The following is a 141063-nucleotide window of genomic DNA, read 5'->3' as shown; positions in this document are numbered from 1 at the left end:
ACAGAAGATTTTACACACTTTTCACAAGCTCACAGGTGCTGGTCCAGAATTGACATGTGCTGGATGATGATAGGCCTGATTCCGCAAGTTAAGCAAGTCAACATTCTCCCGAAAACATTTGCCGACCATAATCCATTGCAAGTGATGATACATTGCCCATCAAGGAATAGTCGCTGGACTTTGAACACGCAAATTTTAAAAGAGACAACTTTTTTGGAAGAGGCGAAAAAAGAAATAAAAGAATTTTTTCAGCGTAATGTGGAAGAAGATACCAGCATCCAAAATATTTGGGATACTTTCAAGGCCTTTTTTAGGGGGATGGCTATTAGCTTCACGGCAAAAAGAAATCGGGAACGGATGAAATTATTCAATGAGTTAGTGAAAGACTTAAAAGAGCAAGAGAGACAACAGAAAATTAAGAATACGAAAGAGATAAAAGCAAAAATACAAGCTACGCAACACAGAATTAATTTATGGCTAACAGAAGAACTGGAAAGGAAAATGAAATGGACCAAGCAAAACCTTTTTGAAAATGCAAATAAAACAAGCAGATGGCTAGCATACAAACTCAAAAAGGAAAAGGAAAAAAAAATCATAAGATCACTTATAAATCAAGAAGGTGAAGAAACTACAAAGGAAGATCAAATGGAACAAATAGTCAAAAGTTTTTACCAAAATCTATACAAAAAACAGGAAATTGAAGAACAACGGCAAGATGAATATATTCAAAGTATTAATGTGAAACAAATTACGAAAGAACAACAGAATGCATTGGATAGTTCTATCACAATCCACGAGATAATTGAAGCAATTAAGCAGCAGAAATCCAACAAAACGCCCGGTCTGGATGGTCTTCCGGTGGAAGTATACAAAACCTTTGAAGATATACTCTTAATTCCCTACAAAAAATTGCTGGAGAAAATTCAGGAGTCAGCAATAATTCCAACATCCTGGAGAGAGGCATTGATTACATTAATTCATAAAGAAGGAACAGAGTCTAAGGAAATCAAGAATTATAGGCCAATTTCTCTCCTAAATGCAGACTACAAAATTTTCGCTACGATATTGACAAATAGATTCAAGAAAGCAGTAACCAACATAGTGCAAGAAGATCAAACGGGTTTCATACCCGGAAGAATGATGCGGCAGAACTTAAGATATTTTTTGAACATCTTAGAATACTATAAAGATCATCCGGACAAACAATTTGCAGGAATTTCATTGGATGCTGAAAAAGCGTTCGATAATGTGAACTGGAATTTCATGAGCAAAGTATTGGAAGCTGTTGGTTGTGGCAAAAATTTTAAGAAGCTGATCGAGGCTATATACACTAAGCAAAATGCAAGAATTAACATCAACGGAAACAATTCTGGATTTGTGGAAATAGAACAGGGGACCAGACAAGGGTGTCCTCTCTCCCCTCTCCTTTTTGTAACTACAATAGAATTTTTGATTCAAAAAATAAGAGAGGATACTGAAATTAGAGGCCTGAAGGTAAAGAACGAAGAATTTAAGATTCAAGCATTTGCAGACGATCTGCTGTTTTTTCTGGAGGATCCTATCTCTTCGATTGATAAACTAAAAATGAATTTGCAACACTTTGGAGAAGTTTCTGGATTCAAGGTGAATATACAGAAAACCAAATTTCTAACTAAAAATATGACTAAAGAACAAATTAAACAATTAGAAGATAAATCGGGCTTTAAAAAAGAGAAGAAAATTAGATATTTGGGAATTTATTTAACAAATGATGTGAAATCTCTCTATTGTGACAATTACGAAAAGATTTTAAAGGAAATTGAAACAGATCTGGAGAAATGGCGAGACTTGCAAATTTCCCTTTTGGGAAGAGTAGCCACAATAAAAATGAACATTCTGCCCAGAATCCTATTCCTATTCCAGATGATCCCTGTCCAACTACCCAACTCGTTCTTTCAAAAACTCAATAAAATGATCTTGACTTTTATATGGCAAAACAAGAAGCCAAGGATTAAGTTAAAAATTCTCCAAGAGAGCAAATTAAGAGGGGGTATGGCCTTACCAAACTGGTATTTATATTATAAAGCCTCTTGTTTAGCCTGGGTCAGAGATTGGTGTCTGCTAGAAAACAAAAGGTTACTAGTTTTAGAGGGAGCAGGATTAACTAAAGGCTGGCATGCATACATTTGGTATCAGACCTCCCCAAAAAACACCAATTTCCAGGCACATGAAGTTCGAAAAGCAATGTACAAGACTTGGTTTGAGATTAAAAAGAAAATTTATACATATACTCCATTGTGGGTCTCACCAGTGGAAGCAACTACCCACCCTAATTTATATGACTGGGAAAATCCTCAAAACTATTCAATCCTATTAGATACTAAAAATAATTTAAATCTGGAAGCAAACATAATCCCGGACTGGTGGGTCAGATGCCAAATTAAGTCAATATATCAATCTGACAAAAGCGTGGGCTTTCCTAAAGATGCCAAAGTAAATGAATTTGACACAATGATACATGAACCCAAAAATCTTATTTCAAAAATCTATAGTTGGTTATTGGAGATGGAAATGCAGTCGGAAACGGTTAAAGAGAGCTGGATAAAGTGGTTACAGGACTTTGGCTATTCGATTGAATTAGAAGAATGGGAAAAGATTTGGAAATATAATATTAAATTGACCAAATCAGTAGTTTTCAAAGAAAACCTATATAAAATGATGTATAGGTGGTACCTGACTCCAGCGAGACTAGCCAGAATGAACCCAACCTATAACGACAAATGTTGGAAATGTAGAAAAGCTAGAGGGACACTTTACCACATTTGGTGGAACTGTGAGATTGCTAGAAAATTTTGGATACAAATAAGTATATGGATCCAAAAGATTTTAAAGAAGAGGTTGAAACACTCACCCGAACTGTATTTGTTGAGTGTATGTAGAGAAAACTTAACACAGGGTGAGAAAAAACTGGTAATATATATGATCACAACAGCCAGAATCCTCTTTGCAAAATATTGGAAATCCCCCCAAATCCCGTGTAAAGAAGAATTTTTGTTTAAATTACTGGAGTCTGCCGAAATGGATGTTTTAACTATAAGGTTGAGAGATGGAAACTGGCAAGAATGTATAAAAACTTGGGAACCAGTGTATATATGGGCGAAAAGTATGGGATATGATATGAGACAGTAGACTTAATATCCTTATATGCTCCTAAAGCTCCTTTCACAGGTGGTGGTGGAAGATGGGTGGGTATGGGATATATGTTCTTCTTTTTCCCTTTCTTGTATTTTTTGTTGGTGTTTTCGGTTTTTGTTTGTTTGTTTGTTTGTATTGTTTTTTCTTGAACCTCAATAAATGTTAAAATTTCAAAAAAAAAAAAAAAAAACAATGATTGTGAAAGGGAAAATAAAAATTTAGAGGAGGGGGGAGAATCCAAAAGATGCTCTCCTTATATAAAAGATTCTCCCAGGATAAAAATGTGTTGGTCCTTTAAAAATCACAAGATTTCTGTTTATTTGGACTGCAACAGACGTAACATGACAAACTCCTCTGGGCTTTGGAATAGGGATACCTATCAGTAAACCTCATTGTAGAACTTGCCCTTCCCTTTAATAAAACTATTCTGCCTTTCCCCAAACACATGCGCCCCTTCATCCCAGATTTTAAACTCAGTTCCTAAGGAATTCCAAAGCAATCCAATCTTCTTGCCTTTATTGTCCTACCAACTAGGGGTCGTTTTGTAGAAAAAATAGTGGAGCTCATTGGCATAACTCATTAGCCTATGACCCCGCGCCCCCCCACCAGCCAAAAGCGGCCCAACCCAAGAAAGGAGAGCCCCGGGCGAGTGAGGCCTGCTTGGGCTGGCTAGAGATCCAGCCAGCCCACGCAGGCCTCGCTTGCCTGGGGCTCTCCTTGGCCACCTCCCACCCACCCCCCACAGTCAAAAGGCCAGCAAGCCACCTGCCACCCAAAATCACATAGGATGCGGAGAAAGGGTGGCGTGGGCTTCTCCAGGAGTGAATGAGGGCTGCTGGGGGTGTGACAAAGCTTCTGGTGGCTGGCTGGCTGCCTGCTCTCCTAATCCAGGGATTGTTATGCAGCTGCACCTCCTACTCAATGGACAAGGTAGGTAGGTGGGGAAGAGGAGCGGGAACCCTCAGAAAGGTTCAGGAGTTGCGGCTCCTGTGAGCTCCTGCCGAATTGAAGGCCTGCTACCAACCCTGTGAGGTAGGTCGGGCCAATATATTTGCTCACCAGAGGGTGATGCACCTGCACCCCACCTTCTGCCCAAGCGCCTTGCCCCCGAGTAGCAACAACACTTACATTTTGCGGAACGTCGTGCAGCTGGCATTCAAGGCCTGCCTGGCTTTCAACAAGCGGCCATCCAGGAAGGAGAAATAGCGAGAGAGACGGGTGTCCAGCCACAGGTCCACCTCAGTGGCATTGCGGCTCGTAAGCACGGTGAACCACACACCGGCTAAGAGGGCTGTCTTGGTGTTATTCGAGAGGACGTCCTGAGAGAAACAAGCCCAGGGAAATTTCTCTGAGTGGCAGACGTCACAGCTGCTCAAAAGGAAGCGGAGACCCCTAAATTATCAGGTGGCTTTTGGACAGCAAGGAGGAAGAACTTGCGGGTCTTTGCCCTGCCTTACAGCCAGGATGACAGTTCAGATCTCCCGCCGACTTTGGACTGAAGTTTGGAGCGAGGGGATTTAAACTTACAAAGACAGCTTTCCGGTTAAATTTGTCGATAAATTCCTCATTCCTCTGATAGGCACGGAGCAGAGCTGTCAAGAAAGGGTCTTCGTTTAGGAATCCAGCCCTAGCAAGTAAGGTAGCCAGATCGTCCGGGGAAATGGTGTTCACAGTCTTTAGAGGGACAAAAAGCCGGGGTTAAAACTGAGACAAGAAGCCATTTATTTGCCCATATGTCTTCAAATATAGAAGTAGTAGTCTGCAGATTTAGGTCCCCCCCTTCTCTCTGAAGTAGAGTCTCAGAGCAGTTTACAATCTCCTTTATCTTCTTCCCCCACTGCGCCCCACTGATGGACCTCCTGACAGAACCTGGTGGTTTTTTGGCCACTGTGTGACACAAAGTGTTGGACTAGATGGGCCATTGGCCTGATCCAACATGGCTTCTCTGATGTTCTTATGGCTGGGGCAGTGATGCTCTGTATTCTTTGTGCATGGGGGGGCACAGTGGGAGGGCTTCTAGAGTCCTGGCCCCTCTGATGAACCTCCTGATGGCACCTGAGTTTTTTTGGCCACTGTGTGACACAAAGTGTTGGACTGGATGGGCCACTGACCTGATCCAACAGGGCTTCTCTTCTGTTTTATGTGACACAGAGTGTTGGACTGGATGGGCCATTGGCCTGATCCAACATGGCTTCTCTTATGTTCTTATGTGACACAGAGTGTTGGACTGGATGGGCCACTGGCCTGATCCAACATGGCTTCTCTTATGTTCTTATGTGACACAGAGTGTTGGACTGGATGGGCCATTGGCCTGATCCAACATGGCTTCTCTTATGTTCTTATGTGACACAGAGTGTTGGACTGGATACGCCATTGGCCTGATCCAACGTGGCTTCTCTTATGTTCTTACGTGACACAGAGTGTTGGACTGGATACGCCATTGGCCTGATCCAACGTGGCTTCTCTTATGTTCTTATGTGACACAGAGTGTTGGACTGGATGGGCCATTGGCCTGATCCAACATGGCTTCTCTTATGTTCTTATGTGACACAGAGTGTTGGACTGGATGGGCCATTGGCCTGATCCAACATGGCTTCTCTTATGTTTTTATGTTCTTATGTTCAGACACCCTGTGAAGTGGGTGGGGCTGAGAGAGCTCTCACAGAAGCGGCCCTTTGAAGGACAACTCCTGTGAGAGCTATATCTGAATATTTATTGTGATTGGTGAGAGGGGGGAAGAATGAACAAAATCTGCACCCCTCATCATTAACCATTCTATTGTGTATTTTTGTCTCCCAAAATGGTAAAAACAGGAGGGTCCAGCAAAGGGGGCCAGGAATTGTTTCTTATATATCTTAATTTTGTGTTTGTTTACTTCTTTTATATCCCACATTTATCCTAAATGAGGACCCAAAGCAGTGTATATCAATCTCTCTTCCACTTTATCCTCACAACAACCCTGTGAGGTGGGTTAGAAAGAGAGAGTGGCCCAAGGTCATTTAGAAGAAGAAGAACTGCAGATTTATACCCCGCCCTTCTCCCTGAATCAGAGACTCAGAGCAGTTTACAATCGCCTATATCTTCTCCCCCCTGTGAGGTAGGTGGGGCTGAGAGGGCTCTCACAGCAGCTGCTATTTCAAGGACCACTCCTGCGAGAGCTATGGCTGACCCAAGGCCATTCCAGCAGGTGCAGATGGAGGAACATAAGAACATAAGAGAAGCCCTGTTGGATCAGGCCAATGGTCCATCCAGTCCAACACTCTGTGTCACATAAGAACATAAGAGAAGCCCTGTTGGATCAGGCCAATGGCCTATCCAGTCCAACACTCTGTGTCACATAAGAACATAATAGAAGCCATGCTGGATCAGGCCAATGGCCCATCCAGTCCAACACTCTGTGTCACATAAGAACATAAGAGAAGCCCTGTTGGATCAGGCCAATGGCCTATCCAGTCCAACACTCTGTGTCACATAAGAACATAAGGGAAGCCATGTTGGATCAGGCCAGTGGCCCATCCAGTCCAACACTCTGTGTCACATAAGAACATAAGATAAGCCCTGCTGGATCAGGCCAAAGGCCCATCCAGTCCAACACTCTGTGTCACATAAGAACATAAGAGAAGCCCTGTTGGATCAGGCCAAAGGCCCATCCAGTCCAACACTCTGTGTCACTTAAGAACATAAGAGAAGCCACGTTGGATCAGGCCAATGGCGTATCCAGTCCAACACTCTGTGTCACATAAGAACATAAGAGAAGCCATGTTGGATCAGGCCAATGGCGTATCCAGTCCAACACTCTGTGTCACGTAAGAACATAAGAGAAGCCATGTTGGATCAGTCAATGGCCCATCCAGTCCAACACTCTGTGTCACACAGTGGCCAAAAAAATTATATATATATATATATATATATATATATACACACACACACACACACACACACACTGTGGCTAATAGCCACTGATGGACCTCTGCTCCAGTGGAGGAGTGGGGAATCAAACCTGGTTCTCCCAGATAAGAGCCTACACACTTGACCACTACACCAAACTTTAGCGAGTTTCCACAGCACACGTGGGGATTTGAATCTGGATCTCCCAGGATCCTAGCTTGATGCTCTAACCACTACTCCACACTGCCTTACGGTGCCTAGGTTGTCACCTAGCAAATGATTCCAATACCTTGTGGAGGTCCCCTGCAGGGATGAGGGACCCCAGATCTCTCAGTGTCAGATGGTCAGCAAAGCCCTGAAGCATCTCTTGCAAGAACTCTGCAAAACTGGAGTTTGCAGAATAGCATCGGATAGAGGAGTCTAAAGCAGACAGAGAAAAGGAAAAAGTGGGTCGGGAAGAGAGGAAGAAAAGATCTGCCAAATCCTTGCTCATTTCACAGCTTCCCAAACTGAAATCAACTTTTTCAGTGTTTGAATCTTGAGGCTTGATCCCTTAAAGCAATTCAAATCCTGTTTTTTTTCTGGACTAGGGACACGTTCAAACATTATTATTTTATGGACCACCAAAACATGATCTTTCCTACATGCGCATTTTCCTTGCTTGTAAGTTCATGTGTCTGGTTCCCTCTAGTGGTTGATTCGATACTACATCATCGGTTTATACCCGGCATATCTCCTTTCAGATTTAAATTTCAGTTTTTTATGCCAAACAAAAGCATCGTAATATTGAATCAACCACTAAAGGGAGCAAAACATGTGCAGAACAGGAAAAAAAAACACCCCCCTGAAGAAACAGGAATTTACAAGCAAGGAAAATGAGGATGCGGAAAAGCCCATGGATAGCTGAAGTAGGCCCTGATTTGGTTCCCAACGGACAAGATTGTTCCTTACCATTAGAATTCAACCTCTTCAAGTAAGGGAGCTGGAAAAAGCGGAAAACGTCTTCTTGGGTTTGGTGGCTCATCTTGGTAAATTCCAGATCTAGGCCTTTCACTCTGGGAGCCAAGGAGAAGGAGAAAAGAGAAGGGACACATTTATGTATTTGATCCTCTCCCAACACATCTCCTGAGAAAGAGGAAGAAGAAGAGGAGGAGGAGGAGGAAGAAAAAGAAGTAGAGGAAACGAAGAAGTAGAGGGAAAAGCAGAGGAAGAAGAGGAGAAAGAAAAAGAAGAAGTAGAGGAAGAGGAAGGAAAAATAGAGGAAGAAGAGGAGGAAGAAAAAGAAGAAGTAGAGGGAAAGGAAGAAGTAGAGGGAAAAGCAGAGGAACAAGAGGAAGAAGAGGAGAAAGAAAAAGAAGTAGAGGAAAAGTAGAGGAAGAAGAGGAAGAGGAGGAGGAGGAGGAAGAAAAAGAAGAAGTAGAGGAAGAAGTAAACGGAAAAGCAGAGGAAGAAGAGGAAGAGGAGGAGGAGGAAGAAGAAGAAGAAGTAGAGGGAAAGAAAGAAGTAGAGGGAAAAGCAGAGGAAGAAAAGGAAGAGAAAGGAGAGGAGAAAGAAAAAGAAGTAGAGGAAGAAGTAGAGGAAGAGGAGGAGGAGGAAGAAAAAGAAGTAGAGGGAAAAGCAGAGGAAGAAGAGGAAGAGAAAAAAGAGGAGAAAGAAAAATAAGAAGTAGAGGAAGAAGTAGAGGAAAAAGAAGAGGAAGAAGAAGAGGAAGAAGAGGAGGAGGAAGAAAAAGAAGAAGTAGAGGAAGAGGAAGAAGTAGAGGGAAAAGTAGAGGAAGAAAAGGAGGACAAAATTCAAGCACAACAAACTTGATGTCACTCAAGAGGGATGAAATGGATGAAGCATCAACATAACATTCAGCTTTAAAAAGAAAGCACATCTAGACCCTCAGTTTGCAGGTATTTGCCCATTCAGAGCTGGCAACTGAATTAACACCCCCCTGGAAAACCAAGAGGACTGGCCTGCACTTTCGAAAGATGAATATTAGGCTTCATGCCAAACACAGAGCCTGCTCTGAGTGGTCAAGCGATTTGGTGATCTCCCAAACTTCACACTCATGATTCCATATGTAAGGCTGAAATCTCACGAAGACATGAGGGAGCAGAGAGGAGGATCAGAAGAAAGAGCTAGCCCCCTTCCTGGCACCTCGGTGGCACATACATGGACTGATATTGAACACACTGCATGGTTTCATTCTGAAGGCACTGGAGCATGGCTGAAGACACAGCGGAGAGGAAAGGCCGAAGCCTCTTCTGGAACCAGGCTGTCACGAACGCCGTCTCATTGAACCGCTCCTCGTTTCGGAGCCTCTCGTCCCACAACGCCGTCAGCACTGCCACCTTCCACGGGCGTGAAATCAGGGAAGAGTTCTTGATCTGGAAGGCATACAGGAAACCTTTGAGAGCACCTCCTCCTGGGGCAGCCATTTTGCGGTCGGCTCCACCTCCTGAGGCAGCCAGAATTCTAAAGGTGCTAGCAGGGTCTTAGAAGTCACATGTTCAGACTCCAAAGACAGGAACCTGTCTGGGCTAGAAGAAAGTCTTCTAGGCCTCAATGTACATCACACCAAGTGTAATTCAGGGTCCCCCCCCCCCAAAAAAACCCCACATTGCTGGCACTCTCCAAAGGGTTCTTGCTTACCAAGTCACTGAATTCCTGCAATGCTCTTTCCAGAGCTTCCCCGTCCACTTCACTGAAAAGAACCCGAGTGATATTTAGTGGCACATCTTTGTGCTTTCTCAAGCCAAGCTCCAAAACTTTAAGGATAAAAGTGTGATTCACTCGGGGCAGGTCGTGGAGCTAGGAGAGGGGAGGAAAAGCAGTGAATTTGAAGTCCTGTGTCTCTCATGTACTTTTATCGACAACTGCTAGAAACAGGCAAGGTTGGCGTTCCCCTGGAGAAAGGTTGGTCAGTTCCCCTGGAGAAAATGGCTGCTTTGGCGTATGGACTTTGTGGCATTATACCCAGCGGGGGTCCTTCCCCTCCCCAAATCCTGCCCTCTCTAGGCTCCATTCCTGAAATCTCCAGGTATTTCCTAACCCAGAGCTGACTACTCCACAGGTATTGCCACTCCACACTGCCAGCCTACAAGACCAGTGAGAAATCTAGAAGAAAAATAGATACTGGATTTAAATCCTGCCCTACACTCTGAATCTCAGAGCGGCTTACAATCTCCTTTATCATCTTCCCCTACAACAGACACCCTGTGAGGTGGGTGAGGCTGAGAGAGCTCTCCCAGAAGCTGCCCTTTCAAGGACAACTCCTGCCAGAGCTATGGCTGATCCCAGGCCATTCCAGCAGGTGCAAGTGGAGGAGTGGGGAATCAAACCCGGTTCTCCCAGATAAGAGTCCACGCACTTCACCGCTACACCAAATTGGCTCTCTTTATGATGAAGTTGAGTTGCTGTGTTCGTCTGTCTGTAGCAACAGGACGAAGCAAACATCCAGGAGCACTTTAAAGACTAATAAAATTCGTAGCAAACGATGAGCTTTCCTGAATCATTGCTCATTCCTTTTGGTATCTAAAGAACCGAGCGGTGACTCTTCCCCTGCCGCAAATTTTGTTAGTCTTTAAGGCGCTCTTTTCTACTGCTACTTTATGATGGAAATCAGATAAACTCTCCCCTCGGGGAATCATAATCCTGGGCAGAATCCTTGGCAATTTAGCGAACTACAGTCCCAGGAGAAGCTATGAAAATTCAACAGCTGAGACACCACTGCAAAGCTTGTCGGCCACACCTGTAGCCTCTCTTCTCCTCATGTCCTTTCCGCACTTTTCTGAGCTGAAGAATGGAAGCCGCGATGCCCCCAGTCAGCTGAACGACTGAGACAACCGTGGCACAAATCACGTGGCACAAACCGTGGCACAAATTAATGGCTTGGTCTTGACGGTCCCACACATGGTAAACGTGGCTTAAAGAAAATATGGCCGGGCTGGGGAGTTCCAACGGTGGGGCACAGCCCCTCGACTTACGTTGTCACAAACCAGGTGGGTGAGATCTGGAGGCCCTTCGACATCGTTCCTGGAAGGAATGGGAGAGATCAAGAGGAGACATGAGACAGACCCCCAGGAGGGCACCTGAAAAACTCTGGATGTGCCAGATTCGACAGCCTGCATGGGATGCTGGTCAAAGAAACTATTCCTATCAGAGACAGAGGAGCAGGTCTGGTTCAAAAGCTGGCAACCCATATTAAAGTTAAACAGACACACCAAATAACCCATGTTTATGTTCCCCTTATAGAGGAGGAGAGGGTTGCCCCAAAGAAATCGCATGGAGCTTTCGCTGAGAAGTTCTCAGTCCAGAACGGCAATAGGGACATATTAATGAGCCACCCTGCTGGCGAACTGATTTCTCGGATTACCTCTCCACGCCACTGCAGACTGCTGAAGCTGTCAACAAGAAAGAGAAAAGCAACACGGTATTAGCAGAGTTTGTTCCTGTAGGTCTAGGGAAAGGATCCCTCAACCTTTTGGAGCCTATGGACACCTTTGGGATTTCTGACAGAATGTGGTGAGCACAGCTGAAAAATGGCTGCCGCAAAATGGCTGCTGAAGGAGTAGAGTTGCCAGCTCCCCGGTGGATAGGGTTGCCAGGTCCAGGTTGGAAAATACCTGGAGACTTTGGGGGTGGGTCCAGGAGAAGACATGGTTTGGGAAGGGAAGGAGGTCTTAGCATGGTATAATGCCCTAGAGTTAGGGTTGCGACCACCACTTTAACGGCGGACTTGTTCTTTGTGCGTGTGGCACAATGATGTCACCCAGAAGTGAAGTCCTCACAGCAGGGACATTGCGCCAAGAACGCTCTAGGACTCACGATAAAACTCTACGGTACAATAGAGTTTTACTGTGATTCCTAGAAGGCCACACTGGAAACACTCTAGGATTCACGGCAAAACTCTATGGTACAATAGAGTTTTTAGTGCGAGTCCTAGAGTGTCCCCGGTGCGATGACGTCTCTTCCGAGTGATATCACTCTGTCCACGGAGTGAAGTTCCTCATGCAACATTTTAAAAAATCTTTACAGTTAATCAAATTTTCAGTGGCCAATCAGAAGCCCTGCTGGGCGAAAGCCCCACCCAAGCACACCATTTTTCTAAAACTGCATGGTGAACATCAGGAAAGGTGTCGGGGGCACCGTGTTGGGGACCCCTGGTCTATCTAATGAGCTCAAGATCCCCTCGAAATCACCTACCATTAATCCTGGGGGCTGGGCACTAGAATGAGAAGGGAGAGAAAAGTCAGAAGGTGAAAAGAGAATTTCCCAGCACAGCCTGCTTCCTGGGTAACAAACATCCCCCGTTACAGCTCACCAAACAGACGAGGTGGAACAGAACATTCTCAGCTTCCAGTTTTTTTAAAGGGTTTCTTCTCGCCCTCATGATTATTGCAAAATCGATTGCTTGTTTTAAAGCCAAGACTGTGCAACATAACTAACCCCCTGCTGATGTTTATTGCCTTTGTTGTAGTTGCTGGGGAGAAAATGTGATTTTTATCAGTCTCGTATTCTGATGTTTATTGCCTTTGTTGTTGTTTCTACCCAGTCAACACAAATTAGCAATCACCAGACCCCCAACTTGTGATTCGTTTAACTAAAACGTTTCCATGAGTTTGCATACTAATTCACTGCCCACTCTCTCTGCATTAAGGACTTCTTTCCATTCCATCCTATTGTCTGATGAAGTGTGTTTCTAGCACACAAAATCTCACTCTGTGAATAAAACTTTGTTGGTCTTAAAGGCGCTACTGGACTCCAGCTTTGTTCCCCAAAGATTTGTTTAAGAATTCTTCCTGCTGAAATACAGTGGACCTCGTTTGCAGGTGCTCACCCAAATTCTTCAGCGGTGAGGCAACAGCTGAGCCAACTAAGTATTCCACTTCTTTTCTGAAAAGAATTTAATGATGTAGCTCAAAAACTAAAATATGTTTCTGAGCAAGAGGCCCAGTCACAGAGGAACTAACCTGCCAAACAGACATTTTAATTTGCAATAAATAGGGGGCAAAAACACCCACTTTGTCGAGCATTTACAGCCTCATTACCAGATAGGTGCTGGGCGTTCCGTGTCTGAAACACTCAGCAATTCTTAAACTCAATTTTCAGGTGTGCAGGAAAATTGAACCTGAATGCTGTCCAAGAAACTGCTGGGAGCTCTTGACCATGAAACTTCATGCGTATGTGTGAAATGGTCCCCCAGTCATAGTCTTTCTAAACAGATACCCTGCTGAAAGCATTCCACAACCCCCCCCCCCCATGAGTCCCAGATGCTGTCGGAAGGAAGAGAAACCAACATACAGATGCCATTTCTACTGTATTCAAGAAGAGTCCTGCAAAACAAGAAAGACACCATCAGGAAGAGAGAAGGCAGCTAGAATGCAGAGCTCAGATAGAGGAAGCTGTCTTACCACCACCACCACCCCATCCCAGACAGTGTGGTAGGCTTGCCAAGTCCAATTCAAGAAATATCTGGGGACTTTGGGGGTGGAGCCAGGAGACTTTGGGGGTGAAGCCAGGAGACATTGGGGGCAGAGCCAGGAACAAGGGTGTGACAAGCATAATTGAACTCCAAAGGGAGTTCTGGCCATCACATTTAAAGGGACAGCACACCTTTTTAAATGTCTTCCTTCCATAGGAAATAATAAAGGATAGGGGCACTTTCTTTTTGGGCTCATAGAATTGTCCCCCTGGTCCAATCCTTTTGAAACTTGGGGGGGGGGGGGGTACTTTGGGGAGAGGCACTAGATACTATACTGAAAATTTGGTGCCTCTACCTCAAAAAACAGCTCCTTCAGAGCCCCCGAAACCTCCAGATCAATTCCCCATTATACCCTATGAGAATCGATCTCCACATAGGGAATAATGAAGTGCTCAGCAGATGTTTCCCTCCCTCTCCCCCCCTCCCCCCGTTTCTGGCGACTGAAGCGAGGGATTGGCCTCTCTACTCATGAGTTGCTGCCAACTTCTTCCAAGTAACACAGACACACCATCCCAAGAGGAAGCCTTTCAATCAGAGACTGAAGCCTCCGGAGGTGGAAAGGCACATGGTCCTCTGACTGGGGGCGGGAAGGAGCCTGGGAAAGCGGAAGAACCCCCGCTGGGACCTGGGGAGTGGAAAGCAGGCACTACAAAATGGAGGCAAAATCCTTCTTGCAGGCTCTACAAAACGGAGGCAAAATCTGGCAGGGCCCGAATCTCCGCAGGGAGCCGATTCCACCAAGATGCGCTTCAGCCTTCCAAAAAGCAGAAATCGAAGTTTGCGGGAATTCTGCTTCAGTCCCAGATGAGAGACGTTTCGAGTCAACAAGAGATTTCTATCCTTCTACAACTCTGTTCGACGCTCCTGTGGGAAAATTGTCTAGAATCTGCCCTGTGGTTGGGGGGGCAACCAGCGTTCTACACATAACCCAGACCAATGGCACATACGTGGGCTCTGGAGCATTTGAAAGACTTCTGACAGCGGGCTTTCTTCCAGGTGAAAACACCTTTTGAGTGAAGTCGCTCTGAGCAAAGCGATGTGGAAAAACCCCAGTGACTCACCTAGGTAAAGGCCAAAAGAGACCAGAAGGAACAAGGCCGAGCATGACGACACCATGAGGGTGTAGCGGTGGGACCTGGGGACAGAAAGAGCCAAGGGACACTCAGTGGCAGCACACAAACATGTGGGATCAGCGGGTGTTTCCATGCAGCCATGTTTTTCAGGTCTGTGGACTGGAAAGACCACATGCCACAGATAGGGTTGCCAAGTCCAATTCAAGAAATATCTGCGGACTTTGGGGGTGGAGCCAGGAGACATTGGGGGCGGAGCCAGGAACAAGGGTGTGACAAGCATCATTGAACTCCAAGAGAGTTCTGGCCATCACATTTAAAGGGACAGCACATCTTTTAAAATGGCTTCCTTCCATAGGAAATAATGAGAAGGATAGGGGCACCTTCTTTTGCGGCTCATAGAATTGGACCCCCTGATCCAATCATTTGGAAAGTTGGGGGGTACTTTGGGAAGAGGCACTAGATACTATACTGAAAATTTGGTGCCTCTACCTCAAAAAACAGCTCCCCCAGAGCCCTCGAAACCTCCAGATCAATTCCCCATTATACCCTATGAGAATCAATCGCCACATAGGGAATAATGAAGTGCTCAGCAGACGTTCCTCCCCTGCCCCCCACCCCCCCGTTTTCCGGCGACTCTGAAGTGAGGGATTGGCCTCTCTACTCACGAGTTGCAGCCAACTTCTTCCAAGTAACACAGACACCCCATCCCAAGGGGAAGCCTTTCCAATTGGAGACTGGAGCCTCCAGAGGGGGATAGTCACATGGTGGCTTTGAGGGGGGGCTTCTCCCTCCCCCCCCGCTGGCCAGCTGACTGGGGGCAGGAAGCAGCCTGGGAAAGTGGAAGATCCCCCGCTGGGACCTGGGGATTGGCAAGCCTAGCCACAGAATCCAACCCAGCCGTTCCACGAGCCACAGTCCCAAACCCAGTCTGCAATCTCTGAACAGGGCAGAGTCAGTACCGTCCCTGAAAAGGAACCAACTCCAGGCACCTGAGGCCTCGAATCACAAAGGAAAGACAAGCCTATTTCCTCCCACACAGTTAAGGTCAGCAAACCAGGAAAGGTTTCTTGTTTTTTACTGTCAAGTCACAGCTGACTTATCGTGACCCTGTTAGGTTTTCAAGGCATGAGGTGAATAGACATGGTTTGGTGCCAGCCTCCAGGCAAGGCCTGGAGATCTCCCACTTTGACAACTGATCTCCAGCTGGTAGAGATCAGCTCCCCTGGAGAAAATGGAAAGAACAGAAAAACCACTGGAAGCAATGAAATTCACACAGAAATGTGTATAAATACGTTTTAGTGCAAACTTAAATTAAACTTAAACAAAACAAAACTAAGGAACACTGAGCTTTCAGCATATGAATTGTCCCACACAGTCTTTCAGCAGCCCTGTAAATCAGCTTCCTTCGAGTAGACTCAGTTGTGGGTGAATGCTTTTTTCCTCATTGCCTGACTCCTAACGATGTGGAGAGACTAAGGAAGGAACCGCTTTTGAAAAGACTCCTCACGGTTTCGACCACTTCGTCAGCCTCCTTCTCCCAACGTTACATGGAGCCTCTGCTCAGTTTTTTCAACATGGGTCTATACAGGCTCTCATCAGCTGCTGCCAGCTCTCCCTGCTGAGCCCCCTCCCCTCCCCAAACCCCCTCTCCCAGATCCACCCCCAAAGTCTCCAAGTATTTTCCCACACAGACCTGGAAATGCTGTAACATTCTTGCCTTCCTCTGCATAGCAACCTTGGACTTCTTTGGGGGTCTCTCATCCAAGGACTAACCAGGGCTGACCGCTTAGTTTCTGAGATCTGACTACATGAAACACAATTAGTCTGGTATTTTAGATCCACCAGTTGGCTGGTCAGGTATCTCTAGGAAGCCCCCAGCCAGGCATAAAGGCCACAATAGAGCCTTCCCTGCTGGTTGTCCCAGCATCCCATATCTGATGGTACACTGCCCCTGAATATGGAGGTTCCATTCTCGGTTACCATGCTGAGGAAAGGAAAGGAAAGGTCCCCTGTGCAAGCACCAGTTGTTTCCGACTCTGAGGTGACGTTGCTTTCACAATGTTTTCACGGCAGACTTTTTACGGGGTGGTTTGCCATTGCCTTCCCCTAGTCTTTTACACTTTCCCCCCAGCAAGCTGGGCTCTCACTTGGGCCGGCTACCTGAATCCAGCTTCCGGCGGAATCGAACGCAGGTCGTGAGCAGAGAGTTCAGACCACAGTACTGCTGCTTTACCACTCTCCGCCGCGGGGCCACTTGAGTGGAGGCCACGCGCTGTACAAAAGCTCACGTTTGCTGTATTAGCTGGTTTGTGAGATTACTAAATGATTAGCATTAGAAGTAGTTCATTTGCGAAGTTACTAAATGAACCTCACTATTTCATTTGTCACCTTGGAGGCCTTCAAGATGGTTCACAGTCTCCCATGAGGTTATCCATGAGATTATGCTCCCATGAAATTATCTCACCCATTCTAAGAATAGCCATACAGGGTCAGGCCCAAGGTGTCTTGTGTCCGCCATCTTATTTCCAAATGCTTTCAGGAAGCTCACAAGCAGGGTCTAAAGGCCTTCCCCCAATACTTCCTCCCAGCCTTTTGGATGCAAAGGTATATTGCCTCTAACCTTGGAGGTTCCACTGACTGACATAACTCTGGATCCCTCCTCCGCCATGGATCTGTCTAACCATTCTTTAAAGCTTTTTGGAAGCAAACTACGGATAAGATAACCTTTATTTTATATGGTTGTAAAATTTATCCATCTCTGTTCCGTTGGGTGAAGGACAAGCGTCGGCAGCAAGAAAACACTCCAAACAAGCAAGTTGCTATCTAGTTTTAACAAACACCTGGATAATTCTTCTTTTCTTCCCACATCTAACTACTGAAATGTACAAAAAGGTCAAGAATGAGTCGTTTCTGACTCTGGGGTGACATCACATCACAACCTTTTCACAGCAGACTTTTTACAGGGTGGTTTGCCATTGCCTTCTCCAGTCATCTACACTTTATGGGTACTCATTTTACAGACCTCAGAAGGATAGAAAGCTGAGTCAACCCTGAGCCGGCTACTTGAACCCAGCTTCCGCCAGGATCGAACTCAGGCCATGAGCGGAGAGCTCAGACTGCAGTACTGAAGCGTTACCACTCTGTGCCACGGGGCTCTAAAATGTACAAAGAAGCACCTTTTTTCCTTTTCATCAAAAAGGCGTTTTGTTTATCTGTCCCTCCAGAGAGCTGGAAACTTTACTCTGGGGAAGACCTGAGGGGAAATTCCAGCTTGTACAAGGTGGAAATGATGATGTATCGATAAGGCTGTTCCCCCTAGAAAATTGATTCCCAAGTGAGAAGTACTTACTTGTAGAAAGCAGAGCTCTGTACCCCACTCGTTGCCGGATCCGGAGAGGAGTAATCTGAGGGAACAGGTCTTTGCCAGCTGGGCTGGATCGGCTCTCTCCAGGGCGTGGGACGTTGCCCAAAAGGGGGGGGGGGATGGAATGCAGGTGTCACCTTTCCAGTGATGTTTCGGAGAGTGCCACAGCCAGGGAGGAGAGGCATCCGGACCCTAAACCAAAAAATCCCCGGCCAGCCAGTCTTGCTGGTTTGGTCATTTGAGGTTGAAAGCACAAACCCAGGAGAAATGCAATCCGGGTGGGGTTACGATTGCCCTCAGATGGGTGCAAAAATTAGAACCATCTGCTATCTTTGGGTCAAATCAGTCCGCTTTCCAAAAGTCCATTTCTGTTGTTGACTGCGGGAGCCGGGGAGGGGGGGAGGGAGGGGGGAGCCCATCTCTATGCAACAGAAATAAACACCTCTTGTTATTTTTTAAAAATATGAAAACAAGTTTATTTCAAAAGACAGAGATATACACAGAATCGCATACAGAATTATATGTAAACGTATAAACCGACAAGATCAAACCCATCCAGTCACAAAAAAAAAAATCTAAAGAAACCCAGATTACAACGGTAATCAAGTAACACAAACAAATGCCAAACCAGCATACATTGCTCATTTGAACCAAAACTCCCGTGTGAAAAATAACCCAGGAAAGGGGACCACTTTACTATAACATTAGACCTTAGAATCATAGAATCATAGAGTTGGAAGGGACCTCTAGGGTCATCTAGTCCAACCCCCTGCACAACCCCCTACACCCGTCACTCGAGAGAACCAAGCTTGTCAAACAGGTTTCTCGCCAGCGGAAGATTGTCCGGTTCTCTCTGTCAGGTATCTTGTAAGTTTATTTTTTTAAAGATAATCTGCAACCCACCCACCCCACCCCCCTGATAAAATGTCCAGAACCTGTTTGATGTGATGTTATCTCCAGGGAACGCCGTCCAACTCCCTCTGGTATCTTGCAAGACAGGGAAGGCGTCCTTCGAGGAGGGAATACAAAAAGGGCACCGGGGCAGATCTCGGTTTCCACAAAGGTAGCTCAAAGTAGGAAGGTTTACAGGAGGCGGAACAGATCGTTTCCCTGGCCTTGGATTTGCTCACCCTGGAGTCTGGCAGGGGATCAAAAAAGCATTTTCCTCCTCCAAGTAGAACACTACAAGGCAATTCACAAGAACAGAACGTTCATCGGGCCTCCTTTGGGGCAAGAGCTCACAGGAGCGCAGCTCCGGAACATCTAAATTTTATTGTGCTCTTTCTTTCTTAGCCTCCACCCGCCCCCCATCAACAAATACTTGCTTTTGGACTCCGTTGTTCAAATCCCCTGTGAGAATTTTGCTGAACTCCAAAATTTGACAAACTTTCTAGTATTTTTTCCCACAAAAAAAAAAATAGGAAAATAACCCAAACATATAAAGCAGGCAGATAGAAATCTTCACCATACCGCTGTGGCCACATAGGAGAAAGTAATTTTAAAAGTACGATGGGAGCGATGTTCCCTCTAAGTTGAGTTAGCGTGAGCTAGCTCATAGATTTTTAGCCTCCGGCTCACAGATTTTTGTCTTCGCTCAGGAAGGATGACCCCAGAGCACACTAATTTGTGCAGCGGCTCACAGCTTGAATGCCAGGAGCCCACAACGTAGAATTTTTGCTCACAAGACTCTGCAGCTTAGAGGGAACACTGGCTGGGAGTAAGGTTTTATTATGACAATTCTAATTCAAGAAGCATTTTAAAGTAGATGCTGAGCTGATATAATTTAGTCCACCTTCCAGTGATGTCAGGGGTATGGGCATATGCAAATTAGTTGTGCTAATGAGCTCCGGAACCTGTTTCTATAAAGAAGAATCATCATCTCAGACTGGTCACAATCTCCTTTACTTCCCCCCACACACACACACACACACACCACAACAGACACCCTTTGAGGTGGGTGGGGCTGAGAGAGCTCTCCCAGAAGCTGCCCTTTCAAGGACAACTCCTGTGAGAGCTATGGCTGACCCAAGGTCATTCCAGCAGATGCAAGTGGAGGAGTGGGGAATCAAACCCGGTTCTCCCAGATAAGAGTCTACACAATTAACTACCCTGTGAGGTAGGTGGGCTGAGAGAGCTCTCCCAGAAGCTGCCCTTTCAAGGACAACTCTGTGAGAGCGGTGGCTGACCCAAGGCCATTCCAGTAGCTAGAAGTGGAGGAGAGGGGAATCAAACCCGGTTTTCCCAGATAAGAGAGCTCTGGCTGACCCAAGGCCATTCCCGCAGGTGCAAGTGGAGGAGTGGGGAATCAAACCTGGTTCATCCAGATAAGAGAGCGCTGGCTAACCCAAGGCCATTCCAGCAGGTGCAAGTGGAGGAGTGGGGAATCAAACCCGGTTCTCCCAGATAAGAGAGCTGAGGCTGACCCAAGGCCATTCCAGCAGCTGCAAGTGGAGGAGGGGGGAATCAAACCCGGTTCTCCCAGATAAGAGAGCTCTGGCTGACCCAAGGCCATTCCACCAGCTGCAAGTGAAGGAGGGGGGAATCAAACCCGGTTCTCCCAGATAAGAGAGCTCTGGCTGACCCAAGGCCATTCCAGCAGCTGCAAGTGGAGTAGTGGGGAATCAAACCCGGTTCTCCCAGATAAGAGAGCTCTGGCTGACCCAAGGCCATTCCAGCAGGTGCAAGTGGAGGAGTGGGGAATCAAACCTGGTTCATCCAGATAAGAGTCCACACACTTAAGCACTACACCAAACCGGCTGTCATGAAATGTAAAGACCTCAGATATTCATCATTCCTTCTTGCCACTTCTCAGAGCTTACAAAGGGCTGCAGCCAACCAGAGACCTGGGACACTGTCCTTGTGAGACCAGCCAGAGTTCCATGCCTTCCTCTGGGTCAGGCCTGGCTTTGTGGAATTGTCCCTGAGAACAGATGAACCTCTTGGCTTTGGAGCAGGTTGGCCAAGTTTGCACCGGTGCTGGAGATCCCCTGCTGGGCCAGTCCAGTCTCATTCCTTACGGCCCCTCCTAGCAGGCCGGGCTGTTCCTTTTCTCACCGGCCTGGTCACTCCGAAGATTGTCACTTCTGGCTGCAAACTTCCATGGCACGTGGGTGGTCTCAACTCTCTCTCCCCGCTTGTCTTCACAGGGGTTCAGAGTTTGGTTTGATGGTCTCTGTCTCCCCCCCCCCCCCCCCCCGCCGCTGTGCCCAGACAGGAATGGAAGAGGCAGACCTGGAAGAGAAATCTGACGCCTTAGCCAAATGACTAGCAAAAGTAGATTCCATCGCTGCAGGGGAAATGGCATGAGCGCTGGGGCTGCCAAACTAGCAAAACACTGTGCAAAATGCATTTCAAATAATCATGCTGAGCCATTCAAACTCTTCTTTCATTTGCTTATAATCAGTATTAATCCCCAGGTGGGGGCAGGTTTGGAGGCCCTCCCCCCATCTCAGGGTCATCAGAAAGTGGAGGGGGAGGGGAATGTCTGCAGGGCACTCCATTATTCCCTATGGAGACCGATTCCCATAGGACATAATGGAGAATTGATCTGCGGGTATTTGGGGGGGCTGTTTTTTTGAGGTAGATGCACCAAATTATCAGCATGGCATCCGGTGCCTCTCCTTAAAACACCCTCAAAGTTTCAAAAGGATTGGACCAGGGGGTCCAATTCTACGAGCCCCAGAAGGTGCCCTCCATTATTTCCAGTGGAGGAAAGGCCTTTAAAAGGTATGCAGTCCCTTTCAATGTGATGACCAGAACTCCCTTTGGAGTTCGGTTGGGCTTGTCACACCCTTGCTCCTGGCCCCACCCCCAAAGTCTCCTGGCCCGACCCCCAAAGTCTCCTGGCCCCACCCCCCAAAGTCTCCTGGCCCCACCCCCAAAGTCCCCAGATATTTCTTGAATTAGACTGGGCAACCCTAAGTGAGAGCAACTGCAAAGAGAAAATGCAGCCTTCAGAAGATGGCACGTGAATCAAAGCTGTTCAGCAGGCTGGGTGTGTGTGTGTGTGTGTGTGTGTATTTGACCCCAGCAGGAACAAGATTGTCTATATGCATGCAGCTGTGTGTGATGTTCGGGAAGAGAAGAAAGGGACAAAGAGATTCTTACTGCCGCTGGCATTAGGGTTTTGCTCTCCACTTTTAATTCTCTCCTTTACTTCAAAGAGCTCAGGATTATAGCCATGGCTTTCCCTTCCCACAAAGGAAGTCGGCCTGAGTTTCCCTGGTCTGCAAAGTCAGGATCACAACCCGGATCTCTCAATTCCTCGTTTTCTGCCAGCTCTTCTTATTCAGAGCGTCTTCACGAATTGCATAAGGACGGATCAGGGAACAGCAACAGCCCCATCTATTGTCTGTGACTGGAACGGCAAAATGACCCAAGCTATTGTGTAGAACAGGGGTGGCCAAAATGCTGAATGTAAGAGTCATATGGAATAAACGTCAGATGTTAGAGAGCCACAAGACATGAACATCAGATGTCTGAGAGGTGAGAAGGGAGGGAGGGAGGAAGAGAGGGAGAGAGGAAGAGAGGGAGGGGAGGGGGGAGGCAGGGAGGGGGAGGGAGGGAGGGTGGGAAGGGAGGAAGGGAGGGGGGAAGGAGCAGTGGAGGGAGGAAGGGAGGAAAATAGATGGGGAGAGATGGAAAGAAAGCAACTTGCTCTGCTTAGCAACCACTATGCCCACCTCCCCAGCAGGAGGGCAGCTGACGGAGGGAGGCAGGTTCCTTCCTGCCATTTCCTGTGGGCTCTTCCCCCCTCCTGGGCATTGCCTGGGCCAACTGTCACCCTCCTGTGCCAAGGAGCCAATGGCACGCTGCGGAAGCTCCCATAACCCCGCCTCTGCCCCACCCCCTCAGCCCTGTGGCGGAGGGGGCAGGGTTGGCCAGGTAGGTGGAGTGACAGGCTGGTAGCCCAACAGAAGGAGGAGGAGGTGCATGAGTCAAGCCCAACATGGATGGATGGATGAGAAGAACCGCCGAGATTAACAAACCAGTGACAGGAACCGCAGTGTTTCTCCTGTGTTTTATTTCAGTAATGCCCACAAACACGGTGAAACAATAAATAGCTAGAAATACTTCAAAATCTTACAAAGAGTCACAAACACACCACATCACATCTTGGAACGCACAAAGTGGCAAACTGGTCCGAGATGGCCAGCGAACCCACAATTCTCAGAAAAGCAAGAGTGGCGAGGATAACAACACAAGGAAGCGACACCGTGCAACGGACGCAAGGAGGGATCGGCTGGCCTCGACATTTTTTATCATAAAATAGATTTCACCATCCCACAATTCATAAAACTTCAGGTTAAGGAAAAAATATATATATTTCCAGTCCTTCTTTGAAAGGTTGCATCAAAGCACAAAAAATATATATGTACCAAACACTCTGGAACATGCAGGGAGGTGGGTCGGGGAGGTGCCGTGAGCCAACGTTTCACTGTTCAGAAAAGGCCATGTTCACCCAGCACCGAACCAACAGCCACGCTCCGGCATCACATATCAGTGCCTCTTTCCCACCACCGGGATGGCTGGACCCCAGATGAGAGGAAGCTAAACTGAAAGCAGTCTCCCTCCTGGAAGTGAATAAACAGGTGCTTTTATATTTCAGTGATACACACACAGGAGTTGCCTCTCTTTCCAGTTAGGGCCAAGCAATAGAGACCCAAAGCGTATGAAATGTGTAAAGGCAGAAAACACAAGGGTAGACCATCAAAAAATTCTCAAAATTTCACAATATAATCAAATGGACTCTTCATTTGAGATATGAGCAGTGTGGAAATCGGGTTCCATTTTTCAGCTGCATAACTTGATGGAGAATTGTTTCGAAACATCTTGTATACATGGGAAGGATGTATCGACCGTAGAAATTTCTCCGGGATGTCCCCTGCCTTCTTTTTGGACTTTTGGAGGTCTTTTGGACACTATTATACAAAGCAGCACAGAAGAATCTCTTGTGGACTTTATGTTTCTTATTGAAGAATGTGTCTTCAACTGTGATCTTTATTATTACTAGTATTTGAATTGCGACCACCGATTCTAGTACATCATCTGTATCTACTATGATCATGCTTCAGTAGATCGAGGTCTACCCATAACTTGTGAAATTTTGAGATTTTTTTTGATGGTCTATCCTCACGTTTTCTCTCTTTCCAGTTAGAGCAGTGAGGCAGACTGTGGGAGTAGGTCATCAAGGGCTGACGACTTCAAGCTGGGAAATTCCTAGAGATTGTGGGGTGGGACTTCCTTAGGGTATAATGCCATCGAATTGGCCCTTCAAAGCAGCTATTCTCATCAGGGGGATCTGGTCTCTGGCATTTGGAGATCAACCACAACACCAGGCCCCAACTAGAGGCTGGCAGCCTTAACAAAGCAGCCCATACAAAATGGCGTCCGTCGTCTACCCAACCTGCCCACCGAAGGACTTCAACATTCCCACAGAGCCATTACAGCATGGCAAAGGATTCTGGGAAATCCTGAAGGCTGGGGACAGCCAGAAGACCCATTCCTCTGGAAGCCATTTGCTAAAGAACTCTGGCAGGAACTGGCAAACTGGCCCACTGTTAACAGCTGATTTCCTCATTAAAGAACCCGAATAATTTGCCAAGGAAGTTCCCTGAAGGAACCCAGAATCTGCAGTAATGCTGAGTGAAAGCACTGTTCTCTAGAAAGCTCCAAGACTAAGAGAAGGCATGAACGGGGTCAGCAAAGAATCTCGCAGAAGCCGAAGTCCTTGACTGCAACAACTGGTGGGAGTTGTCCACGAACCAAGCACGGGGAATCACATCCTATCCCCAGAGCAATCCCTGTGTTTCTCACAATTACAAAAGCATTTCAAGTTATCAGCCATCATAAATAAAGTTCACACCAATGGAATGGGTTTTGTTCCATACAAAAAATAGCTTTTGTCCAAAACTGGCAAGGGGGTGGGGGCAGGTATCCAAGCAAGGGGTGACGAAACAAGCCATGGTTTACGTATCCTGAGAGTAACTTGGGACGGCTTCTGGTCAGTCTTTTACAAGTTCCACTTTGGCAGGGCTACCGATGGCCCCATCATCTTGTTCGCTAAGGTGCAAGGTGGCTGCAGACACCCCCTGAGCTTTGGCTGTGTAGATCGTGGGCTGCGTCTTGCATGTCTGCCCCGCTAAGGACAGCATTCTTCTCTGGCGCATGGAAACTTCCACCAATACGTCCTGAGTGGGTGGGAGGCTCCATGTGCGTGAAGACAGCAAAGTCTTTAGATGAGCAGATGGGCACAATCCAGACTTACACATGCAAGGTTCGCCTACTCAGGAGAATGCACTACAGCATCAATATTTAGTGCAAGCAGTACATGGAAGACCTCTCGGTATGTCTGAGCAAGATAGATGAGAGAGAGAGAGAGAGAGAGAGAGAGAGAGAGAGAGAGAGAGAGAGAGAGAATGATAGATGCATGGATGGATGGATAGATGGGCGGGCAAGCAGACAGACAGACAGATACACAGACAGACAGAAAGATAGATAATGGATGGATGGACAGATGATAGACGGACGGACGGACAGACAAACAAAGATAGATAATGGATGGATAGATAGATAGATAGATAGATAGATAGATAGATAGATAGATAGATAGATAGATAGATAGATAGATAGATAGATAGATAGATAGATAATGCATGGATGGATGGATGGACAGATGATAGACAGACAGATGGACAGACAGACAGATAGATAATGGATGCATGGATGGATGGGTGGATGGGTGGATGGATGGATGGATGGATGGATGGATGATAGACAGACGGATGGACAGACAGACAGATAGATAATGGATGGATGGATAATGGATGGATGGATGGATGGATGGATGGATGGATGGATGGATGATAGACAGACGGATGGACAGATGGACGGACAGATAGATGGACAGACAGACAGATAGATGATGCATGGATGAATGGACAGATGATAGACAGATGGACAGACAGACAGATAATGGATGGATGGATGGATGGATGGATAAATAGATAATGGATGGATGGATAGATAGATAGAGAGATAGATAATGCATGGATGGATGGATGGATAATGGATGGATGGACAGATGATAGATGGACAGACAGATAATGGATGGATGGATAGATAGATAAAGCATGGATGGATGGACAGATGATAGACGGATGGACAGACAGACAGATAGATAGATAATGCATGGATGGATGGATAGATAATGGATGGATGGATAGACAGACAGACAGACAGATAGATAATGGATGGATGGATGAACAGATGATAGATGGACAGATAATGGATGGATGGATAGATAGATAATGCATGGATGGATGGATGGATGGATGATGATAGATGATAGAAGACAGATAGATACCCACCCAACCCAACCCACTCAAGTTTTGTTGCCTCTAGTTTCCCATTTCAGCCCCTTTCAAATGTCATTGGCAACAGAGCTTCTCCCACAAACCCAGGGATTATCAAGTGAGACCCCTGGTCCATCAACGTCTATATTGTCTCCTCAGACTGGCAGCAGCTCTCCAGGGTCTCAGTCAGAGGTCTTTCCCTTCACCTAGGACTTGGTGCTCTTTAACTGGAAATGCTGGGGATTGAACTTGGGACCTTCTGCACGCTGAGCAGAGGCTCTACCACTGAGCCACAGCCTCTCCTCCCTCCCTCTCCTCCACAGTGCACCTGTGCACCCAAGTCAGTGCCCTGATTTCAAAGGTGCAAGATAATTTAGGCGACAAAAGGGTTGCAAAACCCTTGCCAGCTGGGAGGGAAAAATTCTGTGATTCCTGAAAATTCTACATGCAAATACTGGGCATTAGCTTTCAATGATACACTCTACACCTGGGGGCAACTCTTTTTTGGCAAAGATTCATAGTTCAGGAGAAATGAATATCTTTAAGAATTAAAACAATACATGCAAAGCAGGGAGAGAGGAACTGAATGGCTTGTAGGAATTTCATGGCATCCCTGGGTAGCTCTGCACATTTTTAATACTCTCTTCTACTCATGAGGACTAGTTACTTCTGAGTTTTTACTTAAACAAACCAAGAACAATGTACCAGAATTTTTCTGCCCAAACAGGAAGTTCCATGCATCACGAACACATGGGTTTCCAGGTATCAACTAGGATTCAAACAGTAAAAATTAGTTCTAGAGTGAATGTTTGAAAAAAGACAAGGGAGGGGGGGAGTTAACCTAAAACCTCAGTTTGGCACGCATCCATTTACGCTTCCTAAAAGTTCACCCTAAAACCCTAAACATAAAAAAACGCAGGGAAGGAACCGTTCTCCTTTTAAAAACACAACACCTTAGAAAAATATTATTGTTAAAAAAGGGTGTGCCGGAGGATGAGATTGCCGCGCTGATACAAAAATTCTTCCTCTTTTCTCAAGCAGTCCCTAAAAATATAAATTAACTCCCAACAGTTTAAAATTGGCAATAAAAGGCTTTCAAAGAGACAAGTGAGGGCAAAGACCAAACAAATGTATGTGGAGGAGGGAACAGGCAGGGAAAGAAACCCCTGAGAAGAAATAGACGGGGGATCCTCCCAGCTTTTCAATTCAATCCATTAGTCCTGTCTCTTCTTTCACAGGTGAGGGATGCAAAAGAACACGGATTGTCCAGCTTCACTTCCTCCGAGCAACTAAAAAAAATAACAATCTCAGGAGGCAAAGGAGAGGCGAGACTGAAGATTTCCCTTTGGCAAACCACAAAATTCCATTTCTCTAACCCTTGTTTCAGGGACACCCCTCTCTTGGCACATTAGGAAACGCCTCTGCCAGCAGTGATTTCTCAACCAAACAGAGCTCTCTGTTTGGTGAGTCTTAGTGCCAACAACACAGCACAACTGTGGCGTGCAGCCTTCCATTTTGCAGTGATAACAGCATGCCGGCGTGAGGGACGTGACTTCCAAAAGCCCATCAGGCGCGGAAACCCGAGTCTGCCCTAGGAACACATCTTCTAGGATCGACTGAGGAAGGCTAGGGTTACAAACAAGGACAAGGGTTGGCGCTGGAGACGGTCAGGTGAAAAGTGACGGCAAGGTTGCAAGGAGATACCAGGGTCTCACTCCAAGGCCCACTCCGCCAGCCACCGCTCACAAGTGGCCCGCTGCTCCTCCGTTTCCAAGCGTTCGGCCTGGCGTGGGATCTCGGGGCCCGGGTTTTCCAGCAAACCGTCCCGCCTCCCTCCCTCCGCTGTGTGGACGCTCAACTCTTTCAGCTCCTGGATCACCTCGTCCAGCTGACGCGTCACCCGCTGAGGGACCCAGTTACCGTCCAGGGTGGAGACGAAAGGGTCCGGGGCGCTGACTTCGATGAGCTCCTTGCTGGTGGGGATGCGGAGGTAAAAGGCGTGCAGCATCATACGGTAAGGGCCACCGTCTTGCTTATGGCTGTAAGTGAAGTCACCGACAATCGGGTGCCCGATGGCGCTGCAGTGGACGCGGAGCTGGTGCGTCCTTCCTGAGGAGGAAGAGAATGTCAGAGCTGGAGTGGGACCCACGGATGCTTGCACAACTAGCAGGTGCACAATGACACCTACTGAAATGCTTTGTCTGTTTTACAAGCCAGTTTGGAGTAGTGGTTAAGTGCACAGACTCTTATCTGGGAGAACCGGGTTTGATTCCTCACTCCTCCACTTGCACCTGCTGGAATGGCCTTGGGTCAGCCAGAGCCCTCTTATCTGCGAGAACCGGGCTTGATTCCCCACGCCTCCACTTGCACCTGCTGGAATGGCCTTGGGTCAGCCAGAGCTCTCTTATCTGGGAGAACCGGGTTTGATTCCCCCCTCTTCCACTTGCAGCTGCTGGAATGGCCTTGGGTCAGCCAGAGCTCTCTTATCTGGGAGAACTGGGTTTGATTCCCCACTCCTCCACTTGCAGCTGCTGGAATGGCCTTGGGTCAGCCAGAGCTCTCTTAGCTGGGAGAACCGGGTTTGATTCCCCACTCCTTCACTTGCACCTGCTGGAATGGCCTTGGGTCAGCCAGAGCTCTCTTAGCTGGGAGAACCGGGTTTGATTCCCTACTCCTCCACTTGCAGCTGCTGGAATGGCCTTGGGTCAGCCAGAGCTCTCTTATCTGGGAGAACCGGGATCGATTCCCCACTCCTCCACTTGCAGCTGCTGGAATGGCCTTGGGTCAGCCAGAGCTCCCTTATCTGGGAGAACCGCGTTTCATTCCCCACTCTTCCACTTGCAGCTGCTGGAATGGCCTTGGGTCAGCCAGAGCTCTTTTATCTGGGAGAACCGGGTTTGATTCCCCACTCCTCTACTTGCAGCTGCTGGAATGGCCTTGGGTCAGCCACAGCTCTCTTATCTGGGAGAACCGGGTTTGATTCCCCCTCCTCCACTTGCAGCTGCTGGAATGGCCTTGGGTCAGCCATAGCTCTCTTATCTGGGAGAACCGGGTTTGATTCCCCACTCCTCCACTTGCACCTGCTAGCATGGCCTTGGGTCAGCCAGAGCTCTCTTATCTGGGAGAACCGGGTTTGATTCCCCACTCCTTCACTTGCAGCTGCTGGAATGGCCTTGGGTCAGCCAGAGCTCTCTTATCTGGGAGAACCGGGTTTGATTCCCCACTCCTCCACTTGCAGCTGCTGGAATGGCCTTGGGTCAGCCAGAGCTCTCTTATCTGGGAGAACCGGGTTTGATTCCCCCCTCCTCCTCTTGCAGCTGCTGGAATGGCCTTGGGTCAGCCAGAGCTCCCTTATCTGGGAGAACCGGGTTTGATTCCCCACTCCTCCACTTGCAGCTGCTGGAATGGCCTTGGGTCAGCCATAGCTCTCTTATCTGGGAGAACCGGGTTGGATTCTCCACTCCTCCACTTGCAGCTGCTAGAATGGCCTTGGGTCAGCCACAGCTCTCTTATCTGGAAGAACCGGGTTTGATTCCCCACTTCTCCACTTGCACCTGCTGGAATGGCCTTGGGTCAGCTATAGCTCTCTTATCTGGGAGAATCGGGTTTGATTCCCCACTCCTCCACTTGCACCTGCTGGAATGGCCTTGGGTCAGCCAGAGCTCTCTTATCTGGGAGAACGGGGTTTGATTCTCCACTCCTCCACTTGCAGCTGCTGGAATGGCCTTGGGCAGCCAGAGCTCTCGCGGAGCTGTCATTGAAAGGGCTCTTTCAGCTCCACCTACCTCACAGGGTGTCTGTTGTGAGGGTGGGGGGAAGAAGAAGACTGCAGATTTATACCCCGCCCTTCTCTGCCACTCTGTGACCACTCTGAGATTCAGAGTATAGGGTGGGATATAAATCCAATATCTTCTGGGAGTCAGAAGCTCCCCTTTCAAGGACAACTCTGCAAGAGCTATGGATAGCCCAAGGCCATTCCAGCAGCTGCAAGTGGAGGAGTGGGGAATCAAACCCCGTTCTCCCAGATAAGAGTCCGCACACTTAACCACTACACTATACTGGCTCTCAACTACACCAAACTGGCTCTCAGAAACCACATTCCGGGAGTGAAATAAATTTCACACTGTGATCCTGCTCAGCTATCCAGGTGTAGGCCCCACTGCAAAAAGTAGGACTGATTCGTGTGTAAAGAGAAAAATGCTATTCTTTATTTTTATTTAGTATATTTATTTATTTATTCTTCAGGCACCAACCCTCCCCCACCCACAAGATCATTTATTTACTCCATTTATATCCAGTCTTCAGGGAACCAAGGCAGCTTACAGAGATCACCTCTCCTATCGTTTATCTTCACAACAACCCTGCAAGGTAGGCTAGATGCAGGATAAGAGAGGGCAGACGGCCATGGGAAAGCATGGATTGCCTGTTGACTACAGCCAAAGGCTCAAAACCACAGGAAAGGTATCAGCAATTAATGGAGGGGGGGGAGGTGTATTTTACCAGTAAGGGGCTGCAGGATCACTTTGGTCACAGGGTCTCCACTGTACAGCCCATGCTCCAATACGATCAGTTCCGACTGACAAGGCTTGGGGTTTTCACAACCTGTCAAGACAAATTTGGAAAGGACAATCATAGAGTTGGAAGGGACTCCAGAGTCATCTAGTCCAACCCCCTGCGCAATTCAGCAAACTCACAAACCCCTCCCCCTAAATTCATAGGATCCGCATCGCTGTCAGGGGGCCATCCAGCCTCTGTTGAAAAACCTCCAAGGAAGGAGAGCCCACCACCTCCCCAGGAGGAAGCCTGTTCCACTGAGGAACTGCTCTAAACTCACAAACACCTCCCCCTAAATTCACAGGATCTTCATTGCTGTCAGATGGCCACCTAGCCTCTGTTGAAAAACCTCCAAGGAAGGAGAGCCCACCACCTCCCGAGGAGGAAGCCTGTTCCACTGAGGAACTGCTCTAAACTCACAAACACCTCCCCCTAAATTCACAGGATCTTCATTGCTGTCAGATGGCCATCTAGCCTCTGTTGACAAACCACCAAGGAAGGAGAGCCCACCACCTCCCAAGGAGGAAGCCTGTTCCACTGAGGAACCGCTCTAACAGTCTGGGAGCCAGAATTTCAACCCACTGGTTCTGGTCCTACCTTCTGGGGCCACAGAAAACAATTCCACGCCATCCTCTCTCGGACAGCCCTTCAAGGACCTGAATAAGTCTATCAGAGAATGCTTTGCATGCACCCAGGTCTTTCCCCAGACATTTTTAAGCAACACCCCCCCCCCCCCCAGTGCACTTAACCACTACGCCAAACTGGCTCAATCTTCAAACTCAATTCTCAAACATGTTCTTAGTCTCTAAGCTGCAACCAGACTCAAATCTAAGCATAGATCAATGCCAGCCTAGTAAAGAACCCAGAAAGTCCTGCGGGGAGGGAAGTGGGGAGAGTCTTACCCTCTGTCCCCTCAATGCACATCATGTGAGTGAGCCCCTCCGTCGTATTCTTCCCAATGGCGTAACGGATGGTCGTTCTTGCCTCTTGGACATGGCCCCTCACCTGCCAGACAGAGGAGATATTTCTGCTGGAGTGGCTGGAAGTACGACCCAAAACGACAACCTCCTTTTCTCATTTGTCAAATGGGATCGCTCAGCATGATGCACGAACCACACGTCCGAAAAACCACTATGTACAAATGCAAACTGGTACGCGTTTTGGCCTCCCCGGCCCCTTTCCCTACATTTTTAAAAACTCTTTATTCAAAGGAAGTTTCTAGACCTCATGAAGGTTTGTAGGAGACAGAAGCTGCAAAGGAAGGCTGTCTATCACAGGCCTTCAACAACTCAGCAAATGAGCTCTCTGTGCCACGCTGTAGAGCTGTGCGGCCTCTCAAGACTAGGACAGATAAATCTCTTTGCTTCCACAGAGGCTGGAGAAATCCACTGCATTGTTTTGGACTTGGAAAGAGTACATCTGCAGCAGATTAAGCCTGTCTCCCGGGGGATTCTGGGAGAGATTCTGACATCTGCCAAGACTCTCTGTCCTCCTCGTCTCTCACGGCCAGTGAAGAGCTGTTCAAGGCATTCAGTCTGCTTTCCAAAAGGCCATTCTAGTTTCATGCTTGCAGGCCTGCATTCAGCACCAGGAGGCCGAAATGTTGGTTGTGAGAGGGCAGGAGAGCAGTTTTAATATATGACAGGGGCTGTTGGAGAACTGGGGCTGGGCGGAGACCCAACCTCTCTCTGTGACCTGTCTCTCTATCCGTCACTAGCCACGTTCCTCAAAAGTGTCCCTGAACGTCTAGAGAAAAAGTCCAGGAAGAAAGAAGTCCAGATGCCTTCGGACCAGTGTTCCCTCTGAGCTGAGCTGGTGTGAGCTAGCTCACAGACTTTTAGCCTTGGGCTCACGCATATTTTGTTTTCGCCAGGAAAAATGGACCCAGAGCACAATCACTGATGCAGCAGCTCACACCTTTAACGCCAGTAGCTCACAAAGTAGAATTTTTGCTCACAAGACTCTGCAGCTTGGAGGGAACATTGCTTCAGTTTGGTGTAATGGTTAAGTGTGCAGACTCTTATCTGGGAGAACCGGGTTTGATTCCCCACTCCTCCACTTGCACCTGCTAGCATGGCCTTGGGTCAGCCATAGCTCTGGCAGAGGTTGTCCTTGAAAGGGCAGCTGCTGTGAGAGCCCTCTCCAGCCCCACCCACCTCACAGGGTGTCTGTTGTGGGGGAGGAAGGTAAAGGAGATTGTGGGCCGCTCTGAGACTCTTCAGAGTGGAGGGCGGGATAGAAATCCAATATCTTCTATCTTCTTCTGTCTTCTTCAGACTCAGAATTACGGAGTTGGAAAGGACCTCCAGGGTCATCTAGTCCACCTTGCTGCACAATGTAGGAAATTCACAAATACATCTCCTATACACACACATCTCCAGTGGCCCCTGCTCCAAGCCCAGAAGATGGCAAAACCCCCTCCAGGATCTCTGGCCAAGCTGGCCTGGGGAAAAATTGCTGTCTGACCCCACAGTGGCGATCAGCATTTCCTTGGGTATGCAAGAAAGGGCCACAAGAACTAAGCCCTGATGCAGCCCTTTCTGCCCTCCCACTCACAATCTTCCTATTGCACAAAATCAGCATTGCTGTCCGATGGCCATCTAGCCTCTGCTTGAAAACCTCCAAGGAAGGAGAGCCCACCACCTCCCAAGGAAGCCTGTTCCACTGAGGAACCTCTCTAAACTCACAAACACTTCCCCCTAAGTTCACAGGATCCTCATTGCTGCCAGATGGCCATCTAGCCTCTGTTGAAACATCTCCAAGGAAGGAGAGCCCACCACCTCCCGAGGAGGAAGCCTGTTCCACTGAGGAACCGCTCTAACTCATAGAATCATAGAGTTGGAAGGGACCTCCAGGGTCATCGAGTCCAACCCCCTGCACAATGCAGGAAACTCACAAACACCTCCCCCTAAATTCACAGGATCTTCATCGCTGTTATATGGCCATCTAGCCTCTGTTTAAAAACCTCCAAGGAAGGAGAGCCCACCACCTCCCAAGGAAGCCTGTTCCACTGAGGAACCGCTCTAACTGTCAGGAAGTTCTTCCTAATGTTTAGCTGGAAACGTCCACATGTCCAAAACCAGAGATCTATTCTGAGAGACACGGCAGCCATTTCTAGTCACAGCGGGGGGGGGGGGGTGGGCAGAGATGTTTGACGGGATTCAGAGAGACGTTGCAAAGACGCACCATCAAACAGAGTAACAAAAGACCTTCCAGGCAGGCTGAAAAATACCAAACTGTGGGGAGCGGGGGGAGGGGGGGGGAAGAAGCACGTTGCCTTCAGCTGCCAGGGAGAAGGAAAGAGGACTGGGCTGGTTGTATTTTAACAGACTCCGTAGCTGCACAACGGAGAGTTGCCAGGGCTTACCAGGGCGAGGTAGGCCTTGGTCACCATCCGTTCCTTGAAGCACTTGTAGGCGTTGCCTGCAGCTGCTTTGTTGAGTGCAACGCAAAGAGCCCCACTGGTGGAGAAGTCCAGCTGGTGGCAGAAGCTGCAGGACAGGAAGAGAGAGAGATTTGGGTAACCCACAGGTCTCCCCAGATGCCTGCCAGAGACTCTCCAACACCGTCACTCACCGGAAGCCATAGTAGGTGTCCGGGTCAGCCAGTTCCGGGAACCGGTACCTGAGTTGGCTCTGCAGGGTGAGCTTTTCATACCACATCTTGCTGTCGATGCGGACGTCCCAGTGCTTGTTGACCACAATGAAGTCCGAGCTTTGGTACAAGATGGACAGGTTGTCGAGGCTCACGGGCTCCATCGCTGCAGACCCTGTGAGGGAGGGAGAAAGGCGGGGCTTAGTTTTCAAAAGGACTGGGGCCTAGGTAGGACTCGCACTCGCCTCTGTTGTAAGGAGGCCTTTGGGCTAAGATATTTGGGGGCAGACTGGCTAACGTGATTCTGCGAGAACAGGAAAGTGCTCTGCACAAGCTCAGGAGCACAGCTAATACTTCACACAGAAAAAGAGCCCTGCTAGGTCAGACCACGGAGGGTCCATCTAGTCCAGCCTCCTGTCTCACACAGGGGCCAGCCAGTTCCTCTGGAGGCCAACAACAGGGCAGAGAGGCTGAGGCCTTCCCCAATAAGAACACCAGAAGAACCCTGCTGGATCAGACCAGTGAGGGTCCATCTAGCCCAGCCTCTTGTCTCACACAGTGGCCAGCCAGTTCCTCTGAAGGGCCAGCAACAGGGCAGAGAGACTGTGGCCTTCTCTTGAAAGGAACCTCAGAAGAGCCCTGCTGGGTCAGATCAGTGATGGTCCATCTAGTCCAGCCTCCTGTCTCACACAGTGGCCAACCAGTTCCTCTGAAGGGCCAACAACAGGGCAGAGAGGCTGAGGCCTTCTCTTGAAAGGAACCTGAGAAGAGAACTGCTGGGTCAGACCAGTGATGGTCCATCTAGTCCAGCCTCCTGTCTCACACAGTGGCCAGCCAGTTCCTCTGAAGGGCCAACAACAGGGCAGAGAGACTGAGGCCTTCTCTTGAAAGGAACCTCAGAAGAGCCCTGCTGGGTCAGACCAGTGATGGTCCATCTAGTCCAGCCTCCTGTCTCACACAGTGGCCAGCCAGTTCCTCTGAAGGGCCAGCAACAGGGCAGAGAGACTGAGGCCTTCTCTTGAAAGGAACCTCAGAAGAGCCCTGCTGGGTCAGACCAGTGATGGTCCATCTAGTCCAGCCTCCTGTCTCACACAGTGGCCAGCCAGTTCCTCTGAAGGGCCAGCAACAGGGCAGAGAGACTGAGGCCTTCTCTTGAAAGGAACCTCAGAAGAGCCCTGCTGGGTCAGACCAGTGATGGTCCATCTAGTCCAGCCTCCTGTCTCACACAGGGGCCAACCAGTTCCTCTGAAGGGCCAGCAACAGGGCAGAGAGGCTGAGGCCTTCCCCTGAGAAGAACCTCAGAAGAGCCCTGCTGGGTCAGACCAGGGAGGGTCCATCCAGTCCAGCCTCCTGTCTCACCCACTGGCCAACCAGGTCCTCTGTGACTGAGCTCCTATCAGAGAAATGCAGCCTTCAAACCACAGAGGCGTTAGGTGTGTGACAGAAAGAGGGATTACGCTGAAAGGATCACTGAGAACTGCTCAGGCATCAGACACATTTTAAATGAGGGCAGAGGGGTTAAGGGATTATGCTAAGGAACAGGGAGTCCTGTGTTCAAATCTCACTTCTACCATGAACTCATTAGAAGAGCCGGACCAACTCGATTTTCAGGAGTAAAAGCTTGTGAGAGTCAAAACTCCCAACCTGTATCTGTCAGACCCTCTTTTTTACAACAGACCAACATGGCTACGCTCTGAAACTATTTTCACAAACTCGTTAGGGATCCCTAAACCTTCAGTACAATATACTAGACTATCTCATTAGCCGGTCATGACCAATAATAAGAATAATAATTATTATTATTGTATGATACTATGTGTAGTATAGCCAGGAGATCCTAAGCTGGTCTGGCATTCAGAAGTTCCAGCTTGTTTTGTGTGATGCACCACTAGATGGTGAGCTAGACTTATTTTGGGAAGGCTGAGCGAGCCCTGGGAAAGCTGTGACTGGCCCAAGGTCACCCCGCTGGCTGCATGTGGAGGAATAGGGAATCACACCCGGTTCTCCAGATTAGAGTCTGCCGCTCTTAACAACTACATTAAATAGGCACCTCTGCCATGACAATGTTGATGACAACCGCTAAGGTAGACCAGTGAAGACGGGACTGAAAAAGAGCTAGGTTAACCACTATTTTATAATGTGTGCCAAGGGTGGATGCAAAGCACAAACGCCGGGAAAGTTGGGTTGTCTGTTCCTTTGCAAAACGCATTTCAAACAATCCCACGGGAAGCAAAGGGATGAAAAAGCAGAGCCGCCTCCTCATTTCTGCAGCTGGCAAAACACAATCCTGGGCAATACTGACTTGGAAGCGCCACTGGAGCCAAGAAGCCTTAGTCCTGAATAAACAGGGCAGTGAGGGGGGCAGACACCTGGGGAGGGATGCTGAGCCCGGCCTGCCTGTCTCCTTCTGGCATCTGATTGGCCAGGCTGCCAACGGGATGCCGAAATGGCTGGACCATCATCCGATGACGCAAGCCGGCGCGTGCAAAAAGTATCCGGACACCCGGAAGGGCGACTCTCTGGAGTGAACCCTCCAGGTTACTTCTGTTGTTGACTTTCCAAACCATTTTCTCCCCAACCGTGGCGGGGGGGGGGTCCTAACTAGGATTGCCAACCCCCCGGAGGGAGGGGCCTGGGGATCTCCCGGAATTACAATTGACCCTCAAAACGACAGAGATTCGTTGTCCTGCAAAAAGCGGCTGCTTTGGAAGGTGGAGTCTATGGCACTGGACCCCCCTGCGGTCCCGCCTCCAAATCTCCAGGAATTTCCCAACCTGGAGCTGGCAACATTGCTGCTAAGCACTCCCCGCCCACCCCCGGCGACCACCTCCCTTCAGGAGAGCGCCACCACAGCCCCTCGCCCCCTGCCCGTTGCAAAATGGATCAGGACCATCCAAGCAGGCAACCGCGTTGTGCAAAGAAGGGACAGCTCTTCCTTGCGCATTTGCAACACGAGGCCGCCATTCCCATCGCATGCATGCAGCATGCAGCATGCATGTCCCTCTCCCCTCCGGACCCACCTGCAACTTCGTGCAAGGGATCATCAGCCCGGCCCGGGAAGCCATGGGAAGAGGGGCGCGCGTGCCCGCCCGGCGCCAGGCTCCGGCGAGAAAGCGAGAGGCAGGCGCGCGCCCGCAGGCAGCCAATCAGAGCCCCCGCCGGGAGCGCGCGCTCACCCGGAACAGGAACAGGCGTGCGCGCGCGGGACCTTTAGCGCGCGCTGATTTGCAATCTGCAAGACAGAAGGGACTTGCTGTCAGCTCGCAGTTACAGCTGCAATTAAAAAAAGAAAAGAAATTAAATTGCATTGTGAATTTTTGGGTAGGTTTTTTTTTTGCTCGACTGCCAGCTGCGAAGAGAAAGGAGCGCTTTCTTCCCCCCTCCTGCTCTTTCTGCAGTGTGCAGATCGAAAGAAATCTCCGATGGAAGAAGAGGAGCCCGAGCTGTACGGCATTGAAGATGAGTTCGACGAGCAGTTTGCAGACGAGCTGGAAGTCCTGGCTGAGATGGAAGGTAGCGGTGCCAACCTCCGTCCCCCCTGGAGAAAATGGGTGGGCTCTGGGGCGCTGTATTCCTCTGAGGCCACTCCCCTTCCCAAATTCTCCCCCCCCCCAAAAAAAGCCCTAGAATTTCCCGGCCTGAAGTGGCAACCCCTCTGGAAGACGAGAGGTGGGCTCAGCCTTGTGTGGAGTTGCCAACTTCCAGTTGGTAGCAAGAAAATAAAGCACAAACTTCCGTGATGACCAGCCTCAGACACTAAAGAAACAATAGCAATATTATCAAAAGCTTAGTGTGTTCTATGTAGCAAAAAGCAAAAAGACACAACTCAATAATTTAGGAAACAGAACATCCCAAAGCAGCCATCAGAAATCCAGTCCAGTTTTTAAAGCAGTCCAATGCTGTTTCCTTGATGAAAGGTCTGATGTAGCCCTGGAGAAGAAGGATGAGTGATGTGCTATTGCCTTGTATCTGAAATTGATTACTTGATGCTTGAAGAAAGCCAGTTTGGTGTAGTGGTTAAGTGTGCGGACTCTTACCTGGGAGAACCGGGTTTGATTCCCCACTCCTCCACTTGCACCTGCTGGAATGGCCTTGGGTCAGCCACAGCTCTGGCAGAGGTTGTCCTTGAAAGGGCAGCTGCTGTGGGAGCCCTCTCAGCCCCACCCACTTCACAGGGTGTCTGTTGTGGGGGAGGAAGGTAAAGGAGATTGTAGGCCATTCTGAGACTCTTTGGAGTGGAGGGCGGGATATAAATCCAATGTCTTCTTATTTTCTTCATCTGAATGGAAACTCCATGGACACAGGCAGCCTACCTTTGAACATCCAGGCTGATGGGGACAACTACGGAGGTGAAGCTTTGGCCTCCAGGCAATACTTGCAGCCCTTCCAGGGGAATCTGGTTGTCCACTGTGCAAAAAAAAAAAGCAAGTTCTCTTTTGCATTTTGTTTGAAATTTCCCCCCGCTTCCATTTCTGCAGGGAAACGACGGTCATCCCCCTCCTATAAAGTCTCTGAATTCCGAAACCAAAAGAAAAGGACGTTTGAAGAGGCTCTCACAGCCGGGGATCTAGCTCCGGTCTGCCAGCCGTGCCGGGAAAAGGAATCAGACAGCCAAGACCTCCCTGAGGAACCAGAAGGTCTCCCCACATTCAGTGGGGCCGAGGACAGCTCTGGGGATCTGCTGCTCCAAGTGACAGAGGCGGCTCAGAGTAGGTTTGCGAACCATGCGTTTCTGGCAACACTTCTGTCTCCTCTGAATGTGCTAAATTCAGGGGTGGGTCCAGAGGAGGGCGACGAAGATGGGGAGGGGTCTGGAGACCAAGTCCTATGAGGAAAGGTTGAAGGAGCTGGGCATGTGTAGCCTGGAGAGGAGGCGGCTGAGAGGTGATATAATCACCATCTTCAAGGACTTGAAGGGCTGTCTTAGAGAGGATGGGTGGAATTGTTTTCTGTGGCCCCAGAAGGTAGGACCAGAACCAATGGGTTGAAATTAAATTAAAAGAGTTTCCAGCTCAATATTAGGAAGCACTTCCTGACCGTTAGAGCAGTTCCTCAGTGGAACAGGCGTCCTCGGGAGCTGGTGGGCTCTCTTTCCTTGGAGGTTTTTAATCAGAGGCTAGATGGCCATCTGACAGCAATGAAGATCCTGTGAATTTAGGGGGAGGCGTTTGTGAGTTTCCTGCATTGTGCAGGGGGTTGGACTAGATGACCCTGGAGGTACCTTCCAATGCTATGATTCTATGAATTCTAGCAGGAGCTCCTTTGCATATTAGGCCGCGTACCCCTGATGTAGCCAATCCTCCAAGTAAGAGCCTTGTAAGCTCTTGGAGGATTGGCTACATCAGGGGTGTGTGCCCTAATATGCAAAGGAGCTCCTGCTAGAATTCCACCCCCGTCTTTATTTATATCTCTCCTTTCCCCTCCGCATGATTTCCATCCTTCTCTTCTCTTCCACGTGATCCTCAGCACAGCCTTGTGAGATAGCTTAGGCTGAGAGCATGTGGCTGGCTTCCAAGTCAGAGCAAGGATTTGAATTTGGATCCTAGCCCTGCACTTTAACCGCAACACCACGCTGGCTCTAAAAGCTAAATGATACCTGGGTTTTGACCGCTGTGTGACACAGAGTTTTGGACTGGTTGGGCCATTGGCCTGCTCCTAAACGTCTTCTCTTAGGGTCTTATGTGTGACAGTGATGATCTGTCTTCTTGGTGCTTGCCGGGGGGAGGGGCAAGAGCAGGAGGACTTCTGGAGTTCTTGCCCTGCTGGTGGAACTCTGATGGCTCCTGGGTTTTGGCCACTGTGTGACACAGAGTGCTGTACTGGATGGGCCATTGGTTTGATCCAACAGGGCTTCTCTTCTGTTCTGGTGCAGTGATGTTCTGACTTCTTGGGGTGCAACAGTGGGAGGTCTTCTAGAGTTCTGGCCCTGCTGGTGGACCTTCAGAGGGCCCCTGGGTTTTGACCACAGTGTGACACAGAGTGTGGGACTGGATGGGCCACTGGCCTGATCCAGCATGGTTTCTCTTATGCTCTTATGTCTGGGGCAGTGATGCTCTGTCTTCTTGCTGCTTGGGGGGCAATAGTGGGAGGGCTTCTGGAGTTCTGGCCCTGCTGGTGGACCTCCTGATGGCGTTTGGGTTTTTTTGGCCACTGAGTGATGCAGAATGTTGGACTGGATAGGCCACTGGCCTGTTCCAACATGGCTTCTCTTCTGTTCTTATCTCTGCAAGTGCAAGTTTGCCTTGGTGCAGAATAGAGATGGCCAGTTTTGCCAGTGGGTGCCCACCTTAAGTTCCCATTTGCACAAAAGCCTCGGGTATCTGTGTGTTGTGCGTTTACTTACCAGGTGTGGTGGAGTCCTCTGCACCATCGGGAGGGGCTAACAGCCTTCTGAGGGCTTGCGTGATCACTTAATCCAGAAACTGTGGATCAAGGCCCTTAGGTCCCTCTGTGGGCCAGGGGTGGAATTCTAGCAGGAGTTCCTTTGCATATTAGGCCACACACCCCTGATGTAGCCAATCCTTCAAGAGCTTACAAAAAAGAGCCTTGTAAGCTCTTGGAGGATTGGCTACAACAGGGGCGTGTGGCCTTATGTGCAAAGAAGCTCCTGCTGGAATTCCACCCCTGCTGTGAGCTATTCACTTCCCTTCTCTCCCTTGCCCCCTTGAATATGTTTGGGTGATCTTAGGGGCAGTTCTCTTGGCACCCAAAGGGCAAAAGTTTATTGTGGTGGATGCACTTTTGGGGCAGTTGTGTCTGACCATGCAACCTGTGGGACACAAAAGCTTAGAAATGTATTAATTCACTGTGACTGCTGATAGCTTTCTTTCCTCCAATACTTTGGGTGCTTTTCTAGTTGTATCCAAGGCACAAGCAGCACCCTGGGAAATGTAGTCTCCAACATGCCTTCTGTTGGGACTTCCTTTCCCAGAGTGCACCTTTGCATCTGGGATAATACTGAGATGGTGGCTCAGATTCTTGGCCAAGCGCAAAGTAATGCACATTGGGGCCAAGAATCCCAGCTACAAATACAAGTTGGTGAGTTGTGAACTGGCAGAGACTGACCAAGGGAGAGATCTTGGGGTCGTGGTAGATAACTCACTGAAAATGTCAAGACAATGTGCGATTGCAATTTAAAAAGGCCAACGCCATGCTGGGAGTTATTAGGAAGGGAATTGAAAACAAATCAGCCAAGTATCATAATGCCCCTGTATAAATTGATGGTGGTCTCATTTGGAATACTGTGTAAAATTCTGGTCACCGCACCTCAAAAAGGATATTATAGCATTGGAAAAAGTTCAGAAAAGGGCAACTAGAAGGATTAAAGGTTTGGAACATTTTCCCTATGAAGAAAGGTTAAAACGCTTGGGGCTCTTTAGCTTGGAGAAACGTCGACTGCGGGGTGACATGATAGAGGTTTACAAGATTATACACGGGATGGAGAAAGTAGAGAAAGAAGTCCTTTTCTCCCTTTCTTACAACACAAGAACTCATGGGCATTCAATGAAATTGCTGAGCAGTCGGGTTAAAACGGATAAAAGGAAGTACCGGTACTTCTTCACCCAAAGGGCGATTAACATGTGGAATTCACTGCCACAGCTTCAAGAGGGGGTTAGATAAAAATATGGAGCAGAGGTCCATCAGTGGCTATTAGCCACAGTGTGTGTGTGTGTATATATATAATTTTTTTGGGCACTGTGTGACACAGAGTGTTGGACTGAATGGGCCACTGGCCTGATCCAACATGGCTTCTCTTATGTTCTTTATTATTTATTTATTACTTTAAATATCTATCCCGCCCTCTCCGCAAGCCAGCTCATGTTCTTATTCTATCCAAGAAAATCCCTGAACTGCAATGCTTGCTTCTGGGTTCTGAGCCTCCAGTGCTCGTTTTTGGAGCTCAGGAACTGTAGCAAAAAGATTCCCTGAAGGTTTGGTGTCTATCTTCCCGTTGAGCCCCTTGAGGAGAACTTACCCCTTGGTTCCAACAGCTCCCAGGCCAAAGCGGCGGCGGCTTGAAGCCGTGAAGAAGCTGAACTTTGGAGCAGAAGAGGGGACAGCCCTTGAAGACTTACCCAAGGATGGAATTGTCTTGCCGCTTTCACCAGGAGACTGTTCTAAACTCCAGGAAGCAAGGTGAGCCATTGGGAGGGAAGGGCACATAATTCCCGCCACTCACCTCTGAAAATCTCAGGATTAGCCATGCTGGCATCCTTGAGCAGTATTTTTGGCTGAGAGCCTAAAATAAAACAAGGCAAGGAGCAAAACTTACAGCATCACCCCTGGTTGCAAAGGATCAGAGAATCTTTAATCTTCCCCAGTGTTCAACCAAACCGCAGAGGGTCTCCCCCCTCTGTGGTTCTCCAAATATCATGGGTCAGGCTCAGTCCTGTGCGGCAGGGACAGATTGGAGCGGGGTGGCCAAACTGTGGCTCAGGAGCCACGTGTGACTTTTCCACATATATTGTGTGGCTCTTGAAGCCCCCCCCACCCTGTCAGTCGGCTTAGAGAAAGCATTTGTCTCTTTAAATCACTTATTCAAGGCAAGCCAGCCGACGGCTTGCAGAATGCATTTAGAGTTAATGTTGTTTTCTTTCCACATCTCTCTCCCTCAACCTCCCCATTTATTTGCTCCTTCCTTCCTTCCTTCCTTCCTTCCTTCCTTCCTTCCTTCCTTCCTTCCTTCCTTCCTTCCTTCCTTCCTTCCTTCCTTCCTTCCTTCCTTCCTTCCTTCCTTCCTCTCAAACATCTGACATAGATTCTTTGTGGCTCTTACGTTAAGCAAGTTTGGCCACCTCTGGACTGGAGCGACCTTGCCAGTAAACCCACAGACGTTCCTTGCCTGCTGAAGAGCACCCTGTTGCCAGAACATCTTACGAAATGGAGGTGTCCTTTGTTAGATCCAGTGGAGAAGAATTCTCCTTGTGCTTTTCTGGGCTTTCTCTTGAAGGACTCCGAGGCGTAAGATCCTGGACGGCCTGGGCGTGAGCGATGTGCAGCCACTGCCGATGACGCCACGAGAGGCGAGCAGAAAGGTGCTGAAGCGCCCGCCCGTCCTGGAGGACTATGTCAACGTGACCTCGACTGACGGCACCCGGGTCTTCATGGCCCTGAGGGAGGATTGCTCCAGGACAGGAACGCAGGTAGGGTTGGGGCAGGGGGGAACCTCAGCTCTCCCAAAGCATGCTGGGGTGTCTCTGGGTGGAGATCTCTTCTTATCCCAGCCTGGCGGAAGGAGCCCCGGTCTATGCTCCGTCTAAGAGAAAGCCAGTTTGGTGTAGTGGTTAAGTGTGTGGACTCTTATCTGGGAGAACCGGGTTTGATTCCCCACTCCTCCACTTGCAGCTGTTGGAATGGCCTTGAGTCAGCCATAGCTATCGCAGGAGTTGTCCTTGAATGGGCAGCTGCTGTGAGAGCTCTCTCAGCCCCACCCACCTCACAGGATGTCTGTTGTGGGAGAGGGGGAGGTAAAGGAGATTGTGACCACTCTGAGAGTCTGAGATTCAGAGTATAGGGTAGGATATATCTTCTTCTTAAGCTGAAAGCCAGTTTGGTGCAGTGGTTAAATGTGTGGCCTCTTATAGGGGAGAACCGGGTTTGATTCCCCACTCTTGCACCTGCAGGAGTGGCCTTGGGTCAGCCATGGCTCTTGTAGGAGTTGTCCTTGAAAGGGCAGCTTCTGGGAGAGCTCTCTCAGCCCCACCCACTTCACAGGGTGTCTGTTGTGGGTTGGTGGGGGGAGGTAAAGGAGATTGTGACCGCTCTGAGAGTCTGAGATTCAGAGTATAGGGTAGGCTATAAATCCAATATCATCTTCTTAAGCTGAGAGCCAGTTTGGTGCAATGATTAAGAGTGCGGACTCTTATCTGGGAGAACCGGGTTTGATTCCCCACTCTTGCACCTGCTGGAGTGCTCTTGGGTCAGCAATGGCTCTTGAAGGAGTTGTCCTTGAAAGGGCAGCTTCTGGGAGAGCTCTCTCAGCCCCACCCGCCTCACAGGGTGTCTGTTGTGTGGGGAGAAGATATAGGAGATTGTAAGCCGCTCTGAGTCTCTGATTCAGGGAGAAGGGCTGGGTATAAATCTGCAGTCTTCTTCTTGTGAACAAAAATTCTGCTTTGTGAGCTACTGGCATTAAAGCTGAGAGCCAGTGATTTGGTTGCTGCACCAATTAGTGTGCTCTGGGGCCATCCTTCCTGAGCGAAGACAAAAATGTGTGAGCTGGGGGGCTAAAAAACTTTGAGCTAGCTAGCCCTGATATTTGCACACCGGCGTTTAAGAACTGGATTTTCTTCCCTGTTTCTGCAGCGCTGTGATTCTCTGGGGTGGAGCGGACCACGCCCTCTTCATTTACTGGGGGTTCCTTTCTCCTACCTGAAGGAGCAGGTGGATGAAGAGGTATGTCTTTCTCCCCCCCTTCCCTGCTTGGGGCGTGGACTTGTCTCTGGAGCGTTCTTTTCCTTTTGGTCCCATCTGACCTTTTGGATCACAAAATCCATGCGTGGCCCCAGCTTTTGTTTCCTGAGAGGGAGGGGGCTGTGGCTCAGTGGCAGAGCATCTGCTCAGCAGGCAGAAGGTCCCAGGTTCAATCCCTGAAATCCCTATTTCAAAGGACAGGGCCGGAGGTGATGGGAAAGACCTCTGGATGGGACCCTGAGAGCTGCTGCCAGTCTGAGTAGACAGTATGGCCTTCAGGGAACCGATGGTGGGAGAGGCTGTGGCTCAACGATAAAGCCTCTGCTTGGCATGCAGAAGGTCCCAGGTTCAATCCCCAGCATCTCCAGTTAAAAGGATCAGGTGGGAGGTGATGGGAAGGACCTATGACAAAACCCCGGAGAGCCACTGCCAGTCTGAGCAGACAATACTGACCTTGGGGAGGGGCGTGGCTCAGTGGAAGAGCCTCTGCTCTTCATGCAGAAGGTCCCAGGTTCAGTTCCCAGCAGCGGCTGCTCCAGTTGAAGAAAGGACCCAGCAATAAGCGGGTGATGGGAAAGATGTCTCAGCCTGAGACCTTGGAGAGCAGAAGGTCCCAGGTTCAATCCCCAGCATTGCCGGTTAAAAGGACCAGGCAACAGGTGATGGGAAAGACCTCTGCCCTGAGACCTCAGAGATCAGCTGCCCAAGGCTGATTTTGATGGGCCAGAGGTCTGATTTAGCATAAGGCGGCTTCGTGTGGGTTCATATGTGGGAAGAATGCACCGGTGGGTGCTGGGTGGGGAATGGTGGTGAGTTAGTAACGGGGATGGGTCGAGGATGATGGTGAGTTAGTAACACATGCTCAGTCTCTTTCTCCCTCTTTCAAGTTGGCAGCAGCGGAGGGGAACATGAAAGGAGCTTTTGCTGAGTGTGCCCAAAATGGAGCACCAAAGCGGGATGTGGGAGAGAGACAGGGTATGAGCATTGAGCCTTTTTTTGAGCATCTTTGTTTGCCCTTTTTTTGCGTTCCAGCGCCGGAGACAGATTCGTGAATCTTCACGACGGCTGACAGAGATTCTGGACAGGTGGGCCTTTTAAGCTTCTCGCTGTCAGGAAAGGGCTTCTGGGCTTTCCTTCCCAGTGACTTGCAGCTGGCATGGGCAAACTCTGGCCCACCGAGGATGCTGGCTGGTCGTCTGCTCTCGGGCCAGGCTGTGGGTGTGTGCGATTCCACAAGAATGCAGAATATTGGCAGAATTCTGAGAATTCACCGGGTCACTTCTGACCGTTCTCTTTGGGGGCTGTTGAGTTTCTGCCGCAATCACTCCGCGAAAGGTGCTGTAACTGGCCAGGGGAGCTGCAGTGAGTGCACTGCAAACATCTCAATCCATCTTTATTAAAAATGATCCTTGACCAGTGCAGAATGAAACAGGTCCGTATACTCCAAGTTTAAAAAACTGAGAGGCAATTTGTTGTAGTGGTTAAGTGTGCGGACTCTTATCTGGGAGAACCGGGTTTGATTCCCCACTCCTCCGCTTGCAGCTGCTGGAATGGCCTTGGGTCAGCCAGAGCTCTCTTATCTGGGAGAACCGGGTTTGATTCCCCACTCCTCCACTTGCACCTGCTGGAATGGCCTTGGGTCAGCCAGAGCTCTGACAGGAGTTGTCCTTGAAAGGGCAGCTTCTGGGAGAGCTCTCTCAGCCCCACCTACCTCACAGGGTGTTTGTTGTAGGAGAGGAAGATAAAGGAGATTGTGAGCCGCTCTGAGATTTGGAGTGGAGGGCGGGGATATAAATCCAATATCTTTTTAATTTTAGTATTTAAAATATAATAATGAAATACTTAAAAGTACCATTTTAACATTTCTTAAACCTTTATCTGCCAGATCAAAACATTTCTTTCTCTCTCTCTCTCTCTGCAGCTGTCTTGAAGATGAGACAACCGAAACGGAGGCCGCGGGGCCCAGGGAAGAAGGCGGTGGTGACGCCGCGCAGGAAGGGGACGATTCATCCGCAGGGTCCCTGTGGGTTGACCTCTTCACTCCCAAGCACTATGTGGAGTTGCTGAGTGATGATGTGAGAACCTCCAATCAGCGCCCACTTCTGCACGCAGCCAGCCGTTGCTTTCCACGAGGGCAGAAATAGTAATAACTGGGGCTCAGGAATCTCTTGAGAATCTCTGCTGTTTTGCCTTTTTAAAGTTTCTAGTCCCTGTGGCCACAGAAACAGACAGAGTGTCAATCTCGGTGAGACTGGAAAGCCTGCATTTTGCAAAGCAACGTAAAAAAAAGTTAAAGTGGACTTATTTCTAGCTCGGGAAAAGAATTGGTGGGCTTTTACTGAGCGATTTCCCCTTCTTGGTGGATTTTCTCCTTCTCCCTGAACCTGAGAGCCGGTTTGGTGTAGCGCAGAGATGGCCAAACTTGCTAAATGGAATAAACATCAGATGTTTGAGAGCTGCAAGACAGGAAGGAAATAAATAAATAGATGGTGAGGGGACAAGGGAGAGGTGGGAAGAAAGAAACTTTAAATATATTCTCCAAGCTGGCTGACAGGGCAGTGGGGGCTTCAAGAGCCACACAATATATGTGAAAGAGCCACATGTGGCTCCCGAGCCACAGTTTGGCCACCCCTGGTGTAGTGGTGAAGTGCACAGACTCTAATCTGGGAGAACCGGGTTTGATTCCCCACTCCTCCACTTGCAGCTGCTGGAGTGACCCTGGGTCAGTCCTCGAATGATCTGTTCTTCTCATGAGCAGTTCTCAGAGAACTTTCTTAGCCCCGCCTGCCTCCCAGGGTGTCTGTTGTGAGGAGAAGAAGGGAAAGGAGATTGTAAAGCTACTCTGAGTGGACAGGAGGGATGGTGGCTCAGCGGTAGAGCATCTGCTTGGTAAGCAGAAGGTCCCAGGTTCAATCCCTGGCATCTCCAAAAAAGGGTCCAGGCAAATTGGTGTGAAAAACCTCAGCTTGAGACCCTGGAGAGCCATGAATGGGGCTGTGGCTCAGTGCTAGAGCATCTGCTTGGTAAGCAGAAGGTCCCAGGTTCAATCCCTGACATCTCCAAAAACGGGTCCAGGCAAATTGGTGTGAAAAATCTCAGCTTGAGACCCTGGAGAGCCGCTGCCAGTCTGAGTAGACAAGACTGACTTTGATGGACCCAGGGTCTGATTCAGTAGAAGGCAGCTTCATATGTTCAAGCGCAGGGTGTAAATCCAGTCTCTTCTTCTCTCCTCATGCTCTCAGTACACCAACCGCTGCCTCCTGAAGTGGCTGAAGCTGTGGGACGTGGTGGTCTTTGGGAAGGACAAGCCCACCAGGAAGGCCAAGCCGAGCACAGAGCCCCACCCACCCGCCAAGCACCCCAAGCAGCGGCAAGGGCCGTGGAAGAGCAAAGCCCAGCTGACGGAGGAAGTCCTAGAGGCGGAATTGGACCAGCACAACCGGCCCAAATTGAAGGTGAACAAGATCCCCTCCTCGGCTGCATCACTCTGCACGGGTTTGACTTGGCACGATCCCAGCCTGCCCTGCTTCACAGGGTTGTTGTGAGGATAGAAACGGAGAAGGGGAACCCGCGGGTGTCACTCTGCTCTCCTTGGAGGAGAAGACATAAAATAGTTGTTATATCAAACAGTCGAAAGTGTGCCTGTGTTATTTTGAGGACATAAGAGAAGCCATGTTGGATCAGGCCAACGGCCCATCCAGTCCAACACTCTGTGTCACATAAGAACCTAAGAGAAGCCATGTTGGATCAGGCCAACGGCCCATCCAGTCCAACACTCTGTGTCACATAAGAACCTAAGAGAAGCCATGTTGGATCAGGCCAATGGCCCATCCAGTCCAACACTCTGTGTCACATAAGAACCTAAGAGAAGCCATGTTGGATCAGGCCAACGGCCCATCCAGTCCAACACTCTGTGTCACATAAGAACCTAAGAGAAGCCATGTTGGATCAGGCCAGTGGCCCCTCCAGTCCAACACTCTGTGTCACATAAGAACCTAAGAGAAGCCATGTTGGATCAGGCCAATGGCCCATCCAGTCCAACACTCTGTGTCACATAAGAACATAAGAGAAGCCATGTTGGATCAGGCCAATGGCCCCTCCAGTCCAACACTCTGTGTCACATAAGAACCTAACAGAAGCCATGTTGGCTCAGGCCAATGGCCCCTCCAGTCCAACACTCTGTGTCACATAAGAACCTAACAGAAGCCATGTTGGCTCAGGCCAACGGCCCATCCAGTGCAACACTCTGTGTCACACAGTGGCCAAAAAAACCCAAGTACCATCTTAAGGTCCATCAGTGGGACCAGGACGCTAGAAGCCCTCCCACTGTGGCCCCCCCCCCACAAGCACCAAGAACACAGAGCATCACTACCCCAGACAGAGTTCCATCTATACCTTGTGGCTAATAGCTACTGATGGACCTCTGCTCCAGATGTTGATCCAGTCCCCTCTTGAAGCTGGCTATGCTTGCAGCCGCCGCCACCTCCTGTGGCAGTGAATTCCATGTGTTAATCAGAAGTACTTCCTTTTATCCATTCTAACCCGACTGTTCAGCAATTTAATGGAGTGCCCATGAATTCTCATATTGTGAGAAAGGGAGAAAAGGCCTTCTTTGTCCACCTTCTCCATCCCTTGCATAATCTTGTGAGCCTCTATCATGTCACCCCTCAGTTGACATTTTGTCAAACCTTACACCGACCTTTGCGGTAGGCTGATATTGGGCCTGCTTTGCTCACTGCCCTAAATGTGCTCCAAGGGAGTTCCTGGCAGCAGAAATAAGTTCTCCAGAATTGCATGGAGAATTTTCTTCCCAAATAACCCTGCGCAAGACATCAGCCTTGGCTTTCCTCACAGCAGAGGGAGGGGGTCTGGATTCACACCAAAACAGCGATTCCTGTCTTCACATTCAAAGGAGAGAGTCTGTGCCGGGAATTAAGAGGAAAGGGCTGACACAGTCTGTGGAGTTTGCCTTTCTGTCGTCCCGCCTCCAGGTTGCCCTACTGTGTGGCCCCCCCGGATTGGGCAAGACCACGCTGGCACACATCATCGCCAAGCATGCTGGGTACAACGTGGTGGAGATGAACGCCAGGTGAGCTGCTGTGGGCCTCTCCTTTGTGAGTTCAGAACCCTTCCCGCGCAGGTGGGAGATACAGTTACTCATTTGGGGTATTTCTAAGCTGCCTGTTTAGAGTTTTGTTGGAGGTGGCTTAAGGTTAAAACCACAATGTTTAAAAAAACAAAACACAAACCCAACAAGCCATTAAAAACAAGTGAATTGGCATGAGCACTGGAAAAACAATCCATACAATAGAAACAGGACATTAAAAAAAACAGCACGATAAAACCCCTAATTAAAAGGCAGGATAAAACGATGTATTTTGGACTGACGCCCCAAAGGAAAGAAAGTAGAACCTAAAAGGGGAGGGTCACGTTTGGTGTAGTGGTTAAGTGCACAGACTCTTACCTAGGAGAACCAGGTTTGATTCCCCACTCCTCCACTTGCACCTGCTGGAATGGCCTTGGGTCAGCCAGAGCTCTTGCACGAGTTGTCCTTGAAAGGGCAGCTGCTGTCAGAGCTCTCTCAGCCCCATCCACCTCACAGGGTGTTTGTTGTGGGGGAGGAAGGTAAAGGAGATTGTGAGCCACTTTGAGGCTGAGATTCAAAGTATAGGGTGGGAATAAATCCAATATCTTATTTTTCTTCCTCCTCCACTTGCAGCTGCTTGGGATGGCCTTGAGTCAGTCATAACTCTCGCAGGAGTGGTCCTGGAAAGGGCAGCTTCTGGGAGAGCTCTCTTGGCCCCACCCACCTCACAGAGTGTGTGGGGGAGGAAGGGAAAGGAGATTGTAGGCCACTCTGAGACTCTGTCCTTGAAAGGGCAGCTTCTGGGAGAGCTTTCTCGGCCCCACCCACCTCACAGAGTGTGTGGGGGAGGAAGGGAAAGGAGATTGTAGGCCACTCTGAGACTCTGTCCTTGAAAGGGCAGCTTCTGGCAGAGCTCTCTCAGCCCCACCCGCCTCACAGGGTGTCTGTTGCGGGGGAGGAAGGGAAAGGAGATTGTGAGCTGCTCTGAGACTCAGAGTATAGGGTGGGATATAAATCCAATGTCGTCTTCTTCAGTTGATAACTAGAATTCATGATGCTCCTCTCACCGAAAATCACAGAGTCCTGTCACTAACAGATTTATCGTGTCATGTATGAATTCTAAGTTGAGTACAGAGCTGAAGGGGAATGTCTGTCTTCTCCTCACACCCTCCCACCAACCCCCCCCACCCACTAAATCCAGTAATTTTTTTTTTGTTTCAGCGACGACCGTAGCCCGGACGCCTTCAAAACACGGATAGAAGCTGCCACCCAAATGAAGTCTGTGCTGGGAGCCAACGAAAGACCGAACTGCCTCATCATTGATGAGATTGACGGGGCTCCGACGGTAAGAAGGATCTCTCTGGCTGAGGCAGGATACTCTCCGTCTCCTCAGGACTTGCCTCTTCTTGCTACGAGGAGGAGAGACTTTGACTTCCCTCTACCCTTGTGTGTCTCCCTGTCTCTGGGCAGGGCCGACATCTATTTAGTCACAGTAGGCCCGGAGCCCGCAATACTTTTAAGGGCCCATGAATGTTTTAATTTTTTTCCCCTCACATCAGAGTAGCTCACAATCTCCTTTACCTTCTTCCCCCACAACAGACATCTTGTGAGCAAGGTTCCTTCTAAGCTGCAGAGTCTTGTGAGCAAATTTTCTGCTTTGTGAGCTACTGCATTAAAGTTGTGAGTTACTGCATAAATCAGGTGCTCTGGGGCCATTTTCCCCGAGCTAAGACAAAAATGTGCGAGCTGAAGGCTCTGTGAGCTAGCTCACACTAACTCAATTTAGAGGGAACACTGCCTGTGAGGTAGGTGGGGCAGAGAGAGCTCTGACAGAAGTTTCCCTTTCAAGGACAGGTCTGCAAGAACCATGGCTGACCCAAGGCCATTCCAGCAGCTGCATGTGGAAGAGTGGGGAATCAAACCTGGCTATACCAGTTTGGTGTAGTGGTTAAGTGTGCGGACTCTTATCTGGGAGAACCGGGTTTGATTCCCACTCTTCCACTTGCACCTGCTGGAATGGCCTTGGGTCAGCCATAACTCTCTTATGTGGGAGAACCGGGTTTGATTCCCCACTCCTCCACTTGCACCTGCTGGAATGGCCTTGGGTCAGCCATAGCTCTCTTATCTGGGAGAACAGGGTTTGATTCCCCACTCTTCCACTTGCACCTGCTGGAATGGCCTTGGGTCAGCCACAGCTCTGGCAGAGGTTGTCCATGAAAGGGCAGCTGCTGTGAGAGCCCTCTCAGCCCCACCCACCTCACAGGGTGTCTGTTGTGGGGGGAGAAGATATAGGAGATTGCAAGCCGCTCTGAGTCTCTGATTCAGTGAGAAGGGCGGGTATAAATCTGCAGTTCTTCCAGATAAGAGTCTGCACACTTAACCACTACACCAAACTGGCTCTCCTCTGGAGAGCAGAGGAAGCATTAGATAGTGCACCTGGAACACCGTAGTAGGGGGAGGGGGGTTAGGATTGCCCGCCACTTTCTCCCGCGCTTTGCTTGAATTGATAACGGCCCACGGAGGTTATATGTGATGTGCCTCTGAGCTGTGACATTAGTTTCAGCAAACCATTTTATTGCCTTATGATGCTTGGAATAAACGTCCGAGTTAACCACCTGCGTGTTCCTTGACTCTGGGGTCAGACACTCCCTTTCTCCTTTCCAGGTGTCCATCACTGTGCTCCTGAACCTCGTCAACTGGAAGGGCGCAGAGGCAGAAGCCGAAGGCGGCGCAAGCGGGCGGAAGAGGCGGCGGGAGGGCGGGCTCCTTTTGCGGCCCATCATCTGTATCTGCAACGACCAGTAAGAGGCAAAAAAATGGGGGGCAAAGCATCCTTGTGTCCAGGGGTGTGGTCCGTGTTCCCTCTAAGCTGAGTTGGCATGAGCCCGCTCAAAGTTCACATGGCAGAGAAACCGTTCCCAGAGAGCCAAAATAAACACATTCTGGGGTCACACATGCTGGCGTTTATTTGGCCCTCTGGGAATGGGTTCTCTGACATGTGAATTGGGCACGTGCAGCTGGCCTTAATGTAGGCAAGCTCTCCTGGCTTGTAAGAACAGTACAAAGGATTTGGACACCTTGGGGGATCGTTTAGCTGGGCTCACACGGTTTTTTCTTCGCTCAGGAAGGATTCGTTTGTTTATTAACAAGCTCTCCTGGCTTGTAAGAACAGTACAAAGGTTTTGGACGCCTTGGGGGATCATTTAGCTGGGCTCACACGTTTTTGTCTTCGCTCAGGAAGGATTCGTTTGCTTGTTTGTTTAATTTCTATCCCGCCCTCCCCGCCAAAGGCAGGTTCAGGGCGGCTCACAGACCAAGGGTCAACACAAGCACACTAGTGGGACCGATAAAAGAAACTATAAAAACAATTTAAAACATTTGCAAGTGCTACTGTCCTGATTTCAGGCAGCGATTAAATTCCGGCGGTTAGCTGCCTGTGTTAGAGGTCTCAGGATCGCCACAGTGTGGTGAGGTAGGCCAGTCCCGTTGCTGCAGTTGTTACCCTCATGTGAAAGCCTAGCGGAAGAGTGCCGTCTTGCAGGCCCTGTGAAAGCTCTCGCAGGTCCCTAACCTCCTCCGGCAACTCATTCCACCAGCCTGGGGCAGCAACGGAAAATGCCCTGGCGCTCGTTGTTTTGAGCCTCCCTTCTCTGATGCTGGGGATGACCCCAGAGGACAATAATTTAGGCCGGTAGCTCACAGCTGTAATGCCAGTAGCTCACAAAAGTTTTTTGCTCACAAGACTCTGCAGTTTAGAGGGAACGTTGGGTGTGGTCTGCCTAAAACCTTTGTGAAGGCTCCAAAGAGGCCGTGGTCAGCGCTGCCTCACCGGGCCTGTATTTCTCATGCCCCCTCGCTCACCTGACCTCTCTCTGTCACCTAGGTATGTCCCTTCTCTGCGTCAGCTCCGGCAGCAGTCTTTCCTTCTTCACTTCCCCTCAACCGCCCCCTCCAGGCTGGTGCAGAGGCTGCAGGAGGTTGGTTTGACCCCCAAATGTGTTTATTTGGCCCTCTGGGTACAGTTTCTCTGCCACGTGGCTGGCCTCGATGTAGGCAAGCTCTCCTGGCTTATAAGAACAGCACAAATAATTTGGACACCTTGGGAAATTATTTAGCTGCTCGTTGAAGCTGAGTTTAAAGTGAGAGTGACGGATAGAGCCATCCGGTGGGGATTTTTGCCCTTTTAAGGATGTCTCAGCTGCAAAAAGTGTTCCCTTCTGCTTTCCAGATCGCCGTCCGGCAGGGCATGAAAGCGGACACGGGGGCGCTGATGGCGTTGTGCGAGAAGACGGAGAATGACATCCGCTCCTGCGTCAACACCCTGCAGGTGCGTCCGAGCCTCGGCAGGCTGAAAATGCCAAGCGGCAACCGCTCGCAGATGCCGTTGACTCATTTAATGGCACTTCCTCGTCTCAGACTCTTGATGAGCAAACTCATAATTGGAGGGATCCCGCCCCCTTCTGTTTTGGGGTCGCCCTTCAGCCCGTAACACAGACTCAAGTTTCCCGTGGCTGTCTCCCCAGTTTCTGCACGGTCGAGGACAGAAGGAACTGAACATGCGGACGGTGCAAGCCACGAAGGTTGGCCTGAAGGACCAGAACAAAGGGCTGTTCTCCATCTGGCAGGAAATCTTCCAGCTCCCGAAAGTTCAAAGGTGAGAACGGGTGGGGGGGGGGCGCTGGTAGCAACTCATTCGGGAAACCCTTTCTGAGCTCTGCAAAGAGCGTTTCAGCCCAGCTAAACAAGGACGTTTTAATATCCCAATTCTGCAACCTCAGCTGCATTTGCAGGTAAAAATAGTCCCCACCTGAGCACACCGTGACGAACAAGCAAAATCATTTGGCATCGGCCTTAAGTGCCAGTGACTCCGATATAGCTCTGCATGATTTACCACTCTAGCTTCCAGTCAGTTATATAGTGCGCGACAAAATGATCAGCTGCCCTTTGAGGAGGCTGCCTGCCGCGTTTCCGCATGAGTCCCTGCTCTGACTCCATTGCAGAGATGTCTGGGAAATGCCGGTTATTCTTGCTCTCTCGTACTTGACAAGAAGAACTCTTTTGGGTGCAAGCGTGTGCTCCCTGGGGAAGTGAAAGGACACCTGGAAGAAGAGGAGACCATTTTTTATGTAGGCCAGAAGACAACAGCTGTCACTTAGCGGTGTACCCTCATTTGGGAATTCTCTCCTGGGGAGGGCTAGACTCAACGCTTGCTCCCTTCTATTGTCTGAATTGGGGTTGCATTGAAGAAGAGTTGGTTTTATACCCCATTCTTCACTACCCAAAGGAGTCTCAAAGCAGCTTACAATCCCCTTCCCTTCCTCTCCCCACCACAGACACTCTGTGAGGCAGGTGGTGCTGAGAGAGCTGTGACTAGCCCAAGGTCACCCACCTGGCTGCATGTGGAGGAGGAGGGGGGAACCAAACCCAGTTCTCCAGATTAGAGTTTGCCACTCTTAACCACGACACCACAGCTGGCTCTGACCCCATCAGTTTCTGCTCTCCTCAATTGCTGCTCCCCTTTCCTCTGTTTGCACGCTCTCTCAGTCTCTGACCTGAGCACTTTCCTTTTCCTGTCCCAAGGCACCGGATATCGATGGACCCTTCGAATCGGGTCCCCTTTCTCATGAATGGTGGGGATGACCTGTTCGGGCCGGCCACGGTCCAAACTTCCCTGAACGCTGCTGCCCAGAGATTCCACCGCATCCTGCATCTCAGCACGTCCTCCGGAGAACACGAGAAGCTCACCCAGGTATTCAGTTCGGGGGCAGGTGCCCATGTTGGACCCCCATCCAGACTGGGCCAGGTGGCGCTGGTCACTTGGCGTTCCTCTGCCTTATCTCCTGGTCCTTGGTGCCGAGAAGCTGTTCCGCTCACAGGGCTTTCTTCTGGTCCAAGAAACCTAATAGGCAAGGCTTAAAAAGAATACGGCTTTGAAAATGAGGCCTCCAGCCTGGATTTGGCTTAAGGACTTCAGAAGAGCCCTGCTGGATCGGACCAGTGAGGGTCCATCTAGTCCAGCCTCCTGTCTAACACAGTGGCCAACCAGTTCCCCTGGAGGGCCCACAACAGGGCAGAGAGGCCGAGGCCTTCCCCTGAGAAGAACCTCAGAAGAGCCCTGCTGGGTCAGACCAGGGAGGGTCCATCTAGTCCAGCCTCCTGTCTCACACAGGGGCAGCCGGTTCCTCTGGAGGGCCAGAAACAGGGCAGAGAGGCCGAGGCCTTTCCCTCAAAAGAACATCAGAGGAGCCCTTTTGGATCAGACCAGTGAGGGTCCATCTAGTCCAGCCTCCTGCCTCACACAGGGGCAGCCAGTTCCTCTGGAGGGCCAACAACAGGGCAGAGAGGCTGAGGCCTTCCTTCGAGAAGAACATCAGAAGAGGCCTGCTGGATCAGACCAGAGAGGGTCCATCTAGTCTAGCCTCTTGTCTCACACAGTGACCAACCTGTTCCTCTGGAAGGCCAACAACAGGGCAGAGAGGCTGAGGCCTTTCCCTCAGAAGAACATCAGAGGAGCCCTTTTAGATCAGACCAGTGAGGGTCCATCTAGTCCAGCCTCCTTTCTCACACAGTAGCCAACAAGTTTCTCTGGAGATCCAACAACAGGGCAGAGAGGCTGAGGCCTTTCCCTAAGAAGAACATCAGAAGAGCCCTTCTGGGTCAGACCAGTGAGGGTCCATCTTATCCGGCATCCTGTCTCACAAAGAGGCCAACCAGTTCCTCTGAGGGCAGAGAGGCTGAGGCCTTCCCCTGATGTTGTCTCCTGGCTCTGGGATTCAGAGGCTTACTTCCTCTGAATGTGGAGGCTCCCCTCAGCCACCCTGGCACGTAGCCATTGACAGAATCATCCCCCTTAAAGTTGTCTATTCTTGTGGCCCGCCTCCATCCTCTGGCAGGGAATTCCACATTTCAATCATTCTGTGTGTAAAGTCGTGTTTCCTTTTGTCCATCCTGAGTCTACTGCCCATCATTGGATGTCCTCGTGTTCTGGCCTTTTGGGGGAGGGGGGGGGGAAAGTCCTCTTGGTCAAAAAGACCAGGGCTGGTCTGTCCTCGTGGGTGTCTCCGGCTGTTCCGGCCGCCAATTGGAGCGGAATCCAAAGGGTTAAGGATCACCTCTCGCCTCCGTTTCCCCCGCAGGGCTTGTACGACAACTTCCTGAACATGAAGGTGAAGGATTCCAGCTTCGGCTCCGTCTGCCTGGCTTTGGAGTGGCTGGGCTTCTCTGACGTGCTGCATAGAGTCGTGATGCACGGACAGAACTTCCAGCTCATGAGATACCTGCCCTTCCTCCCCGTCGCCTTCCACGTCCTCTTTGCTGCGTCCAACATCCCCAGGCTGGCGTATCCCAACAGCCAGAACGAGGCAGGTATCTGGAGTGGCCCAGGGTGTGGGGGAAGAAATAGAAGATGATGATGATTTTGGATTTATATCCTGCCCTATACTCTGAATCTCACAGTCAGAGCGGTCACAATCTCCTCTATCTTCCCCCTCACAACAAACACCCTGTGAGGTAGGTGGGGCTGAGAGTACTTTTACAGCAGCTGCCCTTTCAAGGACAACCCCCATGAGAGCTATGGCTGACCCAAGGTCATTCCAGCAGCTGCAAGTGGAGGAGTGGGGAATCAAACCTGGTTCTCCCAGATAAGAGAGCTCTGGCTGACCCAAGGCCATTCCAGCAGGTGCAAATGGAGGAGTGGGGAATCAAACCCGGTTCTCCCAGAGAAGAGTCCGCGCACTTATCCACTACACCAAACTGGCTCTTGGCCTAATGGTTTTTTCAGGACTTCTTCAAAACACTAAGCAACAGTTGCCCTGAGTTTTTTAAACATCTCCATCTACCCACTTGTTGGCTGCCCAGAACGCCTTTTGAAAGGCGCTGTTAGTCAAACTGACTTCTCCCATCTCTGGCGGAAGTTGTACTGTTTGTGGACATTCCATAGCGCTGTAACGAAACGGCTGCCGGAGCCACGTTGCTCACCGTTTCTGACCTTTGCTTTTCCTTCTAGGCTCTGGCTAAATTGACCCAGGTGCAGAACCTCCTGGCTTCCATGATCTCAGGGATTGCGCCGAACTCCCGCAGCCGGGTGGGGTCTCAGTCTCTCGTGCTGGAAGCCCTTTGCCTCCTCTTGGACATCATCTCTCCGAAACTGAGACCGGTAAGGAAGTCTGCTTCGTTTCCGCGGCGGCAAGCAAAAAAATAGTGCTGCAAACAGTACCGCTGAAAAACCGTGCAAATGCTTCAACGCTAATATAATTTTAAACCAGTGCATGCCACGTCTTCATAACCTTCCCTCCAAATAATTACAATTACAATTCATTGCAAAACATTGGAAACTGGGGAAGCAACTGATTTCTCATAGAGGGATTAGTAGTCTTCAAACAGGAGAACCTCTTGATTCTACTGTAAGCTAGGAACCTTGAGACTGGGTTGATAGTCATTGAAACGGGGCTTCGGTTTGACAGCCTGGTAACTGGAGAAGACCAGTCTTGAAACGTCTTGAAATCTGGAGGGGACGTCTTATGAAGGCTGTAAAGATTTCCTGTTCCTACTTGAAAGAATTCCAGGACTTTTCATGGGCTGTATTATAAACTTTTATTTACTGAAGGAAGGAATTGTTTGAAGACTCTTCATCCCTCTATTGGAAACTGGAAGCAATTGATTTGTAACCATTTGTAATTAATTGTGATTGTCATTTTTTGGAGGGAAGGTATGAAGACGTGGTATACGCTGTTTAATATATTTTTCGCTCCATAAGACGCACCCAGTTTTTAGAAGTGTTTGTGTGAATTTAGAGGTGTTCATGTGAATTTTTTGCAGTATTCGCTCCTTAAGACGTACACACTTTTCTCCCCACTTTTTTTTGGGGGGGGGGGTGCGTCTTATGGAGTAAAAAATGCGGTAATTTAAAAATATATTAGGATTGAAGCATTTGCGTTGTTTTTCAGCAGTACCGTTTGCAGCAGTATCTTTTTGCTTGCATTCGTGCGGAAACCTCTTCTTCTGTGGTTTCTACGGTGTGCTGCTCTGGATTTCCTATCGGTTGAGGAGTCTCTGTCCGCTTGCCGGGTGATGGACAGCTCGCCAAGGGACTGCATGTTCCCCAGGGTGAATGCAAAGGTCATCTATATGTGCTCTTGGGACAGCCTGTTCTCTGTAGTGCACACAGCCAAGGGGCAAAGAAAGCTGTGCAGGATTCCAAAGCGATGAGGACAAGAGAAGAGATTCCTGCCAACTCTCCAGGTCTGCTTTGTCCTTTCAGGTGAACACCCAGTTGTACAGCCAGAAGGAGAAGCAGCAGTTGTCCGAGCTCATCAGCACCATGCTGGCATACAATCTCACCTACCTCCAGGAGCGGACGCCCGATGGACAGTATATCTACAAACTGGACCCGTGAGTGCTCTCTGGCCCTTATAGTCTCTTTTTCTCTGTGGAAATGGTAGGCCATTGTGTGAGGCAAGATGGGCCTTGATAGAACTTCGCTGCTCTGATCTGTCTCACACGGGGGCCAACCTGTCTCTCTGGCCAACAACGGGGCATAGAGGCCAAGGCCTTCTCCTGAGAAGAACACCAGAAGAGCCCTGCTAGGTCACACCAGGGAGGGTCCATCTGGTCCAGCCTCCTGTCTCACACAGTGGCCAGCCAGTTCCTCTGGAGGGCAAACAACAGAGATGTTCATAAGAACATCAGAAGAGCCCTGCTGGGTCAGAGCAGGGAGGGCCCATCTAGTCCAGCCTCCTGTCTCACACAGAGGCCAGCCAGTTCCTCTGGAGGGCCAACAACAGGGCAGAGAGGCTGAGGCCTTCCCCTGAGAAGAACCTCAGAAGAGCCCTGCTGGGTCAGACCAGTGAGGGTCCATCCAGTCCAGCCTCCTGTCTCACACAGGGGCCAGCCAGTTCCTCTGGAGGGCCGACAACAGGGCAGAGAGGCTGAGGCCTTCCCCTGAGAAGAGCATCAGAAGAGCCCCGCTGGGTCAGACCAGTGAGGGTCCATCCAGTCCAGCCTCCTGTCTCACACAGAGGCCAGCCAGTTCCTCTGAAGGGACAACAGGGCAGAGAGGCTTTCCCCTGAGGAGAACATCAGAAGAGCCCTGCTGGGTCAGACCAGGGGGGGTCCATCTGGTCCAGCCTCCTGTCTCACACAGGGGCCACCCAGTTCCTCTGAAGAGGCAATAACAGGGCAGAGAGACCGAGGTCTTCCCCTGAGAAGAACATCAGAAGAGCCCCGCTGGGTCAGACCAGTGAGGATCCATCCAGTCCAGCCTCCTGTCTCACACAGGGGCCAGCCAGTTCCTCTGGAGGGCCAACAACAGGGCAGAGAGGCCGAGGCCTTCCCCTGAGAAGAACATCAGAAGAGCCCTGCTGGGTCAGACCAGGGGGGGGTCCATCTGGTCCAGCCTCCTGCCTCACACAGGGGCCAGCCAGTTCCTCTGAAGAGGCAATAACAGGGCAGAGAGGCCGAGGCCTTCCCCTGATGTTGCCTCTCTGAGATTCAGAGGTTTAGTGCCTTTGAATGTGGCGCTTCACTTTAGTCAATGTGGCTAGTAGGCGGGGACGGACTTATCTTTCATGAATCTCTCTAATCCCTTTTTATTCCTGTGGCTATCACGACATCCTCTGGCAGCAAGTTCCACATTTAAATCACTCGCTGTGTAAAAGAGTATTCAACTCACATGTATTGTTGTGATACAAATATCTAAGCTCCTTAGATATCTTAAGAGCCAGTTTGGTGTAGTGGTTAAGTGTGCAGACTCTTATCTGGGAGAACCGGGTTTGATTCCCCACTCCTCCACTTGCAGCTGCTGGAATGGCCTTGGGTCAGCCATAGCTTTCTTATCTGGGAGAACCAGGTTTGATTCCCCACTCCTCCACTTGCAGCTGCTGGAATGGCCTTGGGTCAGCCATAGCTTTCTTATCTGGGAGAACCAGGTTTGATTCCCCACTCCCCCACTTGCACCTGCTGGAATGGCTTTGGGTCAGCCAGAGCTCTCTTATCTGGGAGAACCGGGTTTGATTCCCCCTCCTCCACCTGCAGCTGCTGGAATGGCCTTGGGTCAGCCAGAGCTCTCTTATCTGGGAGAACCGGGTTTGATTCCCCACTCCTCCACTTGCACCTGCTGGAATGGCTTTGGGTCAGTCATAGCTCTTCCAGAGCTGTCCTTCAAAGGGCAGCTTCTGTGGGAGCTCTCTCAGCCTCACCTACCTCACAAAGTGTTTGTGGCTGGGGGGAGGAGGTAAAGGAGATTGTGACCACTCTGAGATTCGGAGTGGAGGGCAGGGACCGGTCTGGAGTTATCCCTCATTCCTGAAGCATCTTCGTTGCATCTCCCATGATCTTTCGGGGGGAAAGGGAGGGGAAGCATCGGTGCGGTCGGGGAAAACCTTGCGGGATGTCTGATAATCAGGGCAGAGAAGAAATTTGAGGATTAAGCTAAGCTCTTTTATCTCTTGGGCAACATTTTCTGGAAAGGCACGGGATCTCTTTGGCCACCTCATCCCTAGCAGATGGCGAACCGACGGCGAAAGTATCCAATTTCTGACCACGCTGACTTTCAACGCACCATTCCACCCTCCCCCTCGCAACCTCCCTGCCCTGTTTCCTCCTCAGTTGCTTTAATCGGGTTGGATCCTCTTACGGCAATCTGTGCCATGCAGTTGTGTGCATTTCAAATTTGTCTTTTTGTAGGAAAATAGGTGGTGGAGCTCATTAGCATAGGCCAGCCCCACAAGCCAAAAGCAACCCAATGCAAGAAAGGAGAGCCCCAGGCGAGCGAGGCCTGCTAGAGATCCAGCCAGCCCAAGCAGGCCTCACTCGCCTGGGGCTCTCCTGGGCTGCCCCCCTCCAGTCAAAAGGCCAGCAAGCCACCCGCCACCCAAAATCACATAAGAAGTGGAGAAAGGGCGGTGTGGGCTTCTCCAGGGGCTAATGAGGGCTGCTGGGGGCGTGGCAAAGCCCCTGGTGGCTGGCTAGCTGCCCACCCTCCTAATCCAGGGGTTGTTATGCAGCTGCACCTCCTATTCAATGGACAAGGTAGGTAGGTGGGGAGGAGGAGGGGGAACTCTCAGAAAGGTTCAGGAGGTGCACTCCTGTGAGCTGCTGCTGAATTCAAGGCCTGGTCTTTTTAGAATGTGTAGATACTTCGTGCACCCGTTCCCCTTCCTCTGTGTTTAGCTCTGGCCAAAACTTTAACAAACAGAGTAGGGGATCAGCCCAGACATAAAAGCAACTGTTCACTTACAACACGTTTAAAAAATCGCCATAGGTGACCAGGAACGCGAACTTCACAGGTCAGCCCGTCTCCAAACGGCTGTTGTGGTATGCAGAGACGGCCAGGATACAAATGATGGTTGAGAGGAGCGTTCCCTTTAAGCTGAATTGGTGTGACCCAGCTCACAGTTTTTAGCCTCCAGCTCACCCATTTTTGTCTTAGCTCTGGAAGGATGGCCCCAGAGCAAGCCAATGTATGCAGCCGCTCACCACTTTCATGCCAGCGGCTCACAAAGTAGAATTTTTCCTCACAAGTCTCCGCAGCTTAGAGGGAACGTTGGGTAAGAGGGCTTAAAATCTTGAACTTCTCATTTTGGACTTGTTTGTAAGGTGGGCTTCAAAGCTGCGCTTGTAACGCCCTGTTGCAGCCTCCAAATGAAGACACACTACGCCTTTTCCTAGCCTGCCGGCCCACACAAATTTGTGGCCACGGTTTGTGACATGCTTGCGTGGCTACCAGGGAGAGTCGTCTTTGAGCATAGAAACATACATTTGTTTAGGGTTTGTAGAATCTTTCGGGCTCAAGTGCCGTGTTCTACTGGAGAAAGTTTTCCTTCCAGACGTTTCGTTCTCAGCTGCAGAGAACATCCTCAGTGGCGTTGCAGCCGGAGCCTTCTTGGCTGCTGTGCATTGCCCACTCAATGCACAGCAGCCAAGAAGGTCTGAGCGCCTGCTCCGGCTGCAACGCCACTGAGGATGTTCTCCGCAGCTGAGAACGAAACGTCTGGAAGGAAAACTTTCTCCAGTAGAACATGGCACTTGATCCCGAAAGATTCTACAAACCCTAATGATGTTACCAGCCGTGAAAACCTGAAATCTTTGATACATTTGTTTGTTTGTTTTATATCCTGCCCTCTCCTGTTGTGTTCAGGCCGGCTAACAGCAGTTAAAATACGTAATGTTGAATTAGAATACAATAAAATCATTGAAAATGCATTAAAATACATATAATTCATCATACATTTTCAGTTGCAATCTCGAAATCCAAGATGGCATCAGTGTTGTTAGTTCGTATTTAGCGCTGCACACAATAATGTTATTAAATATTATTAGGTGCTCTATGTTTATACTGAGGTGGGTTTAGATATCCACGCTGTGGCGTAGTGGTCGCTTCCCCGTTAGTTAATTAAAAGCCAATTTAAACAGTTCTGTTTTACAGGCCCTGTGGAATTGTGGCAAGTCCCGCAGGGCCCTGACATTTTCGGGGAGAGCATTCCACAGGGCAGGGGCTGCTACCGAAAAGGCTCTAGCTCTGGTGGTATCCAGGCAAGCGTCTTTTGGCCTTCCTTTCTCTTCCAAGGAGTCCAGAAAAACCACTTTTGATTGGCTGGGCAAAGGTTCTGCTTCCCTGTTTCTCCGTTCCATCCAAAACTTGACAAAAGAAGACATTCCCAAGCAACACTTTTCGTGTCTGTCTGTGTGTGTGACTGGAAATTGGGTTTGGCCTGCCGAATTGGTGCATCTGAATTCTTTGGTGGCTCTCCGCTTCCGTCTGTATTTTTTTTTTAAGCCACAAACGTGACCATCTGTTGTGCAAAAAATCACACCCAAGGTTAATAACTGAAATGTCCTTTCAATCCAAATCCCTCACGTTCATCCAGAGGGTTTAGCTGGGATGGCGGGCTCCTTTCATTTTTTAATACCTATCTGTGCTCTGTCTGCACTTCCCCCTGCCCCCCTGGCAATATCCCTGCCTCTTTCCAGGAATTATATTAACATTGGCAGAGACCCATCCCTGCCTCTCAGTCCCCCCGGAGAGAGGCGTTCCCTTCCCTGAAGTTTGCGACTCAAAGCGTTTTCCTATCTGGGGTCTCTCTGCATCACCCTGAACCCATCTAGACAAAATTCTGCTCTTCAGGTGGGACAGCAGGTGCATTTGCCCCATGAAGAATGCAGAGATGGTTCTGGGTTCCTCTTTGCCAGCAGGAAACTAGGATGTTCCTCGGCCCTCTTGCTCCCATGTTTCAAGCCCGCTGCCGAGAGACTTTGTTTGTCACCGACTGGGGGGTGCCTTTGGCCATCGCCCTCCTCCTCCTTGGTTTGATCTACCTCTTCATCTACCTGCCTGCCAGCCTCCAGCAGTCGTCGGCAGAGGACGCGGTGAGGAATCTGACCGAGAAGTGCGGTTACGGTGGCGTGGGCTTGGTCAAGAAGTTGAAGGCCTTACAGGTGTAGGCCCCGTTGCCCGGAGGCTGTGGAGACTCACCTGCTTTCTCAAATTGTTTGGCCTTAGAGGCACACAGCAGCAGACGCACAGGTAGCAAGGAAGGCTTGGGACAAGGAGAGCGTCTGAGAGAACATTTGGGGTGCCGTCTTCCTTTGTGAGGCAAACTTCTGCAAGTCTTCTCAGATCTCCTGAAACGCTTGTACTTTTCGTCTGTCTTGCCGGCTCCAAAGGAAAGAGGAGGTGTAAACATCCACATGCTTTATCAAAGGCAGATGTTGTGAGAACTCGTCTTTCTTTGCATCCTGGGTGTTGCTCAGAAGGACAGAAACAGTCTGAAGATCTGGGCGACCTTTGGCTCAGAAGGGTTGAGTGACGATCCTGAAAAGATCTGGAATGCAGTAACTCTGTTTTGTTTCATCCTTTTCTTTTTGTAATGGAAGATGCAGGTTGTAAACTTATAATAACTACAGCCTGGGCCCAAAGGGTTACAGTCTAATTAATGGGTTTATTCAACTAAGGTTTCGATTATTTTTTTCTCTCACTTCAACCTCTGTTGTAATGGGATTGTAGTTGTGCTAGCTGAGGAACAGTTCTCCTCCCCAGGTTAAATTTGGAGTCACACTTATTTTTCCACCCTAAAAGTGTATTTATTTTACAGAATTTATACACTGCTTTTCTGCCCACTTCAGGGCATTTAAGGTGCTTGCTTCCAAGAGCCTGAAGGAGGGAATACGATGCCCCCAACTCAGGAATCGCTGCTGCAGGCATGCCTCCTGATTTGAAGAAAGTGAGCAATGGCATGCAGAGATGCAGCAGGCAGCCTCATTTGTAGACAGGTAATTCTGTGTCAGAAGCCATTGAACCAATTGTGTGTGATGCAACAACGCCACAGAATTAATTACCAGCCCGCTGCAAATATTGGCTAGGTCTATTATATTATATTATTGGAACTGTCTAGGGCAGTGATGCTCTGTATTTTTGGTGCTTGGGGGGGGGAGCAAAGTAGAAGGGCTTCTAGACCCACTTGTGAACCTCCTGATGGCACTTGTGTTTTTGGTTTTTTGGGCCACCGTGTGACACAGTGTTGGACTGGATGGGCCATTGGCCCGATCCAACATGGCTTCTCTTATGTTCTTATGTCAGAACAGCAACTCATTCAGAGATCCACAAGCATCCTCCTTTGTAAATACTTTAAGCTTGCAGGAAACTGTTTGAGTGTGGGGATTCACTTTTATCTGGTGCTTCCTGGTCACACCACATGTGAAATGGCAAACCATGTCTGGAGATGGATTTAAACCGTCTCTTTCCAGAGAAGTTTTAATTTGCTTTTAAAATCCAAATTGCAGGATTCTGGTCCTCAGCATGTGCACTTAATCCATCTGCTGGGCAAGCTGGGTCTGCAAAAAGTCACTTTTGGTCTTGTGAACGTCTTTCTTGCCTCTTTTATTTCAGCTCTGAGTTGAAGTTCTACACTTAGCATAATAGCGTCTTGCTTGAAATTGTGTGTTTAAGACTTGGACGACAGGCACTGACTTTTTTGCAGAATTCTGTTTTGTCCTGTGTGGCGCGTTCTGTAGTTGGCAGCTGCTGCGTTTCCAGAGATGTTTTCCTTTCATTCTTGCTTGATGTTTGCTTGGAGCTGATAAGGACCAATAAAGCTAGCCTGTGTACCCATGACAGTATGTGAGTGTCTCAATTCCCCTGGAAATGTCCTGATCAGCTTCCATTCCTGATGCTTCATCTTAAGCATCTAGAAACTGTCACCCAAAATTCTTGCATAGTTTACAGTCAGGATGCACAAAACTCACGTGTTTCTTCCCCCTTGAGCCAAACAAACGGGTCCTCTTGACACCACACAAGCATTTCATTGAATTATTTTGTAGACACAGATTCTTCTCTTTGCACCCACCGTGCGCTACGGAATGCTCACAAACGTTCCAACTTCCCCTGGTATAAATGATGCAAATAAAGAAAGGGGGAAATGTAACTTGCTATCATATAGGCAATTCATTCATGCAGGGAGTTGGACTGGATGATCCTTGAAGTCCCTTCCAGCTCTTTGTTTCCATTTGAAGTCCCTGGAGACTTCATAGAAGTAGTATATCTTGTTCCAAAATGTGCTATTGGATCGGTATATTTTTATATTGGAGCACCCGGGTTGTTTGGCCTGTGGTTTGTAACCTTCTCTTTTCTCACCCCTTCGCCTTGGGTCGCAAACCCCAGAAACGTGGAAGAAATCTGCCGGTTCCCAGAGCTCCCTGCTCGGAGGCCATTGACTTACCAGGCCAAGCAGCTGATTGCAAGAGAAATCGAGCTGGAGAAGATGAGGCGGACGGAAGCTGCCCTGCGGACACGCAACTCCAACCAGGTAGCGAGGGCTGTTGGGTTCAGTCTCGCAGGTAGTATAGAAGGTGGTTCTGCATACTGGTTGGAGATGTGAGGGACTCAGCCTGGAGCTTTCTGCATGCTAAGCCACAGCCCTTCCTTGGAAGCCTCCCTGTTTACCCCAGAGCTTAAATATCCCAGAGGTCTGGATTGGGAAGTGCAACAAAGGCTCCATGAGTAGCAGTTAAGTGTGAGGACTCTTCTCTGGGAGAACCGGGTTTGAGTCCCCACTCCTCCACTGGCACCTGCTGGCGTGACCTTGGGTCAGTCATAACTCCGTCAGAGCTGTCCTGGAAAGAGCAGTTTCTATCAGAGCTCTCTCAGCCCCCACCTACTTCACAGGGTGTCTGTTGTGGGCAAGGGAAGGGAAAAGAGATTATAAACTGCTCTGAGACTCCTTCAGGTAGTGAAGGGTGGGATGTAAATCCAGTCTCTTCGCTCTCTTCTTCTCTGTCACTGAATTAAGACCCAGGGTGTCTCTTAGCATTCTTCTGTCCTCTATAAGGACATCAGAAAAACCCTGCTGAATCAGATCAGTGAGGGTCCATCTAGTCCAGCCTCTTGTCTCCCATAGTGGCCACTCAGTTCCTCTGGAGGGCCAACAACAGGGCAGAGAGGCCGAGGCCTTCCCCTCAGAAGAACATCAAAAGAGCCCTGCTGAGTCAGACCAGGGAGGGCCCATCTAGTCCAGCCTCCTGTCTCACACAGTGGCCACCCAGTTCCTCTGGAGGGCTAACAACATGGCAGAGTGGCTGAGGCCTTCCCCTCAGAAGAACATCAAAAGAGCCCTTCTGGATCAGACCAGGGAGGGTCCATGTAGTCCAGCCTCCTGTCTCCCATAGTGGCCACTCAGTTCCTCTGGAGGGCCAACAACAGGGCAGAGAGGCTGAGGCCTTCCCCGGAGAAGAACATCAGAAGAGCCCTGCTGGGTCAGACCAGGGAGGGCCCATCTAGTCCAGCCTCCTGTCTCACACAGAGGCCACCCAGTTCCTCTGGAGGGCCAACAACAGGGCAGAGAGGCCGAGGCCTTCCCCTGAGAAGAACATCAGAAGAGCCCTGCTGAATCAGATCAGTGAGGGTCCATCTAGTCCAGCCTCTTGTCTCCCATAGTGGCCACTCAGTTCCTCTGGAGGGCCAACAACAGGGCAGAGAGGCCGAGGCCTTCCCCTCAGAAGAACATCAAAAGAGCCCTTCTCGATCAGACCAGGGAGGGTCCATCTGGTCCAACCTCCTGTCTCACAGTGGCCAGCCAGTTCTCCAGGAGAGCCTACAACAGGGCAGAGAGGCCAAGGCCTTTCCCCAGTGTTGCCTCCTGGTTCTAGGATTCAGAGGTTGACTGTCTCTGAATGCGGAGGCTCCCCTCAGCCCCCATGGCCAGCAGCCACGGATAGACTCTTCCTCCATGAATCTGTCTAATCCCCTTTTAAAGCTATTTATTCCTGTGGCCATCACTACATCCTCTGGCATCTGTCAGGTAGCGGCGTGAGGGGCAAACTGGCCACAAACATCTCCCCAGTCCCCCCCCCCCCCCGAACCTCCCCCAGACTAATTACAGCCGGGCTCTCTGCCAGCAGTGATAGAATTTTCACAGCCAGTGTTTCCAAATGACTTACTGGGGAGCCCTGACTTTCTTTAGGAAGTGTAAAGACTAATACCAGGTGACTTTCCCAGGAAAAGAGCTCACCCACTGCCAGAGATATCCCTCCCACCCCCGCAAATTTGGGTCTCCATGAGATTGCTGTCCCCAGCGACCTGAATTCATGGCCAGATCCCAGATTTGAGACTCACTCAGATACACTGAGATATGGTTTCTAATCCCCAGTTGGGGGCAGGGGATACAGTTTGGAACCCCCCACACACAACTTCAGGGTCATCAGAAAGTGGGAGGGGGAAAATGTTTGTTGGGCACTCCAGTATTCTCTATGGAGACCGATTCCCATAGGGTATAATGGAGAATTGATCCGTGGGTACCTGGAGAGGGCTGTTTTTTTTGAGGTGGAGGCACCAAATTTGCAGGATAGCATCCAGCGCCTCACCTCAAAAGACCCTTTAAGTTTCAAAAAGATTGGACCAGGGGGTCTAATTCTATGAGCCCCCAAAGAAGGTGCCGCTATCCATTATTTTCAATGGAGGGAAGAACAAGATGACTGCAGATTTATACCCCGCCCTTCTTCCTGAATCAGAGACTCAGAGCAGCTTACAATCTCCCATATCTTCTCCTCCCACAACAGTCACCCTGTGAGTTGGGTGTGGCTGAGAGGGCTCTCACAGCAGCTGCCCAATCAAGGACAACCTCTGCAAGAGCCATGGCTGACCCAAGGCCATTCCAGCAGCTGCAAGTGGAGGAGTGGGGAATCAAACCCTGTTCTCCCAGATAAGAGGGTTCTGGCTGACCCAAGGCCATTCCAGCAGCTGCAAGTGGAGGAGTGGGGAATCAAACCCGGTTCTCCCAGATAAGAGAGCTCTGGCTGACCCAAGGCCATTCCAGCAGCTGCAAGTGGAGGAGTGGGGAATCCAACCCGGTTCTCCCAGATAAGAGAGCTCTGGCTGACGCAAGGCCATTCCAGCAGCTGCAAGTGGAGGAGTGGGGAATCAAACCCGGTTCTCCCAGATAAGAGAGCTATGGCTGACCCAAGGCCATTCCAGCAGCTGCAAGTGGAGGAGTGGGGAATCAAACCCGGTTCTCCCAGATAAGAGAGCTATGGCTGACTCAGGGCCATTCCAGCAGGTGCAAGTGGAGGAATGGGGGATCAAACCCTGTTCTCCCAGATAAGAGTCCGCATACTTAACCACTACACCAAACTGGCTCTTAAAAGGCATTTAAAATATGTCCAGTCCCTTTCAATGTGATGGCCAGAACTTCCTTTAGAGTTCAGTTGCGCTTGTCACAATGTCTCCTGGCTCCACTCCCGAACTCCCCAGATATTTCTTAAACTGGACGTGGCAACCCTAACGGAGCATAATGTCACGTTTTGCGTGAAATAGGTTTGCAGCATTAACTGCAGTTAGTGCATCAAGTGAAAACCAGATCTGTGATGCGCAGGTGAGAAAACTGAATGTCCAGGTTGAAGAGGTGTATGTCTCTTAAGATGCTTCCTTTGACCCAGCGAGAAGGTGCCGGAAGCTTCCGAGGGCTCTGCCGTTCACAAGAGGGCAGCATTTCACTGTTTCACACCAGCTCTTTAAACTACACAATATTAGGTCAGTGGCGGGTTTTTTTGGCAGTGGGAGAGCATGGTTTTATATAGCCTGCTGCTTTTCTGGGAAGTCTGTTCCCCTTGTGTCCAGCGGCGCTTGCTTCCTAGTTAAGTAGGCCGAGAATCAAAGCTTTAATCAGCTTAAAAATGGGCTGGCTGGTAAAGGAATAATAAGAGGAGTGGAGAAAAATAGCCCATTTCTGTAGTCAAGATCAAACTAGCAGGAAACGGGTGTGGAGACAGTCTGTTTCGCTGTGGGCCTCGCCGAGGGACTGTGATTTGGGGGTCTCGTTGACCTTTGCCAGGCAGCCGGAAAGCAGTAGAGAAATACGTTTATTTTATTCATTTGATTTGTTTCTGGACCCCCTTTCCCCAAATAGGGCTCAGGGTGCTTCACAACATTCAATAAATATACTATGTCAGGGGTGGCCAACGGGAGGTCTCCAGATGTTTTTTGCCTACCATCAGCTCCAGCCAGCATGGCCAATGGCTGGGGCTGATGGGAGTTGTAGGCAAAAAACATCTGGAGAGCTACTGTTGGCCACCCCTGTACTCTACCATTCCAGCAAATAATCACTTAATAAGTTACAAATGTAAACAACAATCAAACTATTCCAGATGGCATTTTAAAAAATGGCATCCTACTCCTCGGAGGGGTGGAGAGGTGAAGGATAAAGGAGGCCTGGTTTGATGTCAGCTGTTGCTTGATGTCTGGCGGAATATCCCTGCCATGGGGCTGAATTAGGCCCCACGGGGCACGGATGTCATGAGGCAGAGAGTTCCACTAGGCCGGGGCCGGGGCAGAAAAGGCCCTGGTTCTGATGGAGGGCAGTCAGATTTCCTCTGGGCCACGGATCGCCAGCAGATTCTGCTTGCCAGAGCACAATGATCTTCAAGGGGAAGGCATTGCCATAGATACAAGAACCTCAGACGGTTTAGGGCAGGGGTGGCCGAACTGTGGCTCTTTTCACACATATTGTGAGGCTCTCAAACTCTTCCCCCCACCCCCATCGGCTGACTTGGAGCAGACATTAAATTGAAGAAGAATTGCAGATTTATACCCCACCCTTTTCTCTGAATCGGAGACTCAGAGCGGCTTACAATCTCCTATATCTTCTCCCCCAACAACAGACACCCTGTGAGGTGGGTGAGGCTGAGAGAGCTCTCACAGCAGCTGCCCTCTCAAGGACAACCTGCAAGAGCTATGGCTGACCCAAGGCCATTCCAGCAGCTGCAAGTGGAGGAGTGGGGAATCAAGCCCGGTTTTCCCAGATAAGAGTCCACACACTTAACCACTACACCAAATTGGCTCTCACCATTTCGCCATGCCAGGTGGCAGCTTGGACAACGCATTTCAAGTTAAAGTTGTTTTCTTTCCACCTCTCCCTCCCGCATCTATTTGCCTGCCTGTCTTCCTATCCTACAGCTCTCAAGCATCTGATGTTCATGTCTTGTGGCTCTCAAACGTCTGACATTTGTTCTGTGTGGCTCTTACATTACGCAAGCTTGGCTACCTCTGGTTTAGGGCCTTAAAGGTTAATATCAAAATTCGGTATTCAACCTAGAGCCAGTGCAGCTGACATAGCACTGGCTGGATATGTGCTGTTGAGGGGGAGTCGCAGTAAGGACTTAGGCCACTGCATTCTGGACCAGTTGTAATTTCCGGGTCAGTCAGTTAAATGTCTTTGATTTTAAATGAATGGACAGTGTGCTTAAAGGTGTGTGGCTGTCTCTTGATATGCCCCTCTTTCTGGCTCTTTCTTTGTGCTGGGGGATGGAAGACAGACAGCGGTGTCCTCCTATCCCCTCCAGGGGCTTCTCTGGGTCAGCAGCATCTTTCTCCCCTCCCCCAGGAGCCGGCAGTGAGTCAGCCAGCCAAGGAAGGAGGCCAGAAGCCCTGTACCAAGACCGAGTCTCAGGTGCGAAACCATGAGCAGCGGCTGGACGCGATTGTGAAGAGAGCCACGTTTGAGGAGAAGGTGATGAGCCGTCGAGAGGGGGGGGGGGGCGGGGGCAGGGCTGCATCCCCTGAAGGGTGGTGATTTTTGGCATTGGACTAGGCCTTGGGTCCGCAAATTTTTTTAGAAAGTGGGTGGAGCAGATATAGTTTTTGACAGTTCCTGAAGGGGTGAGCAGTGTCCAGGTCTCCTGGCCCTTTCCTACATGCCCAGTGTAAGGCGGGTCACCTCTTTGGAGTCAAGAAAGAATCTGCCTCTGGGCCAGATTGGTCCAGGGATCCCGGAGGTTTTTTGCCTTCCTCTGGGCATATGGCAGGAATTATTGGGGGAAAGTAGCTGTGAATTCCCTGCTTTGTGCAGGGGGTTGGACTAGATGGCCCTTGGGGCCCCTTCCAGCTCTGTTTCCACTGAAGATCTGTCAAACGAGTGTCTCTTAGCTAGCTCAAAACGTATACTTGTGTATCTACATGGACGTATTTTAAAACAATGCCTTTTATGAAAAAAAAAACCACCGTTAAACCGCGCTTCTGCCTGAAATGCTACAATGAGAACTGAGCATCGACTCGCAAAAACTCCTGCCCCTCGCAAATTTTGTTCGTCTTCAAGATGCTCCTGTGTTCTGTTACAAACAGGCTGACACAGCCACCCCTCTTGATCTAGCTGCAATTAGAGTTAGCACAACCCACCCACCCACCCCCCAAAAAACATTTTGTGGTTGGCTCCACCTCCTGCAATAGCCATTTTGTGGTTGCGCCCAGGGGTGGAATTCTAGCCAGAGGTCTCCATCTCTTGCAATGCAGACAGTGTGCCATTTGTGGCAACCTGCCACCATGCTGGTTTACAGACATGGTAATCCCCCCCCCTTTGCGGGGGGAAGCTTTGTTTAAGGCACAGGTGTGCCTTAACAACTCACTTGTTGTAAGGGTCAGATCAGACATAAATGAGACCTTATCATGACATGCGTGTCATAAATGTAATGCCAAGTAGTGGAGATATAAACTTTACAAAGGACACAGACAAACACAAAAGATTTTTTTTTAACTTAACAATATTTTGTTTATTTCACCATCTCTGATAACTGACAGCTCTTGCTGTGAATTATTGAATCAAAATCGGGAGACAGTGTCTGTGCTGTAGCAATCTCGAGTATGCTGTTCAGGTTCTGGTTCAAGGGTGTATCTGTGAGATGCAAACCTACTTTTGATTTATTGACGTCCATTACAGAAATCTCGTGGGCAATGCTTTAAGGCTAAGACCCAACGGAAAACATGAAATGGCTGGGCATTGTGAGTTTTTGCACAAACGTTGCTTCGCGTTCTTGTCAGCCATTGGAGAAAATAGAGAATTAGTTCTGTAGCTCCTGTGTGATTGAGCAAGCCTGACAAAGCAAGCTGTGAGGCAGAAGGAAACAAGTGAGGGAGGGAGAAGTAGCGAGTTGCTCGAGGGCCTGATAGGAGCCTTCCAGGGGCCTGATCTGGCCCTTGGGCCGCATGTTAGACACCCCCGGCTTAAGGGCTTTTCAGGTTACGACAGAGCCTGAAGGCCAGGTCGTGTGCCGCAGAAGACTCAAAATAAATTGGCTCTTCTCTGAGCTGGGTTTCCGACTCGCAGCTCTGCTGTCCCAAACTTTGGCCCCTGCCAAGGACAGCGACAGTTCCTAATCTAGCTTGGCCCTCTTTGCACCCATAATTCTCTCTGAGGGAAATCACCTTAATAGGTCAGTTCAGGAGCGGGGTGGGGAGCAGACTTCCAACAATCTGGACTTAGTTTTCCTCAGGTTTCCTCACCCCGATAACCGGGGGTATTAAACATTTCTGAAAACCTGAATAACACAAACCTCACTCCTCTGTTGTCTAATTTTTGACATGTTCCAGGTGAAACGAAAAGGGGGGGGGGAGTGTTTTTGTCCAAAGTCAGTGTTTTCGGATGGTCAAAGAATCCACTTATCCTAAATCCATGATGGGGTGACTAAGCTCAAGATTTGGGGTTGGCCCGCTTGAGGTCCAAAGAGACTCCAGGACTCGTGGAAGGAACCAAATGGAACCTCCTCAAACTGTGTGGGAAGGAAATGCCCCCCCCCAAAAGTGGGCCTGTTACATCCTCTCTCCTCCCACTTATTGGCATACAAATGGGAACCCACAAAAGCAGCTGAAGACCCAGACGGGGGCCAAAACGTTATGCTCACTGCCTCGAAACCCCCTCCCCTTCACAGCTTCTGTTCCTTTCCACAGCCAGAAACCGATTTCTTTGGCCGTGTAGTTGTCAAGAAGACAGTGTCTGCTTCGACAGGTAGGTGTGTTTGGGAAAGGGGTGCGATGTCAGCCTGTATTGAGAGATTCTTTAGCCCTTCAGGGAACAGATTTCCCAAGATTTTTTTGTTGCCGGGGCAACCAAGAGGTCCCCAGCCTTTTTGAGCCTGTGGGCACATCTCTGAATTCTGATATGGCATGGTGGGTACAGAGACAAAATGGCTGCCTCAGGGGGCGGAGCAAGCCACAAAATGGCTGCTGCAGCATCCCTTCAGTCACACAGTGTAGATCCCTGTGCTAAAGCAACATTTTTAAAGATCTGCACAGCCAATCAGAAGCCCTGTTTGCCCCCCCCACTTCCTAAAAACACTTGAGGTGCCAGAAAAGGTATCAGTGGGGGTGCCAAGGCCCTAGTAATCCAATTACACAGAATAGTTACCTCTTGTCTGGCTGTAGTATAGAGGGTTTTGGAGCTTAGACTTTTGTGTCTAAATTAGTGAATTTGTGTGTAGCACTATCACCTTATAAAAATAGCGATCAGTTCACCAGCGCCGCAGTTTTAGAATCTTATTGTGCATGAATTAAGAGCAGATCCTGTGCTTTTTGGTTACAAATGTCCCTACCTCCTAACAGCCCCAGCTGTATCATGAAGGCCAGACTCTCACCCCTGAACTGTTGTGCTGTTCTGTATGACAGAAGTTGCTCCTTTAAAAAAAAAAAACATTTCTCCTTCCAGGAGCCAACAAGGGGCCTGAAAAAAACACAACTGACAAACGAGTTGGAAGAGCTGTTGGACAGAGCGACGTCTGGTTCCGGTTTAATGAAGGCGTCTCCAACGCTGTCCGGAGAAATATTTACATTAAGGATTTGCTGTAGCGGTAGAACACTCCGATTTGTATATACAGCTCTTCCCTCTTCAAGAAAACCCAGGTGTTTTGGCATTGTGGCAAGAAAAACGGACAATCACCTCACTCTTTTGTATCTCATTTTTTGTGTGTGTGTAAAAATGATGAATTGGAAACACACGTGTAGCGTTACTTTCTTTATTCAATTTATAAATGCATCACTTTCCCTCAGCTTTTGACTTTTAAAACTGCAAACGCGTATAATCCTACGAGATACAAAAGAAAAAAAAAGTACAGAAAACCATTGCAATGTTTTATAAAAGTTTTGAGTTCCTTTACAAGTTTCCCCAAAAGACAGAGAGAATCAGACAAAATAGGTTTACGGGAAGGAGTAGGATCTTGCGACTACCGGGGCTCAGTTCTCACACTACTTTGTTTCTTGTTGCCGATTCCTCCATCAAAACGAGAGAGAGCCTATGATACCAAGGTAGAGGGTTCACCCCAAGCTGTTTCGGCCTCCTTGGACAAGAGCTTCCCAAATTCTAGGCCCTTCCAAGAAGAGAATCTCAGCTCACCTTGACTCCTCCCCCTTTCCCTCCATTTATGGACAGTGACATCACCCCAAGTGAGTTTGCGCCAGGATTCCCCCAACACTTGAGCGCGGGAGAAATCGCAGATACATCCCTCTCCCCCCCCCAAAAAAAAGCTCAGCCCCATTCCTGAGGATTTGGGGGGTGGGGGTGGGAGAAGTCTTTGCCACCCTCGCAAAGGAGGAAGAAGAGGGGGAAATCAAGTTTAGCCCTAGAGGAAAGCCAGCAATAACTGGGTAGTGTGTGATTCCGCCCTCATGCCTACTTGAGCATCAAAGGGAAACCATTGGGGGGGGGGGGGCAGGGTTAGAGGAGGATGCATTTCCCTTTCTCCACCCAGGGGTTGCTCTTCATCAGTTCTGGGTTCAGGAACGGGTCGTTTGGAATGCCGTCTTCTATCCACTTCAGGAATCTGGAAGGGAAACCAAAAAAAAAAATGGGCTTTGCTTCGTGGCTTTACAGATCTTTGCAAAATGGTGCCAGGTTGCATTGAGGGAGGGAGGGAATATAAACAAGGAGAGACAGAAGTACAGCAGTTTTCTAATTTTGCCATTCACCTCGAGTCTCAGTGAGAAAAGCGGGCTGTAAATAAAGTCAGTAAATAAAGTGCCCATGGTTAGCTAAACCGATCCAAGGGAATCCAAACCGTAGGGTGGCCCCAGGGCTAGACTGTCCGTTTGTCTGAAAATACATCCCCCCCCCCCTTGGTAGCTATAACTAATAAGACAGCCTACACAGACTCTTGACCCGACCAGGGGTGGAGTTCTAGCAGGAGCTCCTTTGCATTTTAGGCCACACACCCCTGATGTAGCCAGTCCTTCAAGAGCTTTACAAGGCTCTTTTTTGTAAGCTCTTGGAGGACTGGCTACATCAGAGGTGTGTGTGGCCTAATATATAAAACAACTCCTGCTAGAATTCCACCCCTGGACCCGACCCATTACAACTATCCTAGATACACAAAGTCACGTGTGCTTTGAGCTGCACCAGGACACAAGAAGAAGAAGATATTGGATTTATATCCCACCCTCCACTCCGAAGAGTCTCAGAGCGGCTCACAATCTCCTTTCCCTTCCTCCCCCACAACAGACACCCTGTGAGGTAGATGAAGATATTGGATTTATATCCCGCCCTCCACTCCGAAGAGTCTCAGAGTGGCTCCCAATCTCTTTTACCTTCCTCCCCCACAACAGACACGCTGTGAGGTAGATGAAGATATTGGATTTATATCCCGCCCTCCACTCCGAAGAGTCTCAGAGCGGCTCACAATCTCCTTTCCCTTCCTCCCCCACAACAGACACCCTGTGAGGTAGATGAAGAGATTGGATTTATATCCCGCCCTCCACTCCGAAGAGTCTCAGAGCGGCTCACAATCTCCTTTCCCTTCCTCCCCCACAACAGACACCCTGTGAGGTAGATGAAGAGATTGGATTTATATCCCGCCCTCCACTCCGAAGAGTCTCAGAGCGGCTCACAATCTCCTTTCCCTTCCTCCTCCACAACAGGCACCCTGTGAGGTAGATGAAGATATTGGATTTATATCCCGCCCTCCACTCCGAAGAGTCTCAGAGCGGCTCACAATCTCCTTTCCCTTCCTCTCCCACAACAGGCACCCTGTGAGGTAGATGAAGATATTGGAGCTATATCCTGCCCTCCACTCCGAAGAGTCTCAGAGCGGCTCACAATCTCCTTTCCCTTCCTCCCCCACAACAGACACCCTGTGAGGTAGATGAAGATATTGGATTTATATCCCGCCCTCCACTCCGAAGAGTCTCAGAGCGGCTCACAATCTCCTTTCCCTTCCTCCCCCACAACAGGCACCCTGTGAGGTAGATGAAGAGATTGGATCTATCCCGCCCTCCACTCCAAAGAGTCTGAGAGCGGCTCACAATCTCCTTTCCCTTCCTCTCCCACAACAGGCACCCTGTGAGGTAGATGAAGATATTGGAGCTATATCCTGCCCTCCACTCCGAAGAGTCTCAGAGCGGCTCACAATCTCCTTTCCCTTCCTCCCCCACAACAGACACCCTGTGAGGTAGATGAAGATATTGGATTTATATCCCGCCCTCCGCTCCGAAGAGTCTCACAGCAGTTCACAATCTCCTTCACCTTCCTCCCCCCCACCAACAGACACCCTGTGAGGTAGATGAAGATATTGGATTTATATCCTGCCCTCCACTCCAAAGAGTCTCAGAGCGGCTCACAATCTCCTTTCCCTTCCTCCCCCACAACAGACACCCTGTGAGGTGGGTGGGGCTGGAGAGGCCTCTCCCAGCAGCTGCCCTTTCAAGGACAACCTCTGCCAGAGCTATGGCTGACCCAAGGCCATGCCAGCAGGTGCAAGTGGAGGAGTGGGGAATCAAACCCGGTTCTCCCAGATAAGAGTCCGCACACTTAACCACTACACCAAACTGGCTCTCCTTTCTCATTTCTGCAAAGTGGCAAACTTTCCGCATCTAGAAGAGGAAGGACAATGGGATACGCGGAGAGCTGACCTCTAACCAAGCCTACTCTGGTTTTTGCAGTTTCACCAGGTTTTGCCTATTCCGTGACAAAGTGATCTTTGCACGCATGAGGACTAGAAACTTGCAGAGCTTACGGTTAATGAAAACAGATGTTCTCTCCAAGAGCTAAAATCATGCACCCAATACTACCGTGTCCCACACTACCCCTCCCTCCTGCATATGTGGAAAATAAGAAGCCCCATTAATAGGAGAGAAGGGCTTGTAGGCAGACTCACTCAGGGATGGTTTTGGAAGACATTTCCCGTTTGTAAGCCAGCTGGTACTTAAGGCTTTCAATTTCCTTCTTCCACTGGGGGGCTTCCCATTCGTCCATGGGGGCCTGTCTCAGTGGCTCCGCTCGCCAAGCACGGAGGGACTGCGGTCGTCAACCTGGATCTGAAACCAAACCAGAATGATGGGTTAGAGCCACAACTTTGAATTCGTACATTTTAGATCTTTACCCTGGCTAAAACATCAGCAGATCTTCCACAGCTGGGTAGGAGACATTAAGATCCTGACGGAAGGGTGGCACAGCAAGGAACTGGTGCTAAGAGAGGTGCCGGCCGCCAGACGTAATAATCATGTTAATTTCATTTTGAAATTCAGCCTGAAAAACAAAATGAAATTCACATGGATTATTATTTTTGTATGATTCCATGATGTTAACATGCAGTAATGTGTCATGTTTTTTGTTAGAGCCCACACCACTGTGGAAGATTGAAAAATTGAAATGGAGTAATAAAAACCCAGGATCTTCAAATGGACTACTTGGGCTAAGACATATTGCAGCAAGGAACTCTGTTATTTGCCTGGTATCGGGTGTTTTTTCTAATTCTGCGTGAGACAGGATGCTAGACTAGATGGACCCTCCCTGGTCTGATCCAGCAGGTCTCTTCCGATGTTCTTACGAAGGCCTCGGCCTCTCTGCCCTGTTGTCTCACCAGAGGAACTGGCTAGCCACAGTGTAAGACAGGATGCTGGACTAGATGGACCGCTGCTCTGATCCAGCAATGCTCTTCTTGTGTTCCTATGAAGGCCTCGGCCTCTCTGCCCTGTTACTGGCCCTCCAGAGAAACTGGTTGGCTCCTGTGTGAGACGGGATGCTGGGCTAGATGGACCCTCATGGGTCTGACCCAGCAGGGCTCTTCTGATGTTCTTCTCAGGGGAAGGTCTCGGCCTCCCTGCCCTGTTGTTGGCCCTCCAGAGGAACTGGCTAGCCACAGTGTAAGACAGGATGCTGGACTAGATGGACCACTGCTCTGATCCAGCAACGCTCTTCTTGTGTTCCTATGAAGGCCTCGGCCTCTCTGCCCTGTTATTGGCCCTCCAGAGAAACTGGTTGGCCTCTGCGTGAGACAGGAGGCTGAACTAGATAGACCAGTGGCCTAATCCAGGAGGGCTCTTCCGATTTACTTATAACGCCACAGAGTCAACCCTTCGAAGCAGCCATTTTATCTTCAGGGGGGACAGTCGACAAGAGATCAATCAAAATAGTGGGAGATTTCCAGGTACCACCTGGAGGTTGGTAACCCTGAGCTAAGGACACTCTTCTGAACTCTGACGCAGGCACAATCTGGGTCAGCCAGGATCTCCTGTCCTTTGATTTGCACAGTTTCTCTGGAGGCATTAGCATTTGACTATCAAATCCCTCTAAATGCTTTGGAAGGGGACGTGCGGCAGGGAGGGTCCAGCGGCTGCTTTTGGCTTGATGGAAATGAAGGATTAGATCTGGATGCAAATCGCTGTCTGTCGGGAGTGGGGGGTTCGGACTATATCCCAGGTGCTCTGGACTCCTGAATCAAAGATGGACCGTTTCGGCAGCCTCCGAACCTGGTTCTCAGGGCACGCCTGGTCATTGCAACAGAGAGTGTCGGGCAGTCATCTGGGATGGCAAAAATCCCTTTGGCCTCCCAAGCCGAGCGGTTCATCGCTCCGTGTTTGGACTGTGATGGCTCAGACTGCAGGTGGGTTTTCAGCACAACATTCTGCCGTAAACAGAATTCTGTTCGTGAAACTTCATGCAGGACATTAAAGTACCTTTTCCCAAAGTATCTTGGGTGACCAAGTCTGGGAATCTATGACAGGATTTTGCCAATAATAGACTGCAAGGAAGGTCCACGTCCTTTCTCTGTTGTGAACGCCCATCTTGTGGAACGCCTTCCCAAAGAGGTCAGGAAGGCTCCCATAAGAACATCAGAAGAGCCCTGCTGAATCAGACCATCTTAGGTCCATTTTAGGCCAACGTTCTGTCTCACACGGTGGCCAGCTAGTTCTTCTGCATGGCCAACAACAGAGCACAGAGGCTGAGGCCTTCCCCTGATGTTGCCTCCTGGCTCTGGGATTCAGAGATTTAGTGCTTCTGAATGTCGAGGTTCTCCTTAGTCACCATGGCTAGGAACCACAGATAGACTTCTTTTCCATATATCTATCTAAGCCCCGTTTCAAGCTGTTTAATTCCTGTGGCCATCACAACATCCTCTGGCAGTGAATTTCACATTTTAATCACGCTCTGTGTAAAGAAGTATGTCCTTTTGTCCGTCCTGAACCTCCTGCCCATCGGCTTCACTGGCTGCCCTCGAGTTCTAGTCTTTGGGGAGAGGGAGGAAAAGTTCTCTTGGTCAGCTCTCTCCACCCTGTGCATAATTTTATAAACCTCTATCATGTCCCCCTCTCCTTGGTTGTCTCTGAAAAGACCCAGAATCTTTTGCCTTTTTTCCACAGGGAAAGTGCTCCCGTCCCCAAATCGTTTTGGTCGCCTCCTCTGTACTTTTCCCAGCTCTGCAATGTCCTTTTTGAGACCTGGTGATGAGCACAACTGCCCACACTATTTGTCTCTGCCTGCCTCTGCGTTCCCACCCTCCCCTTCCTTGATAGCCTTCCATCGAAGTGCTAATCATGGCTGACGCAGCTTAGCTTGCAAAGTCTGATGAGACTGGACTAACCGGGGGCATTAATGACACCTTAATTATAAATCAAATGAGATTATTTTAACTCGGGGCCTCTGTTTGGCTCTTTCCGCACCGAACTTTCACTGGAGAAAGAAAGGGGGGGGGGGGACACACACACACACGGCATTTTTGCACTGAATCCCACTGGTCTTAAGAACGTAAGAGCGACCGTATTGGATCACGCCAACAGTCCGTGTAGTCTGCCCTCAGAAGGCCTATAAGCTGGGTAGGAAAGCCAAAGCGCCCCCTTCTTTTTACCACTGTGTCTTAAGGGGGTTACTGCCTCTGGACATGGAGATTCCATTAAGTCCTTGTGGCTAGTAACCATTAAGAACACACGAGAAGCCATGTAGGATCAGGCCAATGGCCCATCCAGTCCAACACTCTGTGTCACACAGTGGCCAAAAAAACCCCAGATGCCATCAGGAGGTCCATCAGTGGGGCCAGGACACTAGAAACTCTCCCACTGTTGCCCTTCCCAAGCACCAAGAATACAGAGCATCACTTGCCCCAGACATAAAAACATAGGAGAAGCCATGTTGGATCAGGCCAATGGCCCACCCAGTCCAACACTCTGTGTCACATAAGAACATAAGAGAAGCCCTGTTGGATCAGGCCAATGGCCCACCCAGTCCAACACTCTGTGTCACACAGTGGCCAAAAAACCCCCAGATGCCATCAGGAGGTCCATCAGTGGGGCCAGGACACTAGAAACTCTCCCACTGTTGCCCTTCCCAAGCACCAAGAATACAGAGCATCACTTGCCCCAGACATAAAAACATAAGAGAAGCCATGTTGGATCAGGCCAATGGCCCCTCCAGTCCAACACTCTGTGTCACACAGTGACCAAAAAAACCCAGGTGGCATCAGGAGGTCCATCAGTGGGGCCAGGACACTAGAAGCCCTCCCACTGTTGCCCCCTCCCCAAGTACCAAGAATACAGAGCATCACTGCCCCAGACAGAGGGTGCCAACAATACGCTGTGGCTAAGAGCCACTGATGGACCTCTGCTCCATATGCTTATCCAATCCCCTCTTGAAGCTGTCTAAGCTTGATAAGGCTGCCATAAGAATTTGAGTGATTCCTCTTTAAAGCCTACTACCACAGTGCCCAAGACTGCATCCTGCGGTGCTTAGTTCCACGTGTTAATCACTCTGAAGTCTTGCATTTTCTCCTGTCCTCAATCTATTCCTCAGCTACTTTGGTATATGCCCCTGAAGTTCTGGCAAGACAGGAGGAGAAAATATCTTCTATCAACCTCCTCCACCGCATGCAGAGTTTCATGAACGCCTATCACGTCTCCGCTGCCCAAATGCCACAGCCTCTCCCCAAAGGGAAGGCGCTACGGCTCCCTGGCAGTCCTTTTCTTCACCTTCCCCAGATCTCCAATATCCTGTTTGAGATCCGAATTGTCCACAGTATTCCAGACACAGTTATAATATTGGCGGCTTTGTTTTCCATCCCATTTGCTAGCTTCCCTCTTCTCCTGCCTACTTGGGATTTCTTTGGGTTCTGTCCGGCTCCTATCAAGGCCCAATTTGAGGATATCCGAGCAGTTCGTCCAACTCAATACAACACTTTTCTTAGTCTTCACAGGAACAGAATCTTACCTGATCAATCTAGATCTTGCCCCAGGGGGAAAGAATCCTGGCCTCTCTGCACTGCAGCGAAGAGACTTATCCTTGGCACAGAGGGCGATTCACGGCATTCAAAGAAGCAATCGCAGGCATGATTTGACTGAAATTTGCATTTTGCTAATAGTACCCAGTTTAGGGCAGAAAGCAGGGGTAAAGTGTAGATGATTGGGGAAGGCAATGGCAAACCACTCCATCAAAAGTCTGCCAAGAAAACGTCATGTGACGTCACCCCATGATTTGGAACAACTCAGTGCTTGCACAGAGGACTACCTTTACCTTTTTACCTTTTTTTAGGGCAGAAAGATGCTGTTGCTTGGATAAGATTTGCCTCTACTCCCCCTATTCTATTCCTGTTTTCATTTCTTGATTTTTTGAGGAAAGAGTGAGACAGCTGATCACTTATTATGACATTATTATTATTACTAATCACACATTATTACTGTAATGATAGACACTCGTAATATATTATGACAATTTAAAGAAATTCCTCAGGAAAATCAGAGCAATTCTATACTTCTCCTTTCAGACCTCCCTAAAGAAATAACTCGTAACATTAACAACATTTCATATAATAGCATGGGCAATACAAAAGCAGATGGTTACGCTTTTTCACATAATTAATCTCCCCTCTACTGTAAAATGTGTACCGGAATTTTCGAATATTGGATTATAACAGCACATATAAGTCCTCTTTGTTAGTCTCGATATGGTACATGGCCATTTGCATTGTTTTTATTAATTTTTTTGTTGATCTTGTATTGAAATAATCCGGAGCAGACTTTTAAAAACACACACACACCCCTTTAAATTAAAAAGGGAAATCAGCAGGTGCATTAGCAGGTCTTTTCTTCGTCATCTGCTGAATTATTACTGGGATGTTTCCGTTATGCCCTATCCATGTCTTTCTCCCTTAGATTCGGCAGCCTTTTCAGACCTAGATCCACCTTCTCACCTGAGAACCATTTCTGTTTGTTTGTTTGTTTGTTTGTTTGTTTGTTTGTTTGTTTGTTTTTAAATGCATCCAGTCTTATGGCTTTTTCTGTTTCTCTCCCGGATGTTGGTCCAATGTTAGAAGAAACAACAGAGCCAACTATTGGGGCAAGGGGATTTCTCGCTTGAGGTCTTCAGCCAGAGGTTAGTCAGCCATCTATCGGGGAGACCCGGTCTTTGGCTTTCCTGATTTGAGTAGTGGGGTTGGACCCAATTGCCTCAAAGGATGCTTCCAACTCAAGAACTCTCCAGGTAGGGAGAGATCCAGCACACATGGCAGCGATTGTGTCCAATACAATTTCCTCAGAAGATAACTTTTCTGAACACTCTGTACCGGACTGATAGCACTGTTCAGACTGGCTAGTGACCCCCTAGGGATTTTTGCCTTGCAGCACATACCTTGGCTGGCTGGGACAGATTGGCTAGAACTTTAAATTCTGTAAGCACCTCTGCCTCTTGCACCTGGCTTATGGTCTGGTTTGTGTGGCTCGACAGAGGAAAAGACCATCCTACTTCAAGACAGGTCCCGGGAAGTATGTCTCCTTGGCTTTAACCATGAAGCCAGCCTACATCCCATGAACTCTGTGTTCACTCACCCTTTTTCTTCAAGACCGCTGCTTATCTGACTGGTCCTTTCTTATCTTGAATCAGTACCTCTGCTAACTTCCCTGCGGTTAGTGAATATTTGCATACACCAATGAAACTCACAGAAGGGAGATCGGATCTGATGACCAACACAGACAGCTGCCGAGGGTCACCTACAGCCCAAATGCACTCGCACCAAAAGGACAAAGCAACTGGGGGAGGGGGGGAGCCCTCTGATACTGGTATACTTCCAACATTAATCCACAAAGGCACTGAGGGCTTACACCCGATTAACATTGACGCAAGCGGGATCAGAAATGGGGCCTGCCACAACAGAGATAACCGTGAATTGACTGAGCGTTCCTTTCTAACTGTGGGCTTGTGACCTCCTTCCAAGCACCTGATTGCACTCGATTTTGTCGACCCTGTTGGCCAAGAGCTAAAGAGATTTCTAGCAGTCGCCTTTGGCAGTGTTTAAATTCCCTCCATAAAAAGGTGGCGCTTTATGGACAGCTGATATTGACACAACCAAACAAGATTTTGGAACTGAGAAATAAGAATGTTGACTACAGTGTCTCCCATAGTGCGGAAACGTTTGTTTCCAAACTGCTTCTCTCTACCGCTGTCCAAATAGGTGAAACACGCTCTGTAATGAGTCACCACTGATAATCACATAACCAAGCATGTTCTAGCTACCAGTGATAGGTACAGAAACATCTTCTACTCAAATACATGCAGATCTCTACCAGTGATCCTAAACAGAAGAAGACATTGGAAGACATTGGATTTATATTCCGCCCTCTACTCAAGAGTCTCAGAGTGGCTCACAATCTCCTTTATCTCCATCCCCCACAACAGACACCCTGTGAGGTGGGTGGGGCTGAGAGGGCTCTCACAGCAGGTGCAAGTGGAGGAGTGGGGAATCGAACCCGGTTCTCCCAGATAAGAGAGCTCTGGCTGACCCAAGGCCATTCTAGCAGCTGCAAGGGGAGGAGGGGGGAATCAAACCCGGTTCTCCCAGATAAGAGAGCTCTGGCTGACCCAAGGCCATTCCAGCAGCTGCAAGTGGAGGAGTGGGGAATCCAACCCGGTTCTCCCAGATAAGAGAGCTCTGGCTGACCCAAGGCCATTCCAGCAGCTGCAAGTGGAGGAGTGGGGAATCAAACCTGTTTCTCCCAGATAAGAGAGCTATGGCTGACCCAAGGCTATTCCAGCAGATGCAAGTGGCCTTCTCTGTTATGGCCCCTACATGGTGGAATCAGCTGCCGGAGGAGGTGAGGGCCCTGCGGGACCTTGTTCAGTTCCGCAGGGCCTGTAAGACAACCCTCTTCCGGCTAGCTTACACCTAGCTGAGACGAGAAACTCAATGTAGCTTTGCCAGACTCCTGTTCACATAGTTTTGGAATGTTTAATGGTTTTAAGGTTTTAACTGTTCTAAATGTTTTAATTGTTTATATATTTAAATATTTGTTTAATTTTATGTTTGACTAATTGTTGGGAGCCACCCTGAGCCACTTGTGGGAAGGGAGGGATACAGATCATAAATAAATAAATAAATAAAATAAAGTGGAGGAGTGGGGAATCAAACCCGGTTCTCCCAGATAAGAGTCTGCATACTTAACCACTACACCAAACTGGCTCTCCAGCCCTAGGGTTAGCCATGACTTGACAGCAACAACAAGGAATATAAACCAGATTCATCAGCTGCACCCGAGTCCATGAAAATTATATGCAAATTCATAATAGACGCTTCCAGCCAGGCGCCTATTAATAGCCCTTGAAAGGAATTAACTTCCAGCCCAAATGGCTCTGGCTTCTGGTTTCCCTGCATTACAGGGCATGATATTAATTCTGATCATTCTGAGAAATGAGCCTCTGGAGGACTTGATACTTGAAGGGCTGCCTATGCAAATTGGAAGTAAAACAAATGCAAATAATTAGATGATGGAGCTCTCGCCCCATTCAGTCTGGGGGAGGGGGACGGATGTCCATCTTGCACTGAAATCGACACTTCAGCCAGACTGAGTTTGATTGCACCTCCTAAATTCTCAATGTTGGGCCAGCCACACACTCTCAACCTGTCCTACCCGGTAGGGCTGATGTTATGATAAAATGGAGGAAGGGAAAAGGTGATGTGCTGAGAAACCTTGGAGGAAAAACTGGTTTTAAAAAGTACCGAAAGAATAAAATATATGCTATATAACTGGGGTGGCCAACGGTAGCTCTCCAGATGTTTTTTTTTGCCTACAACTCCCATCAGCCCCAGCCACTGGCCATGCTGGCTGGGGCTGATGGGAGTTGTAGGCAAAAAAAATCTGGAGAGCTTCCGTCAGCCACTCCTGCTATATAACTAGGGGTGGGCAAACTGTGGCTTGGGAGACACGGATCTTTCACGGATATTATGTGGCTCTTGAAGCCCTTACCACCCCCATCAACCGGCTTGGAGAATGCATTTAAAGTTAAAGTTGCTTTCTTCCCCCTCTCCCTCCCCCATCAATTTGCTTTCTTTTCACCCTTCTTACAGCCCTTCCTTCCTGTCTTGGGGCTCTCAGATATCTGATGTTTATTCTGCGTAGCTCTTATATTAAGCAAGTTTGGCCCCCCTGCTATATACCATTAAAAGTATATTGACAGATGCCAATCATAATTGCCCAGATCTGAATGGCCCAGGTTAGCCCAATCTCATCAGATCTTGGAAGCTAAATGGGGTAAGCCCTGGTTAGAACTTGAATGGGAGACCACCAGGGAAGTCCAAGGTTGCTACGCAGAGGCAGGTAAGGGCAAACCACCCCTGAACGTCTCTTGCCTTGAAAACTCAATGAGGTCATAGTGGTTGCTATGTTGTTGCTATGGAGCCATAAGACTGCTATGATTTGACAGCATTAACACAACCACAATGGATTCCAGTAGATGTATGTTTTGTACTGATAGTTGTATCTGAATTGTTTGTTGTCCTAAAAGCCAACTCCACAAAACGAGAGAGACAAAAATCCTGTTATTTTCTTTTCTGATATCCTTTTCTCCTCTCATTGTTGGTCTTAACAACATGAGGCCTGCTGGATTAGACCTGTGGTCCATCCGTTCCGGTATCCTGTCTCAGACAGTAGCCAACCAGTTCCTCTGGAGGGTCAACAACAGGGCAGAGAGGCTGAGGTCTTCCCCTGAGGAGAACCTCAGAGGAGCCCTGTTGGATCAGACCAGGGAGGGTCCATTTAGTCCAGCCTCCTGTCTCACACAGTGGCCACCTAGATCCTCTGGAGGGCCAACAACAGGGCAGAGAGGCCAAGGCCTTCCCCTGAGAAGAATATCAGAAGAGCCCGGCTGGATCAGACCAGGAAGGGTCCATTTAGTCCAGCCTCCTGTCTCACACAGTGGCCAACCCAGCTCCTCTGGAGGGCCAAGAACAGGGCAGAGAGGCCAAGGCCTTCCCCTGAGAAGAACATCAGAAGAGCCCGGCTGGATCAGACCAGGAAGGGTCCATCTAGTCCAGCCTCCTGTCTCACACAGTGGCCAACCAGTTCCTCTGGAGGGTCAACAACAGGGCAGAGAGGCTGAGGCCTTCCCCTGAGAAGAACATCAGAAGAGCCCTGCTGGATCAGACCAGGGAGGGTCCATCTAGTCCAGTCTTCTGCCTCACACAGTGGCCAGCCAGTTCCTCTGGAGGGCCACCAATGGGGCACAGAGGCTGAGGCCTTCCCCTGAGAAGAACATCAGAAGAGTCCTGCTGGGTCAGACCTGGGAGGGTCAATCCAGTCCAGCCTCCTGTCTCACACGGTGGCCAACCAATTCCTCTGGAGGGCCAACAACAGGGCAGAGAGGCTGAGGCCTTCCCCGAATGTTGCCTCCTGGCTCTCAGATTTGAGGCTTAGTGCCTCTGAACTTGGAGGTTCCCCTCAGTCATCATGGCTAGTAGTCATTAACAGACATCCTCCATGAATCTATCTAATCCCCTTTTCAAGCTGTTTACTCCTGTGGCCATCGCGACATCCTCTGGCAGCTAATTCCACATTACGACCACTTTCGGTGTAAAGAAGTGTTTCCTTTTGTCTGTCCTGAATCTACTGCCCATGAGTTTCATTGGATGCCCTCGAGTTCTAGTCTTTCGGGAGAAGGAGAAAAGGGTCTCTTTGTCTGCTCTCTACCCCATGCTTTATTTTCTAAACCTCTTTAGCTGAACACCCTGCCTTAGTCGTCTCTTTTCTAAGCTGAGAAGTCCCTCCGCCTTTCAGCCTTTCGTAGGGCAGGTGCTCCCACTTTCTAATTATTTTGGTTGCCCCTTCTCCTGTCTTCCCCCTTTCTAAGTGAAACACACCCAGGGCATCTCTCTGCCTCTCTTGGCATTTCACCTTCCACAATCTTGAACTGCTTGGATTCTCTTCTGTCCCATTTTATCAACATCCTCCCTGAGCTGTTGAAATCTCCAAGGGAGGACAGGATTTTGCTCCATGCCAATTAGATGTGTCTCCTCCGCAATATTCCTCAACGAGTGTCTCAATGCACCAGGGACCTCAAACATGGCTGCGCATAACAGTTATGCGTTTGACATCCCTCTGGGTCGAAAGACGGATAAAACAAACAGCCTTTTGAATCCCAAACAAAGTAACATTGAACGGTGGATGAATTTCCCTTCCCAGCCTCACAGAGGATCCTTTCCACGCTGACTTGCTCCCCCAGAAAACCTTTTAGCGAGGCAGCAATTCTGGGAATTAGGCTATGTGGACTTCCATTTGGGACTACTGGGCAAAATTCTAGAGCCATGACTGACCGATGGTACCTACCCAGCAGTGGAAAAACTCCCCCAAATAAATTTCCAAGGAAAAGCCAGTTTCCCCAGAAGTATCTGAAGCTGCCATATAAAAAAGTCAGACTGTTCAAAGCCACCAAGTAATACACCGTTTTACAGTTTGCAGAACTATATTACAAGGATTGTGTACGACACATAGTAAACAATACAATATCGATAGAGGCCAGCGGTGCTAAGGCCTTTGAAAGTAACAGAAACCCCAAGGGGGCAAAAAAAAAAATGAATAAATATAAGTCCCCAAATGAATAAATATAAGTCCAAACTTGGAAATAGTCCAACTGAAATTCACAAGGTGGGCGCTCCTAAAGAACGTAGCTTCAATGCAGCCGCTTTCTTAAAAAAGACGTCTCTCTAAATTTTTAAGAGCCCAGTGTTCACACTGAAAATGAGAAGCTTAATGCCGTGATTAAAGAATGTAGAACGGGATTCCTAAACAACTGAGCTGTTAAAACTGAAGAAGGAATTGAAACATCAAAACCCAGAGAGACGTCTTTTTTAAGAAAACGGCTGCATTGAAGCTACGTTCTTTAGGAGCACCCACCTTGTGAATTTCAGTTGGACTATTTCCAGGTTTGGACTTATATTTATTCATTTGGGGATGGGTGTGTGTGTTTTGGCCCCCTTGGAGTTTCTGTTACTTTCAAAGGCCTTAGCACCGCTGGCCTCTATCGATATTGTATTGTTTACTATGTGTCGTACACAATCCTTGTAATATAGTTTTGCAAACTGTAAGATGGTGTATTACTTGGTGGCTTTGATCAGTCTACTAATTACAAGTGCCCTTCAAGTAGCAGACATATTTAAAAAAGGTCAGGCTGCTGGTTCGTCCAGTCCAAAGTGGTCTAGATTAGATTGCCTAGGTAAAGCTGCCAACCTTTGGGAACTGGAGATCTCCCAAAATTACAACTGATCTCCAGACTACAGAGAACAGGTCCCCTGGAGAAAATGGCCGCTGTTGGGCTGTAGGGCACGGTACTCCACTGAGGTCTTCTGTCCCCCCAAACCTGGCCTTTCTGAGGTTCCACCTTCAAAATCTCCAGGGATTTCTCAACCAAGAGCTGGGAACTGTACTGGTAAGTAGGCTTCCCAATTCCCAGGTCCCAGCGGGGGATCCCCCGGTTTTACAGGCTTCCCCCCGCCCCCAGAGCCATCATGCACCTCTATGAATGATTCCCATAGGGAATGATGGGGAATTGATCCGCGGGTATCGGGGGCTCTGGGGGGGGGCTGTTTTTTGAGGTAGAGGCACTAAATTTTCAGTATAGCATCTAGTGCCTCTCCCCAAAATACCTCCCAAGTTTCAAAAAGATTGGACCAGGGGGTATGAGCCCCAAAAGAAGGTGCCCCTATCCTTCATTATTTCCTATGGAAGGAAGGCATTTAAAAATTTGTGCAGTCCCTTTAAATGTGATGGCCAGAACTCCCTTGAAGTTCAATTATGCTTGTCACACCCTTGCTCTCGGCTCCGCCCCCAATGTCTCCTGGCTCCACCCCCAAAGTCTCCTGGCTCCATCCCCAAAGTCCCCAGATATTTCTTAAATTGGACTTGGCAACCCTACTGGTAAGGGTCTTTCTCAGCACTACCGTCCCAGGGGTTCTTTTTTTTCCCCACTCGGAGGTGCCAACAAGAACCAAACTCGGCAACTCCTGAAAGTTCTTCCACTGAACCGGAAGAACCGACAGGGCTTCTCTGCACCACTCTGTACTGTGTGGTCATGTGAAGTGGACTACCAGGATCCCTTGTCATTTGAAAGCAGAGATTTGGTGCCACGAGGTCTTGAGGGCTCCCTGCTTGCTTGCCCGGCCATCCCAAGAAGAAGAAGATATTGGATTTATATCCCGCCCTCCACTCCAAAGAGTCTCAGAGCGGCTCACAATCTCCTTTCCCTTCCTCCCCCACAACATACACCCTGTGAGGTGGGTGGGGCTGAGAGGGCTCTCACAGAAGCTGCCCTTTCAAGGACAACCTCTGCCAGAGCTATGGCTGACCCAAGGCCATCCCAGCAGGTGCAAGTGGAGGAGTGGGGAATCAAACCCGGTTCTCCCAGATAAGAGTCTGCACACTTAACCACTACACCAAACTGGCTCTCCAACTGGCACCAAGCAGCCCCTGCCAATCTGGAATGTAGAGGAAACGCGCATAACTCTGCTTTAAGCGCAGCACGGCAGAGAGGCGGCAAATGAAATGTTATCAATTGGATTTAAAAATCGGTGACGTTTCTCCAAGCAGGAAGGCAGGAGCTGGCTGTCTCTCCTATGGCCGAACTATGCACTCCCCCCCGCCAAGAAAATCTCAAACCCCGACATACCTTTTAAACAAGTAAAGAACCCCAGCCATCCATTCCATTTGTGAGTTTAATAACCTCCTGATAGAGCAGATTTTCATGTTCACAAGCTTTTCATTCGTTTAAACAATTGTATTAATAACATATGGTAACAATGTCTGTTTATATCATTACTATCCCTAACCCATATGATATTTTCTAATCCCCCCTCCCTCCATTACTAGACTCCCGCCGAAATTATATACTTGAATTCACTTATAAAGGGACCCTGAACCAAAGCTCAATTTCTCCCTTTTCTCATACTCATTATTAAAAAATTGTCCAATGTCTTTTTACATTCCACTCTTTCTCTCTATATACTCTAAATTTCTCCCACAAGCTTTTCAAAGAGTTTAAAAAAAAAAAAAAACCCAGCAAGCTCACATCCCCTTTTAGGAAAAGACATGCTGCACCGTTAACCAACTACGCAAGACACATTTGTTTCTCTCTCGTACAGCTGCAAGATTCGTCTGGTTGGACTGAATCGAAACCTATCTTAGGGCAGGTTTCTGCCTCCACGGGTGCCTTTGGAAGTGACGGCTTGCTGCTTCTTCCCCCCCCCCTCCCCCACCAGCATTTTGGTCCTCAAAAGGTACACAGCTTCTATCCATGGAGGTTCCATTTTGACATCTCGTTTCAGTAGCATTTCCCGCGGCGGAACGATTTAGCCTCCCTCAGTCCCCAGCTGCAGCTTGAAAAACGAAACAAAACCAAATCGAAGCGCTTACCTGGGAAGAAGCGGTATTGACTTAAGATCACCTGTGATGCGGTTTTGGGGTTGTTCCCCCCCCCTCCACGGTGTGTGTTGTTTCCCCTTGAAGGTTGCCTCCGCTGCAAATAATAATAATTATAATAAAGCTCTCGGCCGGTTTCTGCAGCACTTCCCAGCTGGCGCTCTCGCGGCTGTTAACAATCTGAAATCCTGAATGTAATCTATTAATGCACGGCCCGTCCAGATGTGGAGACAAGGAGAAGAACAGGGATAATGAGAAATCCGGTTGTTTCCCCCCTCCCCCTTCTTTCCCGGATGCTACGTTCTCTTTTTAACGGTTTGGAGTCAAGATAAGCTGTGTGAGAGAGAGCCAGAGAACACCCTTTGGTCTCTGGCCACTGCGATCCCTTCACAACCTGCTCCGAAAAGCAGGTGCTGCAGAAATGGATTCAGATACCAACTATTGTTGATGTTAGGGTGCTATGGAGACCTTATCTCTCCCGCCCCCCTCTCCTAAGAATGGCACCTTAATTGTATCCCTGGGGTGAAGGGGAAGAAAACCCCAAGAGGTGTCCCGCAAGCAATAACAATGGTAATCATCGCAGGGATGTTTCTTAATGGGGTGGAGAAAGTTGATAAGAGAAATGTTTTCTGCCTCTCCCAAAAGACTGGAACTCCAGGGCATCTGATGAAGCTAATGGGTGGGAGGTTCAGGATGGACAAAAGGAAAAACTGCTTGACGCAGAGAGTGATTCAAATATGGGATTTGCTGCCAGAGGATGTGATGGCAACAGGGATAAACAGGTTTCAAAAGGGAGTAGACAGATTCATAGAGGGTGAGTCGATCAGTGGCTGCTAGCTGTGGGATCTGAAAGGAATCGCCACATTCTGTAAATCTCAGAACCAGGAGGCAACATCAGGGGAAGGCCTTGGCCTCCATGCCCTATTGCTGGACCTCCAGAGGAACTGGCTGACCACTGTGTGAGACAGGAGGCTGGACTAGATGGACCCTCCCTGGTCTGATCCAGCAGGGCTCTTCTGAGGTTCTCCTCAGGGGAAGGCCTCAGCCTCTCTGCCCTGTTGTTGGCCCTCCAGAGGAACTGGCTGGCCTCTGTGTGAGACAGGAGGCTGGACTAGATGGACTGGTCTGATCCAGCAGGGCTCTTCTGATGTTCTTCTCAGGGGAAGGCCTCAGCCTCTCTGCCCTGTTGTTGGCCCTCCAGAGGAACTAGTTGGCCACTGTGTGAGACAAGAGGCTGGATTAGATGGACCCTCCCTGGTCTGACCCAGCAGGGCTCTTCTGATGTTCTTCTCAGGTGAAGGCCTCGGCCTCTCTGCCCTTTTGTTGGCCCTCCAGAGGAACTGGTTGGCCACTGTGTGAGACAGGAGGCTGGACTAGATGGACCCTCCCTGGTCTGATCCAGCAGGGCTCTTCTGATGTTAATATTCAGGCCCAATAATGACTTCTTAAACACAACAATCATAGGCTGGAGTAGGGCTGCGGGTCCCCCCAGGCCACCGGCGGGGGTGGGAGGGGGAGGGTAAGCTCCTAGAGATTTGGGGATGGAGTCTGGGGAGGTAAGGGACCTCGGTGGGATACAATGCCCTGAAGCCCCCCTCCAAAGCATCCGTTTTCTCCAGGGGAGCTGATCTTTCTAGTCTGGAGTTGAGCTGTAATTCCGGGGTATCCTCAGGTCCCGCCTGGAGGCTGGCATCCCTAGCTGGAAGATTACCATTTCAGCATGAGACGTGTTTTGCCCACAGAATCAGCAGTGCACAGTTGAGCCAATGCAGAAACAGTTATTTGGACATGCACACAAAGCTGCCGTAAGCTGAATTAGACCCTCAGTCCATCCAAGTCAGTATCGTCTGCTTAGACTGGCAACAGTTCTCCAGGATCTCAGACGGAGGTCTTTTGCATCACCTGCTACTTCATCCTTTAACTGGAGATGGCGGGATTGAACCTGGGACCTCCAGAAGCCCTCCCACTGTGCCCCGCCCAACCACCAAGGGGACAGAGCATTCCATACCTTATAGCTAATAGCCAGTCATGGACCTCTGCTCCAGATGTTTGTTGGCTTCATATAGAATCATAGAGTTGGAAGGGACCTCCAGGGTCATCCAGTCCAACCCCCTGCACAATGCAGGAAACTCAAAAATACCTCCCCCTAAATTCACAGGATCTTCATCGCTGTCAGATGGCCATCTAGCCTCTGTTGAAAAACCTCCAAGGAAGGAGAGCCCACCACCTCCCAAAGAGGAAGCCTGTTAGAATCATAGAAGAGTTGGAAGGGACCTCCAGGGTCATCGAGTCCAACCCCCTGCACAATGCAGGAAACTCACAAATGCTTCCCCCTAAATTCACAGGCTCTTCATCGCTGTCAGATGCCATCTAGCCTCTGTTGAAAAACCTCCAAGAAAGGAGAGCCCATCACCTCCCAAGGAGGAAGCCTGTTCCACTGAGGAACCACTTTAACTGTCAGGAAGTTTTTCTTTATGTCGAGCCGGAAACTCTTTTGATGTAATTTCAACCCATTGGTTCTGGTCCTAGCTTCAAGGCCACAGAAAACAATGCCACACCATCCTCTATAGGACAGCCCTTCAAGGACTTGAAGATGATCATATCACCTTTCAGACATTCTTATATGTTTATTAAGAGTGTCCGATAAGGATCTAGAAGACCTGAGTTCGAACATCTCTTCTTGCCATGGAAGCCTGCAGGGTGATTTTGGGGGCCAGTCACAGCCTCTCAGCCTAACCTACCTCACAGGGATGTTGTGACAATCAAAGAGAAGGGTGTCAGCTACCCTGGATTCCTGTTGAAGAGAAAGCCAGGGTTGGAATAAAGTAATTTTAAAAATTTTTTTTGAAAATTTAGCCAAACATCCAACTCCTTACTTACAACTGAGAAGTGTTTCTTTATACACACACCATTGAAAGCGGAATGAAATTATACTAAAATCACCATCTCACTGGGTGTCTGCTCTCGGCCCCCACCCCGGCTTCATATAAGACGCTCAGACTACCTGTTGGGTGACATATTTCACATTATCTGAACCTTTAAGCTTCACAGATTAAGGAATTAGGAACTAAGTGCTCTTAAACTAGTGGACACATCTGTCCATCTACCAGTCAGTGGCAAGCGTGGTTCTTAGGCATTCGACTTAGCATAGGTAGTTATTAAAAATGAATTCACAGGGGATTTTTGTTTGGCGGACATCTCTACGATGCTGATGAAACGGGGAAATGGCTGCAATATTTTAAAAGTGCCTTCATCACCAGGAATGGGAACATAGAAGATTATGCATGGGATAGAGAAGGTAGAGAAAGGATTTTTCTCCCTTTTTCACAGTACAAGAACTCATGGACACTCGATGAAATTGCTGAGCAGTTAGGTTAGAACGGATAAAAGGAAGTCTTTCTTCACCCAAAGGGTGATTGACATGTGGAATTCACTGCCACAGGAGGTGGTGGTAGCTACAAGCGTAGACGGCTTCAAGAGGTGACTGGATAAACATATGGAGCAGAGGTCCATCAGTGGCTATTGTAGATGGAACTCTCTGTCTGGAGCAGTGATGCTCTGTATTCTTGGGGCTTGTGAACAGTGGGAGGGTTTCTAGTGTCCTGGCCCACTGGTGGACCTCTTGATGGCCCCTGGGTTTTGGCCACTGTGTGACACAGAGTGTTGGACTGGATGAGCCATTGGCTTGATCCAACATGGCTTCTCTTATGTTCTTATGTGACACAGAGCGTTGGACTGGATGAGCCATTGGCCTGATCCAACATGGCTTCTCTTATGTGACACAGAGTGTTGGACTGGATGAGCCATTGACCTGATCCAACATGGCTTCTTTTATGTTCTTAGGGGGAAAAACCCTTCTGACTCTACCTTACAAGTGTTCACAAAATCAATCCAGAACAGATCTGTCATTTCCACTCAGCATCATTTCAGTCCATTTTTTCCCCCACCGCAGATGGCATGAACCACCAAAAGTCTGCCAAGAAGGGAATGTGGTGTAGGAGTTATGAGTGTCGGATCAGGAGCTGGAAGAGCCAGGTTCAAATCCCCAGTTGTGCCATGGACACCCGCTGGCCAGTCACAATCTCTCAGCTTAACCTACTTCATAGGATTGTTGTGAGGATAAACATGCAGGAGAGCAGAAGGGGGAGAAAGTGGGAAATAGACAAATTAAATAAATTTTTAAATTTCCCAAGAAGGACTTGGAGAGTTTCCTGCAACGGAGGTGAGCAGGAAAGCAAATTTCTACAGTTATGAAAAAAGCGTGGCTCACATGCGGTTCATTAACCTTGATCTATTTTTCCCCTCAATTAACTTCAGCAGTTCTCTACATCACCAAAGGCTCAGTGGGGACAATTTTCTAGAGCGACCTACAAGTTGACATTCCAGAGGTCAGCCTGAGAACAGCTGCGATTACCCGGCAGCTCCCCCAAGCGGAACGGCTACTCACCACTGGACTTAACACTCACGGGGCCAGTTTTTCAGAATGGCCCTTCTTCAGTCACACAAGGGGTCAGGGTCCAATAAGACACAACCACAAAACCATCAAACCCTGCCAATGTGATTCTGTACACCAATAAAGACTATTAAATCACCCCCCCCCCCGCAAGGTATATTGCTTTCATTAGAATTTCAGCACACAATTATACAATATACTATCAGAGAATCACTCTTATGACAATATTACATCAGAGAATCCTTATATAGAAAATCAGTTTATGTGTATATCTTTTATAAAGTTCCAAAATTCTACAGCATCATATTCAATAAAACAATCTAAACAGTAGGGGTCATATAGGAAATGTAAACATTAATTAAAGAAACATGCCATAATTTTGGTGTAGTGGTTAAGTGTGCGGAGAGCCAGTTTGGTGTAGTGGTTAAGTGTGCAGACTCTTATCTGAGAGAACCAGGTTTGATTCCCCACTCCTCCACTTGCACCTGCTAGCATGGCCTTGGGTCAGCCATAGCTCTGGCAGAGGTTGTCCTTGAAAGGGCAGCTGCTGTGAGAGCCCTCTCCAGCCCCGCCCACCTCACAGGGTGTCTGTTGTGGGGGAGGAAAGTAAAGGAGATTGTGAGCCGCTGAGACTCTTTGGAGTGGAGGGCAGGATATAAATCCAATATCATCTTCATCATCATCTTTGTACTCATTCGAAGTCCAAAATATCCTGGGAAAAATTAGTTCTTCAGGTATAATTCTTCAGTAGTGCTCATGCACACAAAAGCTTATATCCAGAATTAAAAAGGCTACCCAGGCACTTTTGGAGATTGGGGAGTGCACTTCCTCACTGGGATATGTATTGCCACAACATTAGTATATGTGGTTGGGTTGCCAATTTTCAGGTGGGGCCAGGAGATCTCCTGGAATTGCAAGCTATCTCCAGGTGACAGAGATCAGTTCCTCTGAGAAAACAGCTGCTTTGGAGGGCAGTCTCTTTGCCATCATCCCTCATGTCCCAACCCCCCCCCCCTCCCCAGACTCCACCCCCCCCCCCAACTCTCCAGGTATTTTCCAACCCAGAGCTGGTGACCCTAATGTGGGGGGGAAAGACAGTTTGATGTGCATTGTTTTATTATGTGCCCTGTATTGCCTTCATTATATTGTGTTCTCATTTTGTAATCCAGGTTTATGCATTGTACAATTTTTACGGCACAGTGTCCTAATTGGCCTTGAATCTCTGCAAGACAGCCCGACTGTATATGGAGTAAATAAAATGATAAAAGAGTCCACCAAAGTTTGGTTGCCTTTGAGGTGCCTACAAGACTCCTGTTTATTTCCACCAGTAATCCCAAGGGGTATGTGGAGCGGTAACTGTTAGAACTGCTAGGTATTGCTTGGGTGCAGAGGACAGGAGATTCAATATTTTGGCTTTCTAAACCCAAGGACAGGAGGCCTCTGCTAGGAAAGAGCAAGGGTGCCATCCAGTGTTGTCTTCCAGAATTGTCAACCAACATTTAAATCCACCCAGCAATTCCAGGCATCTTTCTAGAGCGGAAAAGCAGAATTTTTTATATCAGGTGCATGCAGTGAACACAACGATGAGCAGGGATTTGACCACTGAAGAATTATAGCTTCAATTTCTATAAACTTGGCAGCAGAATATTCCTGTCCCCCCAGCCTCTGCCAAATGTATGGCTCCTTCCACATTCAGATCTTTACTTCTCCAAATTTTCCATGACGACTGTGGCGGAACCGGCCCGATTCTGCCTTCAGGCCCGGTCCCGTCAGCTCCCTATTGAGTCGCCAACTCCTGGAGGGAGCTATTTCTCCTCCTGCCCCTTGGGTTCGCTGCCACCACCTGCTCAGTCCCGGGGTTCAGATTGAGAGGAACAGGACTCCCAATCCCCCTCTCCCGCTATGAGGCCAGGCCTCAAGGTCCTCTGCCACCCTGTACTTGGGTTTCACAGAGACCTCAGCGCTTCTTTGGGGCACCCCTGGAGGATTGGCACCTTATCCAACTGCATGCCTTCCCCCTTCCCCGGGGCCCCCTTCTTAAAAACAGCGTGGTCTAAAGCGGTCTGGGGATCCATGTGGTACAGAGTTTGACTGCCAGCATTTAAACAGTAAAAATATATTTATTTAAAAAGAGAAAAAGATAGGGAAAGAAAAACAAAACAAAAACAGTTGCATTTAAAAAAGTAGCACAGCACAGCCCAGCAAACAGCATGATAAAGGAAAGGTGTTTATAAACGCTTTCTACTGTCCCTGGTCTACACTTGTCCTGTCTTGAGAATTACTTACTTGGTCTGCCTGCCTGGGGCCTCCCAGGCAGGAGCCTCCATGCTCACCACATGCTCGCTCGAGCCCCAGTTCAAATCTGCCGTTCTCTTCCTGCTAACACACATGCCAAGAACAAAAGCACTTCCTGCCTCTCTAGGAGATTTTCCCCCTAGCGTTGTTGGTTTGGCTCTGGAAGGGAGGGGGGGAGTGAGGGGAAGGCTACAAAGCCTGCTGAGGGATTTACTGACCCCTGCCAAATGAAGCACCACCACTGACTAAAATGGCGTTTCTCCACAACGACACATCCAGGGGGGCAGCTGTGTTGGTCTGAAGCAGTTGAAGAAATTTTGAGTCCACTGGGACACCTTGAAGACCAACAAAGTTTTATTCAAGAGATGAGCTTCTGTGTGCATACCCACTTCCTCAGATATCTGCCTGCCCATGAAAGCTCATACTCTGAATAATGTTTTGTTGGTCTTAAAGGTGCCCCTGGCCTCAAAATTTGTTCCCCCAGTTTTAGTTTCCAGTGGTTTCTCTGTCCCTTGGGGATCTACTTTCACAAGGACGGATGGAAGGGACAGATGGACGGGAGGGATGGAAGGGACGGACGGAAGGAAGGAAGGAAGGAAGGAAGGAAGGAAGGAAGGAAGGAAGGAAGGAAGGAAGGAAGGTAGATAGATAGATTTTTGGGCTTCCAGCACTGGGACATGGCATTTTGAGACCTCTTCTTGAAAATCAGAGGTGGCGTGAAAGAAGCCATCCGTACCCTGTGATTAGGGCGTTTAGTTCCCATGGGCTTTTCGGGGGCCAGGCCTTGATTTTATCCATCCCTGCGGGTGAGAAGGAGACTCTGCTCCTTGCAAAGACCAGAGGGGATGCCGTCACCAGCCTAGCAGAGAAAGAAAGTCTTCAACACTAGGAATCTGCAATCCACAGAAGTTTTCTTAAGAACCCCCTCCAGCAGGAGCAGTCTATCTGAGCAGCGAGGCCCTGGAGACGTCAGCCGCAGTCCGTCTGCCAGCATCCCTAACTGGACCTCTGGTGGGCACGGATCTAGCCCAGCCACATGTAGAAGAGGCTAAGCTAAGCGCTGGCTGCTTAGAGAAGGTGTCTCAGCCAGAGGGCTGCCTCAACAGCCCTGGAGTTTCTCTTTCCATAATTGACACCGTTGTGGGCGGCCCATGCATCAGGCCGACCATTACGCTAATCATATCGCCTCTCATCTGTCTCTTTCGCAGCGGCCTCTTGTGCCTGGCCAATCTCCCTCTCTCTGATGGCTGCGTCCCCGTCTCCCCCCACCGCAGCCTCTGGAGAGGCAGGTTCAATGGCACAAACAGAGGCAAGTGGCCATCAGGCGGAGGCTAATGGGTTTGCTGAAATGGGGTGCCGTTCTGCCCAGCTGTCAAGAGCTATTCATTAATGGGAGAGAGAAGCGTTGCAGATGAACCGGAAAGAGGACGAGACGGCAGAGGAAGGGCTGATGAACTGGGGGGGGGGGGGGGAGCCGTAAAGTGGATGTTGACTTTTAATCTCATCTGGGTCCATTCAGACATCCGGGGCGCCTCGATGGGCAGGGTGGGGGATCCACTGAACAATGCCCACCGCCCAGGCACTATTTGATTTCCTCCCAGAACGCAGGTCGGTTCAGTACATTTTTATCCTCTCCTTCCTCCAAGGAACCCGGTGCAGAGGTTGTGATTAGGGTTGCCAAGTCCACTTCAAGAAATATCTGGGGACTTTGGGGGTGGAGCCAAGGGACTTTGGGGGTGGGGCCAGGAGACTTTGGGGGTGGAGCCAGAAGCAAGGTTGCAACGAGCACGACTGAACTCCAAAGGGAGTTCTGGCCATCGCATTGAAAGGGGCCGCACGCCTTTTAAATGCCTTCCCTCCATTGGAAATAATGAAAGGTAGGGGCACCTTCTTTTGGGGCTCATAGAATGGGATCCCCTGGCCCAATCTTTTTGAAACTTGGGGGGTATTCTGGGGAGGGGCACTGGATGCTATGCTGAAACTTTGGTGCCTCTACCTCAAAAAACAGCCCCCCCCAGAGTCACAGACACCCACAGATCAATTCTCCATTATACCCTATGGGAATCAGCCTCCATAGGGAATAATGAAGTGTCCAGCAGACATTTCCCTTCCCCACGCCCACTTTCTGATGACCCTAAAGCAGGGCGAGGGCCTCCAAACCGAGGGATCCCCTGCCTCCACCTGGGGATTAACCAAGAACTGGCAAGATAGAGTCTTCTTCACGAATCCTTCTTCAAGAGCCATGCATATTGTATGACTTCATCTTATGTACAATTTATTGCTCTAAGTGTTTGTTTATGTTTCTGTTATAAACTTTAATGAGAATTTGTTGAGTATATTGGAGGCTGGTTTAGTCACAGAACCCTCAGGGGCTCCCTTGCTAGTCCACCTGGGGATTGGCAACCCTAGTCGTGATGCTCCCCTCTTCCGGTTTCTATCAACGATGACCCTGTAAGGTAGCTTCAGTCGGGGGAGAGTCACAGGGCCAGAGTCTCCCCCCCTCCAGTGGATTTCACAGTGAGAAAAGAAAGGGCAACTGAAAGGGAGAAAAGGGGTCCCAAAATTGTCCCAGTTAGAGCACCTGTCCTGTAACACAAAGCTAAAGCATCTCGGTCTTTTTACATTCAAGTGGCTAGCCATGTTGGTCTGAAGCAGGAGAACAAAGCTCAAATCCAGGGGCACCTTTAAGACCAACAAAGTTTTATTCAAGGTTTAAGCAAGCACACTTGGCAGATACATAACCCCACCCAGCCTCTCTCTTTCTATATATAAAGGTTGAGGAAATACCTTTTCACTTTATCTGAGGACGTGATATGATCATCACCATCTTCAAGTCCTTGAAGGGCTGTCCTAGAGAGGATGGTGTGGAATTGTTTTCTGTGGCCCCAGAAGGCAGGATCAGAACCAACGGGTTGAAATCAAACCAAAAGATTTTTCAACTAAACATTAGGGACAACTTCCTGACCGTTAGAGCGGTTCCTCAGTGGAACAGGCTTCCTCCTTGGGAGGTGGTGGGCTCTCCTTCCTTGGAGGTTTTTAAACCGAGGCTAGATGACCCTCAGACAGCAATGAGGATCCTGTGAATTTAGGGGGAGGTGTTTGTGAGTTTAGAGCGGCTCCTCAGTGGAACAGGCTTCCTCCTTGGGAGGTGGTGGGCTCTCCTTTTTTGGAGGTTTTTCAACAGAGGCTAGATGGCCCTCTGACAGCAATGAGGATCCTGTGAATTTAGGGGGAGGGGTTTGTGAGTTTAGAGCGGTTCCTCAGTGGAAGAGGCTTCCTCCTTGGGAGGTGGTGGGCTCTCCTTCCTTGGAGGTTTTTAAACAGAGGCTAGATGGCCATCTGACAGCAATGAAGATCCTGTGAATTTAGGGGGAGGTGTGAGTTTAGAGTGGTTCCTCCGTGGAACAGGCTTCCTCCTTGGGAGGTAGTGGGCTCTCCTTCCTTGGAGGTTTTTAAACCGAGGCTAGATGGCCCTCAGACAGCAATGAGGATCCTGTGAATTTAGGGGGAGGGGTTTGTGAGTTTAGAGGGGTTCCTCAGTGGAACAGGCTTCCTCCTCGGGAGGTGGTGGGCTCTCCTTCCTTGGAGGTTTTTAAACAGAGGCTAGATGGCCATCTGACAGCAATGAGGATCCTGTGAATTTAGGGGGAGGAGTTTGTGAGTTTAGAGCGGTTCCTCAGTGGAACAGGCTTCCTCCTTGGGAGGTGGTGGGCTCTCCTTCCTTGGAGGTTTTTAAACAGAGGCTAGATGGCCATCTGACAGCAATGAGGATCCTGTGAATTTAGGGGGAGGGGTTTGTGAGTTTCCTGCATTGTGCAGGGGGTTGGACTAGATGACCCTGGGGGTCCCTTCCAACTCCAGGATTCTAAATGTGCATGCACATGAAAGCTTATACCCAGAATTAAACTTTGTTGGTCTTAAAGGTGCCACTGGACTTAAACTTTGCCCTCGGTCTTTTTAGTTAGTGACAGGCATCAATAAAACTGTACACAGGGTGGGCAAAACCGGGTCTAGAAAAACTTTTATTTTGGCCTAGAGTTTGGGGTCACCCAATAGAGAGGCCTGCTAGCTCTGGATTGGGGAAAACCTGGGGATTTGGGGGGTGGAGCCCCAGGGGGGCGGGGCCTCAGCAGGGGTAATACCCTAGAACTCCCCTTCCAAAGCAGTCATTTTCTCCAGGGGAGCTGGTCTGTAATAGTGAGAGATCTCTAGCAGTCACCCATGGAACTTGGCAGTTGATTCAAAAATGTCCCACATCATCCAATGGGCTCTTGGCCTGTGGAACTCCCTGCCACAAGGTACTTTTTTTATTCTTCCTGCAGTGCTCTTCCACAATGGCCCTATTTTATCCCTCCTGCTCTTTAAGCATCTAGCAGAGGTGGCCAAACTGTGGCCTGGGAGCTCTTTTCACAAATTTTGCTCTGGAAGCCCTTACTGCCCCATCAGCCGGCTTGGAGCAAGCATTTGTCTCCTTAAATTATTTCTCCAAGCCAAACCAGCCGGCAGCTTGGGACAATGCATTTCAGGTTAAAGTTGCATTCTTTCCACCTCTCCCCCCCCCCCCAATCTATTTACCTGCGTGCCTGCCGTCCCGTCCTGCGATTCTGAAACATCTGACGTTCATGTCTTGTGGCTCTCCATCATCTGACATTTATTCTGTGGCTCTCACATTAAGCAAGTTTGGCCGCCCCTGATCCAATGAGAAGTATGTGTCCAGGGGCTCTTTTGTAGGGTACACTTCCTCCCTGTCTCATGACCCCCGTTTCTCTTTGGGTGGGGAGAGCAAACCACCTTTCCAATTTCAGCTAGTTTCCTTCCTGTCAAAAATGGAGAAATTACTTTCTATTACTTTCCAGAGAACAATCAGCACAGTCAACAACCATCTTCCTTATCTTCACACCCCTTCCAACCCTCCCAGCAATCAACACAGAACAATGGTCACATTCCACAGCCAGTTTCCTTATCACCACCCTTCCAGGAAGCCCCACCAAACAATGGGTACATTCACAAACCAATTGCCCTCTCACCACACCCCCTCCAGCCTAGAAATAGCAGCTCTCCAGCAGCCCTGGCCTCACTCAATGCACAGCAGCCAAGAAGGTCTGAGCGCCTGCTCCGGCTGCAACGCCACTGAGGATGTTCTCCGCAGCTGAGAACGAAACGTCTGGAAGAAAAACTTTCTCCAGTAGAACACAGCACTTGACCCCGAAAGATTCTACAAGCCCTAATGATGATGCCAGCCGTGAAAACCTGAAATCTTTGATACTTTCTATTTGCCTGCACCACAAAGCATGCCAGCATTTGCTCCTTGGAAGCAGCTGCATTTGTGCGCGCGTGCATGTGTGTGTGTGGTACACATCGGCATCCTGCAAGCAACCACCCCCCAGCCAAGAAACTGGGCCCAAATCCCACCACTTCCTCCCTTTGGAGGTCCAATCCCTCCTGGTGTCGGAAGAGAAACTGCCTTTTTTGTTTCGACTAAGCTCTTTGTTCCAAGTCAGAGGAAACGGGCCTTCTGCAGCTGAGCCGGGCCCAGATGAGCCGTTCGGTGCCGGTGTCTCGGCGGGTGGCAGAGGTGTGTGGCTGGCGAACGGCCCTGGGATCGAATCCAGCCCTGCCATCAGGAGGGAACGAATCCACTCTCGCAGATGAGACCTGGCCTCGGGAGAAACGTAAAACTCCAGAGACGTTTCCTGCCCAGATGTTCCTCTTTCTGACAAGCTTCTCTGGCCTCGGATTGGGATGGCGAACACAGCCACTAAGCCATGTTCCCTCTAAGCCGGGGTGTCGAACACATTTGTTATGAGGGCCAGATCTGACATGAATGAGTCTTTGTTGGGCCGAGCCATGTCAGGCCAGGCCATTGTACCTATTTAAGATTAGGTAGCAGAGATCTTAACTTTTTAAAGGACACAGAAAACACGACTAAAACTTTAAAAAAAAAATAAACTTAAAACATGCTTAAACATTAGCACTTGCTGGCCTTAAAGGTGCTTCCTTTGTATCTCTCCCATGGGATCCAGAGAACTGGGCAAAGGAAGCTCTGGCTCTTTCCTTCAGTCCCCTCTGCAGGGGACTAGGAGGCAGAGGAGAAAATGGAGGTAAAGGAGAGCCAGTTTGGTGTATTGGTTAAGTGTGCGGTCTCTTATCTGGGAGAACCGGGTTTGCTTCCCCACTCCTCCACTTGCAGCTGCTGGAATGGCCTTGGGTCAGCCAGAGCTCTCTTATCTGGGAGAAGCGGGTTTGATTCCCCACTCCTCCACTTGCAGTTGCTGGAATGGCCTTGGGTCAGCCAGAGCTCTCTTATCTGGGAGAACCAGGTTTGATTCCCCACTCCTCCACTTGCACCTGCTGGAATGGCCTTGGGTCAGCCAGAGCTCTGGCAGGGGTTGTCCTTGAAAGGGCAGCTGCTGTGACAGCCCTCTCAAGCCCCACCCACCTCACAGGGTGTCTGTTGTGGGGGAGGAAGGTAAAGGAGATTGTGAGCCGCTCTGAGACTCTTCGAAGTGGAGGGAGGGATATAAATCCGATATCTTCTTATCTTCTTCTGCTCTGTAGCTTCTGCACAATTGACCAAGCCTTGCAAAGCAAGCTAAGATGCAGAAGGAAGCAAGAGAGAGGGAGAATGGAGCAGACAACAGCCAGTTGCTTGGGGGCCCGATAGGAGCCCTCTGAGGGCCTGATTCAGCCCCTGGGCCACATGTTTGACACCTCTGTTCTAAGCTGATTTAGTGTGAGTTAGCTTACAATTTTTTTAGCCTCTGGCTCACACATTTGTGTCAGCTCAGGAAGGGTGCAGTCCTAGTTATTTAGAACTGATAAAAGGAAGTACTTCCTCACCCAAAGGGCGATTAACACATGGAATTCACTGCCACAGGAGGTGGCGGCGGCTACAAGCATAGCCAGCTTCAAGAGGGGATTGGATAAGCATAGGAAGCAGAGGTCCGTCAGTGGCTATTAGCCACCGCTTATTGTTGGAACTCTGTCTGGGGCAGTGATGCTCTGTATTCTTGGTGCTTGGGGTGCACAGTGGAAGGGCTTCTAGCCCCACTGGTGGACCTCTTGATGGCACTTGGGGTTTTTTTGGCCACTGTGTGACACAGAGTGTTGGACTGGATGGGCCATTGGCCTGATCCAGTATGGCTTCTCTTATGTTCTCATGTTCAAAGCAAACCAATTTATGCAGCAGCCATCTCACTTGCTCACCACTTTCATGCCAGTAGCTCATGAAGTAGAATTTTTGCACACAAGGCTCCACAGCTTAGAGAGAGCGTTGCCACAACTTACAGCGACCTAGTAGGGTTTTCAAGGCAATGGACGTTCAGAGGTGGTTTGCCCAGCCCCAGGGTGTGGGGTTCTGGCGCCTGAGCGTTTCCCCCATGTCCCAAACTGATACGTTAAGCCCACCATGGCTAAAGCATTCAACAGATAAAGAAAAATATCAAGGATGCCAGCAATGTCTTGCTGGATCAGTTTCATCTCCACAGCATCCAGCTCTCTTTCCCCAACATCATCATGATGTTTAAAAAAAATATTTTAGCCACCAGTTTTCAAAACAGGGCCCCGGAAGAGAAAGGCCTTTGCCCCCAAGAAACATACAGTCTAAAATCTGACAGAAGGGAGGTGACCAAGGTACAGAAGGCGTTTGGGGCAGGGACTAAGCTATCTGCCTGCATTCCAGTTACCGACAATTTCAAGAGAGGGTGTGTGGCAAAGGCTTAATGAAAATACCGATTGAAGAAAGAGAGAGAGAACCAGATGCTCCAAAAATCGGGGCACGAAGGTGTCCCCCACCCCGCTTCGTTGTTTTCAGCACCTTGTATTCAGAGATATACTGCCTCTGGAAATGGAGGCTCCATTTAACTATCATGACCGACAGCCAGTGAACGAGCCACCCACCCTGAATTTTTCCTCCTCCTCCTAATACAAGACAGAACAACATCTTTTGATTTAAACCTTGTTTTTAATGGGGACAGCGTCCCAGAAAGGGAGAGGGAGTAGGAGGGGAGTGTCATATTGCCAAGAAGCCATTCAGGGGATCTGATGCAACAGCGGTTGTCAAGAGACCTTTTTTCTTTGCCCTCCCACCCCAAGATGTGATTGTGAAGTCGGCTGGAACAACACAGGAATCCCCTGCCCAGGCCCCACCAGTCAAAGTGCCAGTAGCTGTGATCCGATCTTGTAGTTGCCTAAGGAGATTCTGTAGCCTCAGTTTGCAGGATCCCAGCTTGCTTCTTCTTCCCTGGGCCCAGCTCGAAGAAGCATTCTGAAATCCTTCCAAGGGCAAGAGTCCATTTCCACATCTCTTCGCCTGGGTTCCCTTCCATCCGTTCCTTCGGCAGGACTCTTCATGCTGTCGGAGATCAGATCTCGGGCTTGAAAATCCTGCAAAAAAGGGAAAAAGAAAAACCTTTTAAAAAGTCATTGTTCACATTTCCTAGCCTGTCTTTCGCAGGCATTGGAATTCCTAGCTTGGTGTGTGTCTGTGTGTTAGGTTTCAGTTACCCCCATCTGTAAAATGGGCCATTTTTAGGGCAGAACGTTCAAAGACATTGGGGCAGTTTCTGAAAATGATGCAACATCACAGGATGACATAAGGCACCTCTTACAGAAAGGTGCTTCCAGGACAATGCATTACCAAGGGTCTCTTAGGAGGACCAGATCAATGTCTCCTATCTTACATAAAAGGAAGGAAGGAAGGAAGGAAGGAAGGAAGGAAGGAAGGAAGGAAGGAAGGAAGGAAGGAAGGAAGGAAGGAAGGAGGAAGGAGGGAGGGAGGGAGGGAGGGAGGGAGGGAGGGAGGGAGGGAGGGAGGAAGGAAGGAAGGAAGGAAGGAAGGAAGGAAGGAAGGAAGGAAGGAAGGAAGGAAGGAAGGAAGGAAGGAAGGAAGGAAGAGGAGGGAGGGAGGGAGGGAGGGAGGGAGGGAGGAGGGAGGGAGGGAGGGAGGGAGGGAAGGGAGGGAAGGGAGGGAGGGAGGACCAGTTTTATTTAATCTAGCTAGATTCCAGTATATTTCCACTTGAAATTTCTGCCAGGCACGGAACTCAGTGAAAACACCATGTTCCCCTACCAAATCGTTGGTCTGATTTAAAATATATATCAGGAAATGAAAGAAGAATCCACGCAATCTTCGGCCCTTCTGCAACACGTTACTTTCTCCCACCCCACATCGAAGAAAAACTCAGTGTGATACAGAGAAGTCCTCTCCTTTTTCTGCCTCTCTGTGACTTCTTGCTCATGGGCAGGGGAAGTATTGAAACTCTGACCAAATACATTCACACGCTTTTCTTGTGCCACAAACCCTGTGACTCAGAGTAACTCCTACCATCTGGTTGCCCAACTGACCCAGATTATGTACCAAAGAACCGGCAAATCATAACTGATTTGTGTCAGCTCAGGAAGGTGCGGTCCCTAGTTTTTTAGAACTGATAAAAGGAAGTACTTCCTCGCCCAAAGGGTGATTAACATGTGGAATTCACTGCCACAGGAGGTGCGGCGGCTACAAGCATAGCCAGCTTCAAGAAGGGATTGGATAAGCATAGGAAGCAGAGGTCCATCAGTGGCTATTAGCCACCGCTTATTGTTGGAACTCTGGGGCAGTAATGCTCTGTATTCTTGGTGCTTGGGGGGCACAGTGGAAGGGCTTCTAGCCCCACTGGTGGACCTCTTGATGACACTTGGGGGTTTTTTGGCCACTGTGTGACACAGAGTGTTGGACTGGATGGGCCATTGGCCTGATCCAATATGGCTTCTCTTATGTTCTCATGTTCAGAGCAAACCAATTAATGCAGTAGCCAACTCACTTGCTCACCACTTTCATGCCAGTAGCTCATGAAGTAGAATTCTTGCACACAAGGCTCCACAGCTTAGAGAGAGCGTTGGCACTACTTACAGCGAGCCTAGTAGGGTTTTCAAGGCAATGGACGTTCAGAGGTGGTTTGCCCAGCCCCAGGGTGTGGGGTTCTGGCGCCTGAGCGTTTCCCCCATGTCCCAAACTGATACGTTAAGCCCACCATGGCTAAAACTGATTTATAGTGACCTCAGCAAGGGGCTTTCAGGCAAGCAAGAAGCAGTGGGGATCAGCCACAGCCTTCCTCTCCAGAGCCCTCCTTGGTGGTCTCCCATCCAAGCACCAACCCTGCTTACCTTCTGTGATCTTGAGCTATACCGGGGGGGGGGGGGGAGGAAACTATGGCTCGGGAGCCACATGTGGTTCTTTCACACATTTTGTGCGGCTCTTGAAGCCCCTCACGGCCCTGTCAGATGGCTTGGAGAAGGCATTTCTCACTTTAAATCATTCCTCCAAGGCACCCCAGCCGGCAACTTGGAGAATGCATTTGAAAAAGTTGCTTTCTTTCCACCTCTCTCCCTCCTCCCCAACTATTTCCTTTCTTTCCACCCTTCCTTCCTTCCTTGCAGCTCTCAAACATGTGATGTTCATGGCTTGCGGCTCTCAAAAATCTGACACTTATTCTGTGTGGCTCTTACGTTAAGCAAGTTTGGCCACCGCTGGGCTATATCATGCTGTCTTCCCTTGCCCAATTCAGATTACAAACCTTTAAGCAGAAATCCACCCTTTGAAACCCCTCTTTAACATTCTGGACTGGAGTAGGGGACAGAGACGACAGTCCACCAAGAAGTGACTAATCTGTTCTGAAGTTTGGGGTACCCTTGGCAACCGATCTTTCGGGGGGGGGGGTGTCTCTTCTTCTCAGAAGACCAAACAACCTCTGTGTGTATCTTGTACACTTCTAAAATTTTGTTAGCAAAGTTGGCAGTTCTGCCTCTTGCTTTTGATAGCTTTCGAGCACCGCGGCTTGCTGTTCATTTCTCCCTCTGCGCCTAACATCTCTCTGCCCGTTGAGGTTTCACATCGTGCATTTAACACAAGGGCAGGAGCCTAATTGGAGGAGGACATTTCTGCTTCCACCTGTCTGTTCCTCTTTAAAGTGCCTTAAGGCTCCCATGATTTTTTTCTTCTTCCTTCCCCCTAAAAAAAAAGGCCGTCCTCTGCGCAAGCCCCACTTGTTTTCGACTCTGGGGTGATATCGCATCGCGACATTTTCACAGCAGGTTTTTAACGGGGTGGTTTGCCCTTGCCTTCCCCAGTCATCTACACTTTCCCCCCAGCAAGCTGGGGGCTCCTCTGACTGACCTTGGAAGGATGGAAGGCTGAGTCAACCTCGAGCCGGCTACCTGAACCCAGCTTCCGCCGGGATCGAACTCAGGTCGTGAGCAGAGAGCTCAGACTGCAGTACTGCAGCTTTACCACTCTGCACCACAGGGCTCTTCCCCTACAGTATCCTAAACCCGGTTTCCCTGCCGGAGTGGCTTACTTACGGCGTGGCATTTACCTGGCTTCCTGTGTGTTGCCCAGTTGTTCTTTCTTCTGTATCACCCTCTCCACAAGCTTTGGGTCCAGGACAGATCTTTGCCAGGGTGTTTCTTGGCACCCAGCTGGGCACCGGGATGCCCATGTCGCTCCTTGGCGCTGGGGGACAGTCGAGAGGTTCCGGACACCTCGGCTTCTTGGAGAGGCCTCTTGCAGGAAAGCTCTCTTGCCAGCTCTTCCTTTCCCAGGTGGGTCCTGTGCGGCCAGGTAAGGATGCTCCAGAGCGGTCCACGGTTCTACCTCCACGGGGTAGGGCCACGGAGAAGATGCCCGGTCGGCAGGCAGGGAGGGGGCCGCGCCTGAGCTCTGCCCTGGCTTCCCTCCCAACGCCCGGCGCCACAGGTAAGGGGAACGGCTGACTCCCATTAGCAGCCCCGAGGCTCGCCCCACGGTGTGGTACCTGGGGCTGGCCACGTGCTTGTACCACGCCCCGACCGGGTCAAGGACCAAGATCAGGCTGAGGACGTGAAGGGCTCGCCACGGCACTCTGGATGCTGGCCTCAGGATCATCGCGGAAGGGAGGAAGGAGAAGGGCCGCTGCAGGCTCTCCAGGCAAGGGGTGGGCTTGAGCAGGGTCAAGGGGGGCGGAGACCCCCAGAGACACAACCACTGCAGGGGAAAGAGGCTCTGCTTTCAAAGAGAGGCAGCCACAGGCAGGGACCAGAAGAGAGGCTCCAAGACAGCAGAGGGTCTCTCTCTCTCTCTCTGTCTCCCTTCCCCACTTCTATATAAGCCCACATTGTGGGAGGAGCAGCCCTCTTGTCTCCCCCCACTCAGCTTTCAGGCTCCGCCTTTTCCCCAGCTGGGGTGCCAAGAGCTGACATCACCAACCGAGCCTGTCTTCCAAGTCCCCCCTATCCCGTAGGCCCACCCCCTCTCCACTGCCTGTCAGAGTTGAGATGCTGTTTGCAGTCCCTGTGGGTGGAGGAGCTCTGGCATCTTTGAGCCTCAGGGGAACTCCTGGTACAGGCAGATATGCCCCTCTGCTGGACCCGGGCTGGGAAAAGATACCCCTGTTGGATTTCCACCTGCCAGGCTGAACGAGCTTCCATGGAAGTCAGCGCTACCCCCCCCCCCAAAAAAAAAATTCTTATTACTGGGCAAAACTGCCACTTGTAGGCCAATTTAAGACAAACTCTTCTGGGCTTTTGGTGGTATATCTGGAGCCTGGTGCTTTTTTTGGTGGCGTATCTGCCTGATGCATGCCGGGGAACCCGGGCTGGGAAAAGATGCCCCTGTTGGATTTCCGCCTGCCAGGCTGAACGAGCTTCCATGGAAGTCAGCGCTACCCCCCAGAAAATGCTTATTATTGGGATAACTGCCACTTGTAGGCCAATTTAAGGCAACCCCTTCTGGGGTTTTGGGTGGCGTATCTGGATCGAGGGGGGGGAACGTAAGTTTTGCGCTTGAGAAAATAGGGTGCTTTGCAGCGTTTCAAGATCAGGGTGTCCACGACAATCATTCACAGCCAGCTGTGAGCTTCTGGGAGTGCTCCAAAACAGACAAAAGATGTTTGAATTGGAGGATGCTGGAGGGAGCAAAAGGTTGCCAACACCAGGCTGGGGAATTCCTGGAGATTTGGGGGTGGAGCCAGGAGATGGCAAGCTTTGGGGAGGGGAAGACAAAGCCATGGAGCCGGGAAACAGACTGCTGTTCTCTGAAGATCAGCAGGAATTCCAGGAGATCTCCAGGCCCCACCTGGAGTCTGGCAATCTGAGTGGGAAGGACCGGGTTTGAGGAAAGGAGGGGCCACGGTGAGGCCCAATGCTGGGGAAAGCATCGACCCTCTAAAGCAGCTGTTCCCTCCCAGGGAACCGGTCTCTTGTTGTCTGGAGAGCAGCTGGAATTCTGGAAGATCTCCAGGCCCGGCCTGGAGGTTGGCAAGTCTGACCAGAGCCACCCCAAGGTGGGCAAAGCCCTTCCGGAAAAGGCAGCAACCTCCAGAGGAGTCCGGCTTACTCACACCCCCACCTCATCAGGTGCCCCCCACAGAGGAGTCCTCAGGAGACCAGTTCACCCGAGGCGGGCAGGGGACTCACTGCCACAGGGTGGGAGATGAATCCACCAGTGAGTTGGCAACCCACAGAAGACAGGGAAGAGCTCTGCTCCTGTGACTCAAACCCAGCCTGGTTCCCTTTTCTGTGTCGCGGTCTTGATGGAATAGGGAAGCTCAGAGAAGCGGCGGTGATTAAAATCCAGATGAGCCCCGAGTGAGATCGCTGAGCAACTGGGTTTTGTTGTTGTTGTTCAGTCGCACAGTCGAGTCCGACTCTTTGCGATCCCACGGACCAAGTTATGCCAGGCCCTCCTCCGAAGTCTGCTCATCAGTAGCACTGTCCAGCCATCCCATCTTTTGCCGTCCCCTTCTTCTTTTGCCTTTTCCAGCATCAGGGTCTTCTCCAGGGAGTGCTCCCTTCTCATTTGGTGGCCAAAGTATTTGAGCTTCAGCTTCAGCATCTGACCTCCCACGGAACACTCTGGGTTGATTTCCCTTAGGACCGATTGGATCTTCTTGCAGTCCAAGGGACTCTCAAGAGTCTTTCTAGGCAGCTGAAAATCCCCCCCTTCGCTGGCATGCGTTTCCCCTTCTCTTTATACAGGAGGGATCGTTCCTGTCATTAAACAGGGCCTACCCTTGGTAACTCTGCAAGTGAAAACCATGCCAGGCGCCGAGGTCGTGCCATGCCTTGGATTAGGATCCCCCCAAAATAGTCCTAAATCAGGCACCACAAAGGTGGTGGGACCAAAGAACTCAAGAGGACAAAAGAACATAAGAGAAGCCATATTGGATCAGGCCAGTGGCCCATCCAGCCCAACACTGTGTCACACAGTGCCCCCCCCCAAAAAAAGCAGGTGCCATCAGGAGGTCCATCAGTGGGGCCAGGGCACTAGAAGCCCTCTCATGGTGCCCCCCCAAGCACCAAGAAGACAGGGCACCCCTGCCCAGCTGGGGACTCTACGCTACCTTTCAGAGGACGCCGTTAGCACAATTCTTGGGTGGCCTCAAAGGATTCTGGGACCTCCTCTCTTGGGACGAGGCTAAAGAGAAGACTGGCAGATTCAGCTGCGTAGCCATGTTGGTCTGAAGCATCAGAACAAAGTCTGAGTGCTTTAAGGGGCACCTTGAAGACCAACGAAGTTTTACTCAAGGCATACGCTTTCATGCACACACACTGTCAGCGTGTGCAAGAAAGACAACTGTTGTTGTACTAACTCTGGTGTGATGAGGTGGGAGGGTGTGCATTCCCAAGAAAGCATAGACTTTTGGTAATTAACGTTTTATTGGAGTTTTCCAATACAAGAAACAAACAAGGATGTAAATAACGTAGTAAATAACATTGCAGTGCAGTAAATAATACTGGCTACAGCTAAGTAAGGAGCACGTGCAGACAAGCTGTAAACCGTATTGGACAAGAACATAACAGCCGCATTATGCATAAAAAAGGAAATAAAAGACTTTGAATCAAACTTCGTTAGTCTTGAAGGTGGCCCTTCTTGGTATACAGAAAATCCCAGATTCAATTCCCAGCTTCTCCAGTTCAAAAGACTGGGTGGGAGGTGACGTGAAAGACATCATGTCTGAGACCCTGGAGAGCAACTTGCCAATCTAAGTAGACTCCTGAAAACTCCTACCTTGCTACACATTTTGTTAGTCTTTAAAGTGCTACTGAATTCACGCTGTCTTTCTACTGCAACAAAAGGAAGAAGAAGACGATGACTATAGATTTATACCCCGCCCTTCTCTCTGAATCAGAGTCTCCGAATGGCTTACAATCTCCTTTATCTTCTTCCCCCACAACAGACACCCTGTGAGGTAGGTGGAGCTGGGAGAGCTCTTACAGCAGCTGCCCTTTCAAGGATAACTCCTACGAGAGCTCTGGCTGACCCAAGGCCATTCCAGCAGGTGCAGGTGGAAGAGTGGGGAATCCAACCCGGTTCTCCCAGATAAGAGAGCTCTGGCTGACCCAAGGCCATTCCAGCAACTGCAAGTGGAGGAGTGGGGAATCAAACCTGGTTCTCCCAGATAAGAGAGCTACGGCTGACCTAAGGCCATTCCAGCAGCTGCAAGTGGAGGAGTGGGGAATCCAACCCGGTTCTCCCAGATAAGAGAGCTCTGGCTGACCCAAGGCCATTCCAGCAGCTGCAAGTGGAGGAGGTGGGAATCAAACCCGGTTCTCCCAGATAAGAGAGCTCTGGCTGACCCAAGGCCATTCCAGCAGCTGCAAGTGGAGGAGGGGGGAATCCAACCCGGTTCTCCCAGATAAGAGAGCTCTGGCTGACCCAAGGCCATTCCAGCAGCTGCAAGTGGAGGAGGGGGGAATCAAACCCGGTTCTCCCAGATAAGAGAGCTCTGGCTGACCCAAGGCCATTCCAGCAGGTGCAAGTGGAGGAGTGGGGAATCAAACCCGGTTCTCCCAGATAAGAGTCCGCACACTTAACCACTACACCAAACTGGCTGGAGGTGATAACTGGTTATTAATCATTCAAAGGAAGCCGACTTGTGAGATTCTCGGTGCCTTTCTCTAATGTACACTCAGCCTTCACAAAAGGGACCAGATCCATTTGTCATGAAACGTTAATTGCTTTCCAAGGCTTTGATGCCTGACGATCTGCCGGCTAATGAGCCAATTATTGCCACAGTGTGTGCGAGACAGACAACTGTTGTCGTACTAACTCTGGTGTGATTAAACAACAAGAGAATGAGTCGGCTTTTGCTCACGCGGTGACAGTGGCATGTTTCACTCTCTTCCATTCATGACAGAAAGAGAAAACAAGTCAACAAGAGGAGAAGGCTGCTCATTCAGGTGAACAGCGCCACTGGGAAGCCGACATCCGATGCAACCACGCCAGCGTGGGAAGAGGAGAGCACAGGAGGGCGAAAAGTCCCAACGTGCCTGTTGAAGAATCCTGTGAAACTCAAAAGCTTACCTACTCCTCCATCAAACTGGGGCGACAAAATGCATGTTGTGTCATCTAATGCAGTGCAATAGTCTAGCCCAGGGGTGGCCAAACTTGTTTAATGTAAGAGCTGCACAGAATAAACATCCGATGTTTGACAGCCACGAGACTGTCAAAGGAAGCAAAGGAGGAGATGGGGAAGTGGAGGTGGAAAGAAAGCAACTTTAACCTTAAATTCATTTTCCAAGGCACCAGCTGGTTTGGCAAAGTGATTTAAATAGACAAATGACTTCTCCAAGCCACCAATTGTGGGGGGGGGGGGGCTTCGAGAGCCACACAATATGTGTGAAGTGCCACAATTTTGCCACCCCTGGTCTAGCCGTAGCATATGGAATTTTGCTGTCTTGCATCATGACACGCAATACTATTGCTCAGCATTTTGGGTTCTGCGCTCACAAGCCAGAACAGAGACAGAACAGAGGTCGATTTCACCTTAGTTTTGTTGCTAGGCTGAGAATCAAACGACAGGAGCAAACGGCATCTCCTTTCTGCTCTCCTAGGTAAGCATTGCCTCTTGCTTGAGCTTTCTAGATCTCCAGGGATCAAGCGGTTACAAGACAGCAACTTCAGCGCAGTGCCTCTTAATAAAGCCGCTTCTGTTGAATCATGAAGCTGTGAGCACACATCTAATCTTTCCTCTGCTTAAACGACACAGAGCGCTATTGCAGACTCTCTCCATCATTCCCAAAGTGGATGTTTCAGTAACAAGCGCTGCAGGATAATAAAATTTCCCCAAATTACTCAGCTAAGATTGGGTAAACGCCGCGTACACTCATAAATATACTCAATAGCAGAGCTTGCAAGTAAATCGCTTCCGAAGCAACAGTTCCCATTTGTGCTGGATTAAAAATACATGACTAGATTGAAAAGGAAGGATTGTCTGACTGCATCACGGCCTGGTGCTAACAGCCCTGCGTGGCCTAGGACCGACATATCTGAGGGACCACCTCTCCCCATATTTGCCCCAAGGAAAGGAAAGGTCCCCTGTGCAAGCACCAGTCGTTTCCGACTCTGGGGTGAAATTGCTTTCACAACGTTTTCACGGCAGACTTTTTGCAGAGTGGTAAAGCAGCAGTACTGCAGTACTGAGGTCTGAACTCTCTGCTCACGATCTGAGTCCGATTCCAGCGGAAGCTGGATTCAGGTAGCCAGCCCAAGGTTGACTCAGCCTTCCATCCTTCCAAGGTCGGTAAAATGAGTCCCCAGCTTGCTGGGGGGGAAGTGTAGATGACTGGGGAAGGCAATGGCAAACCACCCCGTAAAAAGTCTGCCGTGAAAATGTTGTGAAAGCAACGTCACCCCAGAGTCGGAAACGACTGGTGCTCGCACAGGGGACCTTTCCTTTCCCTAGAGAAAAGGAAGGAGAGGACAACTTCCTTCTAGCAGTGAATTCCAGTTTCACTTTTTCACCTCCCTCTGCCGCACTGCTTTCTCTACCGTCTTCTGTAACCTCCTCAAAATGGATTTCTAGCATGTGCCACGGCCAAAGAACTCATGCAAAAATTTAACTGCTTGCAAGCACAAAGCAACCCACCAGGTACAAAGGTGCCTCTACTGCTCCAATCACTCGCACCATAAATGTGGTCTAATCATTCAGTGGCATCTTATACAGAACTGCAGCAAGAGTTCCATACCCTCAGAGGAGGGTTCCTGTTGAGCCTCTGGATGAGTAACAGTTCTTGGCTTTCCCTCTTTTTTTTCTGATCATTTATTTAGAAATTGGGAGGCTCCCCAAAGGAGGAGGAGGAAGATGAAGAGGAAGAAAAAAAGAAAGTGGAAGAAGAGAAAGAGAAGAGGAGGAGATTGGATTTATACCCTGCTCTTCACTCAGAGTGGCTTACAATCTCCTTCCCCTCCCTTCACCTCGAGATTGGATTACTGCAATGCCCTCTACATGGGGCTGCCTCTGTACCAAACCCGGAAGCTGCAGCTGGTGCAGAACGCAGCAGCTAGACTGTTGCTGGGGCTTCCTAAATGGGAGCACATACAGCCTGGACTGCGCGAGCTGCACTTGCTGCCAGTTATATACCGGGTTCGTTACAAAGTGCTGGTCATTACCTTTAAAGCCCTGTATGGTCGAGGACCTGTCTACCTTAGGGACCGTCTCTCCCCATATGAACCCCAGAGAGCACTGAGGTCAGCCGGAAAAAACTTGTTGACTACTCCCGGACCGAGAGAGGTGAAGCTGCAATGCACCCGTAACCGGGCCTTCTCCTCTGTAGCCCCGAACCTATGGAACCAACTTCCAGAGGAAATGCGGGCCCTGCGGGATCTCGAACAATTCTGCAGGGCCTGCAAGACCTTCTTCCTTCGACTTGCTTTCGCTGACGAAGAAAGAAATTGCTAATGATAACCGCCATCATAAAAGAACAAATAGCATTAGCACTTTTACTAATTAATTAATTTTTAAACTTAATCAGAATTTTAATGTTTAAATGTAATTTGTTTTCTTTGCCTTTCTTTGTATAGTTGAAACTTAAATGATGCTGTTAGCCTCCCTGAGCCTGCCCCGGCGGGGAGGGCGGGATACAAATAAAATTATCTATCTATCTATCTATCTATCTATCTATCTATCTATCTATCTATCTATCTATCTATCTATCTATCTATCACAACAAGCACCCTGAGAGGTAGGTAGGGATGAGAGAGTTCTGAAAGAACTGAACAGCTCTGAGGACCTGTAACTGACCCAAGGTCACCCAGCAGCTGCATGTAGAGAAGTGGGGAATCCATGCTCTTAAACACTTACACCAGACTGGCTCTTAAAAGGGCTAAATGTTGGGGACGTTACAACTGCACCCCCTCCCCATTTTAATTCATAATTCTTTAATTCAAAATTTAATTCACATTTTAATTCATTGTTTCCCACTGGATCTGGGGTGAAAAAATCTGTGGCTCGATCGGAGATGTTCAAAACCACTCCACCTTTCCTTACTGACACCATGAGAAAGTATCAGTTAGTTTGGTGTAGTGGTGGTGAAGTGTGCAGACTCTTATCTGGGAGAACCGGGTTTGATTCCCCCCTCCTCCACTTGCAGCTGCTGGAATGGCCTTGGGTCAGCCAGAGCTCTCGCAGGAGTTGTCCTTGAAAGGGCAGCTGCTGTGAGAGCCCTCTCAGTCCCACCCACCTCACAGGGTATCTGTTGTGGGGGGAGAAGAGAAAGGAGATTGTAAGCCGCTCTGAGTCTCTGATTCAGAGAGAAGGGCGGGGTATAAATGTGCAGTCTTCTTCTTCTTCTCCTATCAGGAAGACCGAGGCCTCAGTTTGGTTCTGCTTGCTCCATTTGAACAATCATGATGATGACCCATGCATACCACTCCTATCTGGGTGCGCGTGCACACGAAAAGCTTAATTACAAAAAGGCATATTTAGAAGCTCGCATTCGGCCACCTCGTCACCATCTCTCTCGGGGTTTTTTGCGTCGTTCCGCAGACAAGTGACACTTAAGACCGGCTATTAAAGTCAGGCGCCCGGCATCTCATTTCACGCTAATTGCTCTTTCCAAATTGGACCGATGCTCTTTTGACATAAAAACACACTCACAAAAGTGTTATTAATCTGGGTGGGAGACTGAAGGAGGGTGTTAATTATGACTATGAAGTGTTTTATGAAATAATTACTAGCAACTCACCCAAGCATTCATAACCTCCTCTTCAAACTCTACCGCCTTCACTCTGATTACTACAAAAGACTTGAATTATCTTTCGTCTGAGTATGTTGTACATGAAATGCCTTCAAAGGGGACAAGTATTGTTTTGTGTTCCTGATGGTCCCTGGGTTTTGGCCACTGTGTGGCACAGAGCGTTGGTCTGGAGGGGCCATTGGCCTGATCCATCTTCTGTTCTTCTCTTCTGTTCTTCCGTTCTCTGTCTGCTTGTGGGGTAATGCTGATGGACCTCATGATGAAATACAAGAACTCGTGGACATTCAATGAAATTGCTGAGCAGTCGGGTTAGAACGGATAAAAGGAAGTCCTTCTTCACCCAAAGGGTGATTCACACGTGGAATTCACTGCCACAGAAGGTGGCGGCGACTGCAAGCATAGCCAGCTTCAAGAGGGGATTGGATCAACATCTGGAGCAGAGGTCCATCAGCGGCTATTAGCCACTGAGTATTGTTGGAACTCTCTCTCTGGGGCAGAGATGCTCTGTATTCTTGGTGCTTGCGGGGGGGGGGGGCACGGTGGGAGGGCCCCACTGATGGACCTCCTGATGGCGCCTGGGTTTTTTTCCCCCCACTGTGTGACACAGAGTGTTGGACCAGATAGGCCACTCGCCTGATCCAACATGGCTTCCCTTATGTTCCTAACCTGGGGTTGGGCTACTGTGTGATACAGATGGATGGGCCACTAGCCTAGTCCAACATGGCTTCTCTTCTGTTCTTATGAGACGCCCCCAAGATGTTAAAATGTTTGCTTTTCCGCCTGGAAAAGACTTCCTTCCTCCTTTGGCTGCTAGTCCCTTGGGGCCTCTGAATGCTGCCCTTTACTCATAGAAAGATGCACGCCTTTGAGTAACGCACACACCCCAATGAAACTGCCCTCTACTGAATCAGATGCTTGGTCTGTCAAGGTCATTATCAACTCCTCAGATGGCAGCGGCTCTCCAGAGTCTCACGCAGAGGTCTTTCCCATCACCTCTTGTCCGGTCCTTGTAACCAGAGATGCTGCCGGTGATTGAACCTGGGGCCTTCTGCATCCCAAGCAGATGCTCTGTCACTGAGCTATGGCCCCTCTCCATGGCTCTCCAGAGTCTTAGGAAGAGCGGGGTCTTTCACATCACCTCCTGCTTGGTCCTTTTTACCAGAAGATGACTGGGATTGAACCTGGAAACTTCTGCATGCCAAACAGCGCCTCTATCACTGAGCATTAATTTCTTTCCTGAAGATAGATCCAAATGAATAGCCACGTTGGTGTGAAGCAATAGAACAAAGTTAGAGTCCCGTGGCACCTTTAAGACCAGCAAAGTTTTGCTCAAGGTATGTGCACACGAAATCTCATACCTTGAACAAAACTTTGTTAGTCTTGAAGGTGCCTGACTGGACTCTAACTTTGTCCTATTGTGTCACCTGGATAGATCCACCTGGCTCTATCTTCACGAAAGGATTAAAATATCTGAAGAAGTGTGCTTGCATGCAAAAGCTCCTACCATGAATAAAACTTGGTTGGTCTTAAACAGGGGTGGCCAAAATTGCTTAACGTCAGAGCCACATAGAATATGTGTCAGATGTTGGAGAGCCAGAAGAGGAGGAGGAGGAGGAGGAGGAGGAGAAGGAGGAGGAGGAGGAGGAGGAGGAGGAGGAGGAGAAGGAGAAGGAGAAGGAGAAGGAGAAGGAGAAGGAGAAGGAGAAGGAGAAGGAGAAGAAGAAGAAGAAGAAGAAGATGATGATGATGATGATGATGATGGATTTCTATCCCGCACTCCACTCTGAGGAGTCTCAGAGCGGCTCACAATCTCCTTTCCCTTCCTCCCCCAACAACAGACACCCTGTGAGGTGGGTGGGGCTGGAGAGGGCTCTCACAGCAGCTGCCCTTTCAAGGACAACCTCTGCCAGAGCTATGGCTGACCCAAGGCCATGCTAGCAGGTGCAAGTGGAGGAGTGGGGAATCAAACCCGGTTCTCCCAGATAAGAGTCCGCACACTTAACCACTACACCAAACTGGCTCTCCTTCAGGGGTAGGTAGGTAGGAAGGAAGGAAGGAAGGAAGGAAGGAAGGAAGGAAGGAAGGAAGGAAGGAAGGAAGGAAGGAAGGAAGGAAGGAAGGAAGGAAGACAGGCAAATAGATGGGAGGAGGGAGGAAAAACTGGAAAGCAAGCAACTTGAACTTTAAATGCCTCCTTCAAGCCACTGTCTGGCTTGGAGAAGTGATTTAAAGAGACAAATGCCTTCTCCATCATGGCAGTGGGGACTTTGAGAGCCACATGTGCTTCCCTTATGTTCTTAACCTGGGTTTGGGCTACTGTGTGATACAGATGGATGGGCCACTAGCCGCAGTTTGGCCACTTCTAGTCTTAAAGGTGCCCCACTGGACTCTGGCTTTATACCCATCATTTCTTTGCTCAGCTTCATCATAGCACCGCTTTCTCCACAGAGACTAAAAGGCGGATTACAGAGTAACGAAAGAGAGGGGACCAAATGTAATCGCCCCGCACAAGACATCTAACGAACAATATCACAGAATTAGGAACACAAATTTCAAAAGACAACTGGAAGACCATCCAAAACAACTTCAAAGACCCCGAGAAGCAATAAAATCAAGGCCGTTGGCAATTAAAAAATAGCTCCAAAAATTAGCAACCGCAAAGGTGTAAGAGCTGGTTCTCATTCCAAACTTGTCTGAACGTGGCTCATTCCGGCGCCTGGATAAGGAGGAATGGAATTTTCGAGGAGTGAGTTCCGAAACCAAGGTGCCACCACTGGAAAGACCTGGCCTCCCCATAGATGCTCAGCGAATTTCCAAAGGCAAGGACTCCCACAGAAGGGACGCAGCAGACAGATTCCATTCTCAGGCTGGTTCACATGTGCATGGGTGAATCTTGTGGCTAAGGAGGGGCCATGGCTCAGAGGGAGAGCATCTGCTTGGTATGCAGAAGGACCCAGGTTCAATCCCCAGCATCTCCACTCCAAAGGAGCAGACAGTAGGTGATGCAAAAAGACCTGTTTGAGACCCTGGAGAGCACCTGGCAGCCTGAGTAGACAATACTGACCTTGTTGGACCCAGGGTCTGATTCAGTTTAAGGCAGCTTCATGGAGTTCACTTCCTCCTTCAAAGGACAGCCAACGAGCCAGGGGCAAGCAGATTTCACGTGCCACTCCAGCAGGCGTGCGCATCAGAACCTGAGGAAGGGATCGATCACAGAGAAAACTGCCCAGACCCCTTTTGGCAGTCTGACTAGCGCCACCTGCAGTTGCCCACGTGAAATGACCACCCGATGCTCTCTAATGCACCTTTAGGTGCTCTCATTGATTGCGTCAATTTATTTACTACATTTATACCCCGCCTTTCTCCAGAGGGGAGACCCAAAGCTCCTCCTCTTTTGCATTGTATCCTCACCCTGTGAGGTAGGCAGGCTGAGACGGTGTGACTGACCCAAGGGCAGAGCTGGAATCCAAACCCATGTCTCCCAGATCTAACCACCACACCACGGTGGGGTCTCTCCCCACAGCGCAACAGAGTCACCTGCGGTTACCTATACGAAATGACCGGCACATATTTTAATGTATTTTATGGGCTTTTTCTCTGTTGTATGCTGGTGTTAGCCCCATAAGGGAGAAAGGCAGCTAATATATGCCTTCATATAATAATAATAATAATCTCTCTCTCTCTCTCTCTCTCTCTCGGCTTGACTTCGTGAACGATTTAAGAAGGGTGTAGTAGTCCATGTCTGCTGCAGGCTCGCTGGTGGCTGACAAGACCAATGCGGGACAGGCAGATCCAGCCACAGTGGCTGCAGGGAAAAGTCTGATTTAGGTGCTGTAGCAGTGCGATTCTTCCTCCATCTCCTTTTGTCCTCAAGACCAGCTATGCGTGCGTCCTCAAAGGAAGAGACAGCCTGGTGGATGGTGTGCCTCCATGCTTTGCATAATAATAATAATAATAATACACCTTCAGGCTTGGGTGCCAGGTCCTGTGTTGGAAATTCCTGGAGACTTGGAAGCAGAGCCTGGGGAGGGACCCCCATGCCAGAGATCCCACCCTCTATAGCAGCCATCTCCTCCAGGGGAAAGTGAACTCTGTCGTCTGGTGACCCACTGTAATCACAGGAGACCTGCAGGTCCCACCTGGAAGTTGGCAACCACACCTTCAGGCGGCCCTATTTCACCACGTGCACCTTTGATCTGCATCCAGCTTCAGAGATGTGATTTAAAAAACAAACACTTCGTGGAGCATTTGTCTGGGTCGCTTCCAACGTTTTGATGGAACAAACCCACAGGTTTGTGTGTGTGTGCATACACATATATAAAAATATACGGAAACTACATATATACATGCATATATACATGCATATATATACACACACGCATACAAATAAATAAATAAGCACAAACACAAACAAACACACACACACACACCTTTGGCCATCGAACCTTTAACTCGCATCCCTTCCACCGCACACGTGTCGGCAGCCGTCCTTCGAGCATGCGCAGAGCAGGAGTGAGTCAGGGCGCCGCCGAGCAGGGCCAGAGCCGCCCTTGGACTACAGTTCCCAGAGTCCCCTGCGGAGGAGCGTCCTGCCGCGGCGCCTCCTTCCCGGCAGCTGATTGGCGGGCCGTCCTAGAGCGGTGGGCATCGGCGGCGCTCTAGGCGGCGGTCTCTGTGGGGGGCGCAGGGGCGGTTGCTAGGCTGCGCTGGGGCCTAGTAGGCCGCAGGGGCGGCGCGACCCGTCAGGCCGGCAGGGATGGCGTCTCCGCCGCCGCCGCCGCCTTCTCCCGCTCCGTCGCGGGGCTCGGAGGGCCCGTGCTGCGTGCTGTGCTGCGGGGAGCTGGAGGTGGTGGCGCTGGGCCGCTGCGAGCACCCCATCTGCTACCGCTGCTCCGTGCGCATGAGGGCGCTCTGCGGGGTCCGCTACTGCGCCGTCTGCCGGGAGGAGCTGGCCCAGGTGAGGAGGCCCGGGGAGCCAGCCTGGCCGCCGTCCCGGGAGGTCTCCTGGCCGCGCCGGGAGGGTGGCAACCCCAGGGGAGGGGGATGGCGGGGTTCGGTTCTGCCGGGAGGAGACCCCTGCGGGCGAGGAGCCCATCCCCTCTAGGCCCGGGAGCCATTCCGGGAGATCTCCTGGCCGCGCCGGGAGGGTGGCAACCCCAGGGGAGGGGTGGCGGGGTTCGGTTCTGCCGGGAGGAGCTGGCCAGGGAAGGAGACCCCTGGGGGCAAGGAGCCCATCCCCTCTAGGCCAGGGAGCCATTGCGGGAGATCTCCTGGCCACGCCGGGAGGGTGGCAACCCCAGGGGAGGGGGGATGGCGGGGTTCGGGTCTGCCGGGAGGAGACCCCTGCGGGCGAGGAGCCCATCCCCTCTAGGCCCGGGAGCCATTCCGGGAGATCTCCTGGCCGCGCCGGGAGGGTGGCAACCCCAGGGGAGGGGAATGGCGGGGTTCGGTTCTGCCGGGAGGAGCTGGCCAGGGAAGGAGACCCCTGGGGGCAAGGAGCCCATCCCCTCTAGGCCAGGGAGCCATTGCGGGAGATCTCCTGGCCACGCCGGGAGGGTGGCAACCCCAGGGGAGGGGGGATGGCGGGGTTCGGGTCTGCCGGGAGGAGACCCCTGCGGGCGAGGAGCCCATCCCCTCTAGGCCCGGGAGCCATTCCGGGAGATCTCCTGGCCGCGCCGGGAGGGTGGCAACCCCAGGGGAGGGGAATGGCGGGGTTCGGTTCTGCCGGAAGGAGCTGGCCAGGGGAGGACCCTTGGGGGCGAGGAGCCCATCTCCTCTAGGCCAGGGAGCCATTGCGGGAGATCTCCTGGCCGCACCGGGAGGGTGGCAACCCCAGGGGAGGGGTGGCGGGGTTCGGTTCTGCCGGGAGGAGACCCCTGGGGGCGAGGAGCCCATCCCCTCTAGGCCCGGGAGCCATTCCAGGAGATCTCCTGGCCGCGCCGGGAGGGTGGCAACCCCAGGGGAGGGGTGGCGGGGTTCGGTTCTGCCGGAAGGAGCTGGCCAGGGAAGGAGACCCCTGGGGGCGAGGAGCCCATCCCCTCTAGGCCCGGGAGCCATTCCAGGAGATCTCCTGGCCGCGCTGGGAGGGTGGCAACCCCAGGGGAGGGGTGGCGGGGTTCGGTTCTGCCGGAAGGAGCTGGCCAGGGAAGGAGACCCCTAGGGGCGAGGAGCCCATCCCCTCTAGGCCAGGGAGCCATTGCGGGAGATCTCCTGGCCGCACCGGGAGGTGGCAACCCGAGAGGGAGGGGGAATGGCGCGGTTCGGTTCTGCCGGAAGGAGCTGGCCAAGTGAGGCGACGGGGAGGAGACCCCTGGGGGCGAGGAGCCCCTCTTCTCTAGGCTGGGGGAGCCATCCCGGGAGATCTCCTGGCCCCGCCTGGAGGGTGGCAACCCGAGAGGGTGGGAGATGGCGGGTTTCAGTTCTGCCGGGAGGAGCTGGCAGGTGAGGCAATGGGGTGAGGGTGAGGAGCCCACCCCCTCTAGGCCGGGGGGAGCCATCCCGGGAGATCTCCTGGTCCCGCCGGGAGATTGGCAAGCCGAGGAAGAGGGAGAATGGCGAGTTTCGTTTCTCGAGGCTGCTTGGCCCCGGGTGTCGCCAAGAAAGCGAAACAGAAACCCCCAAGGGAGGAAGGCTTGCTGCGAAATGCAGGGCTCTGGTTGCGTTTACTCGAGAGGAGGATCAATCTGAATGAGAGATGACACCCCCCCTCCCCCCAGTAAAGAAAACCTGGTTGTTGGTTATCCTTGGAAGGATTTGCAACCTGTATGCCGATAGGAGACCAACCCCCATTTTTTAGATGGCATGTTTAAAGGGGGGGGGGGTGTCAACTTGCATTTGAGTACATGCAGGAGGAATTTTCCCAGGATTCCCCCCCCCCAAAAAAAGAGGGAGGTCGTCTTACTTTATGCAAGTTAACAGCACAGCCCTGTCCAAGAATAATATTCGTGTGAGTGCCTAAGAGTGAATAAGAGTGTTAAAGCTCTGCTCACGACCTGAGTTTGATCCCCGGCAGAAGCTGGGTTTTCAGGTAGCCGGCTCGAGGTTGACTCAGCCTTCCATCCTTCCGAGGTGGGTCAGATGAGTCCCCAGCTTGCTGGGGGGGAAAGTGTAGATGACTGGGGAAGGCAATGGCAAACCACCCCGTCAAAAGTCTGCCGTGAAAACGTTGTGAAAGCAACGTCACCCCAGAGTCGGAAACCACTGGTGCTTGCTCAGGGGACCTTTCCTTTTCCTAAGAGTGCACCAGGAAAGCGAAACAGAAACCGCAGGGGGAAGGCCGAAAAGGCTGGCTGCGAAAGGCAAGGCTCTAGTTGGGTTTACTCGAGAGGAGGAACAACCTGAATAGGAGGTGACACCCCCCCAATCTTTTTTTTTTAAAAATACCCTGTTTGTAGTCAAGAAGATGTTTATTATTGGAAGGAACTGTATGCGGATTTGAGACCAACCTCCACTTTGGGATGGCATATCTAAGGGGAGATCAGTTTGCATTTGAGGAAATGCAGGGGGAATCTTCACGGGATTTTCCAAAAAAGGAGGGAGGTCTTACTTTATGCAAGTTAACAGCACAGCCCTGTCCAAGAATAATATTCGTGTGGGTGCCTAAGAGTGCACCAGGAAAGCGAAACAGGGGGAGGCCGAAAAGGCTGACTGTGAAATGCAAGGCTCTAGTTGGGTTTACTCTAGAGGAGGACCGCTAGAATGGGAGACAACTCCCCCCCCCCATTAAAAAAAAAACACCCTGGTTGTAGCCAATAGGATGTTGATCATTGGAAGGGACTGGAGCTTGTATGTGGATTTGAGCCCAGCCCCCACTTTGGGATGGCATATCTAAAGGAGGGAGGAATTTTTACATGATTTTCCAAAAAAGAGGGAGATTGGCTTACTTCATGCATGTTACAGCACGGCGGTCTGCGATAATAATAGTAATGTAGGTGCATGAAATTATTAAGCGGAACAAAGTTTGCATCCAGAATCCTTTAAGACCAAGTTTTGTTCTGAGGGTGTAAGCTTTCGTGAGCATTCACACAAAAGCTGATACCCAGAATAAAACTTGGTTGGTTTTAAACCATATACTCAGATCTGAATTTTGTTGGCTTTAGAGGTGCCAGTGGACTCACACTTTGTTCTGCTGCTTTCGACCAGTACAGCTGCCCTCCTGAATCTCTTCAGAGGGTCTTCTTCCTCCAGGGTGGTGCTCCTTTTGAGTCATTGAATGCTATCAAAGACTTTCAGGTGCCGACATTTTGGGTGTTTTAAAATATTGTTGCCGTCCTTACCTTATTGCTGCCATATTGGCATTGCTCTGTCAGTTTCATGGGTACGCTGCCGCTACTGAATCTCTGCAAATAGTCCGCTTTTACATATTTTCCATTCACTGTGGCTGTAACTGTTATTCGATGTCATTTGGTAGTCGACTTACTGGCAACCCCAAAAGGGCTTTCAAGGTAAGAGAGGCTCAGAAGTGGTTTTCTGTTGCCTGCCCCTGCAAAGCAATCCTGAAAACTACTTTGGCCGTCTCTCATCCAAGTTGTAAGCAGGACGCTGTCCCCGTTTAACTTCTGAGATCCTGGGCCATCCAGTTCAAGGCAAGAGACAAACAGAGGCGGTTTGCTATTGCCTTCCTCTGCGTAGCAACCCTGGTCTTCCTGTGTGGTTTCCCATGCATGTACTAACCTGCTTAGCTTCCAGGTCAGGGTAACCTCTGACGGTGGTGGAGAGCGCCATCAAATCACAGCTGACTTACAGTGACCCCGTGGGGCTTTCAGGGTCAGAGAGAGGCGGTTGACCATTGCCTGCCTCTGCGTAGCTACCTTGGTCTTCCTTGGGTGGTCTCCCATCGAAGCAGGGATGGTGGCTCGGTGGTAGAGCATCTGCTTGGTAAGCAGAGGTCCCAGGTTCAGTCTCCGGCATCTCCAACTCAAAAGGGTCCAGGCAAATAGGCATGAAAAACTGCAGCTTGAGACCCTGGAGAGCGGCTGCCAGTCTGAGCAGACAAGACTGACTTTGATGGACCGAGGGTCTGATTCAGTAGAAGGCAGCTTCATATGTTCATATATGTTCACTAACCAGGGGTGACCTGAGATCTGACGAGATTGAGCTAACCTGAGCTATGACACCCACATATTATAATTGCTGAATTTATTATATTGTGTATTACAGGTTGTTTGTGTGTTATCTCTGTTGTTTGTTGAATGCCTTATGCTGATTACACACACACGCACACACATACCTTAATTCTTGGCAAGAAGGGGGAGGTATGAATGAAGGAGCTAAGTAAAGTTGTGAGCCGCCCTGAGTCCGCTTGTGGAGAGGGCGGGATATAAGCTTAACGTAATAAATAAATAAAGTAAAAAATTGAACTATTTAAGTGTGCGGACTCTTATCTGGGGGTACCGGGTTTGATTCCCCGCTCCTCCACTTGCACCTGCTGGAATGGCCTTGGGTCAGCCAGAGCTCTGGCAGAGGTTGTCCTTGAAAGGGCAGCTGCTGCTGTGAGAGCCCTCTCAACCCACCTCACAGAGTCTGTTGTGGGGGGAGAAGATACAGGAGATTGTAAGCCGCTCTGAGACTCTGATTCAGAGAGAAGGGCGGGGTATAAATCTGCAGTCGTCTTCTTCTTGACAACTGTGGGTACTGTTACTAACAATATTAAAAAGGTAACGGTAGTCCCCTGTGCAAGCTTTCACGTTTTCATGGCAGACTTTTTACGAGGTAGTTTGCCATTGCCTTCCCCAGTCATGAACATATGAAGCTGCCTTCTACTGAATCAGACCCTGGGTCCATCAAAGTCAGTCTTGTCTACTCAGACTGGCAGCGGCTCTCCAGGGTCTCAAGCTGAGGTTTTTCACACCTGTTTGCCTGGACCCTTTTTTGGAGATGCCGGGGATTGAACCTGGGTCCTCTGCTTACCAAGGAGATGCTCTACCACTGAGCCACCGTCCCTCCCCTAACAGTCATCTACTTCACTGTGGGGTTTGTCACCATGTGCCTATTGGTGTGGTTGCAGTATTTGCCTGTTGCTGTGGTTGCAGTATTAATGTTATTCTTGGGGGGGCGGGCTGAGAAGAGCTACCAGGTTCCACAGCTGCTTGGAAGTCTTATCTTCCTCTTTGGCCCCTGTTCAGATTGCACTTTGGGTACTCGAGCATCCTATTCTGCTTTCAGCTGAGTGGAGCCCCCATGTCCACCGGCAGTCCACCTCTGAGTGCCAACTGCTGGGGTTGTGGAACTGCATTTAGCCCAGCTGGGATCTCCTCTTTGACCAGCATCCTATGTGAGCGCACTTGGAAAGGAACTTCACTGGGGGTTATTTCCAAGTTGATGGGCGCAAGATTGGGCTGAGGTTATGGGAAGCTGTGTGCCTGTCCAAAGCAAAGCCATATATGAAGGCTGAAGATTTATACCCCGCCCTTCTCTCTGAATCAGAGACTCAGAGCGGTTCACAATCTCCTACATCTTCTCCCCCCACAACAGGCACCCTGTGAGGTGGGTAGGGCTGAGAGAGCTCTCACAGCAGCTGCCCTTTCAAGGAAAACTCCTGCGAGAGCTCTGGCTGACCCAAGGCCATTCCAGCAGGTGCAAGTGGAGAAGTGGGGAATCAAAACCCGGGTCTCCCAGATTAGAGTCCGCACACGTAACCACTACACCACACTGGCTTTCAATTTGGAGTAGCTAGAATCACATGAAGCAGTGTTCTCTTGCCTGCATCCTCTGTGCTTTGAGTACATGAGGGTGTCCTCCTCCTGTTGAAAGTTTTCAAAATGGATTTGGGGTGTCACCAGCTTTCCAGTCACGCTCTGGGACTGACTCATTGCCAGCCGGTGCCAACAATTTAGCCCTCTAACAAGGAAACCACTTGGTGATGTCAGCTTGCTTCCTCATTCTCTGATAATGCTCCGCGTGTCAGGCAGGCCAAAGGCCCGAGACGGAATACCTTTCCCTGCCTTTGCCACACGAGTCGGCTGATGGTAGTTCAGCCAGACCTGCGAGCTAACTGATTGCGGGCGGGGAGGGGGGTGGAATCCACTGCCAGGGGCTTCCAGACAGCTCTCTTCCTCTCTCAAAAGGCCTGGGAGAGGCTTATCGTGGTTCCCAGTTCCTTATTCGTGATTCCAGCCACAAGTATCGAAGTGCTTGGAAAGTTGGTGCCACCCGGTTCTTGATCGGCATTTCTCCAGGGGAGGGGCACTTGGCTTTGGGACGATTTGTGCAGTACCCCCATTTTAAATCAGGTAACTGCATGAAGGCTTGAGTCCCCTAAATGTGGGGTCCCGAGGCTTGCCTCGAGGTGTAAAGCATTCCAAATACCACCCAGTCTTGGCGGTTGGATTCATGCATGAGAAACTGGAAACCACCCGCTAGTCTCCGGCCGAGCATCAGTCAGCAAAGTGTCAAGATCCCTTGCCGTTGCTTCTGTTTTGTTGTATTACTTGCCATGTCTAGAAGAAACCGAAAGTCTAACGCCTCCGTGAGGGAGGCCAGATTACTCCTTCCCAGCTTGGCCTTCAAGGTTATTGCAACCTGTTATCTCGTGGTGATTTCAGGGTTTTAACAATTTATTAATAACATATGGTTACAATATTTAATTGTCTCTTTTCTATACTAGCCCATATGATATTTCAACCCCCCCTCCCTCCAATATTTGGCTTCCCTGAAGTTATAAATTTAAATTCAATTATAAGGTACCACTAACCAATCAAAGTTCAATACTTTTCTTTTCTCATTAATACTAAAAAATTGTCCAATGTCTTTTTACATTCCACTCTTTCTCCATATATCCTTTAAATTTCTTCCACTCCTTTTTGAATATATCTAAATCATAGTCTCTTAAAATTTTAGTTAATTTGTCCATCTCACTCCACGATAAAACTTTCACAATCCATTTCTCTGGTATTTTTCCCTGTTTCCACAGCTGCGCATACAATGTCCTAGCAGCTGAGAGCAAATACCAAATTAACGTCCTGTCTTCCTTTGGAAATTTTTCTAATTGTAATCCAAGCAAAAAAGTCTCTGCAGTTTTCTTAAAATAATAACCCAAAATTTTGGAGATTTCTTGTTGTATCATCTTCCAAAACTCTTTCGCTTTTTCACAAGTCCACCACATATGAAAGAAAGAACCTTTGTGTTTTCTACATTTCCAACATCTATCCGACATCTTTTTAACTCATCCTAGCCATCTTTTTCGGAGTCATATACCACCTATACATCATCCTAAAACAGTTCTCCTTAATACTCTATCTCGTGGTGATTTCAGACGCGGCTTTGTAGTGTGAGAAAGAAACGAAGTATATCGCAGCGGCTTTGGCTTTCGGATTAATCTCGCGCCTGGAGCAAAAGGTGCACCGGTATCTGATGCACCTACAACCGTACCGCAGTTTCTGACATTGGCTCAGGCCGGTGGCATCGGTCCTATCTTACAAAGAACGCTTATCCCGAACCCGTGGAGAGCCGCTGTTATTGAAGGTAGTTCCCAGATCTGACGTATGGTTCCCATACCGGGAGTCGAACTCAGGCCCCCTGGGTGAAAACCAGGAATCCTGATTCCCAGACCTGGCAGAAGGATGGGCAGAAGGGAGACAGCTGGAGGGCAGTGTCTCTGGTAGAGTCTTGTTCTAGTCCTGCTGTTCTCCCCATCCCTTTTCCCTTCGAAGAAGGGACTCAGACGCTAGCTGGAAATTTGTAACCCTGGCGGCTCACGTTCAGCGCCAGCTGAAACTTCTCGTACTTGTGAAACAAGGACTCTTGCAAGAAGAGGAGAGCGTTTGCCTTGAAACATGGCGTGTGTCCCGGTCAGTGGTTAAGTGTGTGGACTCTTATCTGGGAGAACCGGGTTTGATATCCCACTCCTCCACTTGCACCTGCTGGAATGGCCTTGGGTCAGCCATAGCTCTAATAGAGAGCCACTTTGGTGTAGTGGTTAAGTGTGTGGACTCTTATCTGGGAGAACCGGGTTTGATACCCCACTCCTCCACTTGCACCTGCCGGAATGGCCTTGGGTGAGCCATAGCTCTGGCAGAGGTTGTCCTTGAAAGGGCAGCTGCTGTGAGAGCCCTCTCAGCCCCATCCACCCCACAGGGTGTCTGTTGTGGGGGGAGAAGATATAGGAGACTGTAAGCCACTCTGAGTCTCTGATTCAGGGAGAAGGGTGGGGTATAAATCTGCAATTCTTCTTCTTCTCTTTTTGTTGCTGTCGTTTGCAAAGCGCATTGGCCCCCTGGGGCTCAGGGCTTCCATTAGGGCAGACGAGTTAAGCCATTGTTTCCTGTGCGTGGACAGGGGTGGCGGTGCAGCCTGACCGGGCGAACCTCTCTCTGCAGCGCAGCCGGTTTGCCTGTCACAATCCCCACGGGGCCGTCTGCATCATTCGGGGCTGGAGTACGCAGCACCTGCCCTCTTCCTGGTGTGGGGAAGACAGCCTCTCCCCGAGGGCCTAAACTGGGAGGTGTTTCTCTTGGTGTGCCGCTTTGCAAATCATGTTTTTGGCCTCTTCTCAGAGCAGCTGCCCTCCTGCTCCCTGGCAGTGCAGTCTCGCCTTAGCGTTAGCAGACGGGGTTGCCAACCTCCCAGGAGCATCTGGAGATCCCCCCCCCCCGCTATTGCAACTGATATCCAGACGACAAGGAGAAAGCGGCTGCTTCGGTGGACTCTGGGGCACTGTACTCTGAGGTGGTCCCTCACCTCTTCAAACTCTTCTAGGCTTGCCAATCCCCAGGTGGGGGCAGGGGATCCCCCAGCTTGGAGGGTCATCAGAAAGCGGGGGTGGGGATGTCTCCCGGGCACTGCAGTATTCCCTATGGAGACCGATTCCCATAGGGGATAATGGAGGGTTGACTCGTGGGGCTGGGGGGGGCTGTTTCTTGAGATAGAGGCACCAGATTTTCAGCATAGCATCTGGTGCCTTTCCTCAAAACACCCTCCAGGTTTCAAGTAGATTGGACCAGGGGGTCCAGTTCTATGAGCCCCCAAAGAAGGTGCCCCTATCCTTCATTATTTCCTATGGAAGGAAGGCATTGAAAAGTTGTGCCGTCCCTTGAAATGTGATGGCCAGAACTCCCTTTGGAGTTCAATTATGGTTATCAGAACCTTGCTCCTGGCTCCAACCCCAGTGACTCTTGGCTCCACCCTCAAAGTCTCCTGGCTCCACCCCCAGAGTCCCCAGATATTTCTGAATTGGACTTGGCAACCCTAAACTCTGCCCCCCCCCCAAAAAAAATCTCCTGATATTTCCCACCCCAGAGATGGCAGCCCTATCTTTTAAGTGTTTGCATGCCGTGAAAGTTGGGAATCTCAAAAGAAATTTGGTTTTGTCAAGTAATCCACCATTTCCTTCAGCTCTCGGCCCTGAGCTTGCTGAGGCCCGTTCTGACTCTTTTGCGGGCAGTTCCAGCAGAGATGTCTCCTCTGATTTGATTCCTGTTTCACCGTGCTGCGTTTGAGCCCCCATTTCTTTGGGCGAGGAATCGCAAGAGAAGGTCACCGGAGGGAGGGAGGGAGGGAGGTCGTAGTGTGGGCTGCTCTGCGCCGAGTCATCTCACAACGGGGCACAGCGTCTTCTCCAAATCCACTCTCGGGCCCAGCAAGCCTTCAGGCGTTCTCTTTAGTCGCTTCCGGCAGGGGTGCCAATGGGGAAGTTTCTGCCTGGGCGTGCACACGAGGCGGCTTGGGATTGTGCCAGCTTCCTTGGCACGAATGGTCGTTTCCTTTGCCCTTCCTGCGGCCGCCATACGGAATGATGTCACACTTGTTCAGTATGCAGCAGCATGGAATCAAAGCTCGTCTACGACCTTCCTTATCTGAGTAAAGGTTGAGAAAGCCTGATGCCTGGGTATTTATTGCTGGCTTGCTTGGGTCTTCCCTTCCCAGTGCAAAGGTTTTGGTGCTGTACCCTGACCTGGGCAGCTCAGGCTAGCCCCATCTCAGAAGCTTATCAGGGTCAGCCCTGGTTAGTGTTTGGAAGCCAGGGTCGCTATGCAAAGGCAGGCAATACTCCCTCTAAGCTGTGGAGTCTTATGAGCAAAAATTTTGCTTTGTGAGCTACCGGGTTTAAAAGTTGTGAGAACATAAGAGAAGCCCTGTTGGATCAGGCCAGTGGCCCCTCCAGTCCAACATTCTGTGTCACATAAGAACAGAAGAGAAGCCCTGTTGGATCAGGCCACTGGCCCATCCAGTCCAACACTCTGTGTCACATAAGAACATAAGAGAAGCCCTGTTGGATCAGGCCAATGGCCCCTCCAGTCCAACACTCTGTGTCACATAAGAACAGAAGAGAAGCCCTGTTGGATCAGGCCAGTGGCCCCTCCAGTCCAACACTCTGTGTCACATAAGAACATAAGAGAAGCCATGTTGGATCAGGCCAATGGCCCATCCATTCCAACACTCTGTGTCACATAAGAACAGAAGAGAAGCCCTGTTGGATCAGGCCAATAGCCCATCCAATGCAACACTCTGTGTCACAGAAGAACATAAGAGAAGCCATGTTGGATCAGGCCAATGGCTCATCCAGTCCAACACTCTGTGTCACAAAAGAACACAGGAGAAGCCCTGTTGGGTCAGGCCAGTGGCCCCTCCAGTCCAACACTTTGTATCACATAAGAACATAAGAGAAGCCAAGTTTGATCAGGCCAATGACCCATCCAGTCCAACACTCTTTGTCAGATAAAAACATAAGAGAAGCCCTGTTGGTCAGGCCAATGGCCCATCCAGTCCAACACTCTGTGTCACATAAGAACACAAGAGAAGCCATGTTGGATCAGGCCAATGGCCCCTCCAGTCCAACACTCTATGTCACACAGTGGCCAATATATGTGTGTGTTCATACACACACACACACAAACTGTGGCTAATAGCCACTGATGGACCTCTGCTCCATATTTTTATCCAATCCCCTCTGAAAGCTGTCTATGCTTGTAGCCGCCGCCACCTCCTGTGGCAGTGAATTCCACATGTTAATCCCCCTTTGGGTGAAGAAGTACTTCCTTTTATCCGTTCTAACCCGACTGCTCAGCAATTTCATCGAATGCCCACGAGTTCTTGTATTGTGAGAAAGGGAGAAAAGGACTTCTTTCTCTGCTTTCTCCATCCCACGCATAATCTCGTAAACCTCTATCATGTCACCCCGCAGTCGACGTCACACATTTATGTTTTAGCGCAGGAAAAATGTGTCGAGTTTGTGTCTTGCAAACACGCACGCTGGATTTCCATCAATAAGTATTAACGTGAGTCATCGCGCTGGGCATCTCCCCTCTTCCGGGGCACTGGCAGTTTCCCGTCTTTGCTATACTTTGAATCCAGTGGCATCTTTTAAGCCTAGCAAAGTTTTATTCCGCGTCGAAGCTTCCGTGTGCACGCAGGCTTTTAAAGAAGCGTTGGTCTTCAGGGTGCCCTGAGCTTAAACTTGTTTCTGCTGCTTCAGACCAACATGGGGACCTGTCTGAGTTCCCTTCAGGACACTGGAAAGAGTGTCCTGCTGCATAGAAAGAGGGAGCTGCTGCATAAATTAGTTTGCTCCGAGGCCATTTTTCCTGCGCTAAGACATAAATGTGTGAGCCAGAGGCAAAAAAACCTATGAGCTAGCTCACACTTAGCTCAGCTTAGAGGGAACACTGGCAGGCAACGGCCAACCCCCTCTGAACGCCTCTTGCCTTGAAAACCCCGCGGGGGGTTAAAGCCTTTTCCTCCACCCCACTGGCTGTGTTGCGCTGCAGGGGATCTCTAAATCTGGGGGGCGGGGAGAGGAGATCCTTGCATTGGGCTGCTCAAGATGAGATTTCTTGTTTCCAGCAGCCGGAAAATCCAGCTCATAAAACACTTCAGGGAGTTTGTGTCTTGCAAGCACGCAAGCTAGATTTCCATCAATAAGTATTAACGTGAGTCATCGCACCGGGCATTTCCCCTCTTCCGGGGCACTGGCAGTTTCCCATCTTTGCTATACTTTGAGTCCAGCGACACCTTTTAAGCCTAGCAAAGTTTTATTCCACGTATAAGCTTTTGTGTGCACTCAGGCTTCGAAAGAAGCGTTGGTCTTCGGGGTTCTGCTGCTTCAGACCAACATGGGGACTTGTCTGAGTTCCCTTCAGGACACTGGAAAGAGTCAAACTAGCTTCTGCCATGCCTCACAGCCCGCCCTCTCCCTCTGAGACGCAATTGTGAGTTTGCATTTAGACCTGGACCGTCCGGCTCCTTGTTTGCAAAGTACCAGAGCCGGGTCGCCGAGATCCCGTTATGTCATCGCTCTAGCCGCTCCCGAGAAATGGCACTTTCCGGTAGGAATGTGGAAGCGATCAGAAAAGGCTGGCAGGATCGGAAATCGTTGAGCGAGGGCAGCAACCTTTCCACCCTGGCCTATCTGTAGCTGGCATCAGCTCAGGGCGTGTCGGGCACCGTCTGTGAAATCCTGAATGGCACAGGCCTTTCCGAGCTCCGTTGTCCTGTCGCAGCCTCTTGGGCCACTTGGCTGGTGCGCAGAAAGCAGCCTTGAGTGTTCCAAATGAGAAACACATGTGGAAGGCCTCGGCAAAGCCCAGAGCCTGTAGCTTGCGCTCACTAGGCGTGGTTTTTGGGGACGAGTGTTTTTCAGGCAGAGCACGGGTCTGCCCTTCCCGGTGACAAAGAGGGATAGGAGCCTGCAGAAAATTTCTGGTAGCACCTGGCGTCAATCGCTTGGCGCAGGCGACTGCCGGAGCAGCCTGTCGCCGCGTTTCTGCTTCAGCTGGCTTCCTCTTCTGTGACTCAGCTTGTCCCCATAGGCTCTTCGTTCCGCGGCAGGCAGGAAGTACCACAATCCTGCCACTGGACCTGGTGATATTTTCTCCCCTCCTCCTGTCCAAGTTAAGTGACGTCCTCCATTTATTCTTGGAGCTGCGTGTCGCTAGCCGGAGGCTGAAATCTCAGCGCGGCTGAGCTGCGGCTCTCTTGAGTGTGCTAGGAGGGGAAAGACCTGTGTTTTCCATTAATTCCATCTGACGTTGAATGTCTAGGAGAAGTGCCTGGGAACAGGACCCTTGGTTTCCACGGGGCACGCTCCTTAGCCCTCGCTGTGAATGATGGGAACATCCCGGTGTACAATAGCCAACGGCCGCCCTCCTCAATGCCCCGAAACTGGCCAGGCAGTGAGATAGAAGAGAATGAGACTTGAGAGGGCCGGTTGTTTGATCGGTGCCCCGGTTGAGCCTTTTCGCCTTCATGCCAACCTGTCTTCAGACTTTTGGCTTTGTCTGGGACGGCAGGCAGCTTCCCGCTTGCCTTGAAAAGCTGTTCGGCCAGGGAATGTTTCCCGTGAAGTTGGTGTGATCGTTTCTCTAACTCCCCTCTCGGTATTCTTCGTAGGTGGTCTTTGGGAGGAAGCTGACGTCCTTTTCAACGATACCCCTCAATCAACTGCAGCATGAAAAGAAATATGACATCTATTTTACTGATGCAAAAGTTTATGCTCTCTATAGGTAAACGCCCCCCCACACACACACACACTTTGGCTACTTCCCTTGGGTATTCTGGGTTGGGGTTAGGGAGTGGGCGGAGGGGGGTTACATTTTCCTCTGGACGTAACTCTATTGCCCAGTGCTGGTTTGTAGGGCTTACCCCAGAAGGACATAAGCAGAGCCCTGCTGAATCAGACCAGTAGTCCATCTAGGTCAGCATTCTGTCTCACACAGGGGCCACCCAGTTCCTATGAAGGGCCAACAACAGGGCAGAGAGGCCAAGGCCCTGAGAAGACCATCAGAAGATCCCTGCTGGATCAGACCAGGGAGGGTCCATCCAGTCCAGCCTCCTGTCTCACACAGGGGCCAACCAGTTCCTCTGAAGGGTCAACAACAGGGCAGAGAGGCTGAGGCCTTCCCCTGAGGAGAACATCAGAAGAGCCCTGCTGGATCAGACCAGGGAGGGTCCATCTAGTCCAGCCTCCTGTCTCACCCAGTGGCCAACCAGTTCCTCTGAAGGGTCAACAACAGGGCAGAGAGGCTGAGGCCTTCCTCTGAGAAGAGCATCAGAAGAGCCCTGCTGGATCAGACCAGGGAGGGTCCATCTAGTCCTGCCTCACACAGTGGCCAACCAGTTCCTCTGGAGGGTCAACAACAGGGCAGAGAGGCCGAGGTCTTCCCCTGAGAAAAACATCAGAAGAACCCTGCTGGTCAGACCAGGGAGGGTCCATCTAGGGCAGCCTCCTGCCTCACACAGCAGCCAAGGAGTTCCAAGTGGACAAAGGCTGCCTGGTTTTGTCCAGACTCTGCCCAGAAACCAACTTGTACGTGGGATGGAAGGAAGCGAGCTAGTCATGCCCCAGAATGGGAGGTTGTGAGTAACCCCTGAGGCTTGCACATGAGGGGGGGGGGTGTCCTGCCGTGCCAACCTTTGTCTTTCCCCCCCCCTTTTCTCCTAGGAAACTCTTACAGCACGAATGCCCGCTGTGCCCGGATGCCAGGCCTTTTGCCACCGTCGTGGAGCTGGAGCAGCACATGAGGAAGCAGCACGAGCTCTTCTGTTGCAGGCTGTGCGTGAAACACCTGAAGGCAAGTGGCCAGCCGCAGGTCTCCTCCTCCCCGGGGGCCTCCGCAAGCCCCTCCTCCCCGGCACGTAACCGAAGGGCCCTGCCTTCTCTTTCAGATCTTCACGTACGAGCGCAAGTGGTATTCGCGCAAGGACCTCGCCCGGCACCGGATCCACGGGGACCCCGACGACACCTCCCACCGCGGGCACCCCCTCTGCAAGTTCTGCGACGAGCGCTACTTGGACAACGACGAGCTGCTGAAACACCTGAGGAGGGATCACTACTTCTGCCACTTCTGCGACTCGGAGGGGGCCCAGGAGTATTACAGGTGGGGGGCCGGGAGAGGAGCTTCAGGAACGGGCTGCCCCTTCTCAAATCCTTTCACCCGGGGGTGGCCAACGGTAGCCCTCCAGTTGTTTTTTGCCTACAACTCCCATCAGCCCCAGCCATCGGCCATGCTGGCTGGGGCTGACGAGAGTTGTAGGCAAAATTTATTTATTTATTATTTATTTATTTCATTTATATCCCGCCCTCCCCCACCACGGCAGGCTCAGGGCGGCTAACAACATTCTACAATCATACAATAACAAGTAAAACCTTAAAATTACAATATAGAGCAATAAAACATTAAAATATTAACTTAAAACCAATCCAGTAATACAGTTGTGATGCGGTATAGATCTTTAGACCGCATTGGCGGACCCTTGGTTACCGTTTTTCCTAGCAGTCCGAGTATGCTAATTTAAAAAGGGTGGTCTTGCAGGCCCTGCGGAACTGTTCAAGGTTCCTCAGGGCCCGCACCTCCTCTGGGAGTCGGTTCCACAGGGTAGGGGCCGCGATCGAAAAGGCCCGTGCTCTGGTACTCTGATATTTAATTTCCTTCGGCCCAGGGGCAGTCATTAGGTTTTTCCCGGTTGACCTCAGTGCTCTCTGGGGTTCGTATGGGGAAAGACGGTCCCAAAAAACATCTGGAGAGCTACCGTTGGCCACCCCTGCTTTAAGCCTCTTTACCCCCACCCCACACCCGGTAGTTGAATTGAGATTCTGTTCCCCGTTGCACTTAGCGGTCTGTTGAGTCCCAGGATCCTCCTAGTCCAGGGGTCCCCAACCCTCGGGCCATTAACCACTACTGGGCCATGGCTTTTGAGCAGCTGGGCCGTGAGAGCCAGTTTGGTGTAGGAGAGCCAGCAGGGCTATTTTTCTAGCAGGAGCTCCTCTGCATGTTAGGCCACGCCCCCCTGATGTAGCCGATCCTCCAAGAGAGCAGGGGTGGCCAACGGTATCTCTCCAGATGTTTTCTTTTGCCTACAACTCCCATCAGCCCCAGCCAGCATGGCCAATGGCTGGGGCTGATGAGAGTTGTAGGCAAAAAAAAAATACCTGGAGAGCTACCGTTGGCGACCCCTGGCTTAGAGGGCTCTTAGTACAGGGCCTACTGTAAGCTCCAGGATGATTGGCTGCATCAGGGGGCGTGTGGCCTAATATGCAGAGGAGCTCCTACTAGAAAAAGAGCCCTGAGAGCCAGTTTGGTGTAGTGGTGAAGTGCGCAGACTCTTATCTGGGAGAACCGGATTTGATTCCCCACTCCTCCCCTTGCAGCTGCTGGAATGGCCTTGGGTCAGCCAGAGCTCTCTTATCTGGGAGAACCGGGTTTGATTCCCCACTCCACCACTTGCAGCTGCTGGAATGGCCTTGGGTCAGCCAGAACTCTCTTATCTGGGAGAACCGGGTTTGATTCCTCCACTCTTCCATTTGCAGCTGCCGGAATGGCCTTGGGTCAGCCAGAGCTCTGGCAGAGGTTGTCCTTGAAAGAACAGCTTCTGGGGAGAACTCTCTTAGCCCCACCCACCTGTTGTGGGGGAGGAAAGTAGAGGAGATTGTAAGCTGCTCTGAGACTCTGAGTGGAGGGTGGACTATAAATCCAATGTTTTCTTCTTCTATAATCATTTCATTATATATTACAATGAGGTAATAAGAAGAAGACAACGACATTGGATTTATATTCTGTCCTCTATTCCAGATTTCAGAGTCTCAGAGCAGCTCACAATCTCCTTTACCTTGCTCTCCCAAAGCACACATCCTGTGAAGTGGGTGGGGCTAAGAGAGCTCTCCCAGCAGCTGCCGTTTCAAGGACAACTCTGTGAGAGGTATGGCTGATCCAAGATCATTCCAGCAGCTGCAGCTGCAGGTGGAGGAGTGGGGAATCAAACCCAGTTCTCCCACATAGGAGTCTGCACACTGAACCACCATGCCAAACTAATAGAAATAAAGTTCACAATTGTATCATCCCAAAACCATCACACACACACATCCCAGTCCCTGGAAAAATTGTCTTCCACAAAACCAGTCCCTGGTGCCAAAAAGGTTGGGGACCACTGCCCTAGTCCACTGATGGACTTTGAATGCCAAGGGGATGGCTAGTGCACGGTTGATATTTGGATCTTGTGCTAGTGCACGGTTGATATTCGGATCTTGTGCTAGTGCACGGTTGATATTCGGATCTTATGCGAGTGCACGGTTGATATTCGGATCCTGTGTGAGTGCACGGTTGATATTCGGATCTTGCTGTGGGGGTCAGGTGGGAAGTCCTGATCAAACAAAGTTCAGTGGATTTTTTTTGAGGGGCTAGGAAGAGCTTGGGTCCCATGAGAACCATGACACCCAAGTGTTTTTTAGAATGTGGGTGG

At 49.9% G+C, this 141063-nt stretch overlaps 4 protein-coding genes across 4 annotated transcripts in view; 2 read left to right on the top strand and 2 right to left on the bottom strand.

Moving 5' to 3' along the window:
• Positions 1 to 26948: 26948 nt before the first annotated feature.
• On the bottom strand, positions 26949 to 37567 carry RPUSD1 (RNA pseudouridine synthase domain containing 1). Its single transcript, XM_060260669.1, has 6 exons — positions 37494 to 37567; positions 34456 to 34648; positions 34247 to 34370; positions 31782 to 31884; positions 30826 to 30927; positions 26949 to 28434 (listed from the first exon to the last, which is right to left on the bottom strand). Exons 2-6 carry the CDS (start codon positions 34635 to 34637, stop codon positions 28037 to 28039), a joined length of 909 nt encoding a protein of 302 aa, XP_060116652.1. The 5' UTR covers positions 34638 to 34648; positions 37494 to 37567; the 3' UTR covers positions 26949 to 28036.
• A 114-nt stretch (positions 37568 to 37681) lies between these two features.
• Positions 37682 to 75217, top strand: CHTF18 (chromosome transmission fidelity factor 18). The gene is made up of 22 exons (XM_060260892.1): positions 37682 to 37986; positions 38952 to 39182; positions 42465 to 42609; positions 43424 to 43616; positions 44779 to 44868; positions 45919 to 45971; positions 46808 to 46961; positions 48129 to 48341; positions 49878 to 49975; positions 51194 to 51317; positions 52637 to 52773; positions 53856 to 53949; positions 54201 to 54299; positions 54496 to 54626; positions 55553 to 55721; positions 57109 to 57333; positions 57978 to 58127; positions 59232 to 59362; positions 66627 to 66771; positions 71839 to 71964; positions 74175 to 74232; positions 74929 to 75217. The coding sequence occupies exons 1-22, from the start codon at positions 37896 to 37898 to the stop codon at positions 75066 to 75068; spliced, it is 2997 nt and encodes a 998-aa protein (XP_060116875.1). The 5' UTR covers positions 37682 to 37895; the 3' UTR covers positions 75069 to 75217.
• Positions 75218 to 75277: 60 nt separating this feature from the next.
• Positions 75278 to 78521, bottom strand: GNG13 (G protein subunit gamma 13). Its single transcript, XM_060260891.1, has 2 exons — positions 78365 to 78521; positions 75278 to 76039 (listed from the first exon to the last, which is right to left on the bottom strand). Exons 1-2 carry the CDS (start codon positions 78460 to 78462, stop codon positions 75934 to 75936), a joined length of 204 nt encoding a protein of 67 aa, XP_060116874.1. The 5' UTR covers positions 78463 to 78521; the 3' UTR covers positions 75278 to 75933.
• Positions 78522 to 123649: 45128 nt separating this feature from the next.
• Positions 123650 to 141063, top strand: part of ZNF598 (zinc finger protein 598, E3 ubiquitin ligase) — a 34931-nt gene continuing 17517 nt past the window's right edge. Inside the window, exons 1-4 of the mRNA XM_060261008.1 lie at positions 123650 to 123850; positions 137218 to 137330; positions 138269 to 138398; positions 138493 to 138704. Coding sequence (XP_060116991.1) covers positions 123650 to 123850; positions 137218 to 137330; positions 138269 to 138398; positions 138493 to 138704 — 656 coding nt within the window. The remainder of the gene's footprint in view (positions 123851 to 137217; positions 137331 to 138268; positions 138399 to 138492; positions 138705 to 141063) is intronic.

Source organism: Heteronotia binoei, chromosome 20 (genome assembly GCF_032191835.1).
Source record: "Heteronotia binoei isolate CCM8104 ecotype False Entrance Well chromosome 20, APGP_CSIRO_Hbin_v1, whole genome shotgun sequence".
NCBI lineage: Eukaryota > Metazoa > Chordata > Lepidosauria > Squamata > Gekkonidae > Heteronotia > Heteronotia binoei.
Note: the sequence above shows the minus strand (reverse complement) of the source record. Positions and strands in the feature narration are given on the sequence as shown.

What these genes read in the sequence shown, in the direction of transcription:
- RPUSD1 (XM_060260669.1), bottom strand. Translation starts at nt 34,637, where the DNA reads ATGGAGCCCGTGAGCCTCGACAACCTGTCCATCTTGTACCAAAGCTCG. An exon ending in CCAAGGCCTACCTCGCCCTG is followed by an intron (nt 31,885 to 34,246) that starts GTAAGCCCTGGC and finishes TCTGTCTGGCAG; the next exon opens with GTGAGGGGCCATGTCCAAGA. An exon ending in GTGCATTGAGGGGACAGAGG is followed by an intron (nt 30,928 to 31,781) that starts GTAAGACTCTCC and finishes TTGTCTTGACAG; the next exon opens with GTTGTGAAAACCCCAAGCCT.
- GNG13 (XM_060260891.1), bottom strand. Translation starts at nt 78,462, where the DNA reads ATGGACGAATGGGAAGCCCCCCAGTGGAAGAAGGAAATTGAAAGCCTT. An exon ending in TCTTCCAAAACCATCCCTGA is followed by an intron (nt 76,040 to 78,364) that starts GTGAGTCTGCCT and finishes TTTCCCTTCCAG; the next exon opens with ATTCCTGAAGTGGATAGAAG.
- CHTF18 (XM_060260892.1), top strand. Translation starts at nt 37,896, where the DNA reads ATGGAAGAAGAGGAGCCCGAGCTGTACGGCATTGAAGATGAGTTCGAC. An exon ending in CCTGCGTCAACACCCTGCAG is followed by an intron (nt 54,300 to 54,495) that starts GTGCGTCCGAGC and finishes CTGTCTCCCCAG; the next exon opens with TTTCTGCACGGTCGAGGACA. An exon ending in CAGCTCCCGAAAGTTCAAAG is followed by an intron (nt 54,627 to 55,552) that starts GTGAGAACGGGT and finishes TCCTGTCCCAAG; the next exon opens with GCACCGGATATCGATGGACC.